The sequence below is a fragment of the Thamnophis sirtalis genome, unplaced genomic scaffold (genome assembly GCF_051295495.1).
Source record: "Thamnophis sirtalis isolate CommonGarterSnake01/CBP01778 unplaced genomic scaffold, rThaSir2_p1.2 scaffold_15, whole genome shotgun sequence".
Taxonomy (NCBI): Eukaryota; Metazoa; Chordata; class Lepidosauria; order Squamata; family Natricidae; genus Thamnophis; species Thamnophis sirtalis.
Window position 1 is genome coordinate 30,841,728 of NW_028261395.1, and position 144,179 is coordinate 30,985,906.

The 144,179-nt window shown below is 43.1% G+C and overlaps 1 protein-coding gene across 2 annotated transcripts; it reads right to left on the bottom strand.

The window, feature by feature from the left end:
* Nucleotides 1–72,192: 72,192 nt before the first annotated feature.
* BMS1 (BMS1 ribosome biogenesis factor) lies at nucleotides 72,193–114,741 on the bottom strand. Of its 2 annotated transcripts, none has more exons than XM_087701816.1 (23): nucleotides 114,668–114,741; nucleotides 112,210–112,444; nucleotides 109,645–109,835; nucleotides 108,490–108,569; nucleotides 104,674–104,862; nucleotides 101,820–101,962; nucleotides 101,181–101,302; nucleotides 99,957–100,153; nucleotides 97,843–97,982; nucleotides 94,441–95,045; nucleotides 93,529–93,630; nucleotides 92,375–92,532; nucleotides 91,732–91,813; nucleotides 90,203–90,276; nucleotides 88,060–88,239; nucleotides 86,018–86,206; nucleotides 84,065–84,245; nucleotides 83,165–83,223; nucleotides 81,298–81,420; nucleotides 79,876–80,023; nucleotides 76,746–76,921; nucleotides 75,325–75,486; nucleotides 72,193–72,846 (listed from the first exon to the last, which is right to left on the bottom strand). In XM_087701816.1, exons 2-23 carry the CDS (start codon nucleotides 112,383–112,385, stop codon nucleotides 72,619–72,621), a joined length of 3,705 nt encoding a protein of 1,234 aa, XP_087557942.1. In that variant the 5' UTR covers nucleotides 112,386–112,444; nucleotides 114,668–114,741; the 3' UTR covers nucleotides 72,193–72,618. The 2 variants fall into 2 exon arrangements, with proteins under 2 accessions (XP_087557942.1, XP_087557941.1); XM_087701815.1 differs by having other exon boundaries at nucleotides 90,203–90,279.
* Nucleotides 114,742–144,179: the final 29,438 nt, after the last annotated feature.

Sequence of the window (144,179 nt, forward strand, 5' to 3'; positions counted from 1 at the left end):
AGAACTTGAATCCAAAATGCACACTATCACTGCCAAACGTACTGTGATTTGACACTATAGATATAATTCATTCCTTTTCATTTCAGCAGCCCAGGTGTTCCAGAGTTATGCTGGTGTCAGGGTTCCAAATGGCATCCAAAAGTAAATCAGAGTCCAAGGCAAAGTATTGCTCAAAGTTCCAATTTATTAAGAGAGCCATGTTGGCACGTCTGGAAAAACCTGAATCTGAAAGCTTCCCGGTTTTCCCCACACAGTTGAAACTTCAATATCTTCCCCCCACACCCACAAGTCCATCACATGGTCCAATCTCCCACTGCCGTGCTGGCAGTTCTACCCATCCAATTCCAGTCAGGTGCAGAGGTGCAGAGACAAAGGATGACCTTGGCTTTCTAGAAAGAATTTTGTTGTGGCTACATAATATGTGACTCCTTACAATCCCCCCTCCCATTTCCCCACAATAGAAAATGCATAGTAGAATAGTAGAAGTGTGGCAGGCCAAAGACCCAAAAGAAAAGATGGCTGCAGGCCTGACAGCTGGAACACACACACACACACACACACACACACACACTGAGGGGTGTTAGGGGTGTCTTAGCTCCACAGTATTTTTTTCCCAGAGAGTAAGTCATCTGTGTACCAAGTTTGGTTGAAATTGCTCGACACGTTCCAGAGTTATGCTGGAACACACATATGCAAACACACACAAATGCACACAAAAAGAGAACCATAGATAGATATAGATAGATAGATAGATAGATAGATAGATAGATAGATAGATAGATAGATAGATAGATAGATAGATAGATAGATTAGATAGATGAGAGAGGGAGGGAGGGAGGGAGGGAGGGAGGGAGAGAGAGAGAGAAAGAGAGAGAGAAATTCTCCAAGATTCTTTTGAGCAAAACCCAAATACTAAAAATAATCTGTTCCATAGTCAACATTCTCATCTCCATTTTGAAAATTACTCTCTATCTTTCGGGGTTCCACCTGAAAGTCTCTTGTTCCCAGATAATGGAGGGCCTTGGAGGCAGACATCACAAAAAAAAAATCACTAATGGGCGTAAAGAAATAAGGTTTAAAGGGACCAGCCTTTGATCCAAACACCTACTTAACTCTCAAGATCTGAGACCTCCCAGAGGGATTAAAACTTTAAACACACATGCCGTTAATGGCTTTAAAAGGTCAAGAGCCCCTGTCTCCCCCAGCACGAGAACCTCTCTGCTAACATGCAGGCGTATTTCCCACAGTGGCAAATGCACAATACGCAGCTTGCCCACCGGTCATTAAAATGGATTATTCAAAGCTTTTCTGCCCCCAGTTCTAACTCTAGTTAAACAAAGCTTACGCATTAACGCAATCGCCTCTCATTGTTACCCAGTCCCCCAGGGAATCTCTGAATGCCAACAAGAAGAACCAGCTGTTTTCCTAGGCAAAGTGAAAAAGAAACATGTATTTCTAGCTATCAATTTGGAGCAGGCATAATTGTATGTACTTTAAGGGGGACACTCAACCTATCCAACAATATGAAATTTAATGTGGAGAAAAGCAGGGTTTTACATCTGGGCAGGAAAAACCAAAAGTACAAGAATAGAATAGAATAGAATAGAATAGAATAGAATAGAATAGAATGGAATGGAATGGAATAGGATGGGATGGGATGGGGTGGGGTGGGGTGGGGTGGGATGGGATGGGATGGGATGGAATGGAATGGAATGGAATGGAATGGAATGGAATGGAATAGAATAGAATAGAATAGAATAGAATAGAATAGAATAGAATAGAATAGAATAGAATAGAATAGAATAGAATAGAATAGAATAGAATAGAATAACAGAGTTGGAAGGGACCTTGGAGGTCTCCTAGTCCAACACCCTGCTTAGGCAGGAAACCCTACACCACTTCAGACAAATGGTTCTCCAACATCTTCTTAAAAACTTCCAGTGTTGGAGCATTCACAACTTCTGGAGGCAAGTTGTCCCACTGATTAATTGTTCTCACTGTCAGGAAATTTCTCCTTAGTTCTAAGTTGTTTCTCTCCTTGATGAGTTTTCACCCATTGTTTCTTGTCCTGCCCTCAGGGGCTTTGGAGAATAGCTTGACCCCCTCTTTTTTGTAGCAACCCCTGAGATATTGGAAGACTGCTATCATGTCTTCTCTAGTTCTTCTTCTCAGGACCGCCTTCTGCCGATTACCTCCCAAAGACCCATTAGATCCCACAGATTAGGCCTCCTCCGAATTCCATCTGCCGGCCAATGCCGGCTGTCAACCACCTGGAGGAGGGCCTTCTCTGTGGCTGCTCCGGCCCTCTGGAACGATCTCCCCATGGAGATTCGGACCCTCACCACCCTTCAGGCTTTCCGTAAAGCCGTTAAGACCTGGCTGTTCCAGCAAGCCTGGGGCTGTTGAGTTCCATCCCCTACTCGAATTGGTGTGCTTGTTGAGACCTTTTAAATTGTTTTGTATTGTTGTCTGTTTCTGTTGCCTTCCCTTTTGTATTGTCCCCCCCCACTCCCTTGGTTTTGTTAGCCGCCCTGAGTCCCTCGGGAATAGGGCGGCATACAAGTTGAATAAAACCTACAAACCTACAACCTTCTTTTCATAAGACTAGACATACCTAATTCCAGCAACTGTTCTTTATATTAGGCTCAAGAACAGTAACTGTGAGAGGGACTTTGGAATTCTAATGGACGATCATTTAAACATGAGCCAGCCATGTGCAGCAGCAGTAAAAAAGGCTAATACAATCCTTGATTGTGTAAACAGAGGCATAGAATCCAAATCATGTACTGCTTTATAAAATCTTAATAAGGCCAAACCTGGAACACTGAATACATCCAGTTTTGGTCACCATATTACAAAAAAGATGTGGAGACTTTGGGGAAAGTGCAAAGAAGAGCAACCAAGATGATCAAAGGCTGGAGATTAAAACATATGAAGAACCGTTGTGTGATTTGGCTTTGGCTAGTCTACAGAAAAGAAGGATTAGGAAGGACATGATAGCAGTATTCCAGTATTTGAGGGGTTGCCACAAAGAGGGGGGAGTCAATTTATTTTCCAAAGCACCAGAGGGCAGGACAAGAAACAATTAAGGGAATCTAATTGAGAGAAGCAAGGTGGAATTAAGGAGAAACTTCCTAACAGTGGGGACAATTAACCAGTGGAACAGCTTGCCTTCAGAAGTTGTGGGTGCTCCATCATTGGAAGGTTTCAAGAAGAGATTGGACAGCCATTTGTGCAGAATAGTAGAGAGTCTCCTGCTTGAGCAGGGGGTTGGACTAGAAGACCTCCAAGATCGCTTCCAGCTCTATTCCGATTTTTCTTTGAGGAGGAGGAAGACCACATTTCAATTTCTCACCCTTGAAAAAAAGCACCTTTAAGACAACCATGACCTGGATGACTGAGAATCTCCACAGACATTAAGGGGAACACACCACTTGGAAAACATTCAGAAATATTTTCCAGATAAATTCAACAAATTGGCTCCAACCAGATCCCACTTAGTTCACAGGTATACAGAAAATAGGCAGGCTGGGATAGTGATAATGCAGAATTTGATCCCTTTCCGGTTCCATAGAAAGATATTCAGATATTCAGATTAACAGAGTTGGAAGGGACTTTATAGGTCATCTAGTCCAACTCACCACTCAAAAGGAGACCCTACACCATTTCTGACAAATGGCAGTCCAGTCTCTTCTTGAAAGCTTCCAGTGATGAAGCTCCCACAACTTCCGAAGGCAACTTCTGTCCCATTGGTTGATTGTTCTCAGTGTCAGAAAGTTCCTCCTTGTTTCTAGGTTGAATCTCTCCTTGGTCAGTTTTCATCCATTAGTCTTTGTCTGCCCTTCAGGTGGTTTGGACTTTGGAGAATAGCTTGACCCCCTCTTCTCTGTAGCAGCCCCTCAGATAATGGAACACTGCTATCATGTCTCCCTTATTCCTTCTCTTGCCATGCCCAGTTCCTGTAACTGTTCTTCATATGTTTTAGTCTTCAGTGCCCTAATCATCCTAGTTGCTCTTCTCTGCACTTTTTCTAGAGATTCAACATCTTTTTTATAATGTGGTAACAGAAACTGGACACAATACTCTAGATATGATCTCTTACGCATGCCCGGAGAACCATTGGATCATTCTAAATCAATCCAGTGCAATGAATCTACCTCGTCTGCCAACACCTTTTTATCATTTGGTTTAAAAAAAAAACAAAAAATGAACTGCTTTAAAGCTGCAGAGGGATTTTAAAGTTCTTATTGCACCTGTGACAGTTTTATTAGTGATTTAACACTGCTTACTTTAAAATTTCATGCTTACTCATTGCAAATCCCTTGGGAATTTCTTGGAAACCAACAGCGGGGAATTAAATAAATAACTAAATACTCTTTTTTTTATTTCCCTCAGTTTGGTGTGAATAGTTTATGTATCAAAATGAACTACTTACCATTTGAAAAACTATTTTTTCTAACATAGGTTACCAACAAAGAAAGAACTATTAGTAAAACAGTGAAGTCCACTTGAATATAATATTATCTACCATCTATCTATCTATCTATCTATCTATCTATCTATCTATCTATCTATCTATCTATCTATCTATCTATCTATCTATCTAATCTATCTATTATCGGACATCTATCTATCTACCTATCATTCCATCCATCCATCCATCCATCCATCCATCCATCCATCCATCCATCCATCCATCATCTGTTTGTCTGTCTGTCATCCACCCATCCATCTATCATCCATCCATCCATCCATCTGTATGTGTGTGTGTGTGTGTGTTTACATGTATATGTATATGTTTATGTATATGTATATGTGTGGATATATGTATATATGTGTACGCACACGCACGCACGCACGCACACACACACACACACACACACACACACACACACACACACACTAATGGTTGGTTGGAAAGATGAAACAATGCTTGGACTCCACTCTTAGTAACTGCACTTTCTTACTTTGTGATGTAACAGGAAAAAAAGGATTTCCAGCAAAGCAACCAAAAAGGGACATTCCTAGTCTTTGGTGTCTGCATTTAATCATATGTCTAAAACAAAGCCTTGTCCCACATTTGTGCCTGTTCTTGGTCTCCAATGGAAATCAAATAGATTGCCTCTAATAGGTTTTAATGTACAGTGATGAGCTCATTCATAAAAGATTTCGAACAAAGCTTCAATTATTTAGATGTGGATAGAGATCAAAGAAGATCAAAGCTCCTCCTGTACCTATAGGAAAAGGGAGTTGTTAATTAAATGAGAAGAGGTTCACTCAATGAATTCTAACCTCAGCCAGAAAATGCAGAAGGAAGACACATTAAGATTCACAATGGACGGGGTGTTGGCACACACAGGATCGTTCCCCACAAGCTGTGCAACATTTTGCTCCATCCAAGTTGTCTTAGGGCAGGTGCCCGTTTAAATGCAACCCACAGCTTCAGAGATAAAAGATTCTAAATTAGTGAATTTCATTGTCTCTTTTGTACAGATGTTTTCAATCAGGCAGCTTCTAAATGTCATTTATGAATGAAACATATGTCAACTAGAACTTCGGTGCTTGGCAGATGGCACCATCCAGTTACATTCCACTACTTATTTTATGCTAGAGATCATAAAAGAAAAAAAGAAAAACAAACGAAGAGAAGGCCTAAGGGATGACAAGAAGGTAGGATAAGAAACAATGGACAGAAGATTTTCAAAGAGAGATCCAATCTAGAATTAGGGAGAAATTTCCTTTTAATCAGAACAATTATTTAGTGAAACAGTTGCCACCAAAAGTTGTGTCTGCTCCATCACTGGAGATCCTCAAGAAGAGTTTGGACAACCCTTTGTATAGGATAGTTGTTTCTGTGTGTCATATAATATATGTGGGTATATACATGATTATGTATATTGTATGTATGTATGTATGTATGTATGTATGTATGTATGTATGTATGTATGTATGCATGTATGTATTCATTCATTCATTCATTCATTCATTCATTCATTCATTCATTCATTCATTCATAAAGCTTTAGTAAGACCACACCTAGAATACTGCATCCAGATTTGGTCACCAGACTATAAAAAAAATGTTGATACTCTAGAAAGAGGGCAGAGAAGAGCAACTAAGAGGATTAGGGGAAGTTGTCTTTGGAAATTGTGGGAGCTTCATCACTGGAGAAGTTCAAGAAGAAACAGGGCTGCCATCTGTCAAAAATGGTGTAGGGTCTCCTACTTCGGCATGGGGTTGGACTAGATGACCTACAAGGTCCCTTCCAACTCTGTTAATCTGTTAAATTTGTTAAAGTTGTTATTATTCTATTCTGTACTATTCTATTCTATTCTATTCCTATTCCTAATCCATTCCATATTCTATTCTATTCTATTCTATTCTATTCCATTCCATTTTCTATTCCATTTTCTATTCTATTTTCTATTCTATTTTCTATTCTATTTTCTAGTCTATTCTAGTCTATTCTAGTCAAGTCTAGTCTATTCTCCTGCTTGAGCAGGGGATTGGACTAGAAGACCTCCAAGGTCCCTTCTAACCCTGTTAATCTGTATTCAGTTCAGCCAATGATGGGGGAGGGAGAAAGATGACTTCTGAAAGCAGAGAATGCCTCTGAGGAGAGATGTGGCTGAGGAGAGGAAATGAAGGGTCTTATTATTTGGTGAAGCAGAGAATATTAATACATCACTCATATTTAGCCTTACCCGTCATGGAAGTTCTACTTCACTACGTTCTTCGGCAAAACATCAGAACATGTTGAGAGTGATAAATATACCATCCAGGGCTGTAGAAAATGAATTTTGATTTACCAGACGAGACTATCTGTAGCTGATTCTCAATACATCAACCTAATTCGGGCCATAGAATGAGAGGTACCCATTGATCAAGAGGTTATTATCCAAATAGTTTCCTTGACTATTGCAGATTTAATGTATAGTTTAAATACATGTTTTAAATCTTATAAGTTGCAATCTTGCTGCTAGAATCTGTAGTCCTTTCGGATCTATCAGGTTGTCAAAAAGGATTTAACTGATTAATCACCGGTCTTTCAAGCAATTAATAGGGGAATCCATTCAAACTGACTCACTGCTCATTGGTATCTAAGGCCCCAATGTCAATTCAAGTATAATTGTACGGGGGATACAATATCGCTCCCACTGTCCTAGGATTTCTAGTTATTCTGGAACAATATATTTTCTTCCCTTTCAAAGCAAAAAAATAAAATAAAAACCCACCCTTGCTTTGATATCAGTAGTGCCTTGTTCAATAAGGAAAGAAAAAAGTGATTAAGTAAGAGTGGAAAGATTAAAATCCAAAGGACCATCCCAACAAGATAGACACAGACCTTCAGAGAATAATCAGAACTGCAGAAAAAACAATTGCTACCAACCTGCCTTCCTTTGAGGACTTGTAAACTGCACGAATCAAAAAGAGGGCTGTGAAAATATCTACAGACCCCTGACAACCTGGACATAGTTTGTTTCAACTCCTACCTTCAAAACAACGCTATAGGGCACTGCACACCAAAACAACTAGACAGAAGGACAGTTTTTTCCCACTCTGCTCAAATAATTCCCTCAACACTGTCCAACTATTCCCTAAGGCTGCATTACTATTACTATTAATCTTCTCATCGTTCCTATCACCCATCTCCTCCCACTTATGACTGCATGACTGTAACTTTGTTGCTTGTATCCTTACAATTTATATTGATTGTTTCCTAGTATGATTGGATTGCTTATTTGTACCCTACGACTATCATTAAGTGTTGTACCTTATGATTCTTGATGTATTTTATTCTCCTTATGTACCCTGAGAGCATAGGCACAAAAGACAAATTCCTTGTGTGTCCAGTCACACTTGGCCAATAAAGAATTCTATTCTATTCTATTCTATTCTATTCTATTCTATTCTATTCTATTCTATTCTATTCTATTCTATTCTATTCTATTCTATTCTATTCTATTCTATTCTATTCTATTCTATTCTTGCAGCCTAACTTTTGCAACAGGTCATTAATCAAATGCAGTGCTAAACAAGATTATATTTCATCCTTTTTAAAAATCAGGATGGGTCAAACCCTATTCAGACTTGAAAAGTCACTGTCTAATGCATCTTTAATGAAGCACCAGGGATATTGTGACTTCCGGTTTGCTCGTAGGGTCGTTCAGGGAACAACCAATGCATGCGCGCTGGCCAACTGACAGGACAAGCTTCATGTGCCCTGACAAATGGCTCTGCGTGCCACCTGTGGCATGCATGCCATAGGTTTGCCATCATGGGTATAGGGTCTCCTGCTTGAGCAGAGGATTGGACTAGAACATCTCCAGGGCAGTGGTGAAATTCCATTTTTTTTTAATACTGGTTCTGTGGGTGTGGCTTGGTGGGCGTGGCAGGGGAAGGATACTGCAAAATATTCATCCCCACCCCCTCTGGGGCCAGCCAGAGGTGTCATTTGCCAGTTCCCCAAAACTACTCAAAATGTCCGCTAGTGGTTCTCCGAACTACTCAAAATTTCCTCTACCGGTTCTCCGAACTACTCAAAATTTCTGCTACTGGTTCTCCAGAACCTGTCAGAACCTGCTGGATTTCACCCCTGCTCCAAGATCTTTTCCAATCCTGTATTTTATGTTGTAAATATATATATTTGTGGGCATGTATATGTATAGTATCTAGTATCTACTAATTCTATACTTACATTTATATACCCTATACTATTTCAGACAAATGGTTGTCCAGTCCAATCTCTTCTTAAAAACCTCCGATGACAAGAATGGAAACTAATCAAGGAGAGAAGAAATTTAGAGCTAAGGAGATATTTCCTGACACTGAGAACAATTAATCACTTGGAACAACTTGCCTCCAGAAGTTGCAGGTGCTCCATCACTGGAGGCTTTTAAGAAGAGATTGGACAACTGTTTGTCTGAAACAGTACAGTTTCTCCTGCCTGAGCCAGGGGTTGGACTACAAGATCTCCAAGGTCCCTTCCAACTCTCTTATTCTGGATTCATTTCCCCACACGTTCACCCAAAAAAGTGTGTCACGTCCTAAGCAATTGAAGAAAGCATGTGTGCAGAATGACAGGAAATACCCCCCCCCTGTTTTTTTCAGCAGGGGGGAATGGTGGGTGGGCATCCATGCAGGTCCATGCAATGCATCCTACAGCCACATAAACTTTCCACCACCCCATGCCTGGGACAGCAGGCAGCATCAGATACTACAAATGCAATTATATGTCACTCCAGCAGCCAGATCGGACTAAATCAGTGGAGGATTTACAACAAGTAATTCATTGTTATTATCCCAAAACAGGATGAAGTCTTCTTTCACCCAGCAGGCACGCAGGGAAGGAGCTAAATTGCCTCCTAATCAGTTCATGACCTTTTTGCCTTTTCATTATATAGGTTTCCTATTAGTAGTTCAAAGAACCAAAAAGGAAAAAAAAACCAACCCCAGAGGAAGTCCCCCCCCCCCCGACCCTCACTGCCACCCCACTGCTTCAAGGAAGCTCCGTGAGCGTGTCCATGAATTTACCAAGAACTAAACTCAACTTGATTTCATTTCACTGGAAAACTACACATTTCCATCTTAAGGAAAAAGCTTCGGTATTAAGAATCAATTGAGGATGATTTGCACCTGGATGGGCCAGAGAGACAATCAGTGGTGCTATTCAGACGGTTTAGACCGGTTCGGCTGAAGTGGTAGTGGCGACCTTGAGTGGGGGATTGCCACATTTTCTAAGCCACGTGCATGCGTGCAAACTGCATATATGTATGCAAGCTGCACACACAAACAAAGCACATGTGGGGAAGACCATGCACATGCACGGAAGGCACATGCTCACATTATCAGCGTGCGGCAACTAAACGTATGTGAAACCCACCTTTGGAGACAATGATTAGGGTGATGTAGGGTGGATCAGAAGCTGTGGTGGGCTTTTTGTGAGTGAAATGCAATAAATAGATTGTTAACAGGGGGTTTGGAAGCTTAACTGAGCTCTTGGTTTTATGTGTTCAATGGGATTTCATATACAGATTGTGCTCAATTTACAACAGTTCATTAAGTGACCGTTCAACGTTACAATGGCGCTGAAACAAGTGATGTTTAACCATTTTTTCGCACTTACGACCATTGCAGCATCCCCGTGGTCACATGATCAAAATTCAGCTGTTTGGCCACGGACTCATATTTATGACAGTCGCAGTGTCCCGGGGCCACGAGATTCCCTTTTGCAACCTTCTGACAAGCAAATGGGGAAGCCAGATTCATTTAACTAGCCAGGTGAAGCTAGGCAAAATCACATCAGATTCCTGTACAATTAGCACAGGAGTCCCCCCAGGGCTGTGTGCTCTCTCCACTTCTCTTCTCTCTCTATACCAATGACTGCATCTCAAAAGATCCCTCTGTTAAAATACTGAAGTTTTCAGAAGATACAACAGTGATTGGTCTCATTCGAGACAAAAATGAAACCGCATACAGATGGGAGGTTGAATAACTAGCCTCAAGGTAAGACTGGAACAATCTGGAACTGAACACACTCAAAACCGTATAAATTGTGGTAGACTTTAGGAGAAACCCTCCTCTACTACCACCTCTTACAATATGAGACAACATAGTATCAGGAGTAGAGACCTTCAAATTTCTAGGTTCTATCATATGTCAAGACATAAAATGGACACCCAACATCAAAACGTCATCAAAAAAGCACAACAAAGAATGTTCTTTCTGCACCAATTCAGGAAGCTCAAACTGCCCAAAGAGCAGCTGATTCAGTTCTACAGAGGAACGATTGAGTCCGTCATCGGCACCTCCATAACTGTCTGGTTTGGCTCTGGAACCCAACAAGACAGACACAGACTCCAATGGATAGTTAGAACCGCAGAAAAAACAATTGCTCCTAACCTGCCTTCCACTGAGGACCTGTACACTGCATGAGTTAAAAAGAGGGCCGTAAAAATATTTACAGACCCCTGCAGGATGTTTCCCCCTGTGTCCCTTCAGTGTTGAACACAGGTGCAGGGACAACAGTGAAGGGACACAGGGCAGAAACATCTTGCAGAAAGCACAGCTCTACACATACAGGTCCTTTCAGCTGTCCCAAGGCGGCTTCACACCCATTTACACCACTTAGTTGATAGCAATAGCAATAGCAGTTAGACTTATATACCGCTTCATAGGGCTTTCAGCCCTCTCTAAGCGGTTTACAGAGTCAGCATATCGCCCTCACAGTCTGGGTCCTCATTTCACCCACCTCAGAAGGATGGAAGGCTGAGTCAACCTTGAGCCGGGGAGATTAGAACCGCTGAACTGCAGATAACAGTCAGCTGAAGTGGCCTGCAGTATTGCACCCTAACCACTGCACCACCTCGGCTCTGAAGACACAGACAAACTTCCAAGTGGCCCCGACGACTCACTAGAAAGATGCAAATGACCAGCAGTCTGCAAAGAATATAAACCCTTCCATTCCCCACCATCCAGTCAAAGCTGAAGAAGCTTCTTGGAGGAGAAGTGAAACATCATCAAAAGCACCTTTGGGAAAAGTGTTTCTCAGTTTTGTTAGGGATATAATCTAACGGTTGGGTTGGCAATATATAAACCATGTAACAATGCTGTATCTGTTTCTTTAAATCATACTGTAAAATGTGATTGGTTGCTGTTTTCCTCAATCGGCCATAAGAGGGAGCCAGAACGACTGTTAGTTCTCTGCTTGTTAGATGCTGGGCTGATCTGATCTGAGTTGGCTGCTAGAAAGTGCCGTGAGCTATTGTAAGTTTTGCAACTGCTAGCAAACTTTGAGTACCAGACTGTTTGTATGATTATGGACAATGTTATTTGGATTATTCCTTAACTGAAAGACATTGATGACTGACTGTCTTATCCGTGTATGACTTGGACTGTTTGATGGACTCTGATACCTCTATTTCCACGAAAGTAAAAGCCTATTTAAACTGCAGTGTCTCTGTATGCTGGTTTGTGTGTTCTCCAACACAACTCTCACAACGCTTCTCTGAATGCACTCGCTCTCCCAATGTGGAGCTTACCTAACAAGTTTTTCCCTCATATATAAGAACGGTACCACTAAGCAATCTGTAAAATGTCTTTTTCTGGAAAACCTGTGCAAACTCTCTTTGTGAACAATCATAGCAGCGTTGCACGATTGATTGTTAGACTAGGATAAGTTAGATCAGTCCGGTACTCACTCATCATGAAACTCTTTGGATGATCTCGTGTCAATAGCCATCATTCAGTCCAGCTCCTCTCGCAAGGATGCTGTAATGACAAAAATGGAAAGAGAATAAAAATACACTTTTAGGGCAGTGATGGCCAACCTATGGCACGTGTGCCAGAAGTGACACGCAGAGCCATCTCTCTGGGCGTGCGAGCCATCACCCGTTGCTCTTCCAGTTTCTGGCATGCCGGTCAGCTGGTCTTCACAGGCACAGGAGGGCTGGAAACTGGAAGAGAAGCCGAGGTGGCGCAGTGGGTAGAGTGCAGTACTGCAGGCCACTTCAGCTGACTCTTATCTGCAGTTCAGCGGTTCTAATCTCACCGGCTCAAGGTTGACTCAGCCTTCCATCCTTCCGAGGTGGGTGAAATGAGGACCCAGACTGTGGGGGCGATATGCTGACTCTGTAAACCGCTTAGAGAGGGCTGAAAGCCCTATGAAGCGGTATATGTCTAACTGCTATTGCTATTGCTATTGCTAAGCCACATGGTGCGCATGTGCACACCAAGAAGATGATCTTCCCATTTCCGGTGCACGCATATGCACTGGCCAACTGGTCTTTTCGTGCACATGCATGTCAGAAACTGGAAGACCAGGTGGTTGGTGCGCATATGCGCATTGGAAGCCAATATATCATGTTCCCGTTACATGCATGTGCACAAGGTGGCTGCTCTTCCAGTTTCCGGCATGCACACCAGCCAGCTGGTCTTCGTTCATGCATGTGTGCCAAAAATCAGAAGACCAGGTGGCTGATAAGCATGCGCGTGCTGACACCCAGAAGATCATCTTCCTGGCGTGTGCATGAGCACCGGGAAACTGCTCTTCCAGTTTCAGGCACATGCGCACACACACATCTGTGCGCTCTTGTTTAGTAAATTGGTGCCAAAAGCTTCATCAATACTGTTTTAAGGGAACCATGGGATAAAACGAATAATAATCACAACAGCAATAAATAGCATGATCAAGAAATGGCTAAAAGTCTTTTGCCTGAAATGAGCAAATGAAAAAGCTGCTGTCCTCAAAACAGTCAAAGTTGGAATAGTCTGACTATCCAACATTACCACAGAACAAAAACTGTAAGCATGTGGACTGCATTAACTTAGAGATACTCAAAATAAGCCAATTTTGGTCACCATACTACAAAAAAAAAATGTTGGGATTTTGGAACAAGTTCAGAGAAGAGTAACTAAGATGATCAAAGGCCTGGAGGCTAAAACGTATGACGAATGGCTGCAGGTTTTGAGGTCTGGCTAATCTGGAGAAAAGAAGAATTAAGAGTGACACGATAGCAGTATTCCAGTATTTGAGGGGCTGCCACAAAGAAGAGGGGGTTAAATTATTCTCCAAAGCACCAGAAGGCAAGACAAAAAACAATGGTTGGAAACAAAACAAAGAGAGAAGCAATCTGGAATTACAGAGAAACTTCCTAAGAGGAAGGACAATTAGCCAGTGGAACAGCTTGCCTCCAGAAATTGTGAGCGCTCCATCACTGGATGTTTTAAAGAAGAGACTAGACAGTCACTTATCTGAAATAGTATAGGTCCGTGATGGCGAACCTATGGCACGCGTGCCACAGGTGGCATGTGCAGCCATATTTGGTGGCACACTAGCCATGCATATGCTGATTTTCCACACTGCCCATGCTTCAAGAAAGCCTCCGGAGGCTGGGGAGGGTGAAAATGGCCTTCCCTGGCTCCCCGGATGCCCTCCGGAAGTCAGAAATGGATTGTTTCTGAACTTCCGGTTGGCCTGTTGGGGGCGTTTTTTGCCCTCCCCAGCCTCCAGAGGCTTTCCTAAAGCTTGGGGAAGGTTAAAAAATGGTCACAAAGGGCCAACTGGAAGTTCGGAAATGCAGAGGGTTTGGGAGGCCTGCAAAGTGCTCCTGGGGGCTGGGGAGGGCAAAAACGAGCAAAAAATGGGCCAGTTTTTGCTCGTTTGTGCTCCCCCCCCCCAGCCCCAAGGAGCAGTCTACAAGCCTCCTAAAGGCTATGCATGCCCTGTTTTTGGCCAAAAAAACGGGCCCGTTTTTATTAAAAACAGCACGTTTTTGCTCATTTTTGCCCCCACCCCCAGTCCCCAGGAACATTTTGCAGGCTTCTAAAACTCTCTGCATGTCCCATTTTTCACAAAAGAAATGATGTGTGCAGAGGGTTTGCGAGGCTTGTATAAATGTACCTCATCAAGTATTTTTTGGAGTATAAGATACTCCGGAGTATAAGACACACCTTAGTTTTTGGGGAGGAAAATGAGAAGAAAAAAATTTCCGCCCATGCCTACCAGCATCCATGGTATTCAACTGGCTAGCGTCCTGTCAGTGTGTGAGAGTTCATGACTTGGAACGCATGTTAACAAGGTCAGCCAATGAAGAGGCATAGCAATTAAGTCAGCCAATAAGGGCTATTTGGACCCTGAAACAGTATTTGCTGTGTGAGCAACAAGGAGACCTGAAGAAGCCTGGCTTAGCTGAGAACTGAAAGTGAAACTGCTTGTGTTTTGCTTGCATTTACTGCTACCTTGGAAAACCGGCTTTTGGTATTGCATTGTATATTGTTATTATTTTGAATCCTGCTGAATCAGTTGCTTGTGTGTGCTTTCTGAATGTGATTGCTGCTGCAAACTCTGACTAGCCATTTCAGCTTCAGCACTTATTGCAGCCTGATTCAGCACAGCTGATTGGCTAGTGGATCAGACTTCTGGAATACCCTCAATCAGCTGTTCCAGGCTGCAGGGATTGCCACAGACCATCGCTGCCTCCATGCCTTGCATTTTTGGCCTCTGGCGGGGGTGGTTGGGCCTATATTCAGTGTATAAGATGCACCCAAATTTTCACCCACTTTTTTGGGGGGGAAAGGTGTGTCTTATACTCTGAAAAGGTGCATTAGGAGATTCCATATCCGCTTGAATCTGAGCTCTACCTGATCTTGAACATCAAAGCCCCTTCCCAGAAGATTTTTTTTCATATCCAACAAATAACATTCAAACAAACTAGGCTGCATCAACAGAGGGATAGAATCAAGATCACGTGAAGTGTTAATACCACTTCATAATGCCTTGGTAAGGTCACACTTGGAATACTGCATTCAGTTTTGGTAGCCGCGATGTAAAAAAGATATGGAGACTCTAGAAAGAGTGTAGAGAAGAGCAACAAAGATGATTAGGGGACTGGAGGCTAATCAAGGAGAGAAGCAACTTAGAACTGAGGAGAAATTTCCTGACAGTTAGAACAATTAATCAGTGGAACAGCTTGCCTCCAGAAGTTGTGAATGCCCCAACACTGGAAGTCTTTAAAAAGATGTTGGATAGACATTTGTCTGGAACGGTATAGGGTTTCCTGCCTAGGCAGGGGGTTGGACTAGAAGACCTCCAAGGTCCCTTCCAACTCTGCTATTGTATTGTATCTAACTGCACCAAGGCCAAATTGTACATTATAATTCTGGCCTTCAGACAACGGTTAAAGTCAATCCTCATGAACATCAGTGTGATTTGTTCTGGAGTTTGCTCTTCAATTTATTGAGTGTGCCATTTGCTGGGAATTTAATGTACATGGAGCTCCTTCTGCCAGCTCCTAGAAGTTAATTCTCCCTTTGCCAGCTACTACAATTTAATTTTACCCTTTAAAAATGGGAGCAAGAACATTGTTGGTGCAACAGCATGCAAAACATCTTTGAAAATTAACAGCCCAATACTTCTGAGATTAGAAAAGATCAGGGCTAAAAATGCCAGTGAATGGCTGCACCATTCAGCTTCCTTTGAGGTTGTGGGTCAGTGATTCTCTAAAGGAAGTCAAAGGTGAGAATTACGTAGAAAAAGACTACAACAAGGAGGGAAAGGAGGAGAAAAACAGAGAATGTTGAACTCAGAGCATTTGTAGGAGATGAGCCCAATGGAGGGGTCAAACGCATCATGTCATGAGCCCTGTGTGCCCACAAGAGATCTAAGTCCACCATGAATGCCTTTCTTATCTCCTGCTCATTTCTCTTGACTGTCAGTTGGCCAGATTCTTGTAGAGAGCTTAAGCATGCAATAAACCTTTGTGCTCATTTGAACTGCCTGAATCTCCTGATTTTCGTGATGATTGACATTCATCCTGGACTGAGATCTCTTGTGGGCACACAGGGACTTGTGACTCATGATGTGTTTGACTCCTCCCTTGGGCTCAGCCTAGTCATCACCTACAGCATTCTTTCCACAGCCTTCTATTATAATTTGAGCATTCCAAGCCTGCTGTTTGGTAGAAAAGTAGATTTTGTGCAAGGTTCACAACAGGGAGTTCCTTCTTTTAAAAATTAAAAAAAAAGTGGAAGTCCAATCTCTTCTTGAAAGCCTCCAGTGATGAAGCTCCCACAACTTCCGAAGCCAACTTCTATTCCATGAGTTGATTATTCTTACTGTCAGAAAGTTCCTCCTTACTTCTAAGTTGAATCTCTCCTTGGTCAGTTTCCATTCATTATTCCTTGTCTGGCCTTCAGGTGCTTTGGAAAATAGGTTGACCCCTTCCTCTCCATGACAGCCCCTGATCGGCTCACCTGAACTTCAAATTCCTTTCAAATATATTTTGCAGTCAACGATTCGGTACACATTATCTCCACCCTTGAAGTTAGAGATCTCTCGAAGCCCATAACTCACGATAAATGTTGTTTAATAAGCTCGGTATGCCTCCTTCATTTAAAAATAGAGGGAGCTCACATCCTAATGCTTGTGGGATGGAAAAAGTGAGCTGGGCTTCATTAGATTTGAAGGAGCTATTCTCTCCCAGCAGGGCTCTGGCTTGGGCCTATATTGAATTACGATGCTAAACAGAACAGGAAGGATCTTCCGTCCTAATTCTGTTTGATAGATCACTTTGTCATCTTCAGATGCCAGATTGGAGCGTGCAGCCTTTTCCTTGCCAAAGAATGGGGCCTTTAAAACCTGGAGGCTATCAGGAAGAAAAGCAGCAAAGGCAGAGAGATTGTAAACCTGCTATGAAATGTTTCCCCCAGTAAAAAATTATAACATTAATTACAAAAGGCCACACCGCTCGGATCTGCGTGTACAGCACACGGATACCCTTCAGCATCCTAGGTCCTTGGGTGCTTTAGCTGGTCCCAACACCAGCTAGAGAACTGGTAGCTGCGATCTCACAGGTTTGCTTTAATAATAAGAGAAGTTCATGCAGGATGCATTGAAAGACAGCATGACAAGGTAGCAACCATTGTTGCCTTGGGAGATCTGCAAGAAGTGCCATTTGCCTCCAAGTGGAAGCGTAAATAGAGAAAGTAATAAAAAATGATGGAGATTAAAGTGGTCTGGGATTTTAGAATTCAGACAGACAAACCACCAGATGTATAACACACCAGACCTAACCATTTTTAACAGATTAATAGAGTTGGAAGGGACTTTGTAGGTCATCTTGTCCAACCCTACACCCAACACCATTTCTGACAGATGGCAATCCAACCTCTTCTTGGAAGCTGAATTTGGGTGCATCTTATACACCAAATGTAGTCCCTCCCACTCACCGGCCCACACCCTTTGGCCTCTGCCTCCCAGCAATTTGCCTCCTTGCAGCAAACAGCCTGTTTCAGTTTCAGCTTCAGCACAGCTTCATTAGCACGAGCAGCTGATTGTTGGTTGGATCGGCCTCCCGACCATCAGCTGTTTCAGGGAGGAGGGATTGTCATTACCTATTGCTGCCTCCATGCATCCTATTTTTGGCCTCAGCATGCCCCATTTTCCATCCATTCCGATCCCCGCTGCCCGGAATGGGTGGAAAATGGGGCACACAGAGGATTAAAATGGGGCATGCAGAGGCTGAAAACAGGGTGCACAGAGGCTGAAAACGGGGCACGCGGAGGCAGCAATAGGCTATGGCAATCCCTGCAGCTTGAAACAGCTGATCGTTGGGAAGCTGATCCAACCAACAATCAACTGATCGTGCTAATCAGGCTGTATTGAAACTGAAATACACTGTTTGCTGCAAGAAGGCAAATTGCTGGGAGGCAAAGGCAGATTTTTTTTCTTGTGCTAATCAGGCTAAACTGAAATTGAAAAAGACTGTTTACTGTTTGCTGCAAGGAGGCAAATTGCTGTGAGGCAGACGCAGAGGCAGATTTTTTTTCTTGTTTTCCTCCCCAAAAGGTAGGTGCGTCTTATACTTCAGAGCATCTTATACTCTGAAAAATACTGTATTTATGATGAGGTCGCAGTGTCCCGAGGTCACATAATCCCCTCTTCTGTGACCTCCTGACAAGCAAAGTCAAAGTGGGTGCCAGATTCACTTAACAACCAATTGTGTACCTAGATTAATAAGTGCAAGATTTCACTTGACAACCGTTTGTTAAAAATGAGACATAATTCTCTCGTTTAGCAACGGAAATTTTGGACTCGTTGTAAGTTGAGGATTGCTTGTGTTCTGCATTTGAAGCTGCTCCCTCACGTAAACCGGAGGTCAGTGAATGGAGGGTTTTATTGTTTATGGCGCTGTATTTGCACGGCGTTGTAATTTATTCTTTAGACTTCACTCTTTTTCACCTTATTTACAGAAGTAGAGTATGTAAGCCACTCAGAGCCAGTTTCAAATGGAGAAGCATCTCTAAGCCATGTAAACAAAATGAATTAATGAAGAAAGGGAGGACAGATTGCTCCTTTTTTGGCATGTGGAATTACGACCAGGAGGTCCAAACATTATTTATTGTTTTGGTGCCACTGAGTTAATGTTGACCTCTAGCAATGGACAAATCCCTGCAAGTTTCCTTGGCAAGATTTCATAAGAGCCGTTTGCCATTGCTTCCTTCCTAGGGCTGAGAGAGAGGGACTGGCCCAAGGTCCCCCCAGCTGGCTTCATGCCTAAAGTGGGACTACAGTCTTCAAGTTTCCCTCTTGGTGCTTTAACCACTACACAACATATTCCTGTTAAGTTATTAAAGCTACAGATCCGTGATAGCGAACCTGTAGCATGCGTGCCCAAAGTGGCACATGAAACCATGTAGCCTGGCACGTGAAGCCTTGCCTGTTTGTTTTCCAGAATTTTGGCTTGCATGCATGTGTGACGATCAGCTGTCCTTCACATGGACAGCAGTGCAGAAAACCGGCCTGTGCATGCACACCAGCCAGCTGATTGTTGGGCATGCATGGGTGCTAGAACCCGGAACTTAGGCTTTTCAAGAGTGCGGCCCCGATGAGCGTGCGCACACACGCATGACATTTCTGTGTGACCTTTTCAGCATTCGGTGCCTAAAACGTTTGCCATCACTGGTATAGGGTCTCCTGCAGTGATGGGTTTCACATATTTTTAGAACCTCTTCTGTAGGTGTGGCCTGCTTTGTGGGAGTGGCTTGCTGGCCATGTGACCAGGTGGGAGTGGCTTGCAGGCCATGTGACTGGGTGAGTCTGGCCAACTTGTAAAATGTTGTGAAACTCACTTAACGCTCTTGCTTAGCAACTAAAATGTTGGCTCAGGAACTCTGGCACTGAAGTGTGCAAGTCTTAAAGCTGTCAAGTTACAAGACCCTTGCATGCCTAACCCTATAGAAAAAAACCCCAGGGGTGTTCAAACTTGACAGCTTTAAGACTTGTGGACTTCAACTCCCAGAATTTCTCCTTCAGTCATGTTGGCTCAGGAACTCTAGCACTGAATTGTGCAAGTCTTAAAGCTGTCAAGTTACAAGACCCTTGCACCCCTAACTCTTTAGAAAAAAAACCCAGGGGTGTTCAAACTTGACAGCTTTAAGACTTGTGGACTTCAACTCCCAGAATTCCTCCTCTCGCTCTTCATCTTGATGATGTGCGGATGGACGGGGGGAGGGAGGTGGACCTGGTTCTAAATGGCAGGAACTGGCAGGAACCCACCCCTGGTCTCCTGGTGTATAAATGTAAGTATAGGATTAGTATATACTACACACAGACAGGCACAAAATATATATTTAGAACATAGACTAAAGGGTTGGAAGAGACCTTGGAGGTGTTATACTATTTCAGACAGGTGGCTGTCTTAAAAACCTCCAGTGATGAAGCACTCACAACTTCTGGTGGCAGGCTGTTCCACTGGTTAATTGTCCTCACTGTTAGGAAGTTTCTCCTTAATTCCAGGTTGCTTCTTTCCTTGATTAGTTTCCATCCATTGTTCTTGCCTTCTGGAGCTTTGGAGAATAAGTTGACCCCCCTCTTCTCTGACAGCCCCTTGAATATTGGAAGACTGCTGTCATATCCTCCCCAATCCTTTTCTTTATTATACTAGACATACCTAGTTCCCTCAATCATTCATTGTATACTTTATTCTCCAGATCCACTAACTGTGTAAACACACACACACACACACACACACACAACCAAAAATACTCATCCTTGAGTAATACTTGAGAGACCACCTGCTGCCAATTACCTCCAATAGACCGATTAGATCCCACAGATTAGGCCTCCTCCGAATTCCATCTGCTGGCCAATGCCGACTGGAGACCACCCGGAGGAGAGCCTTCTCTGTGGCTGCTCCGACCCTCTGGAACGAGCTCCCCGTGGAGATTCGAACCCTCACCACCCTCCAGGCCTTCCGCAAAGCCCTTAAAACCTGGCTATTCCAACAGGCCTGGGGCTAAAGAGCCTTTGCCCCCTCCCTCGAATGGTATGGTTGTTGTGTGCTTTTTAAATTGTGTATTGGTTTGTTCGTCTTTTTTATTCTTTATTTGTACCCCTTCCCTTGACTTGGATTGTGAGCCGCCCTGAGTCCCCTTTCGGGGAAAAGGGCGGCATATAAATGAAATAAATTCAATTCAATTCAATTCAATTCAATCTTCCTTATGGCTAATTATTTTCCCTAATTGAAAGTGATTTTTTTCCCCACCTTTGAAGATGGAAATGAGATGTCCCACTCTTGCAAATTATAAAGATGTTTCACAGTTGGAGATATTAATGAACTTTCTGACCTTTGAAGAACCTCTGCGGGTATCGTTTGAAAATGGTTCTTTGGAGCAATCCGAAGAGAGGGCTTCATTCTATTGCCATCTATTTTTAGTTCATTCAGATCCAACAAGGTCAACAAAACCTTTACCAGAAGGTCACAGGTCCCAGGGCACAACTGGGAGGCTATTAATTCTGAAGAGCAGCATCTGTGCCTTATCTGTGTTTAAAATGGTTGACCTTCCTCATTTAAAGAAATAGCTGCCATTTAACTCTAGTAAGAAGAAATTGGGATGTATTTTAATCAACATTTTCAGAGAGGGTTGGAGTAATGCCCTAGGAGCTTAGAAATCTCAATGTGTGGTCCTTTCCATGTCATAAGATTACTCAGACAGTGCACGCTCCAGCTTCTATCAATACAGTATGCACAATCATGTTTTGAACATCTTAGGGCTGTGGTGGTGAACCTATGGCAAGCATGCCACAGATGGCACCCAGAGTCTCTCTGCGCATGTGTGTGTGCCTCCTGCCGGCCAGCTGATTTTCGGGTCTCTGCCACACATATGTGGAAGGCAGGGAGCATGTGTGGGTCATCACGTGCGCATGCACAGGGGGCGGTGGGAGCGTGGTGGGTGTGTGGCACTCCTCCCTGCAGCCCATTTTTTGCTCTCATGAGGCTGCAGGGGGGCCTACTAGGCCCAAAACAGGGCACAGGGGTGGGGGATGTGGTGCGCCACCCCACATGTGGCCCATTTTTGCTCTCAGGAGGCTGCAGGGGGGCCTACTAGGCCCAAAACGAGGCACAGGAGAGGTCGCATGGCATGTGTGGACTGCGAAGGGAGCGTGGAGGGGTTGTGTGCCTCTTGCATTATGGGTGTGGTCATGTGCACGTGCTGTTGGGCACCCACACGCTTTCAGCAAGCGACGACAAAAAGGTTAGCTATCACTGTTTTGGGGTCTTCAGCCAACCATGCTGGCTAAGGAATCCTGAGAGTTGAAGTCCACAAGCTGTACAGTTGCCAAGGTTGGACACCCATGATCTCCACAGTGAAGATCTCAACAACACAGATCCAGACTGTAAAAATCAAGGAGAGGACAACCCCGAATTAAGGAGGAACTCAAAGGTGCTTTTTGAAAAGGCGAATGGACTCTCTGGTTCTTCTTTGAAGACATTTGACTTCTCATCCAAGAAGCTTCTTCAGCTCTGATTGGATGGTAGGGAATGGAAGGATCAAGTCAAAGCTGAAGAAGCTTCTTGGATGAGAAGCAAAACGTCTTCAAAGAAAAAACAGAAAGTCCAGTTTGCTTCTTGAAAAAAAGCACTTTTGGGACAACCACGACCTGGATGACTGAGAATCTCCAGAGGCAAATTAAGGAGGAACTTCCTGACTGTGAGAACAATCAACCAGTGGAACAAAAATTGCCTTCAGAAGTTGTGGGTGCTCCATCACTGGAGGATTTTAAGAAGAGACTGGACAGCTATTGGTTCTGGAATGTTATAGGGTCTCCTGTTCCAGCAGGGGGTTGGACTAGAAGACCTCCAAAGTCCCTTCCAACTCTATTCTGATTGATTGATTGATTGATTGATTGAAAGTTCTGCTGCTTTTAAAAACTCTCCTTCAAAGGTTTTTTTTTTAAAGAACATGGATAGATACTTAAGGGTTACTTCAAAAGGAGAACATCCACTGCAATAACTAGAATACAGATAGTCCTCGACTTACAACCGTTCATTTAGTCACCGTTCAAAGTTACAAGAGTGCTGAAAAGGGGGATTTATGACTGTTTTTCACACTTACAACATTACAGCATCCTTGTGGTCATGTGATTAAAATTCAGACATTTGATAAGTGGTTCATATTTACGACCGTTGCTAGGTCCCAAGGTCATGGGATCCCCTTTTGCTACCTTCTGATCAGCAAAGTCAATGGGGAAGCCAGATTCACTTAACAACCAGGCTAATCACTTATCAAGTGTTTCACTTAACAACTGTGGCAAAGAAGGTCATGAAATGGGGAAAAAAACTCACTTGTCCAATGTCTCACTTAACAGCAGAAATGTTGGGCTCAGTTGTGGTCGTAAGTCAAAGTCTACCTGTATTCTAGGAAGCTGGCTACCCTCTTTCTCATTGTGCTTCATTCCTTTTCCCTGTTAAGGTTCCAAGTAACACCCCAAAGAAAGAAGACTCTGAGGCTTAAGTTTCCTCAAAGTTCCATTTTATTAGAGATGTCATATTGGCACATCTGGGAAAACCCAAATCTGAAAGTTTGCAGGTTTTCCCCACCCAAATGAAAGTCCAAGTCCCTGCCCAGCACCCGCATGTCCATCACATGGTCCAATCAGGCACCGTCCAAAACTGGAGATGCCTCCCAGTCACACCCCTCCAGGTACAGGGCAATATGTCCTTGACTCTCTGAGAAAAGAATGTTATTTTGACCATATATCTCCCATACTCCATATAAACCCCCTTCCCATTTTCCCACAGTAGAAATTGTGGCAGGCCTGAAGGCCCAACGTAAAAGATGGCTTCCAGCTCTGACATTCCTCTCGTTCACCTAGTTTTCTAATTTATCACCTTGAAGGATCAAAAAATATTTTAAGAGCCGCTGAAGTAATTTCCTCCACTCTTGCATTTTGTTCCAAAGGCACCGTTAAAAAATAATAATAATAACCCCATCAAATGAAACAAGTAAAGAATCCAATAGCTTAACACAAGGTTAAAAATGATGAAGCCAAGCTAATAATTTTGTGCAGTTGGAGAAATTCCCACTTGAGTAGTGATGGACAGAGAGTAGCGGAGTCCTGCAATGCTCCGAACCAAGCGCCAAGCAAGCTTTTAAAAAGGCATGACATATTTTGACATTTTGCCCTGGTTAATACTTGTGTGAGAATTAATGCCAGGGCCGTAGACTCAACAAGGAAGTCTAAAAAAAAATTCACTAAACAATAGCAAACCCCGTCTGCAATTCTCAACAAACAAATCCATGAATGTATCCACAACGCAGATGTCAAGCTCAATGTCTAGGGAGATTCTCCATCATCTGAGTCCTGGTTCCCTCAAAGGTGTTTTTTCCATGAGGCAAATTTTTTTTTCCTTGAAAATGTTTTGCTTCTCATCCAAGAAGCTTCCTCGGTTCAGAACAGAACTACTTAGAACCAAGGAAACTTCTTGAATGAGAAGCAAAACATTTTCAAGGAAATGTCTATGGAGATTCTCAGTCATGGTTGTCCCAAAGGTCCTTTTTTTTCTTTTTTTAGCAGATTTTTTAAATTATTTTTTCCCTTCTACAACACCTTATTACATCAACATTGTTATGTCATCATACCTGTACATGTATATAATATTTCGCTTCTATATTTACACACTTTATACACAGTTCTATATATTTATATATATATTGGTTTTGGGCTTAATTAATTTTATTCTTGTTTTGCAGCCATTTGTACCAATTGTTCCAAATTTCATAATATTCTGACTCTTCTTTATCTTTTAATTTCAGTGTTAATTTGTCCATCTCTGCACAATCCAAAGTTTTTTTAACCACTAATTCGTCCGAGGGGGTATTATTTTGTTTCCAGCATTGGGCAAATGCTATTGTAGCTGTAGTTAGCAGATGTGTTAATATGTACTTAATTTTCTTTGTATATTTCCCTTTGATTATTCCCAGTAGAAAGATTTCGGGTTTGTATTTTATCTGTTCTCCTGTAATTTCTTGCATCCATTTCCAAATTTTTGTCCAATATTTTTGTGTTTCCGGGCAGGTCCACCATATGTGATAATAAGTCCCTTGTACTTTTTTACACTTCCAGCAGATCGGTTTCATGTTTGGGTACATTTTAGCCAATCTTGTTGGTGATAAATGCCAACGATAAAACATTTTGTATATATTTTCTTTAAGTGCTGCTGATCGTGTTAGTTTATAATTTGTGTTCCAAATTCTTTCCCAATCCACTATCCACTTTTTTTTTTCAAGAGGCAACTGGACTTTCTAGTTTTTCTTTGAAGAGGTTTCGCTTCTCACTCAAGAAGCTTCTTCAACTCTGACTGAATGGAGGGGAATGGAAGGATTTATACTCCTTGAAATGACGTGGTCATTTGCATTCTTTTATACTCTGTCTGTTAAGACAGTCCCCTCCATCCAGTCAGAGCTGAAGAAACTCCTTGGATGAGAAGCGAAACCTCTTCAAAGAAAAACAACTTTGAGAATAAAGGATAAAGAGGAATCGGTGTACCTCAAGACATGGGGAAGATTTTATGACTAGTTAGAGAAAGAAATCTAGAAAAGAAAGCAAGAGAGAGATATGGAACCCAGATTACACACTATTAAATGGAAAGGGGAGGAAGAGGGGGAAAATAGAAAAGAAAGTATTAAGATACAAGTATATGTTCAAGAATGAGACATAGAGAAAAAAAAATAGTTAGGACAGGATAGTGAAGAAAAGGGAATAGGCACAAAATTATAACCAGGTTTGCGGGAATATCATCCCGAAAATACACCAGTTGAGAGTTGAAAAGAGATAACCACAACAACAGAAAAGGAAAGGAAGAGAGGAGTAGTGGAGAAGAGAGGAAAGGGGAGGGAAGGAAGGAAGGAAGGAAAAGGAAAGGAGAAGAAGGATAGAAGGGATAGAAGAGAAGGAGAGAGGGTAGGAGGGAAGGAGGAAGAGAGGAGTAGGGGAGATGCAAGTGAAGAAGGAAAGGGAAAGGAGAGGAGGAAGGAAGGAAGAAGATAAAGGAGGGAAGGCAAAAAGAAGGAAAAATAGGGTGGCGACAACATAAAATAGGTGTATGGAATGGTAAGCAAAGCATCCCGGAATGTATATTTTAACCTTTTATATGGAAAAATAAATATGTAAAAGTGATAAAGATAAATAAGAATAATAACTATGTGAATGTATACCTGTAACTGTATGTAGGAGAATAAAAATAATAAAAAAAAACTTTTTATAAAAAAGACAAAGAAAAACAAGGAAGTCCAGTTGGCTCTTGAAAAAGCATCATTGGGACATTTTCATGGGGGGGGGGGGGGGAAGTCCAGTTGCCTTTTTTGGAAAAGCACATTTGGGACACATCAAATTCAGTTTAAAGAAGTGTTAATAGTTTTGTTTGTAAATAGGATCAAAGAAAGGAGAGAGCACAAAACAGAGTTCAAGTACTAGAGATGTTTCCCAACTAAAAACAGCCACAGTGGAAGAAGGAGAACTTCCATCCAACCTCCTGCCTTTCACTCTTCACCCTTGAAGCTTCTTCAGAAGAAGAGCATGAGGAATAAATATCATCAATATTTTACTATAATTGTGATTATTACCACTATCAACATACTGTTCATGCAGATATTAAGCTTGTTTTCTTCTAATGTAATTTCAAGAAAATGTATCGTTATATTTGAAAGAGATGGTACTTGGAAAATACACTGTACTTTGTTGGGAAATGAAAATTTATATACAACAACGAAAAGAAAAAGGTGGAAGGAAAGAGAAGTGGGGAGATGAAGGGAGAGAGGAAAGTGGAGTGGAGTGGAAGAGAGGAGAAGAGGGGAGAAAGGCCAAGAGAAGAGGAGAAGGAAGGAGACAGAAGAAGAGGGAAGCAGAGAGGGGAAAGGAGAGGGGAGGGGAGGAGTAGGAGAGGGGAGAGAAGAAGATCCCGGAGTCCTTCGGGATTGGGCAGCATATAAATATATTAAATAAACAAACAAACAAATAAATAAATAAATAAATAAATAAGAGGAAAAGGGAGGAGAGGGAAGTAGAGAGGAAAAGGTGAAGGAGGAAGAGAAGGAAAAGGAAAAAGACAGGAAGAGATAGACTGTCGTAAAATGGAAAATGTGATGTATTATAAAGAAAAATGTATAATAAAAACATTTTTTTTAAAAAAAAGGACACCATGATTAGTGACAGCAAAGATTGTGACTGATTGGTGTGTGGGGTGTGTGTGTGTGTGTTAGGATGGATGCACCATGTCTATCTTAAGGCCCTTTGTAGTCATCAGTGAGTTCAATCACAAAGGCATTGGTGATAAAAAAATCTGTACTATATAACCCATTACATCCAATGCCAACATGAGGCTGCAAACTGACTACCTTTTTCAACAATATCCCTAAAAAGAGATGGTTGGAGACACGCAACAATAATGTCCAGCATCATTAGATCCATAAATGATTTTCTGAAGAGGATTTCCACTTATTAAGCAGCTGGTTGTTGCTGTTAGTCCAAAGTCGTATCTGACCCATCGCAATCCCATGGACAATGTTCCTCCAGGCCTTCCTGTCTTCTACCGTCCCCTAGAGTCCATTTAAGCTCATGCCAACTGCTTCAGTGATTCCATCCAGCCACCTCATTCTCTGTCGTCCTCTTCTTCTTTTGCCCTCAATGTTTCCCAGCATTAGGCTCTTCTCCAGGGAGTCCTTCCTTCTCATTAGGTGGCCAAAGTACTTGAATTTCATCTTCAGGATCTGGCCTTCTAAAGAGCAGTCAGGGTTGATCTCCTCCAGGACTGACCGGTTTGATCACCTTGCAGCCCAAGGGACTCACAGGAATCTTCTCCAGCACCAGAGTTCAAAGGCCTCAAAGCAGCGTAAGGACCATTATTTCCCTCAAAGATCAAGAGTCCAGCTACACATCATCTTCAAAGAGGCCTTTGACTAAATGGAAAGATATGGATCTAAATACACCAGTGGCTTCCCTTCAGATCTGAGGACTCCCATCCTCTTCCTCAGGAGTAGCAGGTTTGAATCCCTCCCCCCACCCCAAATGAGGCCAAATTGTGCCTCAGACAACCACCAAGGATCTCTGTGCAACCAGAGTCCAACTCGGAGCAAACACAAACAATTATATCTGACAGTGACTCAATCTTCACATAGTGACCCCACATTTGCCTCTTCTTACTGTATGTGATTTTACTAGTAGGGGTCCTTGAGCAAAGAACCATAATCTTCCCCTGCCTACCTGAGATTTAAAAGAGACACAAAATAAAAGAGTGGTGCAAAGAGCCACACTCAGCATCACAAGACAAGCTAGAAAGACCTCCATATGGATTAGAGAAATATTCAATGCCATCAAGAAAGCAAAAGAATGGAAATGGAAATACGCTGGTCACACAGCAAGAAGAACTGACGGCAGGTAGACCAAGGCAGTTGTAGAATGGATCCCACAGAAGGAGGAGGAGGAGGAGGAGGAGGAGGAGGAGGAGGAGGAGGAGGAGGAGGAGGAGGAGGAAGGAGAAGAGAAGGAGGAGGAGGAGGAGGAGAGGGGGAGGAGGAGAAAGGAGGAGGAGAGGGAGAGGAGGAAGAGGAGAAGAGGGGGAGAAGGAGGAGGAAGGAGGAGAGGGAGATAAGGAGTAAGAGGAGGAGAAAAGGGGGATAAGGAGGAGGAAGAGAAAGGAGAAGGAGAAGAAAAAGAGGAGGAGGAGGAGAAGCAGGAGATGAAGAGGGGGATAAGGAGGAGGAGAAGAGGAGAAGAAGAAGAGGAGAAGAGTGGGATAGAGGAGGAGAAGGAATATTGGGGAATCAGGACAATCCGTTGATAAACCTAACCCAACAGTGGGTGAAGAATATGAAAAACTGGGCAGCATTTGGCCAGGAGATGACCCACATCTACTGGCTAAAGAAAAGCTTCTCTATCCCTGTTCCAAAGGGGCTTTTCAAAAGGCAACTGGATTGTCTTGGTGGTGGTGGTGGTGGTGGTGTTTTCCTTCAAAACATTTCTCTTCTCATCTAAGAAGCTTCTTCAGTTCCACTTCTTGGGATGAGAAGCGAAATGCCTTCAAGGAAGAAAAAACACCCAAGAAAGTCCGTTTGCTTTCTGGGAAATAACCCCTTTGGGACAACCATAATCTGGATGATGAAGAATCTCTGTAGACCCATTTGAAATCACTTGATTTCAACCCATCAACTCAAAGCGAGGATGTGAGGACCCCAAAAGTCCAGCGAGGCAGGATTGCAGTGGAACAAGTTCAGAGGTACTTCATGAGAAGAGTCCTCCACTCCTCTGCTCACAATAGAATCCCTTATGCCACCAGGTTTGAAATTTTGGGCTTGGACAACCTGAAACTACGCCACCTTCGGTCTCCCCTAAGTGTAGTATGCAAAATTGTCTGCTACAACGTCCTACCTGTCAATGGCTACTTCAGCTTCAACTGCAATAATTCACAGGCAAACAATAGATACAAACTCAAGGTAAACCGCTCCAAACTCGATTGCAGAAAATAAGCATCAGAGTGATGCCAGTGGTCAATGCTTGGAATGCTCAACCTGACTCCGTTGTTACATCCTCAAACCCCCATAACGTTACCTTAAACTGTCTACCGTGGACCTCACCCCTTTCGTAAGAGATCCGTAAAGGGGGCTTGCATAAGCGCACCAGCGTGCCTACAATCCCTGTCCTACTGCCCCCATTTATTTGTATTCATTTCCTTTGTTCACATCCATGCTTATACCTGTTATCCGGTACATGTTCAACAAATTAAATAAATAAATAAAAAGTGAGGGGGGAAAAAGACGAACCCTGATTAGACCCAGGACTGATGGATTTCCTTCGGGTGCCGAAACTTGGCCTCCCTGCCTCTCTCATCTAGTAAAGAGAAATGATTCACCAATAGCGGAAATGCTTCTTTGAAGTCAACTGCAGGCTTCGTCCAAGACTTGGGTATTTGTAACCGTTAACTGGAAGCCTCTGCGCATTTTATCCGCTTGTCTGGAAAAGAGTTTGACAACTCTTGGGATCATATATAGCTTGATGTATAGCAGCCCAGGGCAAAGAAACAAATCTTTCCAAGATCGGATCACTTCCATCTGCAGGTGGGCTAGGAAAAATCCCCCTCATTGAATGCTTTCCTTTGCAAACGCCCAATAAACAGTCATGGAGTATTGTTACTGCCTACTTTTAGAAGACAGACGTATAAATAAACCTCGAGTCGCTACCCAGGTTACACTAAGCCCTTATTCCAAGGGGAAGTTAGCGATCCCAGAAACTGAGGTTTAGATGAAAGACAAGATGCAGACAGGAGAATCCATTCAATGAATAGCACTCATCGGGGCCCAGCGGGATATTGCAGGTGGAGAGTGAGGTAGCTAAAAAAACATAAATGTGCATCAAACATGGGTAGTCCTTGACCTACAACAAGTCATTTAATGACATGTAAAGTTAAAGGGTTAAAGGTAAAGGTTCCCAAACGAACATATGTGCTAGTCGTTCCTGACTCTAGGGGGCACTGCTCATCTCTGTTTCAAAGCCAAAGAGACAGTGCTGTCCGAAGATGTCTCTGTGGTCATATGGCTGGCATGACTAAACGCCGAAGGCGCAAGGAACGCTGATACCTTCCCACCAGGAAAAGTGGTTCCTATTTTTCTACTTGCATTTTTTACATGCTTTCGAACTGCTAGGTTGGCAGAAGCTGGGACAAGTAACGGGAGCTCACCCAGTTTATGTGGCACTAGGGATTCGAACCGCCAAACTGCCAACCTTTCTGATCGAAAGGCTCAGTCTTCTTTGCCACTGAGCCACTGCATCCCTATATTTAAAGTTACAACGGCACTAAAAAAGTGACCCTATGACTGTTTTTCACAGTTACGATCATTGGCGCTTCCCCATAGTTACAGGATAAAGATTTGGACACTTGGACACTGGTTCATGTTTATGACGGTGGTAGACTCCCCAGAGTCATGCAATCCCCTTTTGTGATCTTCCGGCAAGCAAAGTCAATGGGGGAAGCCGGATTCACTTAACGACCATGTTATTAAGTTAACAACTGCTGGGATTCACTTAACAACCGTGGCAAGATCGGTCGCAAAACTCACTTAACAACTGTCTCGCTTAGCAACATAAATCTTTTGCCTCCATCTAAAGGTTTAAAGATCCCCCTTACACCTAAAGCATCAATTCTATACCTAAAATATAAGTTAGCCACATCTGACCACCTTGGACCCAGGGGTGGGTTCCGACTGCTGCTACTGCTGGTTCGTTCAGGGACGCGCTGTGCAAGCGCTTTGCACACACACACATGCTTTAAGTGCGCTGTGCGCGCATGTGCAGTATTTAAAAATGCTTTTTGGTATGCTCAGAAGCAAAAAACAAGACGCCACTGCCCTAGGTGCCACCGAGAGATCTAGTTTGAGGGCATGGCAGGATGGGTTACTACCTACTTGGCCGAACCAGTCCAAACCAGTAGGAACCCCCCTCTGCTTGGACCCCATAAGTCCCACAATCCCCTTAAAAAATGTTCCACACAATGCCCAGCTGAAGCATTCTGATAAATATCACACCTGTGATTTAAGCAATTTGGATACCTGTTCATCTGATAGTGTCACATCCAATCACTAGGCAACTAGACTCACATTTCCTAGGCTCCATCATCATACCTTCCTCTTTGCAAATACTTGAAGGACCAAAAATTTGGACAGAATTCTATAAAACTGAAGATATGAGCTAGTGCAATTCACTTTCCTATATTTGTACTTTGGAGCTGTTTCAAGCAAGGATTGAAAAAAGGGATGTGCGAGATGAGCCAGATATATTTTTACTGGCATTTGTGTTAGGTAAGTTTTGCCATACTTGTTCTGGGTTAAAAAAAAGAAAGAAAGCAGAACGTCCTTAGACGTGAGAAACCTTCTGTTGAAAGTCATATCCGGGCATCTCCGCTCACTTGCTGCCGGAGATTCTGCAATGCGAACAGCTCTTTCCCTCACCTTCATACAGTTCAGATCCGTCCCAATGGTGACGTTATCTCATTACTGTCAAGTTAGCTTCCCCGCGTTAAGCAACAAAAAGAACATCGCATGCCATTTTGTTTGACAGTTCGTGCCGTGGGCCGAGACAGGCATACAAACAAGAATCCCACAGCATTTGGCTTACGTTACAGCTGTGGACTAAATAGTCAAAGTTTATTTATTTATCTATCCCATTTGGAACTTTGGGGAGTTTCTCGGTCGTACAGGTCAAGGGTCACCAACCTTTTGGACCTCAGGGACCACTAAATTCATAATTTTAATTCCCGCGGATCATTAATATGATCTGCCTAATGACTGGCTGACTGGGCGTGGCTAGGTGGTCATGTGACTAGGTGGATAGGGCCATCTTGATTTCACTCACATCAAGGGGTGCCTTGACAACCTCTATTCACCCCTCCCCTCCCAGCCACTCCTCCCCTCCCAGCCATTCCTCCCCTCCCTACCTGGGCTCCTTAGGGCCCCAACAAGAACCAGTTGCTGGAGCTAAGCTGCCACCATGAGAAAGAGTTGGCAAAACAGCTCAGTTCAAATTGGAGCTGACCAAGAAGGAGGCTCAGCAGAAGCCCTTCACAGAGGACTATGAGCATAAACTTTCCAAGCAGAGGGAAGACCTGCGGGAGTGCAAGGCCAGGTACTGACACCTGGAGGCTCAGTGGGCTGAGATGGTCAGCCAGTTCCAGACCATGATGCAGTCACACTGAAACAAAGCCCTCCAGCTCTTCACCACCAGCGGTGCTTCCATCCAGCCTTCGCCCAAAGCCCCACACGAGGAGGCTGAAGCAGAACCCAAGCCAGAATTTCTGTCTCCCCTCCAACCCACACAAAAAAACCCTGAAGGGGGAGACTCTATGCAGCAACACAAGCATTCATTGCATGTATCCGGCCCAGAGGCGGTAGTTTGAGGACCCCTGATTTTGTGCATTTATAAAAAATCCAAATAATTTTTTTGCAGACCACCAACATTTTTTCGCAAACCACCAGTGGTCCATGGACCACCAGCTGTTGGCTGGTGTTCTAGGAAGCTGGCTATCTTCTTTCTCATGCTTTTTCATTCCCTTTCTCCTCATTCGCCCAGTTTTCTAATTTATCACTTTGAAGGATCAAACAATATTTTAAGAACCGCTGAAGTAATTTCCCCCACTCTTGCCATAATTTGAGGACCCCAATTTCGTGCAATATAAAAAATGCAAATAATTTTTCTGCAGATCCCCCAAATTTTCTCACAGACCACCTGTGGTCCATGGACCACCAGTTGGTGACCACTGATCCAGGTCATGGTTGTCCCAAAGGATGCTTCTTTCAACAGGCAACTGGACTTTCTGCGTTTTCCTCGAAGATGTTTCACTTCTCATCCAAGAAGCTTCTTCGGCTCTGATTGAATGGTGGCGGATGGAAGGATTTATATCCCTTGCAGACAACTGGTCATTTGCATTCTTTTAGAGGGTCATTGAGGCCACTTGAAGGTTTAATATAAATCCTTCCATCCTCCAGCATTCATTCAGAACCGAAGAAGCTTCTTGGATGAGAAGGGAAACATCTTCCAGGGAAAACAAAGTCCAGTTGCCTTTTGAAAAAGCACCTTCAGAACAAACACAATAACTGTGATATGATTTTTTGTAAGAAAGGCCAAACAATATTTTATGAACACAGACTATCCTTTAAAAAAAGAAAAACAGTAAATAACGTACATATAATTTTTATTCTCGGTGCCTATTCCTTTAATAAAAAGCGATGTTATTTAAGCACATACGATTTATCGTAAAGTGATGTGACTGTAACATCACTTCGTGAATGCCAAAAAGAAAAGGGGGACAGTTTGTCAACCTATTTTCCAAAGCACCAGAAGGAAAGACAAGAAGCAATGGATGGAAACTAGCTAAGGGGAGAAGTCCTGACTTCACGAATTCTGTGGCTGCTCAGAGTCACCTCCTTCGGGGAGATGGGCAGCATATAGAGTTAATAAATAAATAAACTTGTCATTTCCTTCTTTTGAGATAAAAGGTAAAGGTTTTCCCCCACAGGTGTGCTAGTCATTCCCAACTCTAGGGGGCGGTACTCATCTCCATTTCAAATCTGAAGAGCCAGCACTGTCCGAAGATGTCTCCATGGTTATGTGGCCAGCATGACTAAATGCCAAAGGCGCACAGAATGCTGTTATCTTCCCACCAAAGGTGGTTCCTATTTTTCTACTTACATTTTTTACGTGCTTTCGAACTGCTAGGTTGGCAGAAGCTGGGACAAGGAATGGGAGCTCACTCCCTTACGCAGCGCTAGGGATTCGAACCGCCGAACTGCCGACCTTTCTGATCGACAAGCTCAGTGTCTTAGCCGCTGAGCCACTGCATCCCTTGTATATTTTCTTCCAGTCTAAGGAATTCCTAATCAACTATTAAGCAATCTAAACTTCTTTAGTAGCTTTCAAGACTAGTCAAAGATGGTTTGATGCAGGGCACCGTCATTTCATCTGAAGTGTAGATGCAAATCTAAATTTGGTACCATTTTAAGAAACATTTTAACCCCTGGTAAGGTCTAGATTCCGTTGCAGTGAACATTAGATGCTCCACGTGAAAAATGAAGAGAAAAGTGGGAAGAAGAGACTCTCTTTTCTTTCACGGTTCTTTGAAACTATGCATAACCATTTCCTGTAAATGCAAAATGATGAGCTATCTGGATGGGTTTCTAACGCTGCCAGAAAATAATATTCTCCCTCAAGCATACAGTGGAAGACACAACTCTAATCAAATGTAATGCTACTGGAATATTTCCAGCAAAGTTAATAACACAAATAGAATACTCTGTTAGCCAGCATGTCTAAAGGCTGAGAAACTTCATTCTGAAATTATTCAGCATAGACTGATTAGCCTTCCCATCTAACAGATATTCCATTTCTCTCGCAATTGTTAAGAGTTTTTTTTTATTCTTCTTTTAAGAAAGAATACCTTTTTTTCATGGACGTTCTCTTTAACTTAACAAGTGGTTTCATCACTAGCATTACATTTTTTGAGGGGCCACAGAATAACAGAGTTGGAAGGGACCTTGGAGGTCTTCTAGTCCAGCTCCCTGCTTAGGCAGGAAAAACTACACCATCTCAGACAAGTGGCTGTCCAATCTCTTTTTAAACGCCTCTAGTGATGAAGCACTATAACTTCTGAAGGCAAACCATTCCACTGGTTTATTGCTCTCACTGTCAGGAAATTTCTCCACAGTTCTAGGTTGCTTCTCTCCCTGATTAGTTTCCATCCATTGTGTCTTGTTCTGCCATCAGATGCTTTGGAGAATAGGTTGACCCCCTCTTCTTTGGGGCAGCCTCTCAGATATTGGAACACTGCTATCATGTGACTCTTAGTCTTTCTTCCAGACCCTGGTCTAGGGTATCCTGCTTGAGCAGGTGATTGGACTAGAAGACCTCCAAGGTCCCTTCCAACTAGAAAAGGTAAAGGTTCCCCTCGCACAAATGTGCTAGTCGTTCCTGAGTCTAGGGGGCGGTGCTCATCTCTGTTTCAAAGCTGAAGAGCCAGTGCTGTCTGAAGACATCTCCGTGGTCATGAGGCCAGCATGACTAAATGCCGAAGGCACACAGAACGCTGTTACCTTCCCACCAAAGGTGCTTCCTATTTTTCTACTTGCATTTTTACATGCTTTCGAACTGCTAGGTTGACAGAAGCTGGGACAAGTAATGGGAGCTCACTCCGTTACGCGGCACTAGGGATTCAAACCGCCGAACTGCGAACCTTCTGATCGACAAACTCAGCATCTTAGCCACTGAGCCACCAACTAGACCTACTTCCTTATCTTCCCTATACTAGCCATGCCTAGTTCCTGTAACTATTCTTCATATGTTTTAGCCTCCAGTCCCCTAATCATCTTTATTACTCTTCTCTGCAACCTTTTCTAGAGTCTCAACATCTTTTTTACATCGTGGGGAGCAAAACACAAAAGTAAAGAATGGATATTAAATCATTAGAAAAGAACAAATCTTTCTTCAGGGATTTGATTTTGGTCCTTGGCATTTTCTCTAATTTCTATTATATGCAGTATCCCATCTGATCTTATCTGCTCTGGGGCCTGTAGACCCTGGACTCACAACAGTTCAAGGACTCTAAAATGTTAGTGATCTATGACACAAAGCCAAAAACACTACAGGCTACTTCCAAGACCCAAACTGAATGGGAACATATGATCCACAAGTCGTAACAATTGAGAAAATAGTGTAATACAATAAGATGTGCAACTTCGAGAGGTGTGAACTTCAGCTCCCACAATTCTCAGCAATGGCTATGTTGGCCTTGGGAATTTTGGAAGTTGAAGCCCACCGATCGGGGAAGTGCCCAGGCTGAAAGTAGTAGGAAGATTAGTGGTACATCAACTTCAAGACAGAATTTGCACTAAAGCCATTTTCATTTTTGGAGCGCCAATCTCCATTGTGTTGATAACGTAAATAGCAGAGGTAGGTTTCAGCCGGTCTGATCCGGTACATACTTACCGGTTCCAGAAATCCAGCGTGTGTTTGCGAACAGGGGCAACTGACTCCAGAACAATCCCTCCTCTGGCCTACGCCCCCCCCCCCGGCTCGCTCATCCCGCCAGCCCAGTCGCTTCTCTCTCTCTGTCTCTCTCGCTCACTCCACCTGTCTGTACCATGCTTGCCCCACCCACCCACTTCCTTTTCCAGACTCAACTGTTGGAAGAAGCGCGTGCTTCCTTCTCTTTGACAAGCGCCTTGCAAAACCGGGGCTTTACAAACCGCTTCTCAAAGTGAAGGAAGGGAGGATGAGGACGGACTTCTTCAGACGAGCCCAGAAAGGCTGCTTTGCCTCCACTGCTCTCTTCCTGCACTGCAGGTGTAGCTTTGAGGAGAAGATGTCCTACCAAGGCCACAACATCTCTCAGATCACAGTGAGGTGAAGCGCCCTCAGGCATATTCTCTTGACCTTGGGCAGCTGAGGCAAAGGAGAGGGTGGGTGGGAAGCTCCAAAAGTCCACAAGAAGAGGAGGGGGGCACAGCTTCCCTTTCAGCCTCCGAAGCCACACTCGGCCTGCTCAGCTCCTGGGGATGCTTTCCTGGCTGGCCGCCAATTTATAAAAAGAAATTAACCATCTTCTTTTAAACTTTCAATTTCAATGAGAATTTAAGAAGTTTTAGGAAAATTCTCATTGGAATGGAAAGTTTAAAAGAAGTTGATTAATTTCCATTTATAAAGGTCACGTGGCAGCGGTGAATGGGCTGCTGACTGACCCAGCACCTTGCCAGGGTGGCGGGACTGTGCTGGAGCATCTCCCAGCTGGGAAGGGGTGCCAGGAGAAAGCAGGGCCGCCAAAGGCCCAACTGCAGCCAGCAATGGGGCATGAAGGAGCAGTTGCCCAGCAGAACTGGGAGTGTCCCCAGGTTGGTAGGGTGGTAGGGAGGTTGCACGGGCTTGGAGGCAGTGGAGAGGTGGGGGTCAAGGCTGCCCTGGGCACCTGCAATGGGCAGCAACCTGCCACCCGCAGCTCTTAGAGGAAGAAGGCAGGGAAGCAAGCCCCGGGCCTCATCTCTGCCTCCTTCCTCGAGAGCTGGCTTCAGGGACGGCCAGCCTCTCCCACCACTGTGCCCTTCACTCGCCTTCCACCCGGAGGCTCTGCTGGTGGGGCACCTCCCATTTCACCTCCTGAGACAAGCTCAGGAGAGATGTACAAATGGCCACAAGCCTTCCAAGGAGGATACTGGACACTGGGGTTGGGGGGCAGTGGCACATGCTGCTGCTGCTCCCGGTAACACAGGCTTCTCGGAGAGCATTAAACTGCAGGTGCACTGATTCAAGCAGCTGTGTTTTGCCTTGAAACTTGCTCTCCCGGCAACCCGAAGGGGACATTCTCCCAGCTGCATCTCAGGCGCTACCACCTTTAGCCAGGAGAGAGTAAGGATGGCTGGGCACAGTTTGGTGCCTCCCGGTTCCCCTCAGATCATCAGGGGGCCTCGCATGCCTGCTCGCTCACATGGCCTGTGTGCTTCCAACAGGAATGGGAAGCACGGGGATCTTAATGTAGTAGGGTGGGGGAGTCTGGAGCGGAAGGTTCCCCAGTGTTCGCGGCCACTGCTTGGGAGAAAATCAGCCAGAATCTCGAACGAGAGCCGCGGGCGAGATGCAAGTGATAAAATGGATCACCGCGGGCATAAAAAGCCTCTCCTCCTGCCGCAAAGAAGAGGGGAGTCAAGCTATTCTCCAAAGCACCTGAGGGTAGGACAAGAATCAATGGGTGGAAACTAATCAAGCAGAGAAGCAAATTAGAACTAAGGAGAGATTTCCTGACAGTTAGAACAATTAATCTGTGGAACAACTTGCCTCCAGAGGTTGTGAATGCTCCAACACTGAAAGTTTTAAAGAAGATGTTGGATAACCATTTTTCTGAAATGGTGTAGTTTCCTGCCTAAGTAGGGGGCTGGACTAGAAGACCTTCAAGGTCCCTTCCAACTCTGTTACTCTATTCTATTCTATTCATTCTGAATTTCTCAATATCCTCATAAGAAAAAAGTTTAAAATGTAGCATGCATGAATAGCAAAGAAAAAATGAGGAAGGAAAGATTTCAAAATCTTGTTTCTCTACAAACAGGACCCCTCCATCACTTGTGTTCCGGTCTGCATCTCTTCACTCTTAAAAATATCTGGAGGAACCTGGAGAGGAAAAATTATTAAGAATTTGTGAGATAGCTCCACCAAGTGGCGAAATGCACTATATTATGGACCACTCAGTATCTAAATCAAGGGAAGGGGGGAAACAATTAAACAGAAAAGCAAGATTGCACATCGCTATTCAATCACAGTGGTGATTGAATTAGAGGTCCTAACAATTTAGCTCATACAAGAGAATATAAGAAACATGATGGCTCAGTGGCTAAGACGCTGAGCTTGTCAATCAGAAAGGTCGGCAGTTTGGCGGTTTGAATCCCTAGCACCACATAACGGAATGAGCTCCCGTTACTTGTCCCAGCTTCTGCCAACCTAGCAGTTCAAAAGCATATAAAAAATGCAAGTAGAAATATAGGAGCCACCTTTGATGGGAAGGTAACAGCATTCCATGTACCTTCGGCATTTAGTCATTCCAGCCACATGACCACAGAGATGTCTTCGGACAGCGTTGGCTCTTCGGCTTTGAAATGGAGATGAGCACCACCCCCTAGAGTTGGGAACGACTACCATATGTGTGCGAGGGGAATCTTTACCTTTTTAAGAGAATATAAAGGAAACATCCACATGTTGTGTGAGTCCCTAGAATTAGAACATAGAATCATAGGGCTGGAAGGCATGTTGAAGGACTTCTAGTCCAACTCTCCTGCTCAACACAGGAGAACTTGTACCATCCCAGTCAAATGTTTGTCCAATCTTTTCTTGAAGACCTCCAAGGATGGAGCACCCGCAAGCTGTTCCATTGATTAATTGTTCTCACTATCAGGAAATTTCTCCTTAGTTCTAGATTGGATCTCTCTTTAGTAAGCCTCCACCCATTGCGTCTTGTCCTGCCCTCTGGTGCTTTGGAGAGTAAGTCCACCCATTCTTCTTTGTGACAGCTTCTCAACAACTAGAAGACCTCATGTCTCCCCAGTCCTTCTCTTCAATAGGCTAGAGTAGACATATGCAGGTCCCTCAACCATTCCTCATATAATTTAGCCTCCAGATCTCTTATTGCTCTTCTCATGGTGCTGAATTGCATTAAAGCAGTGAGGATCTCTAAAGTAGATCCTCATTCCTTCCTAACACGCCTCTCGAGAATGCAGATAGTTGGATTCTTTCTTGAATCCAAGTCTGATCATTCCTAAATCTCCTAAACTTTTCATGTCTGAAAACCTGGCTAGCTTTTGCATTCCATACTGTCAAAACATCCAATGTACACTTCTAGGTATTATATCTGTTCTAGGTATAACAGACCAGATTTCAGAACGATTATTTGATTGTAGAAAACAGCCTTTTCTGTTTTTTTCTTGGCTTCAGGACTGAGCATAGCATGTCATTTTTTTTCATGCATCAATCACACCAGGGGCTCATCACATTACAATGTGTCAGAGATTCTTCGCCCAGACCTTTGCCAGGCATGGCTGAAGTCCCGTTTGGTTTGGCTGAAGTCCTGAGTATTTCTGCCATCTTCAATCTTTTTTTGTTTTGTGTGATGTGATTAGACAGATACATAGATGAGAGAGAGAGAGAGACAGACAGACAGACACACAGACAGACAGACAGACAGACAGACAGAGATAGATAGATAGATAGATAGATAGATAGATAGATAGATAGATAGATAGATAGAGACAGATAGAGGGAGACAGAGACAAATAATAGAAGATAGATGACAGACAGACAGGCACGCAGGCAGGCAGGCAGGCAGGCAGGCAGGCAGGCAGGCAGGCAGATGATAGAGATGTTTGACAGATAGATGAGAGAACCCGAAAGGGAAATGCTTTATCCTTATTTTATCAAAGGCTCAGAAGACGGTAGAATGTGTGGTCCATTATTCATTGTCATGATGCACAATGAGCCAGAGCTGTTTGAAAGACGTCCCCGTGGTCATGTGGCCGGCATGACTAAACGTCAAAGGTGCACGGAACACTGTTACCTTCCCACCAAAGGTGGCCCCTATTTTTCTACTTGCATTTTACATGCTTTTGAACTGCTAGGTTGGCAGAAGCTGGGACAAGTAACAGGAGCTCACTTGATTATGCGACACCAGGGATTCGAACCACCGAACTGCCAACCTTTCTGATCGACAAGCTCAGCATCTTAGCTGCTGAGCCACTGTGTCCCACTACTATTTTTTCCCCCTTCTAAATATATTATAGTTGAGTTAACAGTTTGGTTTTTTTCTCAGAGGAGATTGGTTTGAGTTAGGGCAGGGGTTTCAAACATAAGGCCCGAGGGACGGAGCCAGCCCATGGGATGCTTAGATCTGGCCCATAGGGCCGCCCTGGAAACAGCAAAGGACCCATCCACAGTGCCTCTGCCAGCAACAATGGAGCTCAGGGGGGCTGCACTCAACCCAACAGAAAAACTATTCATATATATTTTATTTTATTATGTGTGTGTGTTTGTTTCTCCCCAATGGACCTTCTTCTTCGTAGATACAAACAAAGAACAACAAGGTGAGAGGTTGCAACACGATGATGATGATGATGATGATGATGATGATGATGATGATGATGATGATGATGATGACAATGACAGAGCAATCAATCAATGGAACAGAAGTTGCCTTCAGAAGTTGTGGGAGCTTCATCACTGGAAGCTTTCAAGAAGAGACTGGACTGCCATCTGCCAGTAATGGTTGCAGGGCCGTAATGGAGAACCTATGGCATGCAGAGCCATCTCTGTGGGCACGCGAGCCGTCACCCCAGCTCAGCTCCGCCATGCATGTGCACACGCCTCCCACCAGCCGGCTGGCTTTTGGGTCTCTGCTGCACACGTGCAGGGACAGGGAGCTTGTGGGAGATGCACACTCATGCACAGGGTGGGGCACTGGGGTTGCGCATGCATGCGTGGAGTGGGGCAACACGGGGGCAACACACACATGCATGGGGGGAATGGGGGGATCGCACACGCATTGCATTATAAGTGCTCGCAAGTGCTTGGGGCCATTGGTGACGAAAAGATTAGCATCACTGGTGTAGGGTCTCCTGCTTGGGCAAGGGGTTGGACTAGATGACCTACAAGGTCCCTTCCAACTCTGCTAATCTGCATCTGTATGATGGGTGCTTCTGCTATGACAACTCAGCAAACATATTGCTTGCCTCCGAACATCTGGCATTAAAGGGGATGTTGCATCTCAAAATGGCTCTTGATTCACTATGAAAATGGATAAAACTGGACTGGAAAACATGTGGGTCACCAGTGCCCCCTCCCTCCATATGTAACAATCCGTTTGTCCTGCAAAGTCAAAATAAAGCATTCCACCCGCATTTGAAGCTCTGAAACACTTTTGAAGATTAAGAATTTTTTTCCTCCACCACTTAATCATTTGGAAAAAAAACCCACGAAAATGAGGTTCCTGGTTTGAGCTCCCTGCTGAGTAACAGGTGCCTCTCTCAACCTTGAAGACATTCCTTATCAATAACGCTTCAGCATGATCATGTCCTCTTTTGAGCTTCCTCCATTTATAATGTGCTACGGCATTCTTCTGGTCCTTGGGATGCTTAGAGGAGCTTCTAAAAATGGATCTTGGCACCAATTAACATCTGCAACATGAGATCAGGAGGAGATTTATAATCTTGGCCACATTTCGGGCTTCCATTTGGAGAGTTTGAGTTCAGCCTTCTTATGCCTCTGACACATTAAATTTGTCTCCTTGGAAAGTTACTGGGGGGAAAAAAGATCACTCAATGCTAATTTCCATGAAGAGTTAGATGAAAGCACATTCATAAATATTGCCCAGATGGACAGATTCACATTTGCTGACCTTGAATAACCAGCCCATCCTTTCCACGTGTGTCCAAAAACAGACAAGAAAAAAAAGAGGATACGTCCTTTCAAATGTTCTAATGAATATGGATTAAAGATGGAGGAACATTGTAGACATTAGGAAGACTGTAAAAGACAAAAATCCATCTCTTTCAAACAAGATAATGATTGAATAGCAATGTTGTAATTTGCAAAGTCGTGTCCAACCCATCACAACTCCATGGACAATGTTCCTCTAGGCCTTCCTGTCCTCTACCATCCTCTGGAGTCCATTTAAGCTCACGCCTGCTGCTTCGGTGACTCCATCCAGCCACTTCATTCACTGACATCCCCTTCTTTTTTTGCCCTCAATCATTCCCAGCATGAGGCTCTTCAACAGTGAGTCCTTCCTTCTCATTAGGTGGCCAAAGTATTTGAGTTTCCTCTTCCAGATCTGGCCTTCTAAAGAGCAGTCAGAGCTGATCTCCTCTAGGACTGACCAGTTTGATTGCCTTGCAGTCCAAGGGACTCACAGGAGTCTTCTCCAGCTCCATAGTTCAAAGGCCTCCATTCTTTGGTGTTCAGCCTTTCTTATGGTCCAACTTTCACAGCCATACATTGCAACTGGGAAAACCGTAGTCTTGACTATTGGCACTTTTGTTGGCAGGGTGATGTCTCTGCTTTTTAGTATGCTGTCTAGATTTGCCATAGCAATAGAATAGCAATAGCACTTAGACTTATATACCACTTCACTGTGCTTTACAGCCCTCTCTAAGTGGTTTACAGAGTCAGCATATTGCACCCAACAATCTGGGTCCTCATTTTACTCACCTCAGAAGGATGGAAGGCTGAGTCAACCTTGAGCCAGTGAGATCTGAACTGCCGAACTGCAGCTAGCAGTCAGCTGAAGTAACCTGCAGTACTTCACTCTAACCACTGCGCCACCTCAGAATGTGTGTCAAGGACCCACAGCACTTCTGAATTAAATACAATACAAATACTAAGAACGGAAATCTGATGAAACCCTCAAACGAGTTTTATATAGCAAGTTCTCTAGCTATGAACACTTCTGAAAAACATTTACATTTCTGTATTGAAATCATTGACAACCAAGTTGCCAGGATGACCGTCCTTGAAAATGCATTGAGACTGCGATTTTTTAAAGATCCCAGCAGAGAAAATGGCTCGCCTTACTGACTAATGAATTCTGGAAGTTAAGAATGGAGAAGGGAAATGTCCAGAGCAGCCTTGAAAGAAGAAGATGAAGAAGGAACATACGGACAGTGAAGAAATAAAGATAATTCATTCTACTTCATTATATTTGCATGAAGTGTTTATTTTTGGGACCGAACTGAATTATCACCAAAGAACTACGGTTGAGAGATACTTCAAGTACTATTTTAAAATTCATTGGAGATTTTCAAAACATTTGGTATCCTTGCTAGTACAAATTCAAGCTAAGCATCTCAAGGTGAAAAATGATTGGTGAGCCCACAGTTCTTCTCCAGAATATATTTGCAAGTCCATATCCTGTTTTCCTCAAAATAAGACCTCCCTGGATAATAAGCCCAATCTGGCTTTTGAGTGCATGCTCTAAAATAAGCCCTTCCCTAAAAATAAACTTTCCTTGAAAATATTGCAATACAGCAACAGCCATTAGGTGGCCATGCTCACCACCTCCTGCACCTCAAAAATAATAAGACCTGAGCTCTGCTTTCACTGGCAGAAACACTGCGGGCCAGTCCTTCACTGTTGGTTATAAATTTATATATAATTTTTATATATATAAAATTTAGCAGAGAGGGACAAGTTTGTACAATGGTGTCCTGACTCCTGCCTGACCTCAGATGAACATTACAAGAACTTTCAAATCCCATGTGATGAACAGGTTAAATTTTATTCAGTTCAGGAAATACTGAGTTCATTCAAATAATCCACTTCATTGGAGATCAAACTATATATCTTTCCAATCCAGAATCTGGGATGGAAGTAAAATTATAACTATCCATCACTTAGAGTGATGATTTATGAAAGCTGAAATCTTAAACATATTTCCTGGATATAACCGGGGTGAAATCAACTTACCTTCACTACCGGTTTCCAAATATGAGTGCACACAGCACCTCTGCGCATGTGCAGGACCTTCTCTGCATGCACAGAGCATCAAAAACAGGACAAGATGATGTCCGGATATGTGGGCGGAGCCTCCCGCCACCCCACTACTGGTTCGCCCAAAGTGGATAGAACTGGCTGTGTATGTATGTATGCATCAGTGGTGGGTTTCAATTTTTTTTACTTCTTCTGCAGGTGTGGCCTGCTTTGTGGCAGTTGCTTGCCAGCCATGTGACCAAGTGGGAGTGACCAACTTGTAAAATGTGGTGAAACTCACTTAACAACGCTCTTGCTTAGCAACCAAAATGTTGGCTCAGAAACTCTGGCATTTGAAGCACGCAAGTCTTAAAGCTGTCAAGTTTCAAGACCCTTGCACCCTTAACTCTTTAGAAAAAAACCTCAGGGGTGTTCAAACTTGACAGCTTTAAGACTTGTGGACTTCAACTCCCAGAATTCCTCCTCTCGCTCTTCATCTTGATGATATACAGACGGGCGGGGGAGAGGGAGCTGGAACCGGTTCTAAATGGCACTGTAGATTAATGGAACCTCTTCTATAGAAGAGGTTAGAACTGGCAGGAACCCACCCCTGGTATGTATGTGTGTGTTTGTTTGTGTGTGTGTGCATTTGTTTTCGTAGATTTTCATGGGTATAGGTATGCTGGTCTTGATGGTCTTCGGGTCTTTTCCCATGTAAGATTGAGATTGTCTTGGCAACGTTTCAGCAAGGTCTCACTCGCCATTTTCAGGCTGGTGTTTTCTTTTGTGTTCTAACGACCTGGGTGGTGGGTGGGGTTCGTTTGTTGACTAGGGCTAGTTTCCAGATGTCTGGTAGGCAGGAGGTATCGTCACGTTTATTCATGTTGTGGGGGTGTTTCTCTATTTTGATGACTTCCATAATTATTCTCTTGTTGAAGTGTTCAGTTTTGGAGATTAATTTGGTTCCTTCAAAATCAATTTCATGTCCTGTTGCTTTAAGGTGCTGGAAAAGGGAGGAAGTTTTTTCTTTTTTTCTGACTGCGTTCTTGTGTTCTGTGATGCATGAATTTATTCTCCTATTAGTTTGTCCAATGTATGTGGCAGGGCAGATTTTGCATGGTATTTCATAGACTCCTTGGTTTTCTAGCTGGATCTTGTCTTTGGGGTTTCTTAAGATGTTGGCTATATTTTGGTCAGTGCTGAAGGCTGTCTTGATATTGTGCTTGTGGAGAATTTTGCTGATTTTATCTGTGGTGCCTTTGATGTAAGGGAGGAGGGCGATGCCATTGTTCTGTTCTGTGTCTCGGTTCTTGGGGGGAGTCTCCCAAATTAATCTTTTTCCTATCCTACCAGGGCTATGATTTATTTCCACTCGTTTGATCCTATGAGATGAAACCAGGGTGTTTGCCACTCATTATTTAATCTTGATGATCTTCCTTTCAAAAGAAATTACCTGTTTTCCCAAAGGCTGTTTTATAAAACAAGGACAGAGTTTACCATTTTCAGTCTGCCAGAGGCAGGCAGGAAATAATCATAATAATCCCTTGAACTAGTCCGTTAAATGCATGGTTGCCCTTTAGAAAGATCTGGCGGCAATGTCCCTTTGGAATCTGCATATTCCACAGGCCCAATTTTGCACAGAAGGTTAGACTCACGACTAGAACAAAAATAATACCTATCTAATTATCCATGTATTAACTGCAGTTAGAATTGTATTTGCACAACATTGGAAGAGTGACAAGATTCCTATTGGTGAGAAGTGTTCAGGAAAATATTAGAATGTGCAGAAATGAATAGATTAACATCAATAATTAAAGAGAAAGAACAAATGGACTATTATATGATATGGGAAGTATTTTATCAATAGTTAGAGGGGAAAAAAGAAAAATTGGAAATAGGGGAAGAAGACTTAAGAAGAGTAGAAAATATGTTAACACAGAGGTATAAACAAGATGAAATTTGTTAGTATTGTGATGCGGAAGATAATTATGATTAATGTTAGTATTGTATTTTTATTAGAAGATATATTAAGCAAGGAAATGTTGCAAGGAAATGTTTGTACCCAGATGATGCACTGTTTAAGGAAAGATGAAATGTTTATATGTTGAAAAATAAAAAACAAAAAAAACTTTTTATATTTTCTTTTAAAAATGATATCTGAACATCTCAACCTCCCACAACACTTTTTTTTTCACAGACCTCAAGGTAGCCATTTTCAGAAAAAGAAAAGAAATGTGAGCGGTTAAGGGAACAAGGTGTGTTTCGTCTAAGGAAGAGTAGGACTAGGGATGACATGATAGTAGTCTTCCAGGACTTGTGTAGTTGTCACCGAGAATACCGTAGGTCGATACCTATTCTCCAAAGCACCTGAAGATACGACAAGAAGTAACAATAGCACATAGTCTTAGATACTACACCATAGCTCTTTATAGTACTCTCTAGGTGATTTATAAAGCAAGCATTATTTGCATCTCGGCCCCCAACACTCCAACAGTGGGGTGGAAATGGAGATTTTGCAGTGTCCTTCCCCAAGGAGCAGGGAGGGAATGGGGATTTTGCAGTATCCTTCCCCCAAGAGTGGGGGAAGATACTGCCTTCCCCTGCCATGCCCACCAAGCCACACCATGCCCACCAAGCCACTCCTACAGAACCGGTAATAAAAAATGAATCCCACCACTGATCACTGGAGCATTTTAAGAAGAGACTGGACAGCCATTTGTTTGAAATGGTAAGGGTCTTATGCTTGGGCAGGAGACTGGAGTAAAAGACCTCCAAGGTCTCTTCCAATCTTATTATCTTATGTTCTACTAGCACAATTGAGCAGAAAGCTGCTGTGTTCACATAAAAAAAATGTCAGATTTTCTCAGAAGCAGTGGAGGGATTCAGCCAGTTCACACCTATTCGGGAGAACCGGTTGTTAACTTTCTAAGCAGTTCAGAGAACCGGTTGTTGGAAGAAATTTCCTTTTGTTTTTTCCACTTTACAGGGCTAATCCTGTAGGGAAGCCAGGAAGGAAACATTCTAGTGTTGTTTCTAGCCTCATCTTTATTGACCTGCTTACAGAAACTGCCTCTCCAGTTAACTCTTATTACATTGTAACAGCTAAGGCGAAGCGCCCACCAACAAAAGTGATGTTGAGTTGGCCACACCCACCCAGTCACATGACCACCAAGCCACACCTACCCAGTTGGTCATTAGGGCAGAGAACTGGTTGTTAAATTATTTTAATCCCACCACTGCTCAGAAGGTATCAACAAACACAATGGTGTTTGTGTGTGTTTTTTAACACGCTGCATTTGTTAACCCATAAGCTACTTCTCATCTGTTTTATACATAACTTGCATCTTCATAACTGTTTTGATTTTCCCCAAATCCATCCCACCCCAGTACTACATCAACTGAGACACCCCCTCCCCATGCATTGAATGAGATAAACTCAGAGGTGGACATCACATAGTCTAACAACTGGTTCGCCCAGAATTGAAAATGTGAGTATGTGCCTTGCACACACATGTGCTGCACTTGAAAACAGGACGATTGCAGAGGACGGGATAGCTTCACACGTGCTTGCACCTTGCATCGAATACACAGAGATTATATGGGATAGCGCCTGCAGACGTTAGCCGTAACTACCGGTTCGCTCAAACTTGTCTGAACTGGCAGCAGCCCACCACTGATAAACTGCACCCCAAGGAAGCGTAGGTCATAGAAAGCGTTGGTTGACAAAAGTGCTACCAGGCAGCTTGCCATCTGGAGCTACCAAAGACTAACACAGCTTTCCTTCTACAATGGTGACATGGAAGCATCGTCAAAGATAAAACTCCCATCTCTGAAATTTCCTCCCCATCTCAAAGCCCAGGAACTGATCATCCAGAAAGGCAGTCCAATTAATATAATGAAGAACATCAGAGATTGAGCTAAGGATGTTTATAAAAGCTTATCTCCTTTAAGCAAACTCATTTCCTCTTTATATGCTCGGACATGTTGTCCTGATATTTTGATAGCACGGGAGCATGTCATGCATCAGTGTGAACCAAAAAGGGATGACCTTGTTTTTCCCCCCTGGGGAACAGAAGATAGATTATTGCGGGATTCAGATAGAACTTCAGAGAGAGAGAGAGAGAGAGAGAGAGGGAGGGAGGGAGGGAGGGAAGGGGAGAGGGGGAGAGAGATAGAGACAGAGACAGAGAGACAGAGAGACAGAGACAGAGACAGACAGACAGACAGAGATGGGGAGAGAGAGAGACAGAGAGACAGAGACAGACAGACAGACAGAGGCAGAGAGAAAGAGACAGACAGACAGACAGGCACACACAGAGAGAGACAGAGACAGAGAGAGAGAGTGAGACAGACAGACAGAAAGGCAGGCTTGGGTTGATTTCAAGAAAGCTAAGACGAGTCAGACCTAGTTAGTTGAATGAAGTCCATCAATGATTTCTAGAAATATAGACCAGACTTAAAATTTTCTGGAAGAAGGTAATGGAAAGCTCATTCTGTGTTATAGCCAGGAACATCGCCTAGATATGAGGTCACCAAGATGCAAGGCAGGAATGAAAGAAAGAAAGGCTGTGCAAACATTTCGTTCCAAACCATTTCAAACATGAAATTTGTCAAAACTTCCTGAGATGAAACTTCTTTCTAAGTTTGGTAAGCATTTTGGATGTATTTCAAACTCACAAATAGCTGTTCTCTTTTCAGACACTGCCGAAACGCTTTCCTATTCAAACTGTTAGTTTCATGCCAAGGTGATGAGTGAAGCAGTTTTAAATGTTTAATACAGTACTATTTGTGACTGATCTTTTACATGTTTTGTTCTTGAGCACATTCTAGAATTTCCTATTTCCTAGTTTTAGAGGGACAAGGAACAGGAGAATCAGGGCTGCTAGCAGGATGATGAATAAATATATATCTTATATACAAACAACGCATTCTTACCGCTAATTATTCATGCAAATCAGGCAATGCAACTTGTACAGAGGTCCAAAAAGTTAAGAGAGATTATTTCAAAGGTCTCTTCTAAGAAGCATTCAATGTTTCTAAGGAAATTAGAAGACCAAGAAAGCCAATTTTATGTATATGTAAATGTCACGTCACATCATATTTTGTTTTTAAGACACAAGTTTGTATCCTTATTAGGTAAAGGTAAGGTAAAAGTTCCCCTCGCACATATGTGTGTTCCCAACTCTAGGGGGTGGTGCTCATCTCCGTTTCAAAGCTGAAGAGCTAGCGCTGTCCAAAGATGTCTCTGTGGTCATGTGGCCGGCATGACTAAATGCCACACAACGTTGTTCCCTTCCCACCAAAGTGATCCCTATTTTTCTACTTGCATTTTTACGTGCTTTCGAACTGCTAGGTTGGCAGAAGCTGGGACAAGTAACGGGAGCTCACTCCATTACGTGACACTAGGGATTCAAAATGCCAAACTGCCAACCTTTCTGATCGACAAGCTCAACATCTTAGCCACTGAGCCACCCTTATTAGGAGGAACCAAAATGAAAGGTTTCAAGAACTTTCCTTCAAGATGAAGGTTAGGTTAAAGACAAAAAATAGCCATCACAGTAGCTGTCATAAAAAATGTTTTGATGAGAGTAGCAACTTAATTTCAGAGATGCAGGAAGTGTAATTTCCAAATTGAATTGAAATAGTACTCTCAATAAATCCCTCTGCTGGGAAAACAACAGACTGCCCCAGTTTCTTAAGGACTCTATGAAAAACGAGCTTCCCAGCGATGGTGAGGGACATTGAATACAGAATAACAGAGTTGGAAGGGACCTTGGTCTAGTCCAACACCCTGCTTAGGCAGGAAACCCTACACCACTTCAGACAACTGATTAGCGAACATCATCTTAAAACTTCCAGTGTTGGAGCATTCACAACTTCTCAAGGCAAGTTGTTCCACAGATTAATTGTTCTAACTCAGGAAATTTCTCCTTTGTTCTAGATTGCTTCTCTACTTGATTAGTTTCCATCTGTTGCTTCTTGTCCTACCCTCAGGTGCTTTGGAGAATAGCTTGACTCGTTCTTCCTTGTGGCAGCCCCTTAGACAGCCATTATGTCACCCCTAGTCCTTCTCTTCATTAGCACTTAGACTTATATACCGCTTCATAGTGCTTTTACAGCCCTCTCTAAGCGGTTTACAGAGTCAGCCTCTTGCCCCCAACAATCTGAGTCTTCATTTTATCCACCTCGGAAGGATGGAAAGCTGAGTCCACCTTGAGCCTGGTGAGATTTGAACTGCCAAACTGCTGGTGATCAGCAGAGGTAGCCTGCAGTACTACACTCTAATCACTGCGTCACCATGGCTCATTACTAAATTAGCCATAGTGAGTACTTGCAACCGCTCTTCATATATCTTAGCCTCCAGTCCCCTAATCACCTTTGCTGCTCTTCTCTGCACTCTTTCCAGAGTCTCAACATCTTTTTTATAATATGGTGACCAAAACTGGATGCAGAATTCCATGCGTGAAAAAGGCCAAAACTTCCTTCGGCCTTCTCCACTCACAGGAGGTCATTGAATACCTCCGTATGAATACCTTTTTCTCTTCTAATATCCAACGTTTAGGATGATAGTCACGATAATGATGATTGTCAGTCATTTCTGAGCTAAGGTGGGAAAAGATCCCAGAGGATGCAGCCCTCCTTTTGCATATGGTACTGATTTCAAGAATCTGTTATGGTGTCTGGCTCAGAACAACCTTTAAACAAGGGTTTGACAAAAGAAGAATAAAGGTAAAGGTTTCCCTCGCACATATGTGTTAGTCGTTCCTGACTCTAGGGAGTGGTGTTCATCTCCATTTCAAAGCTGAAGAGCCAGCACTGTCTGAAGACGTCTCCATGGTCATGTAGCCGGCATGACTAAATGCCGAAGGTGCAGTGAATGCTGTTACCTTCCCACCAAAGGTGGTCCCTATTTTTCTACTTGCATTTTTACATGCTTCCAAACTACTAGGTTGGCAGAAGCTGGGACAAGTAATGGGAGCTCACTCCATTATGTGATGCTAGGGATTTGAATCGTTGAACTTTCTGATAGACAAGCTCAGTGTCTTAGCCACTGAGCCACCATGTCCCTTAAAGAAGAATAGGAAATGGTGATAATCCATGACAGCTCCATGCAGTTTTATTCATGAGCTAATATTCTTTTTACTTCCAGCTGTTGAGAGCAAGCCACAAGAAAGCTGTCACCATCTTCCTGAGATCTATGACTAGCCAGGAGCAACCGGCTAGTTCATTATTGAACCAGCACTCAGCATCTGAAGCCCATACATGTCAGACTCAAGGTCTCTCAAGACCACATCTGTCCAAGGTTTCCTTTAGAGGCACAAATGTAAAAATTGGTTCTCCGCCAATTGGTCAAGTTGACCCCTCTTTTTGAAAGTAGAGAGAAATGCACAAATGTCTAGAAAGCATTTTCCACCAGGAGAAACAGAATATAAGGACATGTGTACTTTTGTAGCTACAAGTGGTACAAAGAGCCACGGAAAGAGCCACGTTCAGCACCACAAGACAGGACAGAAAGACCTGCACATGGATTAGAGAACAAAGGAAATGATGCCCTCAAGAGAGTAAAAGAATCTCTGGGAAATAAATTGGAAATTGACATTAGCCACATTGTACAAAGAGAATCTCTATATAATGTTCTACAGGTGGCATCTTCCCCTGGCAAGATTGGCTAAAATGTTTAGCAACAACCCCCCACCCCCAAATGTTGGAAATCTAAACAATCACCAAGCACATAATCCCACCTGTGGTAGACCTGTGAAAACGCAAGGAGATTTTGGTTACAAATTCAGATATGCCTAGAAAAAATGGTTGGACAACATATAGAATTATTTCTATTAGGTATTATTACAGAAGGCTATAGCAAAGGGTCAATATACCTAATACTTCACATCCTAACAGCAAGGAGAATGGTGTATGCACAGCAATGGAAAAGTGAAAATACCTCTTCAGAAAAGGAGATAATAAGGAAGATATTAACGTGCAGAAATGGATAGACTAACATTAGAATTAAAAAACAAAGTAGAGACAGAATATTATGATATACAGGCATTATGATATACAATATTATGACACATGGAACAGATTTTATCAATGGCTGGAAACACGAGATGGGAGTCGGAACACAGAAAAATTAGGCTAAATAGACCTGAAATGAGATATATGTATTTGAACGAGTATGTTGGTCAAAAATAATTGTATAAGACTAGCAATGTGTAAGTAGTGTATATGTTATTTGTCTTTCACTTTGGTTTCTATGATGGATGAAACGCCAGGACATTCGCACTGTGCTTGATATACTTATATGTAAATAATAAAAATATATTTTTAGAAAAGAGAGTAAAAGAATGGAAATGAGCTGGTCACAGAGCAAGAAGGACTGATGGCAGGTGGACCAAGGCGGTCATAGAATGGATCAAAAGTGTCCATGAAAGAAACCTAAAACAAAATGGATGGATGACATCAGCAACTATGGCGGGCCCAAGTGGCAAAAGAAAGCTTGGGACCATATGGGTTGGAAACATGCAGAAGGGGCCTTCATCCTGCAGTAGATAGACAAGAGATAGAGTAGAATAGAATGACAGAGCAATGACAGGATAGTGGAAGATAGTCCTTCCATTCCCCACTATGCTATCAGAGTTGAAGAAGCTTCTTGGATGAGAAGCGAAGCATCTTCAAAAGAAAAAGAAAAACCAATAAAATCTAGTTGCCTCCTGAAAAGGCACCTTTATATATAATACTTGAGTACTTTTTAAAGTTAGTAAAATATCAAAATTTTTAAAAAGTGCTTTCTCCCTTTAGGGTTAAAAAATTGAAATAATATAGAGGATTTTTTAAATATAAATTATGATCAAGATTAATGAGTTAACAGAAGCATTACTCCCCGCAGCGAAGAGAAAAGCAGAGATGGTCAAATTGATTCTTTTATCCAAAGAGGAGAATATCTCTAACCCTTGTTTCTATTCTGAAACTGCTTCTGGATTTTGTGCTTCCAATGGGGGAGAAAAATGAAACTTTCATTTTATTGTTGTTAACTAGAAAGGCTTATGGTTATAGAAATGGCTTGTACATACTGTTGTGTTAAAGCAAAACGTTGTGGTTGTCGTGTTGTTATCGTCTACTGTGCTAAAGAGAGTTGGACATAGGAATAACAGAGTCGGACATAGGAATAACATTGAGCTATGGAAATTTCTAGAAGAGAATATGCGTAGCTAAGGGTGAAACTATTGAGTCCTTGGTGCTCTCCAAGTTTGATTGTTTTCTTGGTAACATCATCAGTGCTAGAAGGGAATGAGCTTTGCAGAAAGGAGGAGGAAGAGGAGGAAGAGGAATGTGGGGTCCTTGGTGCTCTCTGAGTTTGGGGGTTTTCTTGCAGACGTTTCATTACCCAGTTAGGTAACATCATCAATGGTAGTCAGGGAGTAGGGTTTGGTATAGCAAAATACTTACTACTTGCCTTACCCGCACTGATGAGGTTACCTAGTTTGGTAACGAAATGTCTGCAAGAAAACAAGCAAGCTCAGAGAGCACTAAGGACTCCACCGCTATGGAAATTGCTGGAAACTCATCAACCAGAATAACCAATTTAATTTCTTGGGTAAAGACACAGATTCTACTGAATCGAAAGTGCATTTATTTTTAACGTTGTCTGTTAACAGCTGGGGATTTGGCTTTGGATTTCCAGGCTTGTCATTCCTGAGCTTTAAAAAGCAACAGCAACCTTCAAGACACAAAAATGGTGGCTTTTTTTCACAAGCTTCCGTTCAGTCGGTGTGCAATATTTTATCTATTATTTTTTTTTGTACCCCTTCCAAATCAGACAGCTAACTCAGTGGAAGAAAATCTATTATTATTTTTTTTACAAGGATCTGCCAAGATTAAAACATCTGTGAGTAGGTGAAGTCGGGCTCGCAGTTACTCGGAAGTCAGTGAAATAAAGTTTATTTGTTTATTTATTAGACTTATATACCGCTTCATAGGGCTTTCAGCCCTCTCTAAGCGGTTTACAAATTTTTTTAGCAAATTGAGTCAGCAACTTGCCCCCACAGTCCGGGTCCTCATTTCACCCACCTCGGAAGGATGGAAGGCTGAGTCGACCTTGAGCCGGTGAGATTTGAACCACTGAACTGCAGAGTCAGCTAAAGTGGCCTGCAGTACTGCACCCTAACCACTGCACCACCTCGGCTCTTAAGTAACTAAAGTAACTGAAAGAGTTACTTTATGTTACTTTGAAAGGGATCTGAGCGTTCGGGTGGATCACCGTTTAAGGATGAGTCAGCAGTGTGCTGCAGCTGCCAAAAGAAGCCAATGGGTTGCATCAAAAGAGAGATAGCATCAAGATGACAAGTGATAGTACTGCTTTACAATGCCTTGTTAAGATCATACTTGGAATATTGCAACCGGTTCTGGTCACCCTGACACAAAAAATATACTGAGACCTTGGAAAGAGTGCAGAGAAGAGCAAGACAAATGGTTAGGGAGCTGGAGGCGCAAACATACAAGGAACAGTTGCAGGAACTGTATAACATAAGAGCTATCAATAGCAAGGATGGGTTTCTGCCAGTTCTAACCTCTTCTATAGAAGAGGTTCCACAAATCTACAGTGCCATTTAGAACCGGTTCCAGCTCCCTCCCCCCACCCATCCACACATCATCAAGATGAAGAGCGAGAGGAGGAATTGTGGGAGTTGAAGTCCACAAGTCTTAAAGCTGTCAAGTTTGAACACCCCTGGGTGTTTTTTTCTGAAGGATTAGGGGTGTGAGGGTCTTGTAACTTGACAGCTTTAAGACTTGCACACTTCAATGCCAGAGTTCCTGAGCCAACATTTTGGTTGCTAAGCAAGAGCGTTGTTAAGTGAGTTTCACCACATTTTACAAGTTGGCCACGCCCACCCAGCCACATGGCTGGCAAGCCATGCCCACCTGGTCACATGGCCAGAAAGCCACTCCCACAAAGCAGACCACACCTACAGAAGAGGTTCTAAAAAAATTTGAAACCCACCACTGATCAATAGATACAATTTTTAATGGAAACCACCACCAACAATAACAAAATGATACCAATTGCAGTGCCTTCAACAAGGGAAATTGCAACCAGTTGTAAAATATAACTTGTCTGTCCAAAATGTGATCGTGGGGTGGTGCGAAGCAATCATAACTTTCAGGATAAATCATAAATAACTTTATTTGGGGGGTGGAGGCGAGTGTTTCATTGTAACTTCGACTTTTGGTTGTTAAGCAAAAATTATCTTTATTAGAATGCTGGAAGTGGATGAATTCCTGTGTCTGGTTTCTGTCCTCTATAATGGCAGCCCAGATACGGCAAGTCTGAACAAGGCACAAAATCCACTTTTTTTTACTGATTCCCCATCGATTTCCTCCCGAATGTTAGGGGAGTGGGGGGAAAGGATGGCTTATTTCCGAGTGTAATTTAAATTTGAAGCATTGGCCTCCCCAGTGGAACGGCATGAAGTTGATAGCATTCAATTATCTTTGGAGTTAATGTTGCCTGACAAAACTGCCTGACGGTGAAAACAGCGTGAAATCAAAGAGAACGGTTGCTGGGTCATATTTTATCTTTGACGGCATCGCCTGGAATGTTCTTCCGTCTCCTTCCAGAAGTTGGTTCCTTGCAATACCCACCAAGGGCAGATGGAATCCACAAGACTTTCCTATCCAAGAACTCGTGGTAAACAACAACAACCTCAGATTATTTGGTGCACGAGGTAGAGGAAAAAAAACCCCATTTCTTTCTCTCCTTAATAGGAAATTCTGAGAAAAGTGGCATTTTTATAACTCTCTTATAACGTTGCAAATTGCTGGCTCCAGGCACGCCGTTCTTTCACAAGATGTGAAAGCTGCAGAGTGGATGGATGTGCACAACGGCCTTAAAACACATTAACTTCTAGTTTGCCCCCTAAAAAATTCACCTTGAGTTCTGTGCAAATTCAGCCACTTGGTTTACTAGCTTTAAAATAAGTGCTAACTGCCAGTCCACGAAATGAGATTTATTCTGTTTTCTCCTTCCGAAAGCAGAGTGGATAGCAACAGCCTTCCCTAAAAATCAAAGTGAAGAAAAACAAATATTGGGATAGAATTCTTCTCTTCCTTAAATAGTCCGCACAGCAAAAGTGTTATTCCATTTTCTTCTGTTAGCACGATCTACTAATGCTGGTCTCGGGGTGACATCACAATCTTTCAATATTTGATGGTTGGTCAAAGAGAACAAGGGGTCAACTGATGCTCTTAAAGCACCTGAGGACAGGACAAGAAGTTATGGATGGGAGTTTACGAAGGAGAGATCCAACCTTAAGAATTCAGGAGAAATTTCCTGACAGTGAGAAAAATTAACCAGTGGAATGGAAGTTGCCTTCAGAAATTGTGGGTGCTCCATCACTGGAGGTTTTCAAGAAGAGACTGGACTGACATTTGTCCCGAATAGTATATGCCCGTGATCAGAAGTGGGATTCAGCAGGTTCTGACCAGTTCTGGAGAACTGGCAGCAGAAATTTTGAGTAGTTTGGAGAACTGGTAAATACCACCTCTGGCTGGCCCCGCCCACATCTATTCTCTGCCTCCTGAGTCCCAGCTGATCTGGAGGAAATGCGGATTTTGCAGTAACCTTCCCCTGGAGTGGGGAAGAAATGGGGCTTTTACAGCATCCTTCCCCAACCACACCCTTCAAGCCACACCCACCAAGCCATGCCCACAGAAAAAAAATTGAATCCCACCACTGGCTGTGATGGCCAATCTATGGCATGCATGCCACAGGAGGCACGCAGAGCCCTCTCTCTGCGGGCACTCAAGCCGTTGCCGCAGCTCAGCTCCACTGCCCATGAGTGCACACCTCCTGCTGGCCAGCTGGTTTTCAGGTCTTTGCCGCATATGCACAGAGGCAGGGCACATGTGGGAGATGCAGGGATAGCAGGGGGGTCACATACGCATGTGGGGGGAGGGGGTCACTTCCCCCATGGCCCATTTTTGGTCCCAGGAGGCTGCAGGGAGGCCTACTAGGCCCAAAATGGGGCATGGGGGGGTCACGTGTGCATACGCAAGGGCGGGAGGTGCATGGGGTGGTGGTGTCACACATGCATTGCATTATGGGTGCGGGGGCATGCCCGCTTTTGACACGCAACAACCAAAAGTTTAGCCATGACTGGTATAGGGTCCTGCTTGAGAAGCGGGGTGGACTAGAAGACCTCCAAGGTCTCTTGTTCTGTATTCTGCAGAGGAGGAAGCAAAGGCCTTCAATCTGTAGAAACGGCATGTCCTCTTTTAATTTCGGAAGGCCGTTCCCTTTAACGCTCTGGTTAGCTCAGAAATTTTGAGGTTGGTAGCACACAATCTGCCTCTTGCTGCAGCCCGATCAGCAACCTGCAGGAGGTTATAAGCCAAAAGAAATGAAACAGCTTTAAAACGGACAGAGAACTACTGTGCGCGACCGATCTCCAATTTGATTGTTTATTCAGTCGCAGAGGGGCTGATTCATATTCAATGGAACTAAACGGCATGGTTGCCGCAGCTGGACCCAAGTATCGTTCTTCTTTTTCGAAATTTTCAGAAATCTTTCCTAGAGTCTTTCGTCACCAAAGTGGTCTTCATTACAATAAAGTAAAATGCCTATGGAGATTCTCAGTCCTCCAGATCATGGTTGTCCCAAAGGTGCTTCCCCCCCCCCCAAGAGGCAACTGGACTTTCTGGTTTTTCTTTGAGGACGTTTCACTTCTCATCCATGAAGCTTCTTCAGCTCTGACTGGACAGTGAAGAATGGAAGGATTTATATTCCTTGCAGACAGCTGATCATTTGCATCCTTTGAGAGGGTCTTTGAGGCCACCTGGAGGTTTATTTGTGTCCTCAGAATCACCTGAGTGGTGCAAATGGGTGTGGAGCCTTCTTGGAATTGTTGAAAGGAGCTGTGTTGTAGAGCTGTGCTTTCTGCAGGATGTTTCTGCCCTGTGGAAGGTGGCGCTCTTGCCTCACAATCAGAAGGTTGTGAGTTCAATCCTAGGTAGAGGCAGATGTAGGGTCTCCTACTTGGGCAGGGGGTTGGACTAGATGACCTGCAAGGTCCCTTCCATCTCTGTTAATCTGTTACTGTTTTCCCTGCGCCTGTGAAGGGACACAGGGTGGAAAGCACAGCTCCACAACAGAGCCCTTTCAGCAGTTCCAAGAAGGCTCCACACCCATTTGCACCACGCAGGTCACCCCGAAGACACAAACAAACCTCCAGGTGGCCTTGAGTTGACAGCCCTGACCTAGAGAAACAGGTTGGAGACAGTTCCCCCTAAATTCTTATGTGTCCACTAAGAGTCAACAACTAAAGGACTGCACATAATCAGTCAGTGATGGCCATATGAAGACTCAATAAGAGAAACAATTAGATTGCAGAGAAGCAAAATATTCTAGAAAAGGTAAGATGAATGTAGTGTATGCCTCGGATCAGGAATGTGGTACCTTCAGGGCTTTTGAACATCTACATCTAAACATTTTCAAATTATCCTTTTTAAATGCCCAATTGTAACGATGTTCACTTGTCAATTTGTCAAATGTCATGATTTGTTTCTAAGATTAATATACTTACATACACACACACACACGCATGTATGTATATATATATATATGTGTGTGTGTGTGTGTGTATGTATGTATGTATGTATGTATGTTAGTTATTGTGTCACAACCCCTGGCATGCCCAAATATAGGAGTGAGCATACTGCTTCTCTTTTCTGGCTATCGGCTCACTCTGGGAGCCATCCAGGCAGAAAGCCTTTCTTTTTTTAGTTGATAAAGGAGGAGAGCCTGTGGCTTAATGGCTAATATAACTAATATGTAATACAGCCCAGGTTCGATTCCCAGTTAGGGTATGGCTAGCTGATGAGAGCTAAATAGCTTGAAATAGATCTATACTAGTCTATATACAGTATATATAAAATTTAGCAGAGAGGGACAAGTTTGTACAATGGTGTCCTGACTCCTGCCTAACCTCAGATGAACATTACAAGAACTTTCAAATCCCATGTGATTAAATTTTATTCAGTTCAGGAAATGCTGAGTTCATTCAAATAATCCACTTCATTGGAGATCAAACTATATATCTTTCCAATCCAGAATCTGGGATGGAAGTAAAAATTATAACTATCCATCACTTAGAGTGATGATTTATGAAAGCTGAAATCTTAAACATATTTCCTGGATATAACTGGGGTGAAATCAACTTACCTTCACTATCGGTTTTCAAATGAGTGCACGCAGCACCTCTGCGCATGTGCAGACCTTCTCTGCATGCACAGAGCATCAAAAATACGACAAGATGACATCCGGGTGTGTGGGTGGAGCCTCCTGCCACCACCACTACTGGTTCGCCCGAAGTAGATAAAACTGTGTGTATATGTGTGTGTGCGTGTTGTTTTCATAGATTTTCATGGGTACAGGTAAGCAGGTTTTGGTGTATTTGGGTCTTTTTCCGTGTAAGATTGAGATATCTCGGCAACGTTTCAGCGAGGTCCCACTCGCCATCTTCAGGCTGCTGTTTTCGGCTTCGTGCTTGTGTGAGTAAGGCGTGGTTGGAGCTGTCATCCCTCTATAAATCTTGGTGTGTGTGTGTGTGTGTGTGTGTGTGTGTGTGTGTGTGGAGTGCTGGCTTTGCTGTTGTAAGTTGCTCTCCCAAAGGATGCAAATGACCAGCTGTCTGCAAGGAATATAAATCCTTCCATTTCCTCACCATCCAATCAGAGCAGAAGAAGCTTCTAGGATGAGAAGTGAAATGTCTTCAAAGAAAAACCAGATTGTCCAGTTGCTTCTTGGGGGTGGAGGGGGGGGGAAAGAAGCACCTTTGGGACAATAAATTAAAATAAAAGCCCTTAAAAGAACTACACAATTCCCTCCAGCAGCTTCCTTCCCGGCTGCGCAATTTCTGCCAACAAAGTCACCATTCCGGTTGTTCGTCTCTCTTTACGTCCTCTGGGAAGCTCATTTTGACAAATGTGAGCTGTTCTCTCAGGCCCAGCAAGGGAGAGAGGGTGGGTGGGTGGGTGGGTGGGTGTCTTAATGGGTTGGTTTTAATTGGGTTCGGACATGGGATGGAGACGCAGTCAGTCGAGACGATTTGATTTGCCCAGTTTCCTCAAGCAGTGAATCTGAATCTTAGTTCTTCCATCTTTTCTAATCAGCACTTCTCTCTTGAAAGCACTTGCTGCATGCCTGAAGTTTTCCTCTCTGTTATCTGGGGCCCCCAAAGGACAATAGTCTTCCTGTTTGAAAAATGTGGAGTCAAGAGAAGAATCCCTATTCAGAGACTCTCCCATATAGTGAAGCCACATCGCACAACATACAGGTAGTCTAATAATATTAAGAGTGCAGAGAAGAGGAACAAAGATGATTAGGGGACTGGAGGCTAAAACATATGAATAACGGTTGCAGGAACTGGGTATATCTAGTCTAATGAAGAGAAGGACTAGGGGAGACATGATAGTGGTATTCCTATATCTCAGGGGCTGAGGGTCAACCCAGGAGTGAAATACTACCGGTTCAAGCTGGTTCATCGTGAACCGCTAATAAAAAATGCTACTGGTTCGCAGAACCGGTAGTCAAAAATACTAAAAAAAAGTTTTTTAAAAAGTTCCAATGATTGCACGTCATACAGCTGATCTTCATAACTTTGTCTTTTTTTTACTTTTTAAGCATTTGTTTTTACTACAGGTTCTCCAGAAACACAGGGGTCCATTTTTGCTCCCCGCAGGCTTCCCTGAGGCCTGCTAGGCCAAAAACGGGGGTGGGGGTGCTGAGAAAGAAAGTAAGAGAGAGGGGGGGGGAAAGAAAGAGAAAGAAAGGGAGGGAGGGAGGGGAAAAAGGAGAGGAAGGAAGGACTACAAACCTGGCACTAGACGCAGCTTCAGAGGATAATCCAGGGCTGGAAGGGACCTGGAGGTCATCTAGTCCAACCCTGCTCCTGCAAAACACTGTAAGCTTCTGTCTTTTGATCCCCCAGTTACATGACTACATAGCCACGCCCACCTAATCACATGATCCCGTCAAACTATGCCCACAGAACCGGTAGGAAATATTTTTAGACTTCACCACTAGGTCAAGCTATTCCTCAAAGTACCTGAAGGCAGGACAAGAAGCAATGAATGGAAACCAATCAAGCAACCTAGAACTAAGGAGAAAATTCCTGAGAGTAAGAAAAATTAATTGGTAAAGCGAGCTGCTTTCAGAAGTTGTGGGTGCTCCATCACTGGAGGTTTTTAAGAAGAGATTGGATAGCCATTTCTCTGAAATGGTATAGGGTTTCCTGCCTGATCAGGGGGTTGGACTAGGGGACCTCTGTTGTTCTCTTAGTCATCAACTTACCTTGTTTAGCCACGATTTGAAGTTATAAACATACTGAAAAAAGTGACCTATGATCAGTTCCCACACTTATAACTGTACTGACAGAAGAGAATATTCATGGCTCAAGGTTAAACCTTGAAGGTTGGTGGGGGTTTTGCAGACATTTTGTTACTAAACTAGGTAACATCATCAGTGTTAGAAGAGAGAAGGGTTTATGGAGAGGAGGAGGAGGAGATGGTCCTGAGCTTGATGGTCAAGGGTGCCTATGCTCACTGGGAAAAATGCATGCCCATTGGCTTTGCTGGTCAGAAGGTCGTGAAAGGGAATCATGTGACCCCAGGACAATGCAATTGTCATAAGTGTAAGTCAGTAGTCAAGCGTCTGAACTTTCATCACATGACCTTGGAGATGCTACAACTCTTGTTAAGTGTGAAAAACAGTCATAAGTCACTTTAGTCAGTGACGCTGTAACTCTGAATGGTTACTAAACAAACTGTTGTTAAGTCGAGGACTATATGTATCAGCGTTGTCCCGGACATCTCTCTCCTGTAACAGTTTTAAGAACTATGTAGCTTGGTTGTATGTCTGCTCTGTGTTAGTATTTTGACTAGCTGACAAAATATTCTCTATTTTATATCTCTAAAACTATTGTCCTGAGTGCTTTTCAGAGGCACAATTGAGAGCGTTTTAACAAACCATTCCTGTTTGGTTTGATAGCCTCAGTGCCTCAGATAAGAAAGTCTCTACAGAGAGTGGTGAGGACAGTGGAGATTATAGGAAGCTCACTTTCCATTATTCAGGATGCTGCTTATAAGCGTTCTGTGCTTAGAGCTCAAAGCATTGTTAGAGACCCCACACACTGACTTCATGGTCTGTTTCTGTTGCTTCTCTCTGGGAGGAGGTTTCGAAGTATTTCCAGCAGGACCCCCAGATTCTGTAACAGTTTTGTTCCTTTATGCCATCTGTCTGGTAAACTCACAAGATTCTTCTGTCGCCGTGTACATGTATACATCTGAACTAGACTGTGATGTTTCTCTGTGTCATATATGTGGGTATCTATCTATCTATCTATCTATCTATCTATCTATCTATCTATCGATCGATCGATCTATCGATCTATCTATCTATCTATCTATCTATCTATCTATCATCTATCTATCATCTATCTATCTATCTAACATCTATCAATCTATCTATCTATTTTGTCATGTTTATGTACTGTATATTAGAGGTGGTGACCCTTTGAGAGCGGTATGCAACAAAATTTCATTTTAACGTACGCCAATTAGTGACAATAAAATTATTCTAAATTCTAACATAGAGGATTGCCATATGAAAAGGTTGCTTCTTCCTGGTTTTGTTTTGTTTCATTTTCAGCTTCCTCCCTGTTGCAGCTGGGAATTCTTTGACGCAACTGTTGAAAGCTAAATTAACAGCTCCAAGCGATAGCTTTCTATTATAAGGAGCCATTTGTTTTTCCCCGCCTGATAAAATGTGCAGATTTGCTCTGCTCTTAAGGCCGAGGAACCTGCTCTGCAAATGTCTTTGGAAAAGGTCACAGTACTTCTGTTGTGTGTTTTACAAGAGATGTAGGAAGCTGCACTTCAAAGTACATCAATGCCTCTGCAAAAGTAAACAAGAGATGGACGTAAGGGGAAAAGAGATTAATAACCAGGTGGAAAGAACATGCTGAACTGGGATTAAGTGATCCTTCATAAATTATACAGAAATATTTAATCTTGCTTCATAAATCCTTGCTACAACTGACTAGAATTCTATAGATGTTAAGTGCTAGGAATTACTTACTGTATTTTAAAATGTTAAGATGCCAAGAGAGGTAATAAAGCACATCCATATGCAAACAGATGTAGTTTTTATCCTTACGGTTCTACTTGGCTTTTTCCCCACACCTGTATACAAAACTATAAAGTCCACGAAATTCACAGTATGTATATGCATGGAAACATGGAAGAACCATAAACCACACCAAAGGGCAATCAAAACAAATTCAGCACTGATTCTTAAAAGATAAAGGTAAAGGTTCCCCTTGCACATATGTGCTAGTCGTTCCCGAGTCTAGTCTGTTTCAAAGCCGAAGAGCCAGTCCTGTCCGAAGACATCTCCGTGGTCATGTGGCTCGCATGACTAAATGCTAAAGGCGCACGGAAAGCGGTTACCTTCCCATCAAAGGTGGTTCCTGTTTTTCTACTTGCATTTTTATGTCCTTTCGAACTGCTAGGTCGGCAGAAGCTGGGACAAGTAACAGGAGCTCACTCCGTTATGTGGTGCTAGGGATTCGGACCGCTGAACTGCCGACCTTTCTGATCAGCAAGCTCAGTATCTTATCCACTGAACCACCACATTCTTAGGACAGTTTAAAAATCTAAAATGTATTTAAAAATGTATTTAAAAATGTATTTAAAAATGTACTTTAAAATGTATTTAAAATGTATTTAAAAATGTATTTAAAATGTATTTTAAAATGTATTTAAAAATGTATTTAAAAATGTATTTAAAAAGTTTAAAAACCTAAAATGTATTTAACCTCCATTTTCACAGGGAAAAAAGTGACAATAAAGGTTATCTGATCTGATCTCTTATCTGTCTTGTCTTAATTCAGCCAGATGGAACACACCATGGTAGCAATGAGAGGATAGACATCCAGAAATTAATCTCTCCAGTTTAACACTTATCTCAAGACTCGGATAAGAGGAGGGAGTCTGTAGTCTGAAAATATCAGTCAAGTTTCTAAATCCTTAAAACTGATATGGTCAAACTGCCCTCTTCAGGTGAAAACTGATTCAACTACTTATCCCTCACAAGGACTTTGATAAGGGAAGGTATAAGTTATGCAGTTGAGTAATTATTGGACATTTTGTTGAATGTGTATATAAAATTGACTATTGAATAATAATTCTGATATTTCAGTTCACAGAAGAAAAAATAGAAAGGTTAGACACAGACAATTTCAAAATAGGTACTTTTTTAGAAATAGTGGTTGGCACTGTTAGACAAACATTGAGCACTCTTGAATGTAAATTTAGAGATGTCACCGAGGATTGCATTACTGTTGCTGGTGGAAAAACCGGATATAAATGAAACAAACAAGGAATTGATTATAAATTTGATAACGGCAGCTAGATTAGCGATGGCTAAATATTGGGGACGAAATTGGGATATTCAAAGAAATGAGTGGTATAATGAAATTTGGAGTGTGGCAACAAATGATAAATTAACAGAAATTAAATTTTAAAAAGGTATGATCAAAGCAAATAATTATAATGAAATATGATGGGATTTTATAAAATCAGTTTTGGTGGAAGGCAAAGGGAATGGACAACCTTATTTATCTGAAATGGGGCCTCTTGCTTGAGCAGAGGGCTGGATTAGAAGACCTCCAAAGTCCCAACTCTATTATTCTGTATTCAATATTTTCTTTTCTTGCAGTAACACAGACAGTCAATAATTTCAAAAGCAACAAATGCAAGATTCTAAAACCCAAATTAATTATTATTTTGGCAGTTAAGGTATTCATTTGCATTCCAAAAGCTTGTGTTTCCATTCGGTCTCTTTTGTTAGCCGGTATATCTTGATGGAAAACACGGTCTCTGTTTTATCTTTGCATTGATTCTAAGTCAGATGTTGCAGACGTTTAATTGTTCAAATGTCATTAGTGAGAGTCAAGAGAGATCTTTCTCAGGCACCAGCCCTCCCTCTCAAGTCCCTAAATTAAATCTTTGGTGGTGGCACAGGAGTAGATATTAATTTTGATTATGGGTATGCGTGCAAATATCCATCCTGGTGGCAACATCTAGCCAATCTTGGCTATTCTCCAAAACTTAAAATGTTCATATTTAGACAGGAAACCGGCGAATACCAAAGGAAGGAAATAAAAAGTCGAACCCATAAGATAGTGTCAGGGTAATGATTTAAGAGCTGGCCAGCTGCTATGATGATGTAATACTGGGAATGAATCAGCAAGGTTTTTGGGCTGATATCATTTTAAAAGCCTGTAATAAAGAGGCCCTGTTGGGGCGTATCTTTCTCTGTGTGTGTGTACCTGTGCTGTAATTGCTGTTTGCTTGAGGTCTGACTAAAGTACATGTATGTATATATTCTTTGTAGATAAAACCACTATTTAAATACAAACCTCTGTTTACAGTATTTGCTCCTGGATTGTCTCACATAGTTACACTGTGCGCACTCCGACAGATAGGAGTAGTTATCTGACAGTAGTTTCCAAAAGAATTACCGGTAAATGGGTTATATCAGTCAGGTCACTGTCAATTCAAAGATTTTGCCTGGATTCAGGGAAATCTCCAACAACAATTACCTGCAACTTCAAAATGGGAAGGATATGCATGTCAGATCCGGCATCACGTTGCTGCAGCCCTGCTTCGCTTTTGATGGCAGCCTGCCATAAAGTATGGGGGGGGGAGGGGAAGATATAGGGAGGGGGAAGGGAATGACAGGAACCAGACGTGCCAACCAGAGACAATGATTAAACAATCAAAGGACACAGGCATGGGAATGGAGTGCAAACCCACATTGAAGAGTCACCAAAATTTAGAACTGTTACCAAAACAACTTTGACCTTTATTGGACACTAACAAGGTGACCAAAGGAGGGAGAGAGGGGCTGGGAGAGGAGAAAGTTACTGGGTTTACGCGGAAATACTCAGATCCAGCATTGCTTACGCTGCAACCACTAGGTTTTAGGAAAAGCATCCCTTACACTGCAAATGGAGTCGAGGGTCTTTCTTTGATAGAGCAGTTGAGTAAAGCGATGGGCCTTTCTGCATGTTAAAAGGGCATATTAAAATGTTTATGCATGTTAAAAAGTGCATAAAAGTGCAATCTGAGGACCCGGATTGTTGGGAGCAATGTGCTGACTCTGCAAACTGCTTAAGAGAGGGCTGTGAACCATCATGAAGCGGTATATAAGTCTAAATCTGGGTACTTGAGAGACCGCCTACTGCCAATTACCTCCTCTAGACCAATAAGATCCCATAGATTAGGCCTCCTCCGAATTCCATCAGCCAGCCAATGTCGACTGGCAACTACCCGGAGGAGAGCCTTCTTGGTGGCTGCTCCGACCCTCTGGAACGAATTCCCCGTGGAGATTCGTACCCTCACCACCCTCCAGACCTTCCGCATAGCCCTTAAAAGCTGGCTGTTCCGACAGGCCTGGGGCTAAAGACTTGTAACCCCACTCGAATGGTATGACTGTTGTGCTTTTAACGATGTATGGTTTCTATGTTTGTAACTTGTCTGTCTTTCCCCTCCCTTCAATTGTGAGCTGCCCTGAGTCCCCCCAGGGAAAAGGGCGGCATACAAATAAAGTATATAATAATAATAATAATAAATGCTGTTGCTATTGATTCAGCCTTCTGTCCTTCCGAGGTGAGTAAAATGAGGACCCAGATTGTTAGGGGCAAGAGCCTGACATCAGACCTGGAAGCCACCTGGAAGCCATCTGGAAGCCATCTTTTGAATTGGGCCTTCAAGCCTGCCACAATTTCTACTGTGGGAAAATGGGAGGGGGGAATTATATAGAGTATAGGAGAGACATAGGCTAAATAACATTCCTTTCTCAGAGAGTTAAGGACACCTTGCCCTGCAGCTGTGATGGTGTGACTGGGAGGCATCTCTAGTTTTAGACTGTGCCTGATTGGACAATGTGATGGACATATGGGTGCTGGGCAAGGACTTGGACTGTCTTTTGGGTGGGGAAAACCTGGAAACTTTCAGATTCGGGTTTTCCCAGAGGTGCCAATATGACATCTCTAATAAAATGGAACTTTGAGGAAACTCAAGCCTCGGAGTCTTCTTATCTTGGAGGTGTTACTTGGAACCCCGACAGGTGACTCTATAAACTGCTTAGAGAGGGCTGTAAAGCAGTGTAAAGTGGTATATAAATCTAAGGGCTATTGTTATTGCCACTTTGAATGTACATTAATCGGCATGAATTAATGTACATTCCTTGCATGCAGGTCTCAAAGGGTTACCACCTCCAATATACACTACAAAACCATTACAGAATAAATAAATAAATACAAAATTATGCATGCACCCACATGTATTATGAGACATGGGAAAAATATAGGGTAAAGATGGGGGGAAAATGTTGACCCTTTTTAGTGCAGTAAAACAGGATAATAGCATCGTGGCCTGAACTTTGTACTCTTACATGTTAATCTAGACTAGCCATTTCTACAATAACAAGCAACCTTATCAGCAAAACCCAGTTTCATTTCTTTGTTTCCTTCCCATTGCAAGCTCCAAATCAAAAAACACACGGGGGAAGATTTTATGACATGCCTGAGATACTTCTCTCTCAAGCTGCCTCCTGTGCCGACTGACAGAATGTCAAATTAGGGATGAATCCTGACAGTTTCATGACATGTCATTTTGTGCTAGAGGAAAATGATGCGAGGCCCGTCTCTCCACACCCATCTGTTAAGGCTGTCGGGATTACCCACCCCCCCATCTCTCTGAGACGTTGACACCCTCCTAGGAGAAAATATATCTGCCATTCCCTGAAACAAAACAGCATCTTATGTGGGTTGGTGGTCCATCTTTATTTGCAATGGTTGTTGTGTCTTAATTCTTGCTCAAGAAGGAGCAAGGGTTGCTCCTTTGGACTTGAAGGGCGAAACAAACTATTACAGGAAATTGGCTTGCTAAATTGGCCAGCACACCTCCCTGGCACTGCATGTTGGCTTTTATGCAGTGGTCGGATTCAGCCAGTTCGCACCTAATTGGGAGAACCGGTTGTTAACTTTCTAAGCAGTTCAGAGAACCAGTTGTTGGAAGAAATCTTTTTGTTTTTTTCTACTTTACAGGGCTAATCCTGTAACGAAGGCAGGAAGGAAACATTCTGGGGCTGTTTTTAACCTAATCTTTATTGCCCTGCTTACAGAAACTGCCTCTCCGGTTAACCCTTATGACATTGTGACAACTAAGGTGAAGCGCCCATCGTCCTGAGTGATGTTGAGTTGGCCATGCCCACCCAGTCACATGACCACCAAGCCCCACCTACCCAGCTGGACATTAGGGCAGAGAACCAGTTGTTAAATTATTTGAATCCCACCACTGCTTTTATGAAATATTGCAGTGAGGGGAAAATCTCTTATTATCAGCAATCCTTACAATGATCTTAGGAGGTTGGATGGGAACTAATCAAGGAGAGGAGCAACCTAGAACTAAGAAGACAATTCCTAACAGTGAGAACAATTAACCAGTGGAACAACTTGTCTCCAGAATAAAAACAGCTTGGCAAGTGATTCCTTGCCATATAAACAGAATCAAAATCACGTGAAGTACTAGCACCGCTTTGTAAATCCTTAGTAAGGTCACCCCTAGAATACTGCACCCAGTTTTGGTCACCACATTACAAAAAAGATGTTAAGGCTTTGGGAAAAGTGCAGAGAAGAGCAACTAAGATGATCAAAGGCCTGGAGACTAAAACATATGAAGAACCTTTGCAGGATTTGGGTACGCCTAGTTTAATGAAAAGAAGGACTAGGGGAGGGGGGGGGACATGATAGCAGTCTTCCAGTATTTGGGAGGCTGCCACAAAGAAGAGGGGGTCAATTTATTTTCCAAAGCACCAGGGGGCAGGAGAAGAAACAATGGATGGAAACTAATCAAGGAGAGAAGCAACCTGGAAAATTAAAGAGAAACTTCCTAACAGTGATGACAATTAACCAGTGGAATGGCTTGCCTTCAGAAATCATAGGCACTCAATCACTGGAAGCTTTTTAGAAGAGATTGGACAGTCATTTGTCTGGAATGGTATAGGGTCTCCTGCCTGAGCAGGGGGTTGGATTAGATGACCTCCGAGGTCTCTTCCACCTGTTATTCTGTTAAAACTGGGTTTTTTGAACTGGTCTTGGGACAATGGAGATGTTCTGAGCTGCTTCCTTCGAACTCTCATATTCTGTTAAGACAATTATCTGACTTCAAATCTCCGTTGATGGATTTAACTTGTTCTAGTTAAATTTAACAAGTTCTAGATCAGTGGCCTCCAACTTTTTGGGCACCAGGGACCGGTTCTGTGGAGAGGTTTTTTTGTGGACCAGAGAGGGTGTGGCTTTATGGGTTGCCTGTATCCCATGGATGGGGCTTCACTTGTTTGCGTTGCCCGGTCTCTGGCATGTCACGGACCGGTGTCAGTTGATGGACCAGGAGTTGGGGACCCCTGTTCTAGATAAATGGCCGAGACTTTTGAGTGTGAGTGATCATTGGACCTGAGAGTCCAATTTATCTTTTCTATGTCTCTAGAAAGAGTACAGAGAAGAGCAACAAAGAGGATTAGGAGTGGAGGCTAAAACATACAATGAACGATTGCAGGAACTGGGCATGGCTAGTCTAGTGAAGAGAAGGACCAGGGGAGACATGACAGCAACATTCCAATATTTGAGGGGATGCCACAGAGAGGAGGAGGTCAAGCCATTTTCCTAAGCACCCAAAGGCCAGACAAGAAATAATGGATGGAAACTGACTGAGATTCAACCTGGAAATAAGGAGAAATATTCTGACAGTGAGAACAATCAACCAATGGAACAGAAGTTGCCTTCAGAAGCTGTGGGAGCTTCATCACTGGAAGCTTTCAAGAAGAGACTGGCCTGCCATCTGTCAGAAATGGTATAGGGTCTCCTGGGTTGGACTAGATGACCTACAAGGTACCATCTAACAAACCTCAGGAGTATATCACTTGAACCTGGAACTGAGCAATGAGAGGCCTGCTTTGATCTTTCACTCGTATATTTCCATGGCTTGTGACTCAAAATAAAAGACTTACCACCATATAACTGTCTCCAAATTCCAAAGGGTGCTAACTTTAGCACGATGCAATATAGCAATAGCAATAGCAGTAGACTTATATACCGCTTCATAGGCCTTTCAGGCCTCTCTAAGCGGTTTACAGAGAGTCAGCATATTGCCCCCAACAATCTGGGTCCTCATTTTACCCACCTCGGAAGGATGGAAGGCTGAGTCAACCCTGAGCCGGTGAGATTTGAACCGCTGACCTGCTGATCTAGCAGTAGCCTGCAGTGCTGCATTTAACCACTGCGCCACCTTGGCAATGAACTTCCCATAACTGTTTTGGAGGCCCGGTAGAAAAAAAAATTCCATACGAGCTGTGATTGTGCCCCTATGGACAAGGGACTACATAAACTACAGCTCCCGCCCTACTATACTGCATGTCTACAAAGATTCTCAGTCATCCAGGTCATGGTTGTCCCATGTTGTGCTTTTTCCAAAAGGCAACTGGACTTTCTCTGTTCTTCCTTGAAGGCGTTTCGCTTCTTATCCAAGAAGCTTCTTCAGTTCTGACTGAATGGTGGAGGAGGGAAGGATTTAGATTCCTAGAAAAACCTCCAAGTAGCCTCAACAACTCCCAGAGAGAGTGCAAACGACCAGATAACTGCAAGGGCATCTAAATCCTGCGGTCAGTCAGAACTGAAGAAGCTTCTGGGATGAGAAGCGAAATGTCTTCCAAGGAAAGACTAGGAAAATCCAGTTGCCTCTTGAAAAAAGAACCTTTGGGACTACTACACTGTATCTTCTACTCATGGTACCCATCTCATGGCATCTTACCTGATAAAATACCCAGGAAACATCCATCTTTTTAATGTACAATTGCTGTTATCAGATCCGCATGATCTAGTTCCTTTCAATGTAACCCAATTTTGTTGTACCGTCTGCAAACAGTGTTCCGTGCGCCTTCGATGTTGAAACATGTCAGCCACATGACCATGGAGACGTCTATACTGTGTGGATTCCAGGCAGATGAGCTGTATTCGAGAATTGGTCTGGCAAAGGTTTTGTATGCCCTAGTTTGCAGTACTTTTGAGACATCTTCGGACAGCACTGGCTCTTCGGCTTTGAAACAGAGATGAGCACCGCCCCCTAGAGTCGGGAATGACTAGCACATATGTGCGAGGGGAATCTTTACCTTTACCTCCAAAAGTAGGCAGATCTGGATTGCCTGAATTGAAGGAGAAGCAATAGCAACATTTATTTTAAAATGTTCAGAAAACCTACGATTGAAGCCACTCATGTGAAGGCTTCTCCAAATTCAGGATTAAAAAAAAAATCCCCTTCAATGGCTTATAAAGTATAGCAAGTCCGATGTACGAAAGTTGCCAAGTGTCCAAATTTTGATCACATGACCATGGGGATGCGGCAACGGCTGTTTAGTGTGAAAAACAGTAATAAGTGGTGTGTTTGTGTGTGTGTGTGTGTGTGTGTGTGTGTGTTAGTGTCGTTGTAACATTGAACAGTCACTAAATGAATGGTTGTTAAGTCAGGGACTAACCTGTATATGAAAGCTGCTGCTTCCTTTCTTGGAATGAATCAATATCATCTCGTAACATGATCTTTTTTCTACAGCTCCAGATTCTACTGTTGAAATTACCTTTTAATGGGTCAACTGGCTCAATTCAACGAGTTGAATTGTAAGTAAGATCATAGTGTCGGAGAAGCATTTCACGTTCCACCATAAGCAAGTTAAAAACCCTTTCAGATTGCCCGCAAAAACCATACATCTGTCATTTCCCCAACTAAAATATAAAATATATTTATGATTATTTCAACATTGTACCGAATAAACATCATCAAAGACAGTTTTAGACTGGATAGCTCTTTTCGGATACAATCAATTGCCTTTCCAAATCCAGGACCAAGCTGGAATATTTTTAGATCTTTGTTCATTAGTCATCCAATAATTTAGTGCATCAATCCTTACTGACAGGTGTTATTAGAAAGGCATTGGTAGATAGGTGGGAAGCTCTCTTGGGCTGTTAACAGAACCTTCTCTGAAGGCTCTGTTCTCTCCTCCAGACCCATCTAGAAGCAATGGCTGTGGTCCCACCAGTTTTCCAGAATGTAGTCCTCCAAACCAGAACGGCTTTGGTGTTTTGGAGGCCCGCGTTTGGAAGACGGCTTCTCATTCGGTTTCTGCGCATCGCTGCTTCTTACTCTTTCTCAACAGAGCTCTTCAGGCTCGACTTCTGCTTCTTCTTCTCCTTCTGTCCGAGAATCCGGAAAAGCTTCTTCCTGGCTTCCTTCTGCCTCTTCAGCTTCGCCTCTTCCTCTTTCTCTTTCTCTTTCTGGTGCACTTTGACCTGCTGGCGGTGCTGCACCTTGTTCTTCTGCGCCTTGTGGTTGTGCACCGTGCCCAGAGCCGAGAGAAGCGCAGCGACCTTAACACAAGAAGGTACACAAAGTTGACTGACCCGAGCCCAAGTTGGGAAACACAACACAAAAGGAATTCTAGACACAACATGAACACAGGTGGCATTGACTTCCCTTCCCTACCGGTTCACAAATGTGAGCGCTTACCTTCGCGCCTGTGCACCAAAGTGGTGGGTTCCTACCGGTTCAGCAGAACCTGTAGTGCTGGTAGTGGTTCAGCGGCCTGGATCGCTGGAACCAGCAGCGACCCAGGCCTGCCACGCCCCCAAACTAGTACTCCGGGCAGCACCGTAGGAGCCGCCATCTTTTTTTTTTTTTTTTGCTTCTGCACATGTGCAATTTTTACTGTACTGCACATGGGCACACATCAAGCGCACATGTGTGCAGTGCGTCCATGAGTGAACCAGCAATAGTGACTGCCTGAACCTACCCCTGGTGCACAGCCTTCCGTGCATGTGCTTTTGGCGGAAAAAAATGGCCTAAATGGGATGCCATACAGCTGGGGAGAGTTGGTGGGGCTACCCGCTATTTCTGCTACCAGATCGGAAGAGGTAGAATACCACCTCTGAACATGACCACATGCTGGGGTTTAAATTGTAGGAATTGTCAACTCTGTATCCTTAGCATCCAGCATTAGCAAAGAAGTTTTCTACACCTCTTTCAAAGGTCTCCAAAAAACTGGCTTAATTCCTTTTATTGTATCCACAATCACCAACGTAGTTGCTATGATTAGCTCAGGCGTTAATATACTCTTATTTTTCTTCATCCTTGGATCAGGAAACTATTAAAAGGTAACATGAACAATGTTGACGGCTGCTAAATCTATATTTAACTACCATTAGGTCCGATAAAAAGTCATTTCATCCAACATTGGAAAGCTACTCAAAGCAATAAACCTTGCTGCTGTATTTACTACCTGTAGACACTGATAAAGAGTTCATCAGAGCTGACAGTGTACCTGGGGCATATTGCACGGATTTTTAAAAAGCATTTACAGCTAGGGCAGAGTTTGCAACCTGAGTAGAACACAACTTGGGAGCTGGTGCAGTTGCTATTTCAAGCCTTGAAAAAGTGAGGAAGCTTCTTAAGAAGAAAACTTCCCCTAAAGTTTTAAATGCAATAGTCCTGGAGTTGTGCCCTATTTTATGACATTTTTGGTCACAGGGATTAAGTGAATCACTGCAGGTGTTCAGACAGTAATACGGTTGTTAAGTGTCAGTGAAGATATTCATGAACTTAGTAACAAGATTAGCCAATGGGAGCTGAAACAATTTGGAGCTTGGGTGTGGCTTAGCTGTGCCGCTCTGTATTGTTCCATAAATGTTCAATTCTTATGCCTGTCCGTAATATGTGGAATGTTAGTCCACCTAGTGGAGATTCACCTATTCCCTATATGTATTATTTTAACCCATTGTTTCGGAGATCTAGTGAATAGAAATTGAAACTGTTCTCTCCTCTGCCTGTGTTTGCTTGTATTTACTACCACATTGGAAAACTTGCTTTTGGTATTGTATATTTATTTCATGTGTTATATGATATATAAAGAGAAGTTAATGAATCCTGCTGAATCAGTTACCTGTGTGTGCTTCCTGGATGTGATTGCTGCAACAAACTCTGACATTTAAGTGTATCTGGCTTCCCCCGTTGACTTTGCTTGTCAGAAGATCACAAAAGGGGATCGTGTTACACCCCCTCCCCCCGAGGATACTGCAACCGTCATAAGTTTGAGTCACTTGCCAAGAACTTGAATTTTGATCGCGTGACCACGGGGATGCTGCAAGGATCTTTAAGGGATGGAAAATGTCCCCCCACTTTTTTTTCCAGTGTTGCTGTAATTACAAACCGTTACTAAGTGAATTGTGTCGGTGTATAAGAAATTATGAGCTGGAATAGCCATAACAACAAGTCAGCCAATGGGAACTGTTTTGCAACTAAGAAACAGGATCTGTTGTGAGCCACGTGAGACGGTTCGGAGCCTGGGCGTGGCTTAGCTTAACTGTTCTGTATAAATATAAGTTTTGTACTTATAGATTCTAGTGCTTCTGATTCTGAGTTCTGCTTCTGCTTCTAACTTCTTATCCTTGTACTTGCTACTATGTTAAAAGAGCTGCATGAGTATTGTATACATGCATCATGTTTTATATTATTGTATGTAAAGAAGTTTCTTCTATAAATGAGTCCTGCTGGATTATTTACTTGTGTGCTGAATGAAAGCCGCAAACTCTAATAAACTGTTTTAAGTCAAAGACCAGCTGCATCTAACACAGACCTTCTTCCAAATATGCTTAGTGTAATGTGGACCAAGGACGTGAATCAAAATGAAGCTGTGTAGGATCAAATCCACCTCTAAAAGGAGCCCATGGCAAACCTTCCATCAATTTAACTGGGAAAGCATCTCTGTAATGCCCACTGGGATGCTCACAACTATTCTGGGTGAAATTGATGAGAGGAGCAGAGCTGCTTATAAAGGCTATAAAAGTTCTCACCTTTCTTTCATGGGGTTCCCTGATGACAGCTGGTCTCCACTGATCCTTGGTGACTTTCTTTTTCCTTTCTTGGAACTTGGGCTTACTCTTAAACGGCAAGGCTTTCTGAAGAGCTTTGGGAATATGCAGCTTGTTGAAATGTTTCTTCGACCGCATTATCGGCTAAGAAAGGGGAGAAAAGGAAAAGGAAGGGTCAATCCTGTTTTTCCAGGACTATTCAAATCATTTCATTTGGAATCGTTTCGGGCACATCATTTGACGGAATGTCCTACTTTGAGCAAAACAATCAAAACAAAACAGCCTGTTTGTTTCAAGCTGCAAGTGATTTCAGGAATGATGTCAGTGGAATATTTCATATTTGAAATGCAAATAGTTGCACAATTCCACACACGCACACACAAAATTCAGTTTAGGGCAAACATTTTGCGTTCCCTTGCCTCTTTGTTGTACGCTGCTTTCGGTGAGCTCACTTCATTTTGCACTGAAACAAATGACTGCCAATACCAATAACTGTTTCTTTATTTAATCCACCAACCGGCAATCTACAGCCTACATGTAGTCTCTAAAATAATTTCTGTGGGCCCCAGCCAATTAAGTAGTCCATAAATAAAAATAATTATTGAAGTCTTGGAATATGCTTAAAAGTTTAAAACAAATTTCTAACATCCCTTGTAACAGCAAAATTCTGCCCCTTCCTTTAATGCCTCTTTCTACTATTACGCCATCTAGTGACCATCTTGGTATTTGTTTATTTATTTATCTCTCCATCCATCCAGTCATTCCACCATCCATCCATCCAACCATCCAGCCAGTCCAACTATGTATCTTTCTATCTGTCCATACATCCACTATCACCCATCAATCTATCCATCTACCTATATCTAGCTACCTAGTCAGCCATCTGTCTATCCAGCCAGCCAGCTAGCAATCCATCAGGCTTTCTGTCTTTCCAGCCATCTATCTATCTAATCATCTTATATTTCGTTAATCATCTTATCTATCTATCTATCTATCTATCTATCTATCTATCTATCTATCTATCTATCTATCTATCTATCTATCTACTATTGATCAATCAATCTATCTTTGCATCTCTCTATCAATTGATCAATCTTTCTAATCACCTTATCTCTCTAATCACCTTCTGTCTGTCTCTGTCTGTCTATCCCTCCCTCCCGCTCTCTGGCCAGCTACCATTTTCTCAATAAAATGAAAGGGGGGGGGGACCCCATCCGGAATCTCTACAATGAACAGATGCCCAACCTAAAATTAGATTTCTCAACTCAGAGTCTTCCTACCCACGTGGCAGAAACCTCACAGATGCTTGGAAGGGGTCAGTATCGAATCCACCCCACCTGAGACAAAAAATCAGTTTTTTTTAAAAAAACCCACTACCCGAACACTCACCCAGACCATCCTACCTTATAGAGGGAATCCTTGTTTTGCTTCAGCCTGATGCCCTTCTCGTGTCTCAGCTGGCCCGTGGTCTTCATTCCTATCCAGGAGGATTTCTCTCCCAGAGGCTTCAGTAAAGAGGTGACTGGATTATAGAAGGCAGGTGTAGACACAGGATACCATGTTCGCATGAATACGATGTCTGAAGGAACAGAAAACAGTTGGGAATTTTTTTTTGTAAAAAAATGGTTTTCTTCTTAATTGCTCACAGTTTGGGAGAGCTCTGGATTTTACAACTTGTGTTGTGGCCCACCAGCAGCGCTGACAGCAGACTCAGTGAGGAGGTTGGAGAGGAACATGGGCCAGTCCTGGAGTCTGGGGAAGGCTCTGATGAGGGCTCTGTGTTGGAGGCAGAGATGGAGCAGGGCCGTCTGATGGTTATCAGCTGCCTTTGTAGTTGGACATCAATGGGGCAGAAGAACAACTGGAGCCTGTTCCCAGTGTGCGCATGGGCAGAGCTGCCAGGAGAAGGGAACAGCTAAGGAACAGGGGTCGACTCAGGAGTAAAGCCACAAGTGGATGGTGAATGGCCCCTCCCATAGGGAATAAAGAGGAGCAAAAGAGGAGGAGAGTTTGCAGGAGACATTTACCCATATTTTTCGGAGTATAAGACACACCTTAATTTTGGGGGAGTAAAAACAAGAGAAAAAGTTTCTGCCTCTGCTTACCAGCATCCATCAGTATTAATCTAGCTAGTGTCCTTGCAGCAAACAGCAGGTAGAATACCCCCAATCAGCTGTTCCAGGCTGCGGGGATTGCCACACCCCATTCACCGCCTCTGTGCCTCACATTTTCAGGTGGATCCAGGCGGTGGGATCCTCACTTCCACTCGGATTTTGATAACAATCTTTTTATCCATTTAAAACAAACCCTATCTCCCTATGCTATTTTACTGGAGGGGGTGGGGTGGAGTATGATTTTCATGGGGGCAGAAGAGGAACTTTGCACCGAAGGGTCCACTCCCAAGATGCCCCGTCTTCCTACCTATAACCGTAGGCATTGAAAGCCTGGCTTTCTTGAAGCAAGCCCGATAGAGACACAGCACTGTAGTCCTTCGGGATGCTGCCATCTCATAAACATGTTACTGGGCTTCCTAGCAAGCCCCCTACATTTTTGCTGCTTCCCGAAGCAGCTCTACGAAGCACAGGGATCAGGATTTGGTTGGCAAAGTGGGCACAACGCAGGAGGCGTAAGGCAGTTGCCATGATCTCCACTGCCTTTAACGCCTTCATTTCACATCCGCTGCCTTCTGCGCGCCCGGTTGAAGATTCACCACCCTCTTCCCTACATTCATACAATAGGACAGCTTTATTATCATGACAGCCATTTGAGCGGAAGGTGACCTGCCTCTACTTCTGATTGTGCTCCACCTGGATGGGGAAGCTGCCGCCGCTGCCGGGCTCAGCCCTCTCCCCTGCTGCTGGCTGCTTTGCCTTAGTCCGTGCATGGTGGGGAAGAGCTCAGAGGGGAGCTCGGGTGCGGGGAAGAGCGTGGAATGGGGGATCCATCCTTCCCCAATCTTGATCAAGCAGTTCCTGCAGGCCAGCTGTCAGGGGAGCGATCTGTGTGAGTCTCCTACCAAGAATTTTGTAATGAGGAGGGGGGGAAGGAAACCCCTCTGGCTGCGAACGTTTTTGGTATTGGGAAGGAAAGCTTTTTCAGGTGGCAGCGCCACTATTCCCTCCGATTGCAAAAATGGTGCATGCGGCGGGCACTGCAGAGTCACTTTCTCTTTCCTCCTGGCCAGATCTGCCTCCTGAAACGCCTTCATTTCAGATCCGCCGCCTTCCACACGCGCCAGGGGATGGATCCCCCATTCCACACTCTTCCCCCCCCCCCCCGCCTGAGCTTCCCTCTCATCAATTGATGTCATGTTTTTACCTGGGTCTCTTGTTTCTCCTTGGGAATTAGTGCCACATTTTAAACGTAAGTTTAAAACTACACTGAGCTATATAATGCCCCAACACTGCTGATGTTGATGTAGACACAGTAGTCCTCGACTTACAGCAGTTCATTTAGTGACTGTTCAAAGTTACAACAGCATTGAAGATTGTTACTTGCAACTTTGAAACAAGTGACATTAGGACCGTGTTTCACATTCACGATCGTTGCAGCATCCCCCAAGATCATGTGATTAAAATTCAGATACTTGGCATGTGATTCATACTTATGATGGTCGTGGTATCCAGGAGGGCCACATGATCCCCCTTCTGAGACCTACTGACAAGCCAAGTCGATGGAGAAGCCAGATTACCTTAACAACCGTGCCGCTAACAATAAATGCAATGATTCGCTTAACGACTGTGGCAAGAAAGCTTGCAAAAATGGGATGAACTTCACAAATGTTTCACTTAGCAACATACATTTCAGGTCCCCAATTGTGGTTGTAAGATGAGGACTACCTAGATTTCCAATAAGCACTGGATCTTTACTTCCTCCTAATGCCCCCCCCTTCCCACCCACCCCCCAAAAACACCCCAAAGAAAGCAACAAAACATGTTTAAACATGTTTAAAACACTAAATTTTTTACAATAGAGAAGGGCTCTATGTATTTGGGAGCAAGTTTCTTGCAAGTTTTCTTCCTTCCCTCTTTCTCGCTTTCCCTCCCTACTTCCCTTCCTTTCTTCTCTTTCTCTCTTTCTTTTTCTTTCTCCCTTCCTTCTCTTTTTTCTTTCCCCCTCCCTTTCTTCTTTCTTTCTTTTTCTTCCTCCCTTCTTTCTTTATTTTTCTGTCCTTCCTTTTCTTTCTTTCTTCTCTTTCTTTCCTTCTTTTTCTTTCCCTCTCTTCCCCTCCCTCTTTTCTCTCTTCCTTTCTCTCTCACCCACCCTCCCTTCCTTCTTTCCTTCCTTTCTCTCCCTCCCTCTAGCTGAAAACTAATTCAGCTCCCTGTTTGGACATCTAGACATAAAATTGTCTGAGCTAAACCACGGCTTCGCAGTTCTTGTATTCTCAGATCGGTGAAGGATGCCTCGTCACAGCTGCTCTCCGTCTTCCCAATTCCTCCATCACAGATGCATTCCAAGCCCCAGAACTGATTTTCCCCCTGATTCCGATTAGTCAGTTTCAGATGTGGAAAACTGGAAAAGCCAACTTACCACTCATCAGCAACTTGTCTTCAAAAGTTGCTCGGAAGGCTCCCTCTGGGGTCCTGAGGGCTTTCTTAATCTGTCCTCGGATGCCGCTCACCGTACGGATGGCTGCCCCCTCAAACCTAGCCACTTCCAGCATCGAGTTAAACATCCCCTGTGTGGCATGGAAGAACATTTCCATTTATGGTGTCTCAGGATTAACAATAGTAATAGCAATAGCACTTAGACTTATGTACAGCTTTACAGTGCTTTACAGCTCTCTCTAAGTGGTTTACAGAGTCAGCATATTTTCCTCAACAATTAGATAGATAGATAGATAGATAGATTAGATAGATAGATAGATAGATAGATAGATAGATAGATAGATAGATAGATAGATAGATAGATAGATAGCAATAGCAATAGCAATAGCAATAGCAGTAGACTTATATACCGCTTCATAGGGCTTTCAGCCCTCTCTAAGCGGTTTACAGAGAGTCAGCATATTGCCCCCAACAATCTGGGTCCTCATTTTACCCACCTCGGAAGGATGGAAGGCTGAGTCAACCCTGAGCCGGTGAGATTTGAACCGCTGAACTGCTGATCTAGCAGTAGCCTGCAGTGCTGCATTTAACCACTGCGCCACCTCGGCTCTAGATACAGACAAGTAGATGACAGATGATAGATAGATGATAGAAAGATACGATAGATAGATGATAGATAGATAGATGATAGATAGATAGATAGATAGATAGATAGATAGATAGATAGATAGATAGATAGATAGATAGATAGATAGATAATCCTAAAGGACAACCTTGTGAAATAAAGGATCAGCATTTACAAAAAAGGAAATAGGGTCACTATATGGGAAGATCAACAAGAGAGGAATAAAACTAATAGCAACAGCAGTAGCACTTACACTTATATACCACTTTACAGCCCTCTCTAAGAGGTTTACAGAGTCAGCATATTGCCCCTAAGAATCTGGGTCCTCAGTTTATCCACCTTGGAAGGATGGAAGGCTGAGTCAACCTGGAGCCTGGTGAGATTTGAACTGCCAAATTGCAGGCAGCCAGCAGTCAGCAGAAATAGCCTGCAGTACCGCACTCAAAATACTGCACCACCGTGGCTCAATGTCAAAGAACCAATGTTTCTTCTAACTCACTTTCCCCTGTTACATATTAAGTAATAGTAACTTATTAAGAGGTATCTTTGGGACAGCCATTTCTGCCACAAATGAAGACAGGCATGTCTCTAATAAACAACAAATGTACGCAAATTTACTTTGGTCTTTTTAAAATTTGTTGCATAAACACCACCCCAAGATTTGAACTCATAGCCAGAGTCTCCTAAGATGGGTAGCCCTGATAAATTTAAATAAATAAAGCTGAACAACACATGACTTGCAAAGACCAAATGGCAAAGATTTTCTGCTCAAACTCGTACCTTAATGAAAGCTGTATTCTTGAAAATTTTGAAAGGGAAACCGATCAACTTTAATTTCTTCACAATCCTTATAGACTTATCCAGGTCCAGCACAACTCCGGTCGCAGCTATCCGAAAATCAGGCTGAAATAAAACAACAGAAGTCCATCTATGATGTATGAAGTTCTTTTTATGAAAAGTCTATGTTTTAGTTTACTTTCCCTGCATCTCTGTGGAGATTCCCCGTCATCCAGGTCATGGTTGTCCCAAAGGTGCTTTTTAAATTTTTTTTTCAAGAGGCAACTGAACTTTCTTGGTTTTCCCTTGACGACGTTTCACTTCTCATCCCAGAAGCTTCTTCAGTTCTGAGTGAATGGTGGTGGATGGAAGGATTTAGATTCCTTGCAGTCATCTGGTGGTTAGTACTTTCTCTGAAAGTTGTTGAGGCTACATGGAGGCTTTTTTAGGAATGGAAACCCTTCGATCCTCCACCATTCAGTCAGAACTGAAGAAGCTTCTTGGAGAAGAAGCAAAACGTCTTCAAGGAAAAACAAAGAAAGTTTAGTAGCCTCTTGAAAAAAAAAAAAAAGTCCCTTTGGGGCTTTCTTTCCCTGCATGGAAACTCTTGAAAAAAGTATTTTTATAGGCATTTTTAAAAAAAATCAGTATGGGCCAGGGCTTAGTAAAACAACTTGAATAGACACTTCTCAATGTTACCTCAGTCAGGACATAATCTAAGACTGAAAATCAGGCATGTCAGATGTTACATTTTTGTATCCTGCTCTACGGAGAAGAGAGTTGGTCTCTGACAGAAAACCACTTGAAGAGACTAGAACTATGATGGCGAACCTATGGCACACATGCCACAGGTGGCACACAGAGTCATATCTGCCAGCACGCAAGCTGTAAGCTCCAGCACGCATACGTGTGCTGGCCAGCTGATTTTCTGCCTTCCAGAGGGCTGGGGGAAGGCCATTTTCACCCTCCCCAGGCTTCAGGAAAGCCTCTGGAGCCAGGGGAGGGTGAACAATGGGCTTAACAGGCCTACCGGAAGTTTGGAAACAATTCATTTCCGGCTTCCGGAGAGCCTCTGGGGGCGGACATCTTCACCCTCCCCAGGCTTCTGGAAAGCTTACTGGGCCTGTTTTTTGCCTTTCCCAGGCTACAGAGGCCTCCCCCAAGGAAATACCAAGCTCAGCCTGGAGGTGAGCAGTGCGGCATGTATGTGTGTGGAGGGGGGAATGTGTGTGTGTGTGTGGTTGCATGTGCATGTGGGGGAGCGCTTTGCATTATGGGTTCCGGCATGCGTATGTGCTATTGTGCAAGCATGCTCACATTTTTGGCATCCAACAACAAAAAGGCTAGCCATCACTGGACTAGAAGCATTTGAAATGTGGATTTACAGGCAGCTATTATGTAGAAGCTGGCTTGACAAAATCAGAAGTGAGGTGGTGATAAGCTGCCTAGGAAAGCCAAGGGAAATCATCAAAGCCATTAAAAAGTGAAAGTTAGAATATTTTGGACATGTGGTGCGACACCCAGAAAAATACAGCATCCTTCACTTAATCCTCCAAGGAAAGATTGAAGGCAAAGGAGGTCCAGGCAGAAGAAGAACATCATGGCTTCAAAATATTAGGGACTGGCTTGGACAAAACTCAGCAGCACTTTTTCATGCGGCTGTTGACAAAAAAAAGGATTGCCAACATGATTGCCAATGTCCGATGGCGGATATGAGGCAAGAAGGAGGTTACCGCTGTGAATGGAGCCATTTGTTAGAATTTCCAACTGCCAAAGTTGAAGCTATTTGGGTTCATCTTCAACGGGGCGTTTCACAAATAAAGCGATTGTAGGAAGCGGATAGGAAACCTACCCGTGCTAACGTACTTACCGTTGTACCACTCACAGATTGGACTGCCAAACACCCGGTCCCTTGTGGAGTGATGGGTCCTATAAAGAAGGTTGAATGAAATCATCAACCAATGATTTAACAGTATGCCTTTATCTGTTTGTGCATGCCTTCCCTTAAGAGATGGTAAAAATAAATGCGTACAAGAAGAACGGCTACAAATTAAATGAAATCTTCTCTAAGGTGAGCTCCAGTCCTGATAACGTGTCTTTGTACAGCGAGTCCTTGATTTGCAGCAGTTCATTTAATGATAGTCAAAAGTTACCACAGAAAAAAGGGACATGGCTGTTTTTCACAGTGGAATCCCCATGAACATGTGATCCAAATTCAAATGCTTGGCAACTGGCTTATACTCATGACCATTACTATGTGATCCCCTTCTTGACCATCAAAGACAAGGGGGAAGCCAGATTCACTTAACAACTGGGAAGTGATCCACTTAACAACTATGGCAAGAAAGGTCAACGTTACAACAGGGCAAAACTCACTTAACAAATGTCTCACTTTGCTCCCTTGTGGTGGTTATGTGGAGGACTGCTTGTGGTTTCCTTGACAACAGTCTAAACAGGTGTTTCTCAGCCTTGATGGCTTTAAGATGAGTGGACTCACTTCCCATGGTGGCTACAGAATTCTGGGAGTTGAAGTCCACCCAAGTTTCCAAGGTCACCCCTGGAATACTGCATCCAGTTGCATCCAGTTACTCAATCACTGGAAGCTTTTTAGAAGAGATTGGACAGTCATTTGTCTGGAATGGTATAGGGTCTCCTGCCCGAGCATGGGGCTGGACTAGAAGACCTCCGAGGTCCTTTCCAGCCCAATTCTGATTAGAAGTCCTACACAGTGTCTCCTCCCACATTTGAAAGTCGTGATGTTAGCTCTTACCCCAGAAAGTTACTCCGCAGTGCATGTGTTGTGGCGTATACTTAAGCAGTCGGTGACGACCATTGTGGTCTTCTATGTAATACACCGGAATTGTCTGGAACCGCCTCCAGCCTAGAGACAGAATCAAAGGGTCGCGGGTTTTAAGGATCTTCTTGTACCAGCGATGCTTCTTCAACCGCATCTAAAAAACAAACAAGGAACATTTTGGTCTCAATTTCATCAATCCCTACCTCCCCTTTGTTGAGAAGGAAGTTTTCAGTTGCATAATATTAAAAGTATGGAAGACACAGATTGGGACTTGATTCAAATTAGTGTGTGGGAATATGTGTGTGTGATTGAGCTTTCAAAACCCTCAGGAAATGGACACAACTCTTGGCAGCAACTTAACAATAATGCATAGAATATACCCATGCTCTGCTATGAAATTATGTGATCTGGCTTGATAAATTGACATTACAGTTTGAAAATTAATGAGTAGTTACGATCAGCCTCTCCTTTCCCCTTCTCTCCCTCAGGCTTGCCCCACAGAAGCATCTCCTTTTCCCTTCTCTCCCTGAGGCTTGCCCCACAGAGGCCTCTCCTATCTCCTTCTCTCCCTCAGGATGGCCCCATTGATCCTGTCCAAACTCCCAGCCCTCAAGCCGAATGAGTCATGCACTGGCCACACCCAAATGGCAGTTGGAACAGAGATCTTTTCAGGTGGAAAGGGGGGAGTAGAATGTCTAACTCCTTAGCATCAGAACATGTTAATAATAATGTAAGAAACACTAATGATCTGATGGTCATTTCGAAAAATCCTTTCTTAGCAAGCACCTAGAAGCCAAGAGGAACATACGTGCCAAATTCCATGTTTGTAGGCTTTACGGTTCTGGAGATTTTGTGAAGTCATGTGAGTGGCATTTCACTTTTATATATATATAGATATATCGTGTGTGTGTGTGTGTGTGTACAGTATGTATGTAAGTACAGTATATATGTATGTATGTATGTATACGCACCTTCAGACAGAGCTACGTATGAGAATCTCTACCTGTCACGGAAGGGGGCATGATGCCCCACGGGTTAAGAATGCTGAGCTTGTCAGATGGAGAGCTGACAGCCCAGGATCAGGACCCAAGCACTTGAGACTTATGTACCACTTCATAGTGCTTTACACTGTCTCTAAGTGGTTTACAGAGTCAACCTGTTGCCCTCAACAATCTGGGTCCTCATTTTACGGATCTTGGAAGGATGGGAGGCTGAGTCAACCTTGAGCTGGTCAGGAGAAAACTCATGGCAGAGAGCAGAGTTTGCCTGCAAGACTGCATTCTAACCACTGGGAAGGAAGGGAGAAAGGGAGTGACTCGAAGTTAAATACAGGTAGTCCTTGACATACAACCACAATGGAGCCCAAAATTTCCATTGCTAAATGAGACAGTTGTTAACTTAAATTTGCTCAGTGTTACAGTCCTTCTTGCCACAGTTGGTCAGTGAATCACTGCAGAAATTGCACTGATTGCCTTGACTTGCCTGCAAGACTGCATTCTAACCATTGAGAAGGAAGGAAGGAAGGAAGGAAGGAAGGAAGGAAGGAAGGAAGGAAGGAGGGAGGAATATACTGCTTATATACAGCTTCCCAGTGCTTTACAGCCCTTTGTAAGCAGTTTACAGAGACAGCATCTTGCCTCTAACAATCTGGGTCCTCATTTTATGATCTCAGAAAGGATAGAAGGCGGAATCAACCTTGAGCTGGTCAGTATCGAACTCTTGGTAATTGGCAGAATTAGCCTGCAATTATGCATTCTAACCACGGACGGAAGGAAGGAAGGAAAGAAGGGAGGGGGGGGAAGGAAGGAAGAGTAACACTGGCTCCCTTGATTAGGAAACAGAGATGAGTTGGACACAAGTGGACAGGGAAAACATTCGCCTTCCTTTCTCTACCCTGGTTAAGAAGCATGCAAGAACCTAACATACCTGCACATAGCCCACATTTCCTTCCGTGTTTCCGAGGCCGCCCAGGACAATTGGATAACACGGATCAAAATGCAGCACCAGTTCACATGGAACGTTCTCCAGTTCTATCCGGATATACATGCCGGGTCGAAATCCCTCGTACTGAATTCGGGTTTCATCATCTTGATCTTCAAACTCCAGCCTGTTAAGCTGCAATGCGAATAGAAGAAGGAACACAATGTTTTGTCTCTTTCAATCTCAAGACAGACACTCCTTCTCAAGACAAGTCCACAGCCGACCTTTGGTTGGCACAGAGCCAATCCTGTTGAAGTGCTGTTGTGAAATGAAAAACTGTGCTTCTATGGTATGCTAAGTGGTGGTTTAGGGTATGCCTTGTTTAAGTTGTGGGTACCTGTGTGTGTATTTTTACTGTACTGTTTGGTTACCATCCAAACCAACGCTTCATGGCAATCTAGACATTAATGACATACAATTTACATACGTTATGTCCATCACATTTTCTTTATCTGATGCAACCAGGAGAATGGATATGTTATGGTGACAGCACTCCCTTGCACTTTTCACTGAGGAATTATGGAGAAGGCAGAGGTAGCCCTTTCAGGTAGGCCACGTCAAGAAACAGAGTCCACAAGAATTATTGGAACTCAATTTACTTCCTCCCTTTCTTTCCTTTCCTTCCCTTTCCTGTCTTTTTCCTTTCCCTCTTCCTTTCCTTTCCCTTCCCTTTCCCTCGCCTTCTTTTCAGAAGTGTAACTAGCCCAAGGTAAACCTGAGGCAAGACTAGAACTCCCAAACTCCCAGGTACGAGTCTGGTGTCTTAACCACTATACTAAAGGTGAAGGTAAAGATTCCCCTCGTCCATATGTGCTAGTTGTTCCCGACTCTAGGGGGCAGTGCTCATCTCTGTTTCAAAGACGAGCCAGTGCTGTCCAAAGACATCTCCATACTCATGTGGCCGGTATGACTAAACACTGAAGGCACACAGAATACTGTTAACCTCCCCCCAAAGGTGGTTCCTGTTTTTCTCCTTGCATTTTATGTGCTTTGGAACTGCTATGTTGGCAGAAGCTGGGACAAGTAACAGGAGGTCACTCTGTTATGCAGTGCTAGGGATTCAAATTGCCAAACTGCCAACCTTTCTGATCGACAAGCTCAGCATCTTAGCCACCGCGTCCCTATCTATACCAAACTGTCCCTCAAATAATAATGCTTCACTCCAGTGGGCTCTCAACCATTTCTTCACCAAGGACTCCATTTAAATACCTTTTTGTGGCTAAAGATCCCTCCAAGACTTAACTCAAGAGTCAAATCATAACATTTCTCCAAGCCTTAGCAGACCCTCCTATGACGCCCACTCTCCAGGGGTCCAGGGACCCCAGGCTGAGAGCCACTGCTTTAAGCTATAATATAGAGCCGTGCTGGCACAGTGGTTAGAATGCAGCATTGCAGATTAATTCTGCCCATCGTCAGGAGTTCGATCCCGACCAGCTCAAGGTTGACTCAGCCTCCCATCCTTCCAAGGTGGGTAAAATTAGGACCAGATTGTTGGGTGCAATAGGCTGACTCTGTCAACTGCTTAGAGAGGGCTGTAAATAGCAGTAACCCTTAGACCTATATACCATCTTTCTAAGCAGTTGACAGAGTCACCTTCTTGCCCCCAACAATTTGGGTCCTGGAAAGCTGAGTCTACCTTGAGCTTGGTGAGATTCAAACTTCCAAATTGCAGGCAGCTGGCAGTCAACAGAAGTAGCCTGCAGTACTGCATTCTAACCATTGCATCACCGTGGCTCAAAGCACTGTGAAGCAGTATATAAGTCTAAGTGCTATTGCTATAATAAAACTGACAGCTTTTATGTCACTTCTTTATTTGCACCAGAGAATGTCAAGATAGAGCTAAGGGACATTTTTATCTCACGCCAGCTCTACTTAATTCAAGCTTTGATAATGGATTTGAGCTCCTTTTCCAAAGTTAACTCTGCAGGGTCTGAAGGAGAACAGTTGCCAGGCCATTTTCCTGGCCTCTGAACCCTTCAACCGATTACCTGAGCCTGATTCTGCAGCTCCTCTTTCAGATCGTCAAAATAGGTGGCGTTCCCGTCATAATCTGCATCGAACATCTCTTTCAGTTTACGTTTCTTCGCGATACGTTTCTTTTGCTCCTCTTCCTCCGCAGCCGCTTTGGGATTCTTTTCCTCGTTGCCCTCTTCCTCTTCGTTCGCTGCCTAATGGCACGAAATAACAATAATAACAACAATCACAATAATGAAGGTGAAGATCTTGTGGGACTTTTGAATACAGACAGATCATCATTTGGAATACAACACGCCAGTTTATTGATATTGCTGTATTAGGAGATGCCAGAGTCAAAGAAAAAACTAAAAAAAATCATGAAATATCGCAACCTGGCCATTGAAACTACATGGCTATGAATAAAACATGTAACAGTGATGCCCATTGTCATCGGGGCACTTGGTACCACGTCCAAGAATTTTACAAGATACATCAATAAATTGCAGCTTCCTGCAATAACACCAGCAGAACTACAAAAAACTGTGCTACTTGGAACATCTTATATTTTAAGAAGGTACTTGGCTGATACCTAGGATGCTGGCAGCAACCCATATCAACCAGTCACTGGTACTTGCGACACATCTTTAAATGTTCACTTGACTGAGTTTCATGTTTAATGAATAAAAGAAATAATAACAATAATAAAAAAAATAGTGATACCCATTGTCATCAGGGCAAGACTGCATTCTAACCACTGAGAAGGAAGGGAGGGAGGGAGGGAGGGAGGGAGGCAGTGACTCAAAGTTAAATATAGGTAGTCCTCGACATACGACCACAACGGAGCCCAAAATTTCCATTGCTAAATGAAATAGTTGCTGAGTGAATTTGTCCCATATTACAGTCTTTCTTGCCACAGTTGTTCAGTGAATCACTGCAGACTTTGCTTATCAGAATGTTGTAAAAAGTGATCACATAAACCTGGGACACTGTGATCGTCATAACTATGAGTCAGTTCCAAAGGTCTGAATACTGATCACACAACCATGGGATTGCAGCCAAAGGTCACTAAGCATGAAAATCATTTGTAAGTCATTTTTTCATGGCCTTTGAACGGTCACTAAATTACCCCATTTTAAGTCCAGGACGGGCTGTATTTAAATTTGAATGTTTTACACTTTTTCAGAGCTTGAGTGCTGCTCGGGCAAAGAGATTTTAATTATTGGTTAAGAAGGGATAGGACAACCATTTGTATGGGGTTTTCTGCCTAAGCAGGGGGTTGGACTAGGACAGGGGTCACCAACCTTTCAGACCTTACGGACCACTAAATTCATAATTTTAAATCCCGTGGACCACTAATATGATCTGCCTAATGACCGGCTGGGTGGGCATGGCAAGGTGGTCATGTAAGTAGGTGGGCATGGCCAACTTGTCACTCATTTCGAGAGGCACCTCGCCTCTACTCAGCCCTCCCCTCCCAGCCACTCCTCGCCTGCCTGCCCAGGCTCCTTAGAGTCTCAACAGGAAGCAGTTGCTGGAGCTAAGCAGCCACCATGAGAAAGAATTGGGAAAACAGCTGGCTCAGTTCAAATTGGATCTGACCGAGGAGGAGGCTCAGCAGAAGCACTTCACTGAGGACTACGAGCATAGGCTTTCCAAGCAGAGGGAAGACCTGTGGGGTGCAAGGCCAGGTCCCGGTGCCTGGAGTCTCAGCGGGCTGAGATGGTCAGCCTGTTCCAGGCCATGATGCAGTCCCACTGGAACAAGGCCCTCCGGCTCTTTGCCACCAGCAGCACTTCCCTCCAGTCTTCACCCAAAGCCCCGCACCAGGAGGCTGAAGCAGATGCCAAGTCAGAATTTTTGCCCACCTCCGACCCACAGAAAAAGGGGGAGACTCTCTGCAGCAACACAAACGTTCATTGTATGTATCTGCCCCAGGGACCATAGTTTGAGGACCCCAGATTTAGTGCAATATAAAAAATGTAAATAATTTTTCTGCAGACCACGAAAATTTTCTTGCGGACCACTAGTGCACCCCCTCAAATTTTCTTGCAGACCACCACTTGGTGACCGCTGGACTAGAAGACTTCCAAGGTCCCTTCCAACTCTGTTATTCTACATTCTATCACACAGCATCTTTCATTTAAATCAGACATAGATAATCAGAGCATCTCAAACCTCGTCTCCTGGATCAGCTGATCTGCCTTTATACTTGGTTCCTGTCTCGAGGTCTTCAAAATCGCCATAGATTTCTTCTGGAAAAAATGAAAAGCAGAAATCAGAACCATCGTTCATCTTTCCGAGGTCCACATTGGTAGTCCTCAACGACTGCAACTGAGCCCCAGATTTCTGCTATGTGAGATGTTCGTGAAAGGTTTTTTTCTCCCATCTCACCACCTTTCTTGCCAGGGTTGTTAAGTGAATCGCTGCAGCGGTTAGGTTAGTGACATGGTTGTTAAGTGAATCTGGCTTCCCCCGTCGACTTTGCTTGTCAGACGGTCACAAAAGGGGGCAATCACATGACCCCAGAACACTGCGACCATCATAAAGGTGTCAGCTGGTGTCTTAAATTGTGAGGATGTGACCACAGGGATGCTGCAACGGTCATAAGTGTGAAGTGGTCATAAGTCACTTCTTTCAGTTGAACATTCACTAAATGAACTGTTGTTAAGTCAAGGGCTACCTGTAGTTTTGTTAAAATGGCCATCTGACCCATCTATATGCTGGGGAGAGGGCATGCTTTATTCAAAACTAGCCAATAACCCGGCTTTGCCTGGGTATTTATTTATAGGGAGAAAATATCCAGACCAAACATAATTTTTAATGTTGGATTTTCCCTCTTACCAGGGGGAGACCCCTTGTGGAGTACTGTGAAGCCGTTGCCATGGCAACTCCACTCGGAGTTTTTTAAACAAACATTTTAAGTTTGGTTGAAATTGCTCAAGGCATTCCAGATTTATGCTGGAACAAACACACACACACACGCACTTTATATACTGTGTTTCCCGGAAAATAAGACAGGATCTTATTTTCTTTTGACCCTCAAAATAAGCGCTTGGCCTTAATTTCGGGGAGGTCTTATTATTTTTGAGGTGTAGGAGGAGGCAAGCGTAGTCACCTCATGGTTGCTGCTGTGTTGCAATATTTTCGGGGAGGGCTTATTTTAGCGCATGCGCTCAAAAGCCTGATTTGGCTTATTATCTGGGGAGGTCTTATTTTCAGGAAAATAGGCTGTGTGGTGTGTGTGTGTGTGTGTGTGTCTGTCTACATACATACATACATACAAAGAGAGAGAGAGAGAGAAAAGAGAGAAGAGAGAAATAGAATAGATGTTCATGAATGTCCACTTTATTGATAGAAAGGGTGACAGTCCTTGAGTTACGACCATAATTGAGCCTGGTCATTATGGTCGTTAAGTCTTCGTGGTTCTAAAGCAGTTCACCGTGAACAGACCTGATCTTATAACCTTTTAAATTTTGGCTTCCAGCAAACCATCATAAACTGCAGTCACGTAACTATGGGGTATTGGGCTGATACAAAAACGGGATTGTAAGTAGCTGTTGGGGGGCTGGGGTTCCATCATTACTTCAAACAGTTGCTAAGCAAACAGCCGTAAGTCAAGGACTATCTTGTATGAAGAAGCAATACTTTTTTCCCCCCAGGTTGCTTCCAGGAAAATAATTAGGGAAGGAAACTCTCTAATTTACCATCTTCCTTTAACAATTTTTCTGCATCTTTGTCTGCTTCCCACTTTCCGGTCACGAAACAGTCTCGGATGCTGTCCATCACCTGCAAAATAGAATAGAATAACAGTGTTGGAAGGGACCTTATAGGTCATCTAGTCCAACTCCTCACCCAAGCAGGGGATCCTAAACCATTTCTGACAGATGGCAATCCAGTCTCTTCTTGAAAGCCTCCAGTGATGAAGCTTCCACAACTTCTGAAGGCAACTTCTGTTCCATGGGTTGATTGTTCTCACTGTCAGAAAATGTCTCCTTATTTCTAGATTGAATCTCTCCTTGTTCAGTTTCCATCCATCATTCCTTGTCTGGCCTTCAGGTCCTTTGGAAAATAGCTTGACCCGCTCCTCTCTGTGGCAACCCCCCAGATATTGGAACGCTGCTATCATGTCTCCCCTGGTCCTTCACTAGACTAGCCATGCCCAGTTCCTGTAATCGTTCATTGTATGTTTTAGCCTCTACTCTCCTAATCCTCTTGGTTGCTCTTCTCTGCACTCTTTCTAAAGTCTCAATTAACGTGTCTGTTTTACAGATTCACAACCTGTAAATTGCAACTGACAATCGCTTTTCCAGATTAGTCCAAAACCCAACAAATCTGAAGAAGCCGTACCTCGTCCGAGTCCCAGTCCTGCGGGGTTTCCATGGGAAATTTGGAGCAATCCAGAGCATCAATCTTTCGTTTTGATTCTTTGTCGGGACGGCTGACGCGAAACAAACCACCAAGTTCCACATCTCGTTTTCCTTCCTCCTCCTCCTCCTCCTCGGTCACTGAGGAAGAATCAAGGCAGCATTTGGGCTGCAATTTAAAGTTTTCACGGATGCTTTACAGGTAAATCCTCAACTTCCAATCATTCAATTAATGGCTGTTTTGAAGTTGCGACGGGGTTGGAAAAAAAGTGGCTTGTGACTAGTCCTTGCACTTATGGAACCCACGAAATTAGATCAAAACAGGGAACTGGCCTGTGTTTATGTTTTGGCTGCAGTACTGTAGTAGATAATTGTCGAGGTTTACCATTTTAAATCCAGTAAACCTCCCAAAAGACACTCCCCCCTAAGCGAGTATATTGAAAATAATTAACTATTGCAAGTCTCAAAGTCCTCCATTGCCAATTCCACCTTTACTCTCTTTCCACTGCCTGCATTTCAACCAAGAATGCAGGTGCCTTTAAGACCTCTGCCAAGCTAAACCAAACTCAGAAGGCATTTCCCCTGGTTAGGATAGAAAAGTGTTTACATGCAGGGGAAATGCTGGATTTTTTCCTTGCTTGCTTTCATCGTACTAATGGTTGACTGATTATGGCAAACTCATCAAACTTTGAAACTGGAAATTTGCCTAAGGTCCTTCATTCTTTCCTTCCTTCCCTGCTCCCCACTTCCTTCCTTGACTTATTTACCTTCCTTCTTCTCTTCCTTGACCTTCCTCCTTCTTCCCTCCCTTCCTTCCTTGACCTCCCTGTGTCAATTCTTTGCTCCCTCCCTTCCTCTCTCCCTTCATTCCTTCCTCCTCCTTCCCTCCGTCCCTTCTTCGCTCCTTCCCTTCCTACCTCTCTCCCTTCCTTGACCTTCCTCCCTTCATTCCTTCCTTGACCTTCCTTCATTCCTTCCTCCTCCTTCTCTCCCTTTCTTAAACTTCCTTCCTTAACCTCCCTCCCTTAACTTTCCTCCCTCCCTTCCATGAACTCCCTCCCTCCTTCATTTTCTTCGTTCCTTGCGTTCCTCCCTCCCTCCCCTCCCTTCTCTTTAATAGAAGCAATATATTTTTACCTGGCCCATAAATGAGTTTGCGGAGATTCGGAGCAGCCTGTTGCTGTCTCAAAAAAGTTTCGGCTGCCTTCTGGGTGAGGCCTTCTTTCCATTTCAGAGCCCCTGAAAGGAAGGAGGGGGATAAGATTGTTCCTTTATCTAAATCAGATTAAACAGCCAATGGTTTTCCCTACTTCTTACATAAAAACATTGCCCAGGCATAAACACTTCATTTGGTGAATGTTTATGTGTGCATGTCTACTTAATTCAAGCTGCACAACAAATGTGTGTTCAGAGGTCCCCACTGTGTTCACTGGGCTTAACACTGAAGTAACTGTGCACAGGATCTTGACCTCACTTTCCTTGCTAAAAAAGGCTAAGGTAACTACTGAAATATAGAGGGACGCGGTGGCTCAGTGGCTAAGACACTGAGCTTGTCGATCAGAAAGGTCGACAGTTCAAACCTCTAGTGCTGTGTAACGGAGTGAGCTCCCGTTAGTTGTCTCAGCTTCTGCCAACCTAGTAGTTTGAAAACATGTAAAAATGCAAGCAGAAAAATAGGGACCATCTTTGGTGGGAAGGTAACAGCGTTCCGTGAGCCTTTGGCATTTAGTCATGCCGGCCACATGACCACGGAGATGTCTTTGAACAATGCTGGCTCTTCTTGGGCTTAGAAATGGAGATGAGCACTGCCTACTAGAGTCGGGAATGACTAGCACATATATACAAGGGGAACCTTTACCTTTAACTATTGAAAAATATTAAATATCCACCAACAGACGTTAAATTGCAGAATGTTTTTGTGAATGTTTGAAGCAATCGACCAGTGGAGCAAACAGGTAAGATGCCTGGATAAATTGCTATGAAAAAGAAACAAATATATCGCCATAAAAACATTGTGAGTGACATTTCAAGAGATTCAGAGGTACATACCGACTGTTTCTGAAGAGAAATCAGATGCCTCTTTATAGTCTTCGTCATCTTTCAAGAGATCTTCCACATCATCTTCATCCTTCATCAACCCAGAATCTTGTATCCTAACATCAGCACTTTGTAGTTGAGTCTCTTCCTGGTCTGACCCTTTGAGGTCGTCATCCTCCTCCTCCTCCTCCTCCTCTGAGGGGTTTCTGGCGGAAGATCTGGAAGGCATTGCCTCCTCTTCCTCTTCACTTCCGTCCATCTCTTCGAGGTCATCTTCTTCTTCCTCCCCTGAACTCATCTCAAGATCATCGTCACTGTCGGCAAAGGCTGGCCGCTCTGTTAGGAGTGTAGGCTCCGCTTCATTTCGGCTTCGCTTGGAAGATCTGGAAACCAGATTCTGGTGTAGAAAATTGTCATCATCTTCTCCTTCCTCATTACTGCACCTCTCTCCCATGTCCTCCTCCACAGACATTCCCTCTTCTTCTTCCTCCTCCTCCTTATCATCATCATCATCATCATCATCATCACTTTGGTCTTCATTTTCAAAGACTGCCTTCCGGCGCGTCCTCCCAGTTCGTGGGTCTGTTTCCTTTTCTTCTTTAGGCATGGCAAAAACGCTGAAAATTAAAACATCTGTTAGGCGTCTAGCAAAGCTTCATGAACCTCTCAAGAATAAAGTCAGCATACACCAGATAAAGAAAACTTACATAAAATATTTTATAAGTGGCATCTCCCACCCACTAGAAAAGCCAAAATGTTTAGAAATTTAGCGCCAAGTTGTTAGAAATGTATTTATGAATCAGGCACGTACTATCATATATGATAGTCATGCCAAAAAGCAAAAGAATATTGGAAAATTCAAAGGTGGCTAATAGAGATAACCAAAGAGGAAATAGAATTCAAACCAGAACTATTTCTTTTGGGAATCATAAATGATAAAATAACAAGGGGATAACCTTGTAATACGTAATAATACGTATTATTACAGCAGCAACAATGGTCTTTGCTTAAAAATGGAAAAACAGGGAAATTCTACAAGAAGAGGAAGTAATTAGGAAAATTCTGATTTGTGCTGAAATGGATAAATTGATGTGGGAATTGAAGAACAAAGACGAATCAGAATATTATAAGATCTGGGATAAATGTTGTCAATGGTTGGAATAAAAAAGGAAAGACCCAAACTAAGCAATGACTAAGATTTATAGAATGGAGATTAGAATTATGTATGAAATCATAAGAGTGAAAAGGTGTAAGACAAGAACAAAGCAACATGAATGGAAATACAATAGCCTTATATTTGTAAATACTGTAGACCAATTGTAAATAAGCATGGTGGTTATATTTAACTTTATATTCTAGTATGCATGGCAAAGACATTGCCAGGACATTTGCACTGTGTCCAATGCTTTAATGTGTGTTACCATTGTTCTTCCTGTATTTAAGAGAGCTACAAATGCAGTTTAGGGCAAATAATGGCGTTTTCAAAATAAACAAATTCAGCCCGCCCCCTACAACATTGTAGGGAAACATAATGCATTCAAAATGGAGTTATTAATACATGCAGGTTACTCATCCTCTCTTGTATTGTATTATTATTGTATTATTGTGTATGGTATGGTAGGATATCATAGGATATGGTTGGAAATTCATGGGCAGCATAGCAATAGCAGTTAGACTTATATACCGCTTCATAGGGCTTTTAGCCCTCTCTAAGCGGTTTACAGAGTCAGCATATTGCCCCCACAGTCTGGGTCCTCATTTCACCCACCTCGGAAGGATGGAAGGCTGAGTTAACCTTGAGCCGGTGAGATTAGAACTGCTGAACTGCAGATAACAGTCAGCTGAAGTGGCCTGCAGTACTGCACCCTAACCACTGCACCACCTCGGCTCCATGTCATTGGTTCATCCTAGATCCTTTATCCTTATTCCTTATATCTCTTCAATACCCGGCAGCAGAGTTCTTTCTTTCTTTCTTTCTTTCTATCTTTCTTTTTCTTTCTTTCTATCTATCTATCTATCTATCTATCTATCTATCTATCTATCTATCTATCTATCTATCTATCTATCTATCTATCATCTATCTATCTATTAGAATAAAGCTGGAATAGACCACAGAAATCTTCTAATCCAACCCCCTGCACAAGCAGGAGACAATAGACGATTTCAATCAATCGATTAGAATAGAGCTGGAATGGACCTTGGAGGTCTTCTAGTCCAATCCTCTGCTCAAGCAGGAGACCCTATACTATTCCAGGCAAATGGTTGTCCAGTCTTTTCTTAAAAGTCTCCAGTGATGGAGCACCCACAATCTCTGGAGGCAAGCCGTTCCACTGATTAATAGTTCTCACTGATTAAGAAGTTCCTCCTTAATTTGTCTGTGGGGGATTCCCAGTCATCCAAGTCATGGTTATCCCAACAGTGCTTTTTCAAGGGGCAACTGGACTGTATGCTTTTGCTCTCAAGATGTTCAGTCAGAGCTGGAAAAGCTTCTTGGATGCTGGGGGAAATAGGTTGACTCTGTAAACCACTTAGAGAGGGGCTGTGTAAAAGCACTGTGAAGTATAAGGGCTACTGTTGTTGCTATTGACTCAGCCTCCCATCCTTTTAAGGTAGTAAAATGAGGACCCAGATTGTTGGGGGCAATATGCTGATTCTGTATACTGCGTTGAGAGGGCTGAAAAAGCACTATAAAGCGGTATATAAGTCTATTGCTATTGACTCATCCTTCCGAGGCCGCTAAAAGGAGGACCTAGATTGTTGAGGGCAATAGGCTGACTCGGTATACTGTGTTGAGAGGGCTGAAAAAGCACTATAAAATGGTATATAAGTCTATTGTTATTGACTCATCCTTCCGAGGCCGCTAAAAGGAGGATCCAGATTGTTGGGGGCAATATGCTGACTCTGTATACTGTGTTGAGAGGGCTGAAAAAACACTATAAAGCGGTATATAAGTCTATTGCTATTGACTTATCCTTCCGAGGTTGGTAAAACGAGGACCCAGTTTGTTGGGGGCAATAGGCTGACTCTGTAAACCGCTTCGAGAGGAGCTGGGTAAAAGCACTGTGAAGCGGTATACAAGTCTAAGCGGTATTGCAACTGACTCTGCTTTCCATCCTTCTGAAGTGGGTAAAAGGAGAATTCAGATTGTTGGGGGAAATGCACTGACTCTCCAAACCCCTTCGAGAGTGCTGTGAAGTGGTATATAAGTCTAAATGCTATTGCTACAATTGACAACTTTTCAATTTTCAATTCAGACTACAGCTGCAAGAGACCTAGAAGTCTAGCCCAACCCCCTGTTCAAGCAGGAGACCCTACACCATTTGAGACAGGTGGCTGTCCAGTTTCTTCTTAAAAACCTCTGGTGATGACGCACCCACAACTTCTGAAAGATTGTGCGTGAACCTACTTGCTTACCTCTCATTTTCAACATCCTCCATGTCTAAAGGCTTGGAGTCCATGAAGAGAGAGACTTTGCTGGAAGCCATCTTGGCATCAATGGTGGAGTGTGCCGAGATGAGAGTCTGGACGAGCTCGTGGTTTGGTCTTTCTTGCTCCTGACAAATAAATAGCATGTCAGTCACCCTTTTCTAAAAAGGTAAAGGTTCCCCTTGCAAATATCATTATTACTAGTCATTCCCAACTCTAGGGGGCGCTGCTCATCTCCGTTTGAAAGCTGAAGAGCCAGGGCTGTCCAAAGACGTCTCTGTGGTCATGTGGCCAGCATGACTAAACGCCGAAGGTGCATGGAACACTGTTATCTTTCCACCAAATGTGCTCCCTATTTTTCTACTTGCATTTTTTACATGCTTTCCAACTGTTAGGTTGGCAGAAGCTGAGACAACATGAGCTCACTCTGTTACGCGGAGCTAGGGATTCGAACCACCAAACTGCAGACCTTTTTGATCGACAAGCGTCTTAACCACTGAGCCACCGTGTCCCACTTTTCTAGGACCCTTTTCTAAGGTCTGTTTAATTAAGGTATTTATCACAGCACTTCTTAGCAGCCTGCCAATAATCACTGAATATTTCAGGGAGTGCAAAAGGCGGCCCAGAGGGACATCCCAAAGGCCAACCAGACTTTTAAAGATTAAAATAAAACTGCTTTTCAACCAATTGGCAAAGTCCTATATTAGACAAAAACTACAGAGGCTAATCTAAACTTGAGAATCTCTGCTATCACCAGCTTAGTTCAAAAAATAGGGGATTAGTTAAAGCCTTTTATTTTCAAAACAAAATGAGGACAGCCATCAAGTAATTGAGCCCTTATGGCACAGTGGTTAAAATGCAATATTAGCAATAGCACTTAAAACTTATATAACGCTTCACAGTGCTTTACAGCCCTCTCTAACCGGTTTAAAGAGTCAGCATATTGCCACCAACAATTTAGGTCCTCATTTTACCCACCTCAGAAGGATGGAAGGCTGAGTCAACCTTGAGCCTGGTGAGGTTTGAACTGCCAAATTGCAGTCAGCTGGCAGTCAGAAGGAGCCCACAGTACTGCTCTCTAACCACTGAACCACCCCAAGCCTCATTTTACCAACCTCAGAAATTATGGAAAGTTGAGTCAACCTTGAGCCGGTCAGGATTGAATTTATGGCAGTGGGCAGAGTTTGCCTGCAATACTGCATTCTAACCACTGCAACACCATGGCAGAATTTGCAGGCAAACTCTGCCCACAGGCTGGAGTTTGATCCTGATGAGGCTCAGGGTGGGCTCAGCCTTCCATCCTTCTAAGGTCAGTAAAATGAGGGCCCAGATTGTTGGGGGCATTATGCAAATAATGCTCTACTTTGTAAGCCACTCGGGGGGGCTCTAAAGCATTATGCAGTGGAATATAAACCTAAATGTTATTGCTAACTGCTGTCAGGTGCAAGCAACCAGTGTGTCAACTGTCCGACTAACAGACCCAATAAAAGCAGGAACTTTTCAGGAACTTTAAAATCCCAAAAGCAAAACTTTATTGAGTACAACATTTCGGCACTGAAGAAAAGCTCAAAATTTTTCTGCCCAGTCCTGCATAGTTAAATACAAGTTTCCTCCCTTACTCCCATGGAACAGGATTCCCATTGTCCAATTGGGAATCAGCCTTTTGTTTCAAGAACACTCCACTTCTTGGCTGACATCTACAGAAGGGTCCTTGGCTCTCACAGTTGAAGATTGTAGCCTCCGCATTCCAGCTCACCCTCCCCTCCCAGTTTGTTGGCAAGTTGAAAAGCAATAATAATCACATGAAGCTTAAGCGTTTTTCAATCTTGACACAGAGCCACACATGCGGAGTGCAGGCTAACTACTTTATTGCCTTCTGCCTATAATACAGGAATCTTCCCAGCCTTGGCTTGGGAACAAATAGAAGAGACTCCAGGGTACTCAGGGGTGCTCAAGTTCCCACCCGCTTGTGGTTAAGCACTGACTCCAGGCTCTGGGCTTGATCCCTCCTCCCTGCCAGGCTGGGGTGCTTCCCAACAAATGTGTCAACAATTAACAGCAATTCAGAAACAGAAAATTAAGCGCCAAGCCTAAAACCATACCTCTCTGCCCCGATGGAAGTGGCTTCCCCCAAGGTCAATATATACAGCATCTTTGTCGTACACCAAGCCCCCAAGCCCCGAGAGCGGGGCGTAAATCAGTTTCTCCTTCTCATTTAAGGCTCGTTTCTTTTGATGCTTGGGAAGGGCGCAAGGATCTGGCAGGAAGCTGACATCGCTGATAGTGAAATCCCCGACACCTGATGGGGAAGAGATCACACCGGCGTCAAAATGACAAGGACCGAGATTACATCCACACAATTTTAAATGGATTCAGAGATGAAAGATCACGCATCAGATTTATCACTGAAGCGAAGAAAGCTATGGGACCTTCATTGTTGATCAAAATGAGTTTAATTCTAACCCTTGGCTCCCTGCTACCAACATTTCTTTATCCTGTCTCACAACATAAATAATCTGTTGAGTTATATAACACATACACGGAATTATAAAACTGTTACCCTGTTTCCCCGAAAGTAAGACCCAACCGGAAAATAAACCCTATATAACACCTGGTCTTATTTTCAGGGAAACACGGATATTATTGTAATTTGCTTTGGATTTCATACAATAACTGGCATACTTTTCGGAGTATAAGTCACTCCGGTGTATAAGACGCACCTTAGTTTTTGGGGAGGAAAATAAGAAAAAAAATTCCACCTCTGCCTACTAGCATCCATCGGTATTGAGCTGGCTAGCGTCCTTAGCAAAAAGTCTGGTCAGCTTCAACACATTAGCCTGACTCAGCACGAGCAGCTGATTGGCGGGTGGATCGACCTCCCAGAATACCCCCAATCAGCTGTTCCCGGAGGTGAACTTTAGCAACAGGTTCGCTGGTTGTGAGCGCTCGCACACGCGTCATAGGAGCAGATACGCAGCTTTAAAAATGCAGCTGATAGTTGCAGGGTGCTCCAGTGAGTACAGCAGGCGAAGCGTGGAACTGGTCCAACAATGCAGCACTTATTCCAGGTTGCCATTTTGGCTCTGTGCCTTGCCTTTTCATCCTCTGAAAGCTCCGTTTGAGAGGATGCATGGAGGCTGAAGGGTGGGGGGGCTGGCAGGTGGGCGAGGCTATATTCAGTGTATAAGGTGCACCCAAATTTTCACCCTCCTTTTGGGGCAGGGGGAGTGTGTCTTATACTCCGAAAAATTTGGTACTTCACTGTCATTTGACGATAAAATATAGTAGCAAAGGGGGGGAAAAAACCTTCCAATTTTCTATCCCACCTGCCATATGTATTTGGCTTTTGTTTTTCAAGTGGGCTCCTCTTAGATAACCATAAAGGGAAACTTTCCGGTCGCACTTTGGATTAACCCTGATTGCCTCTGGGTTTGTCAAATCTTCCATCCTGCAGATTATAAAAATATCAGGGTTAGAATATTTAGAAGGAAAGGGGAAACATTCTGTGTACTCTAAACTGGCACAGTAGTTGTCGTGTTGGTGAGAAGGGTGGCCTATAAGTAAATAATAATTATAACGTATCATTCTTGATAGTTAGCCGCCCTCTAACTACCTGAAACTTTGAATATTTTGCTGTAGGACCCTATCATTTAAGTGAGCTTTTCTTCAGGCTCATCTACATTCACCCAGATCCTCTCAAGTTGCTGGACCCTAGGACAGGTATCATTTTTAATCTATTTTCATGCTATTAGCAAAAGAGGGAGGAAAGTCAAGGAAGGAAAGAACATCAAGAAAGCAAAGGAAGTCAAGAAAAAATATTAAAGAAATTGAGGAAGGAAGGGGAAGAAAGGAAGGAAGGAAGGAAGGAAGGAAGGAAGGAAGGAAGGAAGGAAGGAAGGAAGGAAGTCAAGGAAGGAAGGGAGGGAGGAAAGTCCAGGAAGGTCAAGTGGAATAAAAGAAATTACCTGTCTACCAAGACATAGGGATGAGTTGTCTGCCAAATCAGCGGACGGAATTTCATCACGGAGATAAACCGCCCTAGATTGTGGATTTCCTGTTTTTGATAGTCTCCGTGCACCATTCCGGAAAGGTAGAACAATTTGGCACCCTAAATTTAATAATTAAACACATTCACAGAACGCAGGTATGCTTAAGTTGCAATGTAAGCAAGTCACTGTCTTTAACTGTTGTTTTTTATTTCAGAAATGGTATTTCTTTCCTTGAATGCAGGAGTTTAATAACCTGCTATAACTATCATTAAATGTTGTACCTTATGATTCTTGATGAATGTTTTTTATTCTCCTTATGTACACTGAAAGCATATGCACCAAAAACAAATTCCTTGTATGTCCAATCACACTTGGCCAATAAAGAATTCTGTGTTGTATTGTGTTGTATTGTGTTGTGTTCCTGTCCTATTCCTTATTCTATTCTATTTTATTCTATCCTATCCCTATTCCCTATTCTATTCCTATTCCTTTTTCTCTATTCTATTCCTATTCCTTATTCTCTATTCTATTCCTATTCCTTATTCTCTATTCTATTCCTATTCCTTATTCTATTCTATTCCTTATTATATTCCTATTCCTTATTATATTCCTATTCCTTATTATATTCTATTCTTATTCCTAATTGTATTCTACTATATTCTATTATATTCTGTTAACATGAACATTCGAAACAATGGAAACTGAGGGAATGGCAGGAAAACATGTACACACACCACAGTATTGTCCCAAATAAAGAAGTCACATTGTTAGAAGGACATAGGCAAAAATGATGCCAGTTTCACAGGACATTTTATCCTATGCAAGTAGTCCTTGTTTAGCGACCGACTCGTTTGATGACTGATCACAGTTACAGTGGTGAGGTTTAAATATCTTTCTGACCTATGTTTTTATTTACAACTTTTGCAGGTCCGTAAAGCAAAGGAAAAGTGAAGTTGGGTCGTAAGCACAGTCATGGTTTCACTTAGAAACTATCTTGCCTAACAACTGTCCCAACTGTGGTTGCTAAACAGGGAGGACCTGTTTATAATTTTTATCTTTGCCTTCATGGAGCTAGATACAGGAAGTCCTTGACTTACAACAGTTTGCTTAGTGACCGTTCAAAATTACATCACTCAAAAATGTGACTGATGTCCCTTTTTCAGAGTTATGAACTTTGCAGCATCCCCGAGGTCACCTGATCAAAATTCAGACGCTTGCCAACTGATTCATATTCATGACGGTTGCAGTGTCCCAGGGTCATGTGATCCCCTTTTGTGACTTCCTGGCAAGCAAAGTCCTGGCGGAAGCCAGATTCACTTAACAACCAGATGACTAAGTTAACAACTGCAGTGATTCACTTAACAACTCTGGCAAGGAAAGTTGTAAAATGGGGCAAAACTCGCTTAACAAATGTCTCACTTAGCAACATAAATTTTGGGCTCAATTGTGGTCGTAAGTCAAGGTCCTACCAATTTCTACTTGTAGGTCCTATCTATTTAACTCTCTTTTTTATTTTTGCATTGCTTTTATTTTTATTCAATATAAAAAGAGCAAAAATTTCTATGTCTATATAAACAGTGTGTTGTCTGGGTATAGTTAGTTAGTAATAACATTACATAACATTAGTAATAATAATATAGTAACAATGATGTCTCATTATAACATCTGCTAAAAAAAAACCTGGCTATAAAAAAAAACCCTAACGATGGAATGAGATTTATTTATTTCCCGCCTTTTATTATATTTGCAAATAACTCGAGGCAAGGAGCATGTACAACACACCTTCCTGCTCTTAGTTCCCTACAACAACCACCCTGTGCGGTGGGTTGGGCTGAGAAAGCATACCGAAGGTCGTCCAACTCAGCGGTCACCAAACCTTTTGGACCTCAGGGACCACTAAATTCATAATTTTAAATCTCGCAGACCACTAATATGATCTGCCTAATGACTGACTGGATGGGCATGGCAAGGTGGTCATGTGACTGGGTGGGTGTGGCCAATTCAATGACACTCACTTTGAGGGGCACCTCCCAGCCACTCCTCGCCTGCCCGCCTGAGCCCCTTAGGGCCCCAACAGGAAGCAGTTGCTGGAGCTAAGCAGCCACCATGAGAAAGAGTTGGCAAAACAGCTGGCTCAGTTCAAATTGGATCTGACCGAGAAGGAGGCTCACCTCACTGAGGACTACGAGCATAGGCTTTCCAAGCAGAGGGAAGACCTGCGGGAGTGGAAGACTAGGTACTGACGCCTGGAGGCTCAGCGGGCTGAGATTATCAACCAGTTCTAGGCCATGATGCAGTCTCACTAGAACAAGGTCCTCTGGCTGTTCGCTACCAGCGGTGCTTCCCTCCAGCCTTTGCCCAAAGCCCCACACCAGGAGCCTGAAGCAGACCCCAAGTCTGAATTTCTGCCCCCCCCCCGCTTCTGACACGCACAAAAAGACCCAGACAGGGGAACTGTCTGCAGGAACACAAACGTTCATTGCACATATCCGGCCCAGGGACTGTAGTTTGAGGACTCCTGATTTAGTGCAATATAAAAAATGCAAATAATTTTTCTGCCGACTACCAAAATTTTCTGGCAAACCACCAGTGGTCCACAAACCACCAGTTGGTGACCGCTGATCCACTTGGCTATCATGGCTAAGGCATCTCCTGCTTCCTAACCTGCTCTAGTGGTTTAAATCAAACCGAGTTGAAAACTAGTGAAAACAGGACCCGTCGATCTGTGATTTTAAAATGGAATTATAATGTTACAACACTTCTTGGGGTTTTTTTGTTCATTTCTGATACATTTTCCCGGTCACTGAAGGCAAGCTGATGCATGTCCTACCTGATAGACCTCAGTCCAGAACCGATGCTTTAATCTCTTTTTGGTCTTCTTGAGCTGCTTGTTATTTTTGAAGCTGTCCAGGTGTGTAAGAACACCCATGATCTTGGGGAAGCCATGGACCTGACAAATGTTCAGAAATTCAAAGGTTTCCATTTCAAAACCAAAACTGGCATCGATCAGCATCAAAGCCTGAGAGGGAAATTGAAAATAAATAAATATACTTTGCAGGGGGAACCAACCTGTTGCACTTTTTTAAAAATCTCATTAAAACACGCCAACTCTAAGTAAACACTTATAAAGGTCAACTTTCATGCACTTATCTATTGAATGCATTGGTATAATTTAATTATTCCCCCCCCTTTCCCCCTCCCATCTTTAATTTCTTTTGCTTCCTATAAACCTTTCTGGAGGCTCTGCATAACAATGCTTACATCAAATTAGATTCCCTTTTTTCCTCACATCTTTAATTTCTTTTGCTTCCTATGCACTGTTTTTCGGTGGATTGCATAACGTTGCTTACACCAAAAAGGATCGGCACTGTAGATGTGTTTATAGGAGGGGTAGGGACAAAATCTGTTCTGTGCCTTTCCAAAAGGAAAAATTACTTAGGTCTCCAACCTTGGCAACATTACGACTGGTGGATTTCCAACTCCCAGAATTCTTCAGATGGCTGAGGGATTCTGGGAGTTGAAGTCCACAAGTCTTAAAACTTCCCAAGGAGGGAGACTTAAGGGATAATCTGGACTTACTCTATTGGACCTTCCTACTCTTTTTCCCTGAAAATAAGACCTCCCTGGATAATAAGCCCAAGTGGGCTTCTGAGCGCATGCACTGAAATAAGCCCACCCCTGAAAATAAGCCCTCCCCCAAAATATTGCAACACAATAGCAGCCATGAGGTGACCACGCTCACCTCCTCCTGCACCTCAAAAATAATAAGACCTCCCCAAAAGTAAGGCCAAGCAGTTATTTCAGGGTCAAAAGAAAATAAGACCCTGTCTAATTTTCAGGGGAACACAGTAGTTATTAAAACAAATCATTGTGTTCTGGTTTTCAACATATATCTCATTATTAATGAAATTATGTGACTAAAATAAACTGGTATTTATTATGGCAAATTGCTTGTTCCGACTACTAGAAGAAGGTAGAAAAAAACAAAGAAGAACATACAATTGGGGTTCACTGTTATGGACTAGAAAAAAACCATATTGAATTAAAAGGTATCTTCTTCCTAGGCCAAAATGTTAGGATGCAAACCAATTCTTAATGCAAACCATTTCTTAATGTATTTTACAACAAAGTAGCCACAACTCTTGGACTTTAGAAACTGTCTAAAATCATATGCAGGGGTCTCTTACAACCACAACCAAGGCCAAAATTTCTGTTATGTAAGACATTTGTGGAGTGCCGCATTTCACGACCTTTCTTTCCTCAGTTGTTAAGTGAATCACTGCAGTGGATAAGTTAGTCACCTGGTTGTTAATTGAATCTGGTTTCCCCATTGACTTTGCTTGTCAGGAAGTAACATACAGGTAGTCCTTAACCTACAACCACAATTGACCCCAAAATTTATGCTGAGAAGTTTGTTAATTTTGCTCCCTTTTACAATTTTTCTTGCCACATTTGCTAAGTGAATCCCTGCAGTTCTCAAATTAGTAAAATGGTTGTTAAGTGAATCTGGGTTCCCCATCGCCACTGACTTCGCTTCTCTGAAGGTTGTAAAAGCGGATCAGTGACCCCAGGACATTGCAACCACTGTTCCCTCTAAGGTGCGCGCGTGCGCGGCCGCGCACGTCGCTAGAAACCTCCGCGCAGAGCTTTCTAACTGCCGCGCAGAGCTTTCTACCAAAGCAAACGTGGAGAAGTCCTTTGCAGGCAGCTAGAACTGGCCGCTTGCAAAGGACCTCCCCAGACTTGTTTTGATGAGCCGCCAGTCCTCTTGCTTCTTCTCCTTCACCAGCAAAGCTCCCGCAGTGGTGCCTCTCTCTCCACGTGGAGCACCTGAGCTGGCCCCCGCGTTATCCCTCCCCCTTCCTCCTCTGCCGTGCTTTTGAGGCCGCGGGAGCTAGTAGGAAAGCGGCGGAGGTGGAGGCGATGGCAGGGATAACCCAGAGCCCAGCTGAGGTGCTCCGAGCGAAGGGGGAGGCACCACCGCCGCTGCTTTGCTGGTGAAGGAGAAGGACCAAGAGGACTGGCAGCTTTGAAATGGTCCCGCCGGCTGCAGATTTGATTCAGCGTAAGCAGGGGCCGAACACATGCTGAGCCGACTTTGCGCAGTGAGGCAGAGTAATTCAACCCCCACCCAAAGAACACGTGTCTCTGTGTGTGTGTGTGTGTGTGTGTGTGTGTGTGTGTGTGTGTGAGAGAGAGAGAGAGAGAGAGAGAGAGAGAGAGAGAGAGAGAGAGAGTGAGAGAGAGAGAGAGTTTGATCAAAATTGGTGGCCAAAGGAGTGGAGGGAAGGAAGGAAGGAAGCCCTGCCCCCTGTGAAAAAAACTGAAGATGGAGCAGTGAATGAATAAACCATAAAAGCAACAAACAGTTAATGCGTAAGTAAGCTGAGGAGGAAGTTCTCAACTAAGGAAGAAATATTAGAAAGAAATATAAAAAGCTCAATATGCCAAAACACTTATTTTAGTCTTCATTTAATTACTTGTATTGTAGTCTGATGTAACATCTTTTTAAAGTTAACGTTAGTTAGAAAAGATAGGGTACAAAACTTAAATAATAAAAAAAATTGTACATTCATTTTGAAAAATAAATGCAATACTTGATTAATTTCATATCTTTATTTAAAATAGTTTTGGCATGGCATATGATTTTATTGACTCAGTTGGAAATGATGTGGATGTTGTATCTGATTCTGAGGCATATATATTCTTAAGTAACATAACATATAGCATATTGTCCAAACTTGCTAGACTATTTAATTGATCTTATTACTTTAAAGGGGGAGAGTTTCATGATGAATTATTTTATTACATTTATGTTGTATTTATATATTATATTTATTACATTTATATTCCACATTATATATTTGTATTGTTATTTTAGTGTTTATTGTCAATTTTGATAGATATATTGATATATCAATACTGATTTTAATCATACTAAATAATAATTACTGCTATTATTTATCAGCATTAAATATTTACATTTTTAATATCGAGTTAGTCATATTTTAGAATAATAGGATTATCTTTTAATAGGATAATTGGCAAAATCTAATTCAAATGTGATGGGTTGCATTCCAAAGGAATGTGAGAGGACCGGTTGCCTGCAAAATGCCAGGACCCAGGACCTGTTGGTGCCATGTCTCTCTCTAGCCAGTCTAATGATCTAAAAGCTGAGCAGAAGTCTTTTTTTTTTCAGGGTGAGCGGAAAAGTATAGTGTTTGAGTAGCACATTTTCATGCCTGGCATTCATCAGGCTGAAACCTCGCTCACAATTGGCGCTTGACGCTTGGAATGTTGCGCAAATGTCCAGCAGACGAGACAGAAGTTCAAACTGTGGCTCTCTTAGGTGCTCAGGCATGAAACTGTGCCGCTCAAACACTATACTTTTCCGCTCACCCTGAAAAAAAATTAGAGGGAACATTGATTGCAACCATCATAAACGTGAGTCAGCTGTCAAGCATCCAAATGTAAACCACGACTATGGGGATGCTGAGCAGTCAATAAGTGTGAAAAATGGTTGTGAGTCATTTTTTTTCAGTGCCGTTAGAGTCGAGGTCCACCTGTACTAACATTAAGCTTCTTCAATCGGATTTTTATCTTGAGGAAACCTATCTCTGTCTCATGATATACCCATAAAACTTACCAGATCAGCAACTTTGGCAAGATCAATCATCGCATTAATATCACACCCACATTCAATTATGGTTAGCCGCCGTTTTTTACCTGGCCGCCAAAGGCAAGAAACAGAAGAAGGAAGATTGTTACAACTTTGTTTAAAAATACAAAGATTTTTTTAAAAAATATTGCAATCTAACATTTTAAAATAAAATATAAAATAAGATAACTGTAGGAAATGGAATAAATTCCAACACAGAAGGGTAACCAAGTCGCTTAAATGCCGTGTCCTGAATAGAAGGGAGTGAACTGCCAATAATCTTTTCTGCTGTCCTCATCATTCTCGTCATCACCTTCCTGTCCAAAGGAGTAATGCTTCTAAACCAAACAGTAATGCCATAGGACAGGATGTTCCCGATCATCCCTCTATAGAAAGTGGTAAGGACAGGGGAAGGAAGGAAGATGTTTTGGGGGTAAGGTTTTCCCCCGAAAACAATCTGCAGGCCTCTGGTCAGCACTGATCTTTCTTTCAAAGTAGAGCCAAATTGCCAGCATCTGAAACTGAGAGCAGTGGTGGGTGCAAATACAGAGGTGGTGTTGTGGCCAGCAGAGCTGGCAACAGATTCGGACAATGAGGAGGTTGGGGAGAAACATGGGCCAGTCCTGGAGTCTGGGGAAGGCTCTGATGAGGGCTCTGCGTCAGAGGCAAAGAGGGGGCCAGAGCCGTACGCCAGTTATCAACTGCCTTCAGAGTCAGACATCAGTGAGGCAGATGAACAGCTGGAACCTGTTCCCAGTGTGTGCATGCACAGAGTTGCCAGACGAAGGGAACAGCTAAAGAACAGGGGTGACATGGGAATAAGGCCACAGGTGGAAAATGAATGGCCCCTCCCAGAGGAAATAAAAGAGCAATGAAAGGGGAGTGGAATTTGCAGGAGACAATTAGTTCGCTTAATTGGTTTGTGACTCTCCGAGACTCCTTGCCAAGTTTTGCAAATATCAGCCTGTCAGCTCTCCAAGCCAGATAAGGTCTGTGACTGCAGATCCTCCCTTGGGAGACTTTGCTGGATGTGAATGAGCAGAATTCACAGTCAATTAATAAAAGGGGTTTTTGTGGGTAAAAGGAGTTTGCCTCATGCTCTTGGGAAGCCTTGGTCAGAACAAATCAGTTTTTGTTTTTTACCTGATACAATGGTCACAGGGCCTTGAATTTCAACCAATTTCTGCCTTGTAAAATTCTTAATGAGGCATCTTATCAAGGTGCTTTTCCCAACCTTGGGAGGGCCCACCACCACTACGACCACGGGAGGGGGTTCCAAGGGAGTGCGATCGACCACTGGAATATGATGCTTTTTGGTTTTCAAATCCTGTGTCCTGTTTTAAGGATAAGAGTTGCAGTGGAGTTAAAAAAACACCACCATGTGATCATGTCGACTACATTCAGGTGTAAACACAGGTAGTCCTTGACTTACGGCCGCAACTGAGCCCGACATTTCCATTGCTCAGAGAGACGGTCGTTAAAGGGAGCTTTGCCTCATTTTAAGTCCTTCCTTGCCACCATTGTTAAGTTAGTCACACGGTTAAGTGAATCTGGCTTCCCCCTTGACTTTGCTTGTGAGAAGGTCACAAAAGGGGATCACACCGCGACCATCATGAGTCAGTTGCCAAGTGGCCAAATTTTGATCACCTGACAGGGCAAAACAGTCCTAAGTCACTTTTTTCAGTGCCGCTGTAATTTCAGTCACTAAACAAACGGTTGTAAATCAAGAACTACCTGTAGTAGGCCCTGGCTTATTAGCAGGACCAAAAGAGGGTTTCCAAACATTTTCATATGCAATGCCCACCATCCAATCCATGCAAAGAATATACTACATACTCTAACTGGAAAGTCAAATATTGAAAAAAATGGCTGATTCATATTCAAGTGTTTTAATAAAGACAGCTAAGATTCGATTCGAATGGTAAGCTTGGGGAGGGGAACTAAGGCTCTCATTCTTACATTGCCAAGTTTCAGAATCAAGCTGCCATTCAGATGAATCTTATTCCAGAGAATACAGAAATGCAGAAACAAATAGAAAAAAGCAGCATAACTGGATGTTTGTTTGGCTCAGCAATTAGCTTTTTCTTACATCCCATCCTTCAGCCAGGCAGAACGTAAAGGTAAAGGTTCCCTCGCACATATGTGCTAGTCGTTCCCGACTCTAGGGGGCAGTGCTCATCGTTTCTAAGCCGAAGAGCCTGCGCTATCCAAAGACATCTCCGTGGTCATGTGGTTGGGTTCCACCACAAAACCGCGGTAGACTAAAGCGCGTGTGACTAAAGCACGGTGACGAAACCGCACCGTCAAAACCGCACGACAACAGCGCGCCAACAACAGCGCGCCGACAGAAGTGCGCTGTAACATAACCCTAAAAATAACCCTAAACCTAACCCTAAACCTAACGCTAAACCTACCCTAAACCTAACCCTAACCCTAAACCTTACCTTAAGTTAAATCGCGCTTCTGTCGGCGCGCTGTTGTGGGCGCGCTGTTGTGGGCGCGCTTTTGACATCGCGGTTTTAGCGCCGCGGTGTTGTTGGCACGCTTTAGTCTACCGCGGTTATGTCGTGCCACGATGTGGTTGGCATGACTAAACGCCGAAGGCGCACGGAACACTGTTACCTTCCCACCAAAGGTGGTCCCTATTTTTCTACTTGCATTTTTACATGCTTTCGAACTGCTAGGTTGGCAAAAGCTGGGACAAGTAACGGGAGCTCATTCTGTTTCGGCACTAGGGATTTGAACCGCTGAACTGCCGACCTTTCCGATCGACAAACTCAGCATCTTAGCCGCTGAACCATCGCATCCCTCTAGCCAGGCAGAAGTCATCATTTCATCTAATAAAAAGCTTGGGGTCTGATCACATTCCCCCAAATTACAGGATGTATTCTTGGGACCCTGAACATTGCTATGGGGATCAGAGGGCTACATTCCAAACTTAAAGAGAGCCTCCATCTCTTCAGAAAGCCTTCACCTGCTCAATTTTAATTCATTTCTCTCATAGTGCTGCAAACTATACACTTGCCTATTCTTCGCCCTAGACCTGTGATAGTGAACTTGTGGCATGTGTGCCTGAAGTGGCACACGGAGTCATGTAAGCTGGCAGCATCGCCCGTTCCTCTTCTGGGTTTCTGGCCCGCATGCGTGCACGACAATCCGCTGTTTTTTGCACATGCGGCAGTGCCGGAAACCAGAACAGCTGGTTTCTGTTGTGCACATGTGCACCAGCCAGCTGATCGTCGCACACGCACACACTCTTGAAGAGAAGCTGGCCGGTGTGCATGTGTTTGCCGGAAACCGGAAGTTCATTTCCCAGTGCGCGCATGCCCACTGGACAGCTTCTTTTCCTGGTTGTGTCCCCTACAAGCACGCGGATGCCGAAAAGGTACACCATCCCTACCCTAGACTGGGAATATGTGTTTATTTAAATGCATGTCTATCCTCCTGCCTTTATTTTTTACAAACAATCCAAACAGATCTTATTTGCTGTAATACAATTGGGCCACCCCACCCCATAGAAGGCTGCCTGGAGCAGGAGTCTCCAACCTTGGCAACTTTAAGCCTGGAGGACTTCAACTTCAGCTTTGCTGGCTGGGGAATTCTGGGAGTTGAAGTCTACCAGGCTTAAAGTTGCCAGGGTTGGAGACTCCTGGTCTGGAGCCAATAATGGCGGTAGGGTTAGCCAAGCAAATCTAGTCACAGAGAGACCTGTGGAAGGATCTGGCCATGCGGGCTGCAGACTGGACAGCAAAGGCCTTGGGGTTTCTCTTCCTGGCATCCTCTTCATCTTCGATCCCTAAATCTTTCAAATGACGCTTCTTTTTCTTGCCAGCCTTGGGACCGCTGTGTTTCTTGCGATGTTGTTTCTGGTTGCTCTCCTCCATCTTTCCCTCTTGGATCCAGCGACCATATAAGGCAAAAGACTTTCCTTTTCACTAAGGAACTAAAGTTAGGAAAAGAAAGCATTATACATGTGATACAGACCATCATGGAAGCAGTAGGTGTTTCATTTATACATCACAGTTTATAGAACTCTGAATCTCTTCTGCCTTTGTGGAAAAGATCTTCTTTCGTTCTATAAATTTTTATAAATCAACTGATGGCTCTACACCAACTGAAAGATCAAAGCATCAGAGTGTTTTATTCAAATGTTTTCCAAAGTCATTTCTCCAGTTATACAATTTTACAAATTCAATGCATAACTTGGGAGAGCCCCTATTTTGGTTACCACACCATAAAAAGATGTTGAGACTCTAGAAAAAAAAGTGCAGAGAAGAGCAACCAGGATGATTAGGGGACTGGAGGCTAAAACGGTTGCAGGAACTGTACGTGGCTGATGAACAGTTGCAGGAACTGGACATGGCTGGGCTAGTGAAGAGAAGGACTTGATAGCAATCTTCCAATATTTGAGGGGCTGTCACAGAGAGGAGGGGAGTCAAGCTAATTTCCAAACCACCCAAAGGCCAGACAAGGAATAATGGAGGGAAACTAACTTAGGAGAAATTCAACCTAAAAATAAGGAGGAACTTTCTGACAGTGAGATCAACCAATGGAACAGAAATTGCCTTTGGAAGTTGTGGGAGTTTCATCACTTGAGACTTTCAAGAAGAGATTGGACTGCCATTTGTCAGAAATGGTGTAGGGTCTCCAGCTTGAGGGGGGGTGGACTAGATGACCTATAAGACCCTTCCAACTCTGTTAATCTGTGCAAACTCAGAAATAAACAAGGAACATAAAGTAGCAAATTTCACTCCCCCTTTTACGTATCCTTTCCCAATTCAACATCCTACACGGTCCCAATTTGTATGCTGGGGGTGAGGAGGGAAACAGCATTTCCACACTTAGGTTAGGAAAGACATGCAAAAGGCCAGGCTTTTCTCCTTTGTATTAAATTACATACCTATACATATATATATAGGATTTGTCTCAAAAAAACCAAGGTTTTTTAGCTTGGTACACACATACACACAGCCCTATAGGCCAATGGCAAGATATTTATTTTTCTCCCCAAATGAAACTATTTCTGTATATTTAGGAATATTCAAAGACCGGAGGTCAAAAAGAGTAAGGTGATGTTCAGAAGAAAATGGCAACCAACTGGAACATGTCATATACATTCTATAATAAATTCTGTATGGGGTCTGACTTTAGGTACATTCTGTACACAGAAATAAAGCTATACGTAAATTATACTGTATAAAATTGTTAACAAAATGATGGAGATGATAGATGGATGGATGGATGGATGTAGACAGAGATTAGAAACAGAGGGATGATAGACACAGTAGACAGATATATTAGAGAGATACAGTACACAGAGAGACAGATTGGATGGATAGATGGATGAGTGAGAGAGATGGATGGATAGGTGATAGAGGGGGGATGGTTGGATACATAGATGGAGAGAGAGATGATAGAATAGATGAGAATGAGAGACAGAATGACAGAGATGATTGATAGATGATAAATGATAGATACTGATTAGAGAATGAAAGAGTAGACACAGAAGAGAGATGATAGAATAGAATAGAATAGAATAGAATAGAATAAGGATGATAGATGATAGATAGATAGATAGATAGATAGATAGATAGATAGATAGATAGATAGATAAACAGACATTAGAAATAGAGACAGTAGACAGAGAGACAAATTAGATGGATATAGATGGATAGATGAGAGAGAGAGATGGATGGATGGATGGATAAATGCTAGTTGGATATATAGATGAAAAGAGAGAGATGATATAAGAGATAGATAATGAGAGAGACAGAGAGAAGGTCAGAGAGATGATACAGATTAGAGAACGAAAGAGTAGACAGACTCAGGAGAGAGAGATATATATACACTGTGCACGCGCACGAGAGAGAGAGAGAGGGAGAGAGGGAGGGAGGGAGGGAGAGGCAAAGCCTGCTATTAACGCTCCTCCCTTTCGGCATGGCCCATCTTGCCTTCCCCACAGCACCTTTCCGTTTCCAGGGCTACCGTGGGGCTCAGCTCAAAGCCATTCCCCACAGCCCCACCTCCACCCTCGCGAAGCCAACGAACTTCTCAAGGCTCTCTCAAAGTTGGGAGCCCTCCCATGACCGCCGCCCCCCGTCTCTCCCCCCCCCCCAAAGCCCAACTCTGGTTCAGACAACGCGCCGCCGACACGGATCAAACTTACCCGGGACTCGCTCTTTGCGCGTGGAACACCGCCCGGAAATCCCTAATTCGGTCCGTTCCTTTTAGAGCGTCCCATCCGGAAACCGCGGCTCGCGTATTTGCGTTCCGCGCAAGGGGAAAGATTATCTCGGTGACAACGGCTGCGCGGCGGGGTAGGGATACCATAGCAACCGGCAGAACTTAACTTCCCCTAATCGTTGATAGTTTGCGCTCTGCAGCCCCCTCCTGGTTGGACTCAGTATTACAAACAGATCAGTTTAGAGTAGGAGAGGAGAGAATATAGAGTAGAGTAGGGTACAGTACGGTAGAGTAGGGTAGAGTAGAGTAGAGTAGATAGAGTAGAATAGAATGCAGAATAGAGTAGAATATAGAGTAGAGTAAAGATAAGAGACTTAGAATAGGATATAGGGTAGAGTCAAAAATTAGAGTAGAATATTGTTGCTATTTCTAAACTACTTCTGGACTTTGCAATTTTGATGTAGGAGAAAAAAAATGAAACATTGACTTTGGATTTTGGTGATTAGATAGGTTTGTTATTATAGAAATAGCTAGTATATATTACCATAGAAAAGTAAAATATTGAGGATATACATTGTTAACTTACTGGATGCACTAAAAAGAATCAAAAGTCAATGTTTCCCCCTTTTACTCTTTACCTTTTTCCCTTTCCTTTGCTCTCTTACTTTCGTATTATTTTCATTTTTCTTTGCATTTTATATTTTGATAAACTAATAAAAAAATAAACATTTTTATGTCAATAGATTGCTTTTCCACCTTTATTGCTCCCTGGATCCTGCCTTTAATAAAACACTATAAAACACAGATGTAAATGTCCATTATATATAATAATAATTTTATTCACCTTTTATGCCACTCAACTTCCAACAACTCAAAGATGGCTTGTAAACAGCAGAGGAAAGGCAATAAAAATGGTAAAAGATATTTGTCTTTTAATTTGCTGTTTTTTATTATTCTGGGGAGGACAAAAAGTGGCACAGAAATGGAAGTAAAATTACTTCCTTTTTCTAAAAGATACATCTTAGTGAAAGGCAACTGACAAAAAAGGGTGTATCCATTCTATACACAAAAAAACCCTCTAATGTAAATTAAAACATAATCCTACAAACATTACAATGATTAAAGAAAACCAAGAGGAGAAAAATAAGAAATATCAATAAATGTAATCTCCATAAAGGAGTAGTTAGAATTTAAATTCCCAATTAAATCAAAGCCATACAGAAATGTCTTGTTCACTTTCTTCTGCATTTTGTATCTTCTCGTTTGCAGAATTGTAAAGATATTTCAGAAACTAAATGCATATCAGCATCAGAAGAATAAACAGCTCTCCCTACATAAAATCATTCCCTTGGACATGTTCCACACTTAGTCAAGCAACATGTTTCATAATAGAATAGAATAGGATAGGATAGGAATAGGAATAGGAATAGGAATAGGAATAGGAATAGGAATAGGAATAGGAATAGGAATAGGAATAGGAATAGAATAGGAATAGAATAGGAAATAGAATAGGAATAGAATAGAATTCTTAATTGGCCAAGGGTGATTGGACACACAAGGAATTTGTCTTTGGTGCAGATGCTCTCAATGTACTTAAACAGTCAAGAGACATTCCTCACGAATCATAAGATACAACACTTAATTATAGTCATAGGGTACAAATAAGCAAACAGGAAACAATAAATATCAATATAAATTGTAAGGATACAAGCAACACAATTACACTCCTGCAGTCATAAGTGGGAGGAAACGGGACCGATGAGAAGACTAATTGTAATAGTAATGCAGACTTAATAAATAGTTTGACAGTGGTGAGGGAATTAGTTGTTTAGCAGAGTGATGGTATTCTATATTTGAGAAAGATAATTCAAGATCTCTTTCACAGCTTTTAAATTCCTATAGGAAAAGAAGGATTTGCTAAGAGAAATGTCCTACTAGAAACTTTTCACAGAGAGAGAAAAACACATGCAAGTTGTTATATACAAATCAAATATATAGTTTATAGATACAACAAACAGCAGGGACTGGCCCAAGGGAAAAAAAACAAGAATTGAATGGAGACTTCATTAATTGGACTGGAAAATAATTACAGAAATTTGAAACATTTGACATATTGCTGCAGACTCTTGTTTATGCTCGAATGATTAAAAGCGATGAAAGGTTGTGCCCCCGGCCAGCCCCCTCCTGCAATCTTCTATTATCTCTGTTTTCCAAATTTGCAGGACGAGGCAGAGTTGAAACAATAGCTTATCAGCAGCCATTGTATGTTACAGTCCACACCGATTCATGTTTCTTTAGAAGGAATTTCTGCTATGCTTAATTGTGCTCGCTCTAAAGAATGCTTAATCTTGCAACATCGATGAGTTTTTAAAAGGATGTAGAATTACTCAACTATTTACCTGATTTATAGCTGAGTTAAAATGAACTTTGAAACAAAAAAACCCCATGATTGTCTAATGATTGTTGTAAGACACACCACATGTTCCATTTTCAAAGTAAATGCAACAAAACAAGAGATTTAAAAGATGTGGGTTTTCTTGGGTTTTTCCCCCCCATTTTAAAGTGCCAGCTATGTGTCTTTATTCAGTGCAGAAATTATTTGTCTTTTTATCCAAATAGTATATTAATTTGATGAATATATTTCCCTCAGATGAAAGAATTTTTTAGTCAATCTTGTCATAAGGAGGAGGAGGAAGAGGACGAGAAGGGGAAGGAGAAGGAGGAGAATTGTGAGTGTCCTTGGTGCTCTCTGAACTTGCTTGTTTTTTTGCAGACATTTCATGACCTGACTAGGGAACATCATCAATGCTAGAAAGGAGTGGGGTATATAGACAGCAGCAGGAGGAGGAAGAGGAGAAATAATATTGCTAAAACATCATCTCTATATGACCCCACTTTTCCGTTCAATCCACATTTGCTGAGCAACCATTCACTCCCCACCTCTCCCCCCAGGTTTTCCCACAACCTTTCTTAAGTACCCCCATTCTCTTCAACTTGCCTTTCCTGCTTGACCTGAAAATGTGACCTCTCACTTCATTAAACCAATTAGGCAGATGATGAACCTTCTTATATGCAATGTAGGAGGAGAGGCGTCTTGGTTTAGGTTAGATAGCCGAAGATCAGAAGGTATCTGGTAGCACTTTTTCCAATTAACAAATGCTACTACCGTAAAACCATAAGCTTTCATGAGCTGCAAACATGTGGGCCTTTTGATGAATGTTTTAGTCAGAAACGATGCTACCAATCTACTTACGGGGTATTTGTTTAACGCTTTATACACTATTAGTTTTGCTTCTGTTAACAACCATTCATTTCTTGCAGAGTGTCCTATTTCTTTACAATGCTGTCTTTGATAAAAACTCAGAATTGAATCATTCAGTATTTGAATCTAGCACATGTTCATGATGGAACTCAACTGGGTGAAGACATTGGGCACTAATAAAATGAAATTCAGTGGTGAAAAAAATAAGGTTCTACATTTAGGCAAGGAAAACAAAACACACAGGTTCAGTGTAGGTGGTACCTTGCTCAATAGTAGTAACTGTGAGAGGGATCCTGGAGTCCTAGTGGACAACCATTTAAATATGAGCCAGCAGTGTGCAGCAGCTGCCAAAAAAGCCAACACAGTTCTAGGCTACATAAACAGAGGGATAGAATCAAGATCACGTGAGGTGTTAGTACCACTTTATAATGCCTTGGTAAGGCCACACTTGGAATACTGCATCCAGTTTTGGTCACTACAATGTAAAAAAAGATGCGGAGACTCTAAAAGAGTGCAGGGAAGAGCAACAAAGTTGATTAGGGGACTGGAGACTAAAATATATAAAGAATGGTTGCACGAACTGGGTATGTCTAGTTTGATGAAAAGGACTAGGGGTGACATGATAGCAGTGTTCCAATATCTGAGGGGCTGCCACATAGAAGAGGGAGTCAAGTGATTCTCCAAATTACCTGAGGGTAGAACAAGAAGCAATGGGTAAAAACTAATCAAGGAGAGGAACAACTTAGAACTAAGGAGAAATTTCCTGACAGAACAATTACTCAGTGAAACAACTTGCCTCCAAAAGTTGTGAATGCTCCAACATTGGACATTTTAAGATGATGTTAGATATCCATTTGTCTGAAGTGATGTAGGGTTTCCTGCCTAAACAGAGGGTTGGACTAGAAGACCTCCAAGGCCCTTTCCAACTCTGTTATTCTATTCTATTCTATTCTATTCTATTCTATTCTATTCTATGCCTAGATGTTCTCCCAACTCCAGGGAGAAATGTTAGGGTTAGGGTTATTTCAAGATACAAAAAGCAGCAATTTGGGGAAAAAATTTTCTTGGGAATTGAATAGGCAAGAGAGGGATGGACCAGAAGATCTCCAAGGTCCCTTCCAACTCTGTTATCCTATCCTATTCTTTTCTATTCTATAAATTAATGCAGGGCAGATTTCTGGAGGAGGAGGAGGAGGAGGAGGAGGAGGAGGAGGAGGAGGAGGAGAAGAAAAGGAAGAAGAAAAAGAAAAGAAAAAGAAGAAAAAAGAGAGACTCAAATGTTCTGCCACATAGAGAAAACAGCCTATGAATAGAAGTGATTTAGGCTGAGAAAATAATGCAGGGTATATTTACGTCTGAAATCACTCTTGTAACACCATTTTGCTCCAGTTGATGGACAGAATAATTTAACATCTATTAAGTTCTGGAGGGGGAAAAAAACACCTCTAATGCAGATTTCTCACGTTTTTGCAGAATGAATTTGGATTATTTTCTTAAACAAAAAAAAACATAGTCTGGCTGTTTTATCCATGTACAAAAAATAAATAAATGCAGATTTGCAGGAAATGTCCATTTGCACAAAGTTATCTTTGTGGCTTGTGTCTTTCCCTTCCAGCCCCTTTAAAGTACCTCATCTCTGCTACAGCAATTTGGACTGCTTTCTGGATGCACAATTTTCCCTGAATATTTTGCATCCTTGTGGGCCAATCAGGCTTCATCTTTTTACACAGAACTATGCCATTAAAAGAGGTGGCTCATGAAGGACACAGTGGCTGAGTGGTTAAGATGCTAAGCTTGTCTATCAGAAAGGTCGGCAGTTCAGTGGTTTGAATCCCTAGTGCTGCGTAATGGAGTGAGCTCCCATTACTTGTCCCAGCTTCTGCCAACCTAGCAATTCAAAAGCATGTAAAAATGCAAGTAAAAAAATAGGAACCATCTTTGATGGGAAGGTAACAGCGTTCTGTGAGCCTTCGGTGTTTAGTTATGCTGGCCACATGACCATGGAGACGTCTTTGGACAGCGCTGGTTCTTCGGCTTTGAAACAGAGATGAGCACCACCTTCTAGAGTCGGGAACGACTAGCACATATGTGCGAGGGGAACCTTTACCTATCTAATTAAAATATTTCATCTCAACGTGTCTCCCTTCGCTTACTCCCCATCGATTCTGGGAAAACTACCATTTCTTTGAAGATCCTTGGCCTTTTTTTTCTCATCACCCATCATTTTGCAATGCCCTGTTCCCAAATCTAGGATCTAGGAGATCGAAATCTTCAACCTCCAAAGGATTCCTGGCAGCATCTCACTTTTTAGTTCTTCAGATAGCATTTTTTTCTTTTTGCTCAAGAAAAAGACTCCTTTCTTCTGACAGATAAGCAGCGGAAGATAAGCCGAAGTAGCAGCAGTTAGTTCATTAACAATACAAATTTGGAGAAAATAATGTATTTTATCAGCAGATAAGAAAGAGGAAAAAAAGAGACTAAGATGCAGTATGAGGAAGATAACAGGAGCCACCAAAAACAATTATATCTGGATTATAGAAAGGCGGCTTACTTTGTAATGAGAAGTAAGGATAAGGCCATTCAACCTTCCCTAGCATGAGTTCTGTTTAAAGGCAGTTCTCAACTTGACCACAATTAAGCCCAAATTTCTGTTGCTAAGCGAGACAGTTGTTGAGTGAGTGTCATCCATTTTACAACCTTTCTGGCCACTGTTGTTAAGTGAATCACTGCTGTTCTTCAGCTAGTAAGATGGTTGTTAATCGAATTGGGCTTTCCCCGTTGACTCTGCTTGTCAGAAGGTGGCAAAAGGGGATCATGTAACTACGGGACACTGCAACCGTTGTAAGTATGAGTCAGTTGCCAAGTGCCTGAATTTTGATCATGCAACCATGCGGTGCTGCAACAGTTGTGAAAAATGGTTACAATTAATTTTTTCCAGAGTCATCTTAACTTTAAAAAGAAAACCAGCTAGCAGGATGTCAACAAAGCATTATAGGTGCCTGAAAGAGCCATCATAAAAACCAGCTGGAAAGAGAAAGGCTGTTTGAAGAGAAACTAGATCAAGAGGTCAACTTGAAGTCAATTTCAAGTCAAGTCTTCTTACCCTGTAGCCAACATCAAATTCACCATCATCAGCTGGATGACTCCAGTTGCCCGATGAAGTGATCACACTACTCCAGCCATGTTAGCTGGGAAAAGTTTAGCTTAAAAATCCTTGAAAAGAATCTCTCTTCACTGTTTGCATGCACACACTGTGTGTCATGTGTCCATGGGGATATTACAACGGTTATTAGTCACATTTTCAATGCCGTTGTAGCTTTGAAGTGTCACCAAACCAACTGTTCTTAAGTAAAGAACTACCTGTAGTTTGTTGGGGATCCAAAGGTCAATGTTTATTTGTTAAATGTATTTAATAAATTTCTATAGCCACCTGTCTCCCTTTCATTTTGGAATTGCTAGAATCCCTTTTCGGGTTCATTTGACCACCATCCCAGCTTCAGAAAATTGAAAAGAATCCAACCTATTCCTCTGTTCAATACCAATACTTAGAACAATGTTCTAGATATTACAAAGAGACCCAACTTCTCATTCCATTTACTCATTTCATAGATTTTTTTTTCTAGGAATGTTACCATAAAAATGCCTTTATCTGTCAACTGCATATAAAGAGAATCTGTACAAAATGTTTTATAGTTAGCACTTTGCACCAGCAAAGATATTACAAAGAGACCCAACTTCCCATTCCATTTACTCATTTCATAGATTTTTTTTTCTAGGAATGGTACCATAAAAATGCCTTTATCTGTCAACTGCATATAAAGAGAATCTGTACAAAATGTTTTATAGTTAGCACTTTGCACCAGCAAGATTGGCTAAAATGTATAAAAATAGATCTTCCAAATGTTGGAAATGAAATCAACCACTAGGCTCATACTATCCTATGTGCTGGATCTGCCCAAAAGGTTAAAAACTGTGGACGAAAATATATACTTGGTTGGAAAAAATGATAAAGCAGAATATTGATTTGAAACCTGGGATATTTTTGTTGGGCATTCTACCGGAAAAGTATGATAAAAAGACTATATATCTGGTTTTACATATATTAACTGCAGCTAGAATTGTATTTGCACAACAATGGAAAAATGATGAAATACTATGACAGTATTTCATCATTTTTCTATTGTTGCACAAATACAAGATGAGTGTGTAATTAAGAAATTGTTAAAATGCACAGAAATGAACAGATTAATGCTCATTATTAAGGATAAAGAAGAAATAATATTTTTTGATTGGGATGTATTTTACCAATGGTTAGACAATAGAAACAGAAGTTAGAAAGGAGATATAAAAAAGAGAAAATGTTAATGTGGTGAGAATTCGATGAAGATGTTATGTATTACTGTAATTATATTGATATATAGTTATTAATATTATTGTGATGAATATAACAACAAATATGAGTATTCTGATTGTCTAAAATTCAGATCTCACAGTGAAAATGATAAGTAATTTAAATAAAATAAATAAAACATGAATGTATTTATCTGTAAGCTCAGATCACAGAAAGACAGGAGGTTGAGTTTTTCAAAGGTGTTGAATTTGGCCTTTTTGCCATGTTTAGGTTTTAGGTTTTAGGTTTTATTAAACACTTATAGGCCGCCCTTTTCCCTGAGGGGACTCAGGGCGGCTTACAATAATGAGGGAGGGGAGTGCAAGACAAGACATAAAAGAAAATGTGAGTAAAAATAAATAACAATAAAAGCACAACATTCACTCGGCATTCGGGCAGGGAGAGAGTAAGGTCCTATCCCCAGGCCTGACTAAGGGCCGCGCGGAAGGCCTGGACGGTGGTGAGGGTGCGGATCTCCACGGGGAGATTGTTCCATAGCATCGGAGCTGCAACTGAGAAGGCTCTCCTCCGCGTAGTCGCCAGTTGGCACTGACTGGCGGATGGAATTCGGAGGAGGCCTACCCTGTGCGACCTGATGGGACGCAGAGAGGTAATTGGCAGAAGGTGGTCTCTCAAATGTCAGTTAAAATAAACTCAGGAAAATGAGAAGAGAAATTAAGAGCTCCTGAGATGGATGGATGATCCAAGTGAGTAATTCTAATTTTACTGCATTTGAAAGAAATGCCTCGATTGGCCTTTATTTGCACCCAGCCTCCATTCAAGAGCATTCTCTCCAGCCATGAAGATAGCTTATCTTCTCAGATGGAAGAGACAAATCTCTTTGACATATACTTGGCTCCAAATGACTCAGCCACTGACATTCAAACATTCTCTCTCCAACCTAAGTAGAACATGATAGAAACAATCAAACACATACAAGCCATTTCAAGATCAAAGTTTATTGAAAGCCATCCCTACTACCAAAAAGCAGTTCCAGATAACCATACAGATCTTTTATTTTTAAACCATATCCCCCTTAAGAACATAAAGAGCTCAGGTGAATAAATTAGCAGCCAAAACTTCACTGGTGTAAAATACGTTTTAAGTAGCTAATAAATCTATAGGAGAGGGGGGAGGGAGAGAAAGAGAAAGAGAGAAAGAGAAAGAAAGAGAGAGAGAATGAGAGAGAGAGAGAAGGAGAGAGAAAGAGATGGAAAGAGTGGGAGGGAAAGAGTGAGAGTGAGAGAGAGAGAAAGAGTGAGAGGGAGAGAGAGAGAAAGAGTGAGAGGGAGAGAGAAAGAGAGGGAGGGAAAGAGAGAAAAAAATAGGGAAGTTAAGAGAGAGAAAGGGAGAGAAAGAGAGAGGGAGGGAGGGAGGAAAAGAGAGGGAGAAAGAAAGTGTGTGTGTGTGTGTGTAAAATCTCAACAGAATCATAATAAAATATAAAGTATAGCTAAAAGATGGGGATGAAGGGAGAATGTCGAGATTTGGGAGCTGGGTATTAGTCAGTCAACCATTTCCCTTGTGATGTTGTTCCACTGGGGCGCCAAGCCAACTGGTAGAGCAGGATTTTCAGCCGCCTATGGAAGAGTAGAAGGTGGGAGTCAATCTCACCTCAGAAGGTGAGGTGCTCTAAAGATCTGCCGCCACAGCATTGAAGGCTCTTCTTCGCCTGGATTCAGCCAGCCAGAATTCCTTGACTGATGGCATCCATAGCGTGCCTCCTCTGCTGGCATGGTGGGAGGAGGGTTCTGTCCCAACACAAGTCTGCAGCCCCTTGGATATTTCCCCATAACCATGGGAAGAGAATTTTAAAGCCTTCTTTTATGGTCATCTTCTTGCAATCTTCTCCCAAGGCCTCTGAATCACTGGTTTGAAGGCTTCTCAAAGGCTTGGCCAAAGTCCCAAATTGAGACATTCACAGCCTGATACCTGCAGTAAAACTACCTCCAGTTTCCCCTCCATTCGTTTTACTTATTTTAGGATTAAAATTTAATGCCAAATCCAGCTGTCCAGCTGGGCAAGGAACTGTAATAAAACCATTACAATTAAAAAGAGAGGAGGAAGGAAGCAAGATGCACACTGGGAGTGGGAGTGGTCTTGCCTTAATCTGTTAATCCCCTCCAGAGTAATGCATCCCTGTTGGGAGTCCCAGTCCAACTGGCAGAGCCAAATCTTCTGGTCTTTGGCGAAAAGCAGGAAGGTGGGTGTAGATCTCGCTGGAAATTGAATTTTGCGTGCCTCAAAACATTAAAACAAAACTCATAAATGTTCTTTCTTCTATGTGGAACTCTTTAGTAAAAGGTGGAAGATGTACACGATCTGAGTATTACCCATTACAAACCAGCCTGGGATATTGGTCCATGTTTAGATGCCTCCAGAGTCAGGAGCAAAAGTTAACAATGCTCTCTCTATATATGGAGATCCTTAGCTGGAACAGAACTTGAGCAAGGTCTGGTAGAACCGAGAGAATCCTCCCAGCTGTGGATATGGGGAAATCTGCTGTTGAGATATGGGTCTTAGGAGTGGATCTATAGGGGGTGTTGTTGATGGCGTAGGATAGATTGGGGAAATGTGGGGGCCAGTCAAGATCCAGAGGGGGATCTAGAGTCCCAGATCTGGAATCCACAAAGCTCCAGCAGAGAGGCTGTTTTGTGATGTGGAGAGATTTGCTTCTTGGGCTCCTTCCCAGGGTAGAAATGTCTGAAGGTGCCACTGGTGTCATTGAGTCCTCCCAAACAGAGGCAGCAGGTTGTCTCCTCCTATTGACCACTTTTTCCCCATGGTTTAGATTTTCTTGCTCTTCTATTCTGAAACCAACCCTGAAAAAAAAGGAAGGATGAAGAGAAAGACAAAGTCAACTAGATCAAAGCCCAGACATGATGGGGTTAAAAAAGCATCACCAGAAGTCAAAGACCATCAAATCAAGAGAAGAGGATATCTGGTGGTCTCTGAGCTGGGCTGGTTGCAAATGTTGCGTCACCCAACTAGGTAACATCATCGATGTGATTGAACATGGGACGGGACTGGGGGAGTATGGAGTGAGAGAGTGTTTCTGACTCTGAGCAAACCCCACATTCCCTCCCCACTGATGGTGGTGTCTAATTGGGTAATGATATTCCTGCAAGGCAACAACCAAGTTCAGAGAGAACCAGAATCTCCACCAAGGTTGACATCACAAGAGAACACAAGTTGTTCTCACTCCTTTACACAATTAATGCATTCTATATGCTTTTTAAGGGCTTCCTTGAAGTCCCTCGGCTGGGTTGGTTACAAATTTATTTGTGAACACAACACATGGGAAGGGGAGGGCCTATTTTCTCCATTGCAATTGAGTTCCTAGTAAGGACTGAAAACAAAACTTTGTTGTACAGGTGTTGCAACTAACAACAAAAACTTATGCAGGACCTAAAACTGGATAGAAGTACCAAATATTTGCATTTCCCTGACATTATCTGTGCTTATTAAAGTTGCTCTAAATACAGAATAGCAGAGTTAGAAGGGACCCTAGAGGTCATCTAGTCCAACCCCTTGCTCAAGCAACAGACCCTATACCAATACAGGCAAGTGGCTGACCAGCCTCTTCTTTAAAAACCTCCAATGACAGAGCACTCACAACTTCTGCAGGTAAATTGTTTCACTACTTAATTGTTCTCATCCTCAGGAAATTTCTCCTTAGTGCTAGGTTGGTTCTGTCCTTGATTAGTTTCCATCTAAATCTTAAAGCATTTAGGTAAACCCTAATTCAGGTTCCTATCCCAGTATGGGTGTTGGATTCCATTAGATGCAACTGAAGGATTAAAAAAAAGCCAAATCCAGCTGTCTGGCTGGGCAAGGAACTATAATAAAACCATTACAATTAAAAAGAGAGGAGGAAGGAAGCAAGATGTACACTGGGAGTGGGGGTGGTCTTGCCTTAATCTGTTAATCCCCTCCAGAGTGATGCATCCCTGTTGGAGTCCCAGGTCAACTGGCAGAGCCAAATCTTCTGGTCCTTGGCGAAAAGCAGGAAGGTGGGTGTAGATCTCGCTGGAAATTGAATTTTGGGTGCCTCAAAACATTAGAACAAAACTCATAAATGTACTTTCTTCTACGTGGAACTCTTCAGTAAAAGGTGGAAGATGTACACGATCTGAGTATTACCCATTACAAACCAGCCTGGGATATTGGTCCATGTTTAGATGCCTCCAGAGTCAGGAGCAAAAGTTAACAATGCTCTCTCTATATATGGAGATCCTTAGCTGGAACAGAACTTGAGCAAGTTCTGGTAGAACCCAGAGAATTGTCCCAGCTGTGGATATGGGGAAATCTGCTGTTGAGATATGGGTCTTAGGAGCGGATCTATAGGGGGTGTTGTTGATGGCTTCGGATAGATTGGGGAAATGTGGGGGCCAGTCAAGATCCAGAGGGGGATCTAGAGTCCCAGATCTGGAGTCCACAGAGCTCCAGCAGAGAGGCTGTTTTGTGATGTGGAGAGATTTGCTTCTTGGGCTCCTTCCCAGGGTAGAAATGTCTGAAGGTGCCACTGGTGTCATTGAGTCCTCCCAAACAGAGGCAGCAGGTTGTCTCCTCCTATTGACCACTTTTTCCCCATGGTTTAGATTTTCTTGCTCTTCTATTCTGAAACCAACCCTGAAAAAAAAAGGAAGGATGAAGAGAAAGACAAAGTCAACTAGATCAAAGCCCAGACATGATGGGGTTAAAAAAGCATCACCAGAAGTCAAAGACCATCAATTCAAGAGAAGAGGATATCTGGTGGTCTCTGAGCTGGGCTGGTTGCAAATGTTGCGTCACCCAGCTAGGTAACATCATCGATGTGATTGAACATGGGACGGGACTGGGGGAGTATGGAGTGAGAGAGTGTTTCTGACTCTGAGCAAACCCCACATTCCCTCCCCACTGATGGTGTTGTCTAATTGGGTAATGATATTCCTGCAAGGCAACAACCAAGTTCAGAGAGAACCAGAATCTCCACCAAGGTTGACATCACAAGAGAACACAAGTTGTTCTCACCCCTTTACACAATTAATGCATTCTATATGCTTTTTAAGGGCTTCCTTGAAGTCCCTCGGCTGGGTTGGTTACAAATTTATTTGTGAACACACACATGGGAAGGGGAGGGCCTATTTTCTCCATTGCAATTGAGTTCCTAGTAAGGACTGAAAACAAAACTTTGTTGTACAGGTGTTGCAACTAACAACAAAACCTTATGCCGGACCTGAGTCCCCTTCGGGGGGAAAAGGGCAGCATAGAAATTTAATAAACTGAACTAAACTGAACTAAAACTGAATAGAAGTACCAAATATTTGCATTTCTCTGACATTATCTGTGCTTATTAAAGTTGCTCTAAATACAGAATAGCAGAGTTGGAAGGGACCCTAGAGGTCATCTAGTCCAACCCCTTGCTCAAGCAACAGACCCTATACCAATCCAGGCAAGTGGCTGACCAGCCTCTTCTTTAAAAACCTCCAATGATAGAGCACTCACAACTTCTGGAGGTAAATTGTTTCACTGCTTAATTGTTCTCATCGTCAGGAAATTTCTTCTTAGTGCTAGGTTGGTTCTGTCCTTGATTCATTTCCATCTAAATCTTAAAGCATTTAGGTGAGCCATAATTCAGGTTCCTATCCCAGTATGGGCGTTGGATTCTATTAGATGCAACTGAAGTTTAGATTTGATATTACCAAACCCTGAGGAGGCTACCCAAAAAAAAACAAGCATCAAATAACTATCATATCTGTCTGTCGTCTCTCCATCTTCTCTATCTTCTTTCTCTATCTTATCTATTATCATTCACCCATTAATCTATCAACTTCCTATCTACCATTTACCTACCTATCATCTACCTATCATCTATCTACCTTTCTATCATCATCTACCTACCTATAATCTATCTACCTTTCTATCATCATCTACCTACCTATCATCTATCTACCTTTCTATCATCATCTACCTACCTACCATCTATCTACCTTTCTATCATCATCTACCTACCTACCATCTATCTACCTTTCTATCATCATCTACCTACCTACCATCTATCTACCTTTCTATCATCATCTACCTACCTACCATCTATCTACCTTTCTATCATCATCTACCTACCTACCATCTATCTACCTATCATTTATCTATCATTATCTCTCAATCAATCTATTAATCTACCATCTACCTGCCATCTACCTATTTACCTACTTATCTACCTATCTATCTACCTATCATCTATCAATCTATTTTCTATCAATCTATCATCTATTTACCATCTACCAACCTATCATCTATTATCTATCTATCAATCAATCTTCTATTAAACTATCATCTACCTACCATCTACCTACCCTCATCTACCTACCATCTACCTACCTATCATCTACATATCATATACCTACCTACCTACTACCTACCTTCTATCAATCTATTAATCTATCTACCCATTCATTCATTTAAATAGAACTCAGTTGAATGTATATATGTTACTGTCAATGTGTGAGATTCCATAGAAAGCCTATAGAATGCCAAAAAATGGGACCTCAAAGTATGAAATGCTTAATACTTCAGACATTTCTAGTCATTCTATGCAATGCCAAAAAGCAAACCAGCAAATATAAAATATTCCTCCTATAATGCCATTGTAGCCTTCTTTCTTGCAACAAGCAGGTTAATACTGGTCTTTTTCTCTGTTTTTTTTCTAGTAAGGAAGTCCTGTGCTTTATTGTGTGTTTCTTCTTTCATTTTCCAATAAGTTTTTTCAATAACCTTACCTAACCTTTTCTCATGACCCTCTCTCCATTCTTTGCCTAAATAGTTCTTCAAATGGTTGGGTATTACATACAGAAAGTACGCAACACATTAAAATAGCAAAGAAATGTCATGCTTTGTCTACAAAACATTCCATGTTCTAGAGAGTTCCTAGACCATTCTATAAACAATGTCAGCTTTTTACATGTGGCTGGTAACATATGCATTAAACATCTCTTGCATAAGCTAGGTTCTCTTCCTAGTCGGTAGACGAGAGATCAGGAAGCTGATATAAGCCAACATTAACCTAAGTCTGAGAGTTTGGGAAAAGGGCTTTCATTTTATTGAATGAAAACCAAGTTATCCATTTCCTAGCGATATCAGATTATTTGAGAAGTTTCTCATTTTAAATGCATTTCATTTTAAAAAATGGATTAAGAAACAAAAAAAATACACTTTAAAATGAGAGCTGCGGCTTTATCTGTTTGAAGTAGAATTTGAGAGTTCTACTTCTATTTTTTTTTTAATCGGCTTTTTCAGATTGCCTTTGGAGTTTTTATATTATGTCCCACTACCTTTTTCCATCTCCCAGTATTATCTCCAACCTAAATTAGGATGGAGGCAAAGTTTGGCGGCTTTTTGCCCTGGTTTCACAAATTCCTGAAAGCCAGCAGTTTGTCCCAAACCCATCAGCTGAAAAAGTAAAACTTCTAACCTTCATAGTAACTCACATCCTGATTTCTAAAAAGAAGGAAGAATTATTGGGAGGAACTGCTGGGAAGGACATCGTGACTCGATAGGCTGCCTGCCAAATAGCTAGCACCTGGCCTGCTGGTGCCTTGCCCTTTTAAGGCCCCTCCCTAGCCAGCCTATCCAGGTGTGGCTATAAAAGCCAGAGAGGAAAGCCAGGAGGAGGTATTGGTGTTGTGGGGAGTGAGAGGGAAAGTGGGCTGCGTTAGTTTGGGAAACTAAAACAGAGGAAAAGGAGTTGTAGTAGAACTGGAGAAGAGTGCTATAGTAGTAAACTATGTAGTAGTAGTTACTACTATATAGTAAATAGCAAGTACTAGTCCTTGAGGACTTGTAGGTGTTGTTGCTTAGAGGCTAGGAGGGGGTTATCTTGGTTTCTGGGGTTTTGGAGCCCACTAACCGGGATGTAATAAAAATAGGGGACCTCTAGAAAGCCTTACAAACAGCCAAGACAATCAAATTACTCTTAGTAACATCTAGGACAAGTTTTCCCTTTGTAGGAAAACCTAGCCAGGCAAGTCTCTTAAACACACAGGTGAAAAGAAACATTCCTTAAAGTGTAAGGTCTCGAAGTCACTTCTTTAGTGTGAGGGAGGAGATACAAAGGCATGGAAGAAATTACTCGTACAGACAGGAGAGATGGAAGTTCTCTCGCCCAAGCCCACTCTATGGATAAAAGGAAGGAAACACTCAAAACAATAGTCATAACAATAGCTGCCCTGTGTTGTGTGTGGGTAGCATTCTTTAAGCTCCCTGGGAAAAAAGACCTGCCCTCTTGAAGGAATGATTTATCCGCTGGGGAGACTCATGCAGGGAACCAAAAATTTACCCACTGGGTAAACTAGAAAACCATTGTACTACATCATTTCAAACCTTTAATGTCAGAGTACAACATGTGTACAGTGAGGTTGGCTGAGCCTCCCTTCATGCACCCCCACAACAAAATACAACTCACAGTGAAAGACAAAAAAATTCGCAGCCCAGTGAATCCTACTAACAAATACCCAGTCTTTTTAAAAAAATAAGAGTTTTATTATTTTTTAATTACAAAAAAAAAAAACATTCCATCTTCCCTTATGCAGTGTGTCATCTGGGTACAAACCTCTCTATGCAACCTCGTTCCTCTTATTTCCCTAAGTTTAGTATTATAATATATTGAGCATTTAAATGTTATAAAATACTCAATGTTTCTTCTTAATACCTTCTAATAATGATATCATATCAACATTAAACATCATTATTCTTACTGTACACATATTAACAGTTTTCATCTTATTCATATTGCTATCTAAGTGTATTGTCTACTTATTTAGCTTTCTTCATTTCCAAACTCTTTTTTCTCTCCAAGCATTGGTAAAATACTTCCTAAATTAAACACCCAGCCCTATTGCACCACGTGAACTTATTGCACATCAGGGCCCCCGCAAGTCAGTCGTACTATGTGGTTGTAGAGTCATTTTTCATTCAGGAGTCTGACAGCCCACCGATACAAACTGTTCTTTAGCCTGTTTGTGAGGCTGCCTCTGCTTCTATATCTCCTTTCCGATGGTGGGAGAATAAAGAAGGGCTGAGTCATCATACTACATCTCCCTTTTCTCCTCCTGACTTGTTAACCAAAAGCTGAAGCACCTTGTGGGTGCCCAGAGTTGCAGAGAAGGGTGAGGTGTCAAAGCCGAGGCAACAACAAGCCAACTTCAGACTCACATCTCAGTCAAGGCATGTTATGTGTAGATGAACCAAAAGCATTTGCTAACATCCAGTTAGGGAAAAGCAAAAGGCAGGCAGGCTGTGGAGGAGAAGCCCCTTCCTACCCATAGGAGAATGCAAGGAAAGTATCCCAGATACAGCTATTTCTAAAGATGGAGCTTCAGGGCTAACAGGCCCACTTTTTCAAACCAGCCTCAAAGGAGCTGGGCTCTGTCCCTCTTTTCCAAACCAGGAACAAGCCGAGACCTGGGGGAAAACAAAATCACCTTCTGAGCTCAGAAGAAGACAAAAATATATCCCTCCTCATTCTCTACCCTGAAAGGGCTAAGAACCTTTTTCCAAGGCCCCTACCGAACCACGGAAATCCATGGCTGGATCAGGAGGACACAAACTATGTGTGGGGTACTTGTACTTGTACTTGACGCCTCTTCACCCATCGTGGGTATAGGCGACTTCCATGGAAATTTGACGCCACTGTTTTCGGTCCTGGGCTAGGGTTGTCAGGTGGTGCAGCCAGTTACAGCGATCCATGGAAGCTGTTTCGGCTGGATATATCCAAGGGGGCGCCAGTCCCAAGGGTCGACAGAGCCCGATTGGTGGGAACGGGGGGGACGGGGGACCACGTGAAGGCCGGGTTGTCGTTTGATAGCTGAGAGGCTTTGCAATAGGCGTTGCAATGTATATTTTGCGCATCAGCTATCCTTGCCCACCCTAGGGGTAGAGGATATCTGATCCGATAGTCACAAATGTGGATCTTGGGAAGTCTGCTGTTGCTGATATGGGTTGTAGGAGCGGATCTGTAGAAGATTCGATGGGAGACGGGCTGTTGGGTTGGTTGGGGAAAGATGGACACCAGTCTAGAGCCTTGATGGCGTGTTGGGAGTCCCAGTCCACAGAACTCTGTAGGACTGGGATGGAGGGGAGAGGTTGTTTTGTGATGGAGGAGGATCTGCTTCCTGGCTTCCTTCCAAAAGTTGAAATGTTTGTTGGGCACCTTTTCATTGCTTTCTGGTGGCACTGATGAGGTCCCTCCGAAAGGGATGAGTAGTCCACTCTGCAAGTTGTTTGTCTCAGATCCCAAGATCCCTCCTTTTCACTCTTTCTCAGTGATTGACAGTAATTGACAATTACAATAGAAATACCTTTTAAAATAGTTTTGTATAAATTACAATCCTTTTTGACAATACTAACATAACCATTTCTTATTCAAATGCACTTTTATACATTCCTAATTATTCCTATATCTAAACATTTATGTTTCTAAGCTGTACATTTCATGTTTCTATTATTCATCCATTTATACCAGTTTTCCCAAACTCTATAATATTCTGAGTCTTCCTTGTTGACAAGTTTATTTTTGTTAATATATTTTTAATTGTTTTATACCACACATTCCATTTCTACATTGAACGGTGTGTTTTCTAGGTGTCCAACATGTTAAAATATAAGCATCATTATAATCATGTACATCTAGACATTGTGAACTATATTAAAAATATGAGTTCCAGGTGGGGCTATAAAAAAAGAAACAGACATTGCAATCTCTGGAACTTAAAATATATTACCCACTTAGCTTTCGTTGGCCTCTGCTAACATTGTCAGAATGTAAAAACTACCATTGAGGAGATATTTGCCTTTATACATCATTGATCAATTTGCTCATTGCGCGCATGATAGGCCCCTAGGCCCATCCGCCCGCCTGTAATTAGCTCTGTCATTTTTTACCTCAGACGTGATATACATGGAGCCTTAGATTCCTGTTGCTTTCTCTCCTATCAAGCACAGCTTAGGCTGCTAGACACATATACCCAATAAGATCAATCGTTATTGGAATTGGAATTGGAATTGGAATTTGCTTTATTTATATGCCGCCCTTTTCCCTGAGGGGACTCAGGACGGCTCACAATTCAAGGGAGGGGGAAACAAACAAATTACAAAACAAAGACCATACACTACTAAAAACGCAACAATCATACTATTCGGAGTGGGGTGGAAGTCTTTAGCCCCAAGCCTGCCGGAACAGCCAGGTTTTAAGGGTGAGGGTTCGAAGAATCTCCACGGGGAGTTCGTTCCAGAGGGTTGGAGCAGCCACAGAGAAGGAGGGCTCTCCATAGTCGCCAGTCGGCACTGGGCGGCTGATGGAATTCGGAGGAGGCCTAGTCTGTGGGATCTTATTGGTCTAGTGGAGGTAATTAGCAGCAGGCGGTCTCTCAAAAGTATACTATCATCCCTTATAATATCAATTCTATAACCATCAAATATATTTACTAATTGTTTTTTCTTTCTCATGGAGTCAATATTTCACATAAATCCACTCATCCCACCTCTGTTATCTGTCAGCTAACCATTGGTAGAAAAGTTCCCATGTCACAAAATACTCCAAAACTTCTTTTTATTTTATTTTTAAGCTCAATGATTGACAGGTTTAGGTTATCTCGCTCTTCTATTCTGGAACCAGACTTGAAAACAGGGTTGGGAGAAAGAAAAGCTCTCACTACTTGCCTCGGTTGTTTTGCCTTCCCCACCTTCTGGTTCTCCACCAGTTCTTGCCTCAATTGATGGGACAGAGAGGTGGGATGCATTCTTGCATGGATTCAGGCTCTCCTGGGGCCCCATATGTGGGCAGGGCCACCCCACCTCCTCAGTGAGGTGGGCCATTTGGCCCTTGGTGTAACTGACCAGCTTCATCTGCTCATCTCTTGCTCCTAAGGGGAGAAACAAGTAACACATAACCTTGAACTGGTCTTTGGAAAGAGGCAGTAAGCAGGATTCATGCCCTGAGCCAGATTCACACAGCATCATTTGATTTGTTTTTAAATTTAGTTCTCTCCATGCATCCTGTAGGTCTATTTCCTGTACCATCTTAAAAAATGTGTTTGGGAGTGTTCTTCATTTTTTTTTAAAAAAAAAATCTTTTACTATTTCTGTAGTCTTTTTTATTTTTTTAAACGCAAATAATACAAACAGTGCATATACAAATGAATACAAAAAGCAAAAGAAAAGGGGGAAAACACATATTATAATGCACTCCCCCACCCCCTGGAGACCATTTCCTCCCATATATTTCTTAGATACACAATATATTCCAATTATGCCCTTATCCCCTCCAAAACAACATATATTCTTGAGAAGATTTATTTCCTTTGCCTTCCACCAACACTGGTTTTATAAAATCCCCCCATATTTCAATATAATTATTCACTTTAATCATCCCTTTTAAAAGTTTAATTTCTGTTGTTAATTTATTATTTGTTGCCATACTACACATTTCATTATACCACTCATTTCTTTGAATATCTACCATCTATTTGATTTAATTTACGTGGTGTTAGGTACCACCTCCATATGACTTTATATCCATTTTTCTTAACTCTAACTGACATATTCTTTTTTAATTTAAAAAGTTTTTTATTAGATAAAATTAAGAACATTGGACATATGCGACATTTCTGGCATAAACATTTCTATATAAGTGTTTGAATCTTTACAAGGCTTACAATTTATATCCCTTACATAGGTACGTGTAGTAACTGACATATTCTTATATACTCTTCTATTCCAAATATTTTTCCAATTATTATCATTTGTTTCTCCAGAAATAAATGCTTCTGTATTCTTTTTTAACATCCACAATTGCATTAAAGTCATACGTTTTCATGTTTTCATACATTAATGCATACATTTTCATAATCCATATCTTACTATTTTGTGTAGCATTCTGTAGAATTCTTGTTTATTTGGCGTATATATTACAATCGGGAGCATTTGTTTCTGATTCATTGATATCTTCATTAATATTCTCCCTTCTTCATCTGCATATATTTGTCTGGTCAATCCTCAACTTCTCCTTACCTGCAGAAAAGTCTACTCCCCTTCACAATGCCTGTGCATGTTGGAGGTTATTTTGCGCTTTTTAAATCCAGCTGGTTAGGAGTGTATGAACTGTGGATCCGCGCCTCCGGGATGCCAATCTCGCACGCTAGGCGCTCGCGGGCTTCGTACCCTGGATACGGGTGTGCCTCGAAAGCTTCGGTGAGGCGGGCCGCTTGCTCCCTTGTATAAATGGTCCTTTTTCTTCTTTCGCCCCTGGCAGATCCCGCTTTTGGCCATTTTCCTGAAGGGAGAAAGAGGGGGGAAATCAAGTGCACAATGTGAAGTGCAATTTGGAGAGGATCCGCGCATCTAGATGGGGCTTGTGTGAACGGGTGTAAATGGTCCTTTTTCTTCTTTCACCCCTGGCACATCCCGCTTTTGGCCGTTTTCCTGAAGGGAGAAGGAGGGGGGAATCAAGTGCACAATGTGAAGTGCAATTTGGAGAGGATCCGCGCATCTAGATGGGATGCGTGTGTGAACGGGATCAAGACGCTCCGTTTTGGAATCGGCCCCGTTGTCTGAAGGCCACTTCTCAGAACCTGTTAAAAAAAAGCGCCCCCCACCTCCCTCTTCCCCATCGACCAACAGGCTTCCCAATGCAGACCAGTTAGAGGTTTTAATTGGTTAGCCGGGTTGGATTCACTTAAAACTAAACGCGGGCAAAGCGAGACGCCCCAAACCGAGAGAAATCCCCCTCCTCACGTTTCCTCCCCTGTAAACCCGGGTTTGGAACGACTTCGGTGGTTTTCTCCATCGGCCAGAGTCTGGCTCCCTCCAAGCCGCGCAAAGGGATGCGATCCCCGGCCACAAACGGGTTAGAACACTTTTTTGCGGGCGCTCGGCTAACCGACATCCCCCATCTGCCTTGCCCCGTAAAGGAGGGGAGGGAAAAAAGAAACAGGGAAAAATAGGGCGCCTCAAAGGTGATTTCTTACCTGAATTGCCGGAGTTCATTTTGGATGCAAGTAAAATCTGTTTGCAGGAGAAACGTCTCGCATTGGATCAGACGTCGGATGCGGCTGCTAGATATAATTGGGATCGGACTTTTATAGTGGTTCAAATGCTGACCCTCCCCACCACTGGGTGTCTTTATTGGTCAATCAGGGCAGAGGAGGGGAGGTCAGGATACTTGCCTTTTAAAATGACCCTTGCTGTTGGGCCCCTCTACTTATTTACACATTGGAAAAAGAGGAAGAAAAAGAAGGAGAGAAAGAAGAGCAAGGAAGCAGGATCTGAACCCAAGATGGGGTTTGGGACCTGCAGAACATCCATTGGGCCTTCCATGGCCTCTGCTCTTAATTGGGTTGCAAAGGTCCACTTTATCTGGTCTCTGGTGGGTGGGAGAAGTTGGAGCCTGAAGACTCCAGAGGACGAATCCTGAGTTCAGCAATTTTAAGAGCCCAAATTCTCCCCATTGAGGTTTCTGGATTTTGAGTCTCTCTTCATGGGAGGCTAGACGTTGAAGATTCAAAGATTTTATTGAAGGTTCCTTAACTGTAATGGCCATGCTGGCTGGGGACGATGGGATCTGCGGTTAGCAGTGCCCTATCATCCCCTCCAGGAAATAGGTAAGCCGGTGTGTTGAATTGCAGTAGGTTCCTTGAATATACTCGCTGGAGTTATGTAGCTCGCCTCTCATAGCTCCGACTTTGGCGCATTTTCCTGAAAGGAGGAAGAAACAAGAGCCTCCTAGCCGGGGTACAGGTGCACCTCAAAGGGCCTCAGTGAAGTGAGTCACATGCTCTCCATGGTTCAAGTGGTCCACTTTTCCTCCTCGCCTCTCACAACTCTGACTTTGGCCCGTTTTCCTGAAGAGAGGAAGAAAGGAAAACAACGTCAACGTCGTTACCTGCAGAAAAGTCTACTCCCCTTCACAATGCCTGTGCATGTTGGAGGTTATTTTGCGGTTTTTAAATCCAGCTGGTTAGGTGTGTATGAACTCAAGGGGGAGCCGGGGGAGGGGAGCAGACGTGTTTGTAGAGGCAAAAGCGGCTCCGTTCACACGACACCCATTGTCTCCCGAGAAAAGCCGGTTTCTGAGCATCGCTTAAACGTACCAAACCCCACTTTTGCATTCCGCCCCCCACCAACAAAATTGCCTTGCTTTTACCCTTTTAGGCAGCCCCTTACCAAAATGGGGGAAGTGTAGAAGGTCCGAGTTCATTTTCCAATCCATCTCCCCGACGCGAACTTTCCATAAGCCCGCGCGCTCCGAATTCGCTCGGAGGGCCACGGTTGAATTTAGGGTGGGCAAGACGAAAACGAGCCCCCCCCAAAACTCCAGAGAATCCCCCTCCCCACGTTCTCTTCCCGCTAAAACCGGGGATGGAACGAATTCGACGCCCTCCCCCCATCTATCCGGGTTTTCTGTTCTTTTTTTTTTTAATAATGAAGATTAAAAATTAAAACGAAAAAATAAACCAGGTTTAATTTCCTGCGCTTTTTAAAACATTCCCAGTCAATTAAAGGGCCGCAGAGCCCTGTAGCTTATTCCAATTTTCCCAGGCTGGGGCGACCACAATGGTTAAAACTGACACATTTCTACAAAAGAAAAAAAGGAAAGAAGTAGTACATATATTTAAAACTAAATAGGTGGTCCCTTTATCATAACCTTCCACCATTATGCCCAACAAACATTTCTGGTTTCAGATCGATGTTCTGCTTAATAATCTTTTCCAGCCAGCTATGTATTTTCTCCCAATATTTTCTTGCTTTAATGCACGGCCACCACATATGATAGTAGGTACCTGAGGACTGCTTGTATTTCCAGCATTTGGCAGACAGATTGCTAAACATTTTTTGCCAGTCTTGCCAGTGGTAAATGCCACCTGGAAAACATATTCGTTCATGTAAAAGGCATAGTCAATGTATAATTCTTGACCCAGAGTTTTTGTCATTTCTCTAATTCTATATTATAACCAAAAAGGTTTACCCATACAAACATTATTTCTTTGACTTGCTCTTTCTTCACTGTATAAGTCAATAAGTAATTATATAATTTTTATCAATTTTTCATCCATCCCCATTAACATTTTATCAACTGCTGTTGGTTCTTTACTCAAACTCCATGTTTTAACATCTTTCTCATAGTAGATTGTATCTGAAGATATGGCCACCAAGCTAAATTCACCCCTTGATTCTGTAATTGTTGTGAGCTCCACCTACGCAGTAAACCAGTGCCTTGAATTGCAGCACCTCCCAATGAATATGGTGAGGGGGGAGGGGGGTTAGGTAGCTTGCTAAACCATGTCTCTTTTAACCATGGTTTCGTTTACCAACCCCAATGTTCTCACAGCATCAAAGGAAAACTGCCCAACATTAAGGGTCAGCAGGAAGGGTGAACCAAGCCAGTGAACCAAGCACACACACTTTGGTATAAATTGTTTACTTCTTTCACTTGCCTCTTTTCCTCTCTTGATTCTTTTTGGATAGGAAGAAACAAGAGCCTCCTAGCCGGGGTACAGGTGCACCTCAAAGGCCTCAGTGAAGTAAGCCACATGGTCTCCTTGGTTCAAGTGGTCCACTTTTCCTCCTCACCTCTCACAACTCTGACTTTGGCCCATTTTTCTGAAGGGAGGAAGAAAGGAAAACAACGTCAACCTCTGTAGAGTCCTCCTGCCCAGAATCTAGACCAGAGGCGAAATTGAAGCCCTTGGTAGCCACATCCTCCACGGGGTAAATTGTTTGCTTCTCCCACTTGCCTCTCTCAGTTCTGACTTTGATCATTTTCCTGAAGGGAGAAAGAAACATGAAGCAAAAATTGGCTCTGTTAGTTCCGAGGCTTCATGGAGACCCATAGCTGGACCAGGACACAGGCAATGTGGTGGTGCAGTAGAAACTCCAGGGGTGGCCTTGTTGATACAGGTCATGGGGTGGATTTGGGGAGTCTGCAGAAGGTTCGGCTGCTGGGTTAGTTTGGAAAAAGTGGGGACCACTCCAGATCCTGATAGAGTGTTAGAGATGCAGAGATCCAAAGAGCCCTGAAGGACTGGAACAATGGATCCAACCGAGAGTCTTTTTTGTGATGTGAAACGATCTCTTCTTGGTTCCAACTCAAAGGCTGAAATGTTTGGGGCATCTAAGGAGCCCTCAATTTCTCTTCGGTAGCATTGAACCACCCAGGCGTCTGGGTTCGAGTCTCTCTTGATGGGAGGGCATCTCTTGAACAGAAGCTGAAGATTCAAACTCTGGTCTTGGATATTTATTGAAGGACTCTTAACTGTAATTAGCCAGGCTGGCTGGGGAAATGGGATTTACAGTTATCAATTTTCCATCATCTATAAACCTAAAAACACACCCCACAAAAAGAAGGGAAACCAGGGTTTGAGGGCAAGATTTATTGCCAATCACCTCTACAGAGAAGCAGTTTCACATATACATTCAATTCCGCAGGACTGGACCAGTGGATCCAACCGAGACGTTGCTTTGTGGTGTGGGAGGATCTCTTTCTTGGCTCCTTCTCAAATGTTTGGGGTTATGTAAGAACTTCCATTTTGAGTCACCCAAAAGGTTTAAAGGGTTTAAAGGTTTATTGCATTTATATGCCGCCTTATTCCCTGGAGGGACTCAGGGCGGCGAACAAACCCAGGGGAGGGGGGGTAGTACACACAAGGTAACACAAACAGACAAAATACAGAGAAAAATTTAAAAACAATCAACAGTCACGCAATTCGAGCGGGGAAGGGAACTTGTCAACCCCAGGCCTGCTGGAACAGCCAGTTTTTAATGGCTATACGGAAAGCCTGAAGGGAGGTGAGGATCCGAATCTCCGCAGGGAGTTCGTTCCAGAGGGCTGGAGCAGCCACAGAGAAGGCCCTCCTCCGGGTGGTAGCCAGTCGACATTGGCCAATAGATGGAATACGGAGGAGGCCTAATCTGTGGGATCTAAAGGGTCTTTGGGAGGTAATTGGCAGCAGGCGGTCTCTCAAGTACCCAGATCCAATACCATGAAGGGCTTTGTAGGTGACAACTAGCACCTTGAAGCGTATCCGGAGACCAATAGGCAGCCAGTGCAGCTCGCGGAGGATAGGTGTAACGTGGGTGTACCGAGGTGCACCCACAATCGCTGAAAGGCCACTACTTTCTCAACAACCTTCCCAACAAAGGGGAGGTTGGAGACTGGACGATAGTTATTTAAAAGGCTGGATCTAGAGATGGCTTCTTCAGGAGGGGTCTCACCACCGCTGTCCTTAATAGAGGGGAAAAGAAGCCCTCACGAAGGGAGGCGTTAACTATCACCTGGATCCAGCCCCGTGTCACCTCCTTGCTGTTCGCGACCGGCCAGGAGGGGCACGGGTCCAGTGCACACGTGGAGGTGCTCACCCCTCCCATGGCCTTGTCCACTTCCTCAGGAGTAACAAGTTGAAACTCAATCCAAAGATGTCGCTCAAACCCTCCCCCGGTACCTCGGCTGGCTCTGTGCAATTGGAGTCCAGGTCTGTCCGAAGCCGAGCAACTTTGTCCACGAGGAATTGGACGAACTCCTCAGCTCTACCTCTTAAAGGATTGCCCGCATCCCTCCCATTCAGGAGGGAGTGGGTCACCCTAAACAAGGCGGCTGGGCGCGACTCAGCGGACGCAATCAGAGCGGCAATATAAGTGTTCTTAGCAGTCCGAATTGCCCGAAGGTAAGCTTCGATGCAGGCTTTTAATAGTGCTCGGTCTGACTCGGATTTGCTGGACCTCCAGCGGCGCTCTAGGCATCTCTTTTGGCATTTCATCTCCCGGAGGTCCTCGGTAAACCAAGGAGCCCTCCTGGATCCAATGCCTCGGATCGGCCGTAAAGGCGCAATTCAGTGGAGAGCCTCCGACGCTGCTGAGTTCCAAGCAGCAACTAAGGTCTCCACTGGACTGTGGGCGAGAGTATCAGGCACAACACCAAGCACCGTCTGAAAACCCTGAGGATCCATAAGGCACCTGGGGTGGAACTACCTAATCGGTTCCTCCTCCCTACAGTGGGGGATTGGCCTCCGAAAGTCGAGCCTCAATAGGAAGTGGTCTGACCATGACAGGGGCAAGGTCTCACTACCCCTCAAACCAAGATCACAACTCCATTGCTCCGAGAGAAATACGAGGTCAAGCGTGTGACCCGCTGAGTGAGTCGGGCCCCAAATTACTTGAGTCAAGCCCATGGCTGTCATGGAAGCCATGAACTCCTGCGCTCCATCAGAGTGCTCGCCGAGCGAAGGCAGATTGAAGTCCCCCAGCACCATAAGCCTGGTGAACTCAACTGCCAGCTCAGCTACTAACTCGAGGAGCGAGGAGAGAGCTGTTGTCACGCTGTTGGGAGGCAGGTACGTTAACAACAAGCCCACTTGACCCGCAAGGTCCAACTTCATCAGCAAGGACTCACACCCGACAAGCTCCGGAGCAGGGATCCTATGAGGAACTAAGGACTTCCGGATAACAATGGCCACTCCCCCACCCCTTTTCTAGGGTCGCGGTTGATGAAGCACCTGAAAACCCTCTGGGCACATTTCAGTGAGGGGGACTCTTCCCTCCGGGCCCAGCCAGGTTTCAGTAATATATGCCAGGTCTGCCCTCTCGTCTAAAATCAGGTCCTGGATGAGGGGAGCCTTGTGAACCACAGACCTGTCATTTAGCAACAACAACCTGAGACCAGGGTCCTGACTACTCACGCCATCTGGCCTTGGAGTGGAACTAATAGGGCTGGAAGGAGGGATCCCTATGATGTAGGGAACCCTCCTTCCCCGGTAATGGCTCGCCCTAAAGTTCCCACCATATCTGCCCCTCCCCGTTATGACCCTAATGTTCCGGCCCACTCCCGCGTCTATGGTCCCTCCACCCTCCCCTCTGGTCACTGGGTTCACCGGCAGGCCCTTTGACACAAACATCTGAGGACGGGCTTAGGCCTAGGCCCCCCTGACACTTCTGCAAAGCACTCAGTGCAGGAGGTACCCGGCTGTGGTCCCGACCCACACACACATAAACACACATACAATCAATCAATCCCCACGAACAAGTTAAAAACAAGGGAACAGCAATATCATCAATAAAAGTGGGAACATTCAATCAACCACAATCATACCAAGCATTCCCCATACAATTTAAAATAATAAAACTGCGCGGAAGAGCGAAATTTGCTCAAAATTGGTCCAAAATAGCCGGAGAAGGTTAATATCCAAGTCCTCCCTCGCAAGGGGCCCGAGGTCCAGAAAATTTGGGAGAGGAGTATGGTAGCAGCAATTGAACACTTCCCAAACACATCCTTCTCGTCCAATGCCCTCTCTACCGGAATAAGCTTGCAAAATAGTCGGTAAAGGTATAAACGTGGGGCCCAGAATGGCGATAAAGTCATAGGCCTCAATTCGCTCCCCAACGATGGTCCAGTGGGCAAGGCAAAAAATGTCTGGGAGGCAAGTAGGCCGTAGGCGGTGAATATAACAGCGAAAGTCGTTGGGCCAGCCATAGGCGATGACAGGTCAAGCAAACGCCCCTTCCCTCGGAAACAAGAAGAACAAACGGGAGCCAGGGATACCCCACGGTACAAGGGGGAGGAAACCCCACTCCCAGCTGGGCCGTAACGCTCCAAGTGGTGGCAGCCAACTGGTAGGCCGTTAGGCTGACAACCCCACCCCCGCCCTCACCCTAGCTCTAACCTTACCCTAACCTTAAACTAACCCCAAGCTAAATAATCCTACACTAACCCTACCCTGTCCCTAGCCTGACCCTGCAGCAGCACAGACAGCGGTTGGAGGCGTCAGACAGTCAAGGGGGTCGGGCCCCCCCAAGACAATCTCCGATAGCTGTCTCCACAGTAGCCAAGACAGTCTCAGCCAGTTCTTCCAGGCTCAATAAGCCCCTCCAGGCTCCGGTGGTCAGGTAGTCTCAAGCCCGCCTCTCGCCACAGATGGCCACAGCGAAACTCACAAAATAGATTTGGCTGAGAGAGTGGAGGTGTCCATACTGCCAGTTGACATAGGAGGCCTCCTGCCCAACACTTACCAGAGGCTGAATGGATTCCGGGGTGTGGATCTCCTGCTCTGGAACTAGACCTGAAAAACAAGGATGGAAAGCCTCACACACACACACAAACACACACACAGACACTATTATTAGTCTTGGTTTTCTCTACCTTCCTCTCTTTCTCATCCCCAGATACCCCTTGCCCAGTTGGTGGGATATGCAGTGCGATTCCTTCTTACTTGTATTCGGGCCTCAGGGATGCTTATCTGGCATGCCAAGGACTAGTGGGCCTCGTAGACGGTGCACCTCGAAGGCCTCAGTGAAGTAGGCCATGTGCTCCTTGGTTTAAATCGTCTCTTGCCTCTCACCTCTCTCAATTTTTCGTCCGTCCCCATTAAAATTTTATCAAGTGCTGTTGGTTCTTTATTTAAACCTCATGTTTTAACATCTTTCTCATATCTAGATTGTATTTGGTATTTTTGGTATTTATTGGACATTTATAGGCCGCCCTTTTCCCTGAGGGGACTCAGGGCGGCTTACAATCAAAGAGGAAAGGGAGTGTAGGACAATACAAAAAGAAATGTGAACAAAAGTAAATTAAACAGTAAAACTCAACATTCACTCGGCATTCGGGAGGGGCGAAAGTAGACTTATCCCCAGGCCTGACGGGTTAGCCAGTTCTTGAGGGCTGTGCGGAAGGCCTGGACGGTGGTGAGGGTACGAATCTCCACGGGGAGATAGTTCCATAGTGTTGGAGCCGCAACAGAGAAGGCTCTCCTCCGAGTAGTCGCCAGTCGGCACTGACTGGCGGATGGAATACGGAGGAGGCCAACTCTATGCGATCTGATG

Bases quoted from the DNA above. Each gene is read 5' to 3' on its own strand.
- BMS1 (XM_087701815.1), bottom strand. From the start codon at position 112,385: ATGGAGGAGAGCAACCAGAAACAACATCGCAAGAAACACAGCGGTCCC. The intron at 88,240-90,202 runs GTTTGAGATGCT...TCGTGCCATTAG, and splicing joins CAGCTGATCCAGGAGACGAG to GCAGCGAACGAAGAGGAAGA. The intron at 80,024-81,297 runs GTACGAGTTTGA...CATGCCACACAG, and splicing joins AGAATACAGCTTTCATTAAG to GGGATGTTTAACTCGATGCT.